This window comes from Martes martes, assembly GCF_963455335.1.
Source record: "Martes martes genome assembly, chromosome: 8".
NCBI lineage: Eukaryota > Metazoa > Chordata > Mammalia > Carnivora > Mustelidae > Martes > Martes martes.
This window is the reverse complement of record NC_137895.1, coordinates 7,326,534-7,448,449: the sequence shown is the minus strand read 5'-3', so window position 1 is coordinate 7,448,449 and position 121,916 is coordinate 7,326,534. Positions and strand designations below refer to the sequence as shown.

Here is a 121,916-nt window from a genome sequence, read left to right as displayed (position 1 = left end):
CATCTCCCTCGCACCCTGAGGAGGAACTGGCAGGGATTCTGCCTTTCCCATTTTACAGATGAGGAAACTGAGATCCAGGGAGACGGAACCACCCACTCTAGTCCTCACAGCCAGCATGTCATGCCCATCTGGGATGGAGTCCAGCAGCCCCAGCCCGAGCTGCTAATGGAGAGGGAGCTAAGGTGGAGCCAGGGTGGGTGTAGGGGCTGGGGGAAGAGGGGCAGCCAGGATACAGGAGAGGGCTGGAAAGGAGACCCTGCCGCCTCTGCTGTTGGATGCCCCGTTCATTGGCCCTCCCTCCCATTGCTCTCCCTCCTCATCCCTCCTCTATGGGCTTCCTGCCCTCCTCCCCCCCGCACTCAGGACAAAGTCAGGCCTTGCCTGGTCCAGGCTTTCCCTGCAAATTCAGCCTCATCTCTCATCACATACTTGACACACTCCAAGCCTCGGCCTCCAACTGCTTCTAGATCCCTACAGCGACTGCTATTTCGGGCCTCTGAGCATTTGAACAAGCTGTTCCCGCTGCCTGGATTGCCCCCTCCTGTGTCTTCCTGGGGAACTCCTATTCATCCTTCACAGTTCAGCTCTGAGCCATCCTGCTCATCAGACCACAGCCCTGATCCTGACCATTGCTACCTTTGCTGCCCACCTCTCCCTTGGACCCACAACTCTTTAAGGGCAGGAACCCGACTGTATTCCCCTTTCCGTGCCAGTGTTTGGCTGGTGCTTGGATGAAGGAATCCAACTGGGGCCTGAGCCTGCTCGTTTCTCACCAGGGACTTTGTCCAAGTCACATCCCTTCTCTGAGTCTTGTAAGGCGGGGACTAAGACCACTTTGTAAGCTTGTTGGAGAATGGTGGGATCTCCTGTGTCCCTTAGTAGGCATTAAAGTGCTTTACCGGTGTGGGGCGTGTTGTTCCACCGCCACAATTCAGTTCTGGCCACAAACCGAAGTCTAACCCCTCTCCCCCCGCCCAAGGTAGGCCCCTCACTTGCTTTGCCCTTTCTCCAGCTGCCCATCAAATCCAGGCAGGGGCAGTCCCAACCTGCCACCCTCCTGCTGCATGCTTGCTCCCCCACGCCCAGGCAACGCCAAGACAGCCCCCCCGAACTTCAGAAAGCCCAAGATTCCTCTAGGAAGCCTGTTTCAAATGCTGAGTTCCAGGCCTCATGACCAGAAGGACCACTCGGAGGGGCCTGATTATAGAATCCCAGAATCATCATTGTTAAGCAGCCGCCCGGTGGCCCCGACCCGGCTTTTGGAGCCTCCTGAGGGTGGCATGGAAGCCCAACACGATGCTCTGACCTGGGGCAGGCAGGGAGAGTCAAGGCCATCATGGAGGGGCTGGGGGGGTGGGGGCGCTCTCAGGTGGTAGCTGCCTGCAGCCTTTTCTCCCTTTCCCGGGGCCGGGGGTGGGGTGGGGACGCGAGTAGGCCCTAAGCTAGGGGCTTCGGCAAGGGGCTTCCTCGGCCTACAGGCCAAAGGCGGATCCCCAGGCGGCCGGCGCTGGCCGCACTCGGTGCGCGTGCGGGCCCCCGGGCCCGGCCGCCGCCTCCCATCAGAGCTGTCGGCTGCGGAGCCAGACACGGGTATAAATAACAGCGAGTCCAGGCCGGATGAAGTAAGTGCGAGCGGAGGGAGGCAGGAACCGCCGCCGGGGAGCGGGGGAGGCAGACGCGCGCGGCGGGGAAGGGGCGGCGCGGGCCCGGGTGACCTTGGAGGAGGAGGGCGGGGTCTCCGGGCCCGGAGGTGTGACGTCGCCCGTCCCGCGGGAGCGCAGGGGCGCTGCGGGGGCGTCGGGCCTGGCCGGGAGGCTTGCGGCGCCGAATGCCGTCGCTGGGGAGCCAGCCAGGGGCTCAGGGCCCAGAGGGCTCGCCGGCCGGAGAACAGCCTCGACCCCCGCGTACGCCCCGCGCGGTCTCAGCCTCGCTCCGCGGGTATCCGCTCGCGCCCCTGCCCCCCGCCCCTCTACGTCCCCGCCCCGCACCCGAGGCTCGGCGCGCGCGGAGGGGGCAGTTCTAGTGTCGGAGGACGGAACAGCCGGGCTATTCCTAGGAGGGGCCGCCCCCATTGGCTGCCCTCGCCCGCCCCGCCCCCCGCGCCGCCCGTTACGTAACCCTTCCCCCTCTCCCCCCTCCCGCCCCCGCTGGGGTTGGGGGCCAGGAAAGGAGAGGCCTCGGCCCCTCCCTGGGCGCGGTCCTGCGCGGCTCAGCGACCTCCCCTGCCGCTTCACACCCAAGGGGAAACTGAGGCCGTTGTCTGGCGGGGCCCAGCGAGGTGGGTCCCTGCGGGGCTGGGGTGACCATGCAGGCTGGGATCCTTGGGCTTACAGGGCAGCCCAGACTGTGATGGGAGCCTCAGCGCCGCCTCGGGTCACGACTTCCTCCTCTGTGCCGGGACCTTAGGGCACCCCCCTCCCCAGGTCCCCGGCTCCGGGAACCTTCCACAGCTGCTCCCCACCCGCCTCCGCTGTGCCAGGGCCACAGTGTAACTTGAATTCTAGTCAGACAGTGATACCCAGTGGTGACTGGGTTCCTCCCCATACCCCACGGGTGACCGAGGGTGGACTTTGCCTCTCAGAGCTTCAGTATCCCCACTTTTAAACTCGGACTGCTTATGGGCTCTCCTTCTAGTGTTTGAGTGAAGAATCGAGGCGTGTCACCACCTGCTGAGTACTCAGCATGGGAACCGTGAACTGCCCTAATTTCTCCCCTCATCTCCTCCCAGGATCTGGCCGGTGCAGGACCTGAGCCCAGCCTTGGGCTCCTAGGCAGTGGGCTCGCTGTGGACCTTGGTCTTTGCCTAGGGAGCACATGGTCCAGGCCTGCCACGTGGTCTGGCCTGCTGCTAGAGGCAGGGCTGGTCCTGGAGGGCGTGAAGCAGGGGGGGCCTTGCCTGGTACCTTCTAAGAACAGATTTTGGGATGAGAGAAGCGTCTGCCCGGCCCTTCTGTGTGCTGCTCAGATGCAGTGGGAGCCTCGGTCCCTTCATCTGCAAAATGGGGACGGTCACACGTTCCTCCTTCCCTTCCCGCTCACCCTCTGCCAGGATAAGAGGAAAAGCCTCTATCCCCGTTCCCAGTTACTGGGCCGGGACTGTGGGCTTCATGCTCATTTTACCTTCCAACAGGTGAGAATTGGTGTCCTTTTACAGTTGGGGAAACCAAGAGTAACTCTTCCGGGTAGGATGACCGTCCTGGCTTGCCTTAGACGCAGGGGTTTCCTGGGACACAGCTCTTTTACTGGGAAAACTGGGAGTCACCCTGCCTCCAGGACACACACCCCACAAGGTACAGTGTCCGAGTCCAAAGTCTGGCAGTCCAGCTCCCGACCGTATTTCCCTCTATTAGTATTTGCTAAATGAATGAGCGCGTACCTCCCACAGCGGTCCCTCAGCCTTTGCTGGGCACCTCGGCTCATGTATCAGGACAGAGTTTGGACTCTGCCAGAAGTGTCCTGTGGGAAGTGAGTATGGTCTCTGGGTTCAGCTGCTGGATTCCTAAGATCCCCCTCAGGGCCTCCGTGGTTCACCTTGACCTGAGGGAACCCCCAGGGTCTGCCCATCAGGCTCTTACCCTTGTTCCTACAGGGGTGAGGAGCCACTTGCTAATACCAGCTGTGTTTTGCTTGCCAGAGCTCAGTTTCCTCACCTATAAAATCGGGGAGAGAAAACCTGCCTGCGGGTTGCTGCAGGGATTCAGGGAAATGGGGGTAAAGCTCCTGGCACACAAGAAGCCCTCCGTACATCGGCGTTACGGCTGCTGCTTCATGTGGTTAATTACAGCCCCGGTCTCCCCCCCTCTCCCCAACAAGCCCTTCCTGGGTCAGGGGAACTGTCTTAAATGCCCTCTGTGCATCCGAGCCCGAAGAACTGGGTGCCGTCTTTCAGCTGAAGGTCTGAGTTTCAGACCTGCCGAAGGTCACAGCCACAGGGGGCAGGGCCAGCAATTGCCGGGCACCGTACCCTTGCAGAACTTAGCTCAAGTGACCGCAGCCGGGAGTGGCCTGGGGAGACTCAGGCAGACGTTACGGAGGGATTGCGGAGGCCTTCGCAGGGAGCCAGGCCCCCTCGTCTCCCTCCCAGACAAGCTGGTCCCCTCCTCGCCCAAAGGGGCAGGTCAGGGTGTACGGGACAAGGCCTTTGCTCAGGCCAGGCCGCTCCCCGCCCCCAGTCGGCCGGCTGCCCGCGCCCTCTGCCAGCTACTGTTCCCTGTCGGCCAGCCAAGCCGTGAAGCAGTCCAGGACATTGTGTCCAGAGAGAGGGCCAAGCAGGCCCCCCTACCGGTGGCCGATGACCTCCCGCCCTGCCCCTCTGGGCCTCAGGCCAGCCTGGCCTGTCCCGCTCTGTGCCCATGTGAGCTGGGCCCGACCCTGTAGCCACCCGGTACGGCTAAGGAAGCTGAGCAGCAGAGGGAGGCCCGATTCTGGCAAAGCCACGGGAGCCGGCCGAGGCTGCCCCGCTTGGAGCAGGAAGGCGCTGACGGGCAGCAGCAACTGGGGGGGAGACAGTCCCCGAGGGGCAGGACACACAGGGCACCCCTCTGGTCTTAGCCCCCGCCCCCTCCCCTGGCTCAGAGCCCCTTTCCCTCACTTTCCCCCACCTAGTGTTCCTACCTTGTCCCGCATTTTGTTTCCCTGAGGAAATTTCTCTCCATGCCTCTCGTTTGTGTATCGGGTGTTGTTGATCTTTTTTTTTTCCTTAAGATTTTTTTAAAAAATGTATTTGACAGAGGGAGAGAGATCACAAGTAGGCAGAGAGGCAGAGAGAGAGAGGGGGAAGCAGGCTCCCTCCGGAGCAGAGAGCCCGGTGCGGGGCTCGATCCCAGGACCCTGAGGTCATGACCTGAGCCAAAGGCAGAGGCTTAACCCACTGAGCCCCCCAGGCGCCCCATGGGTATTGTTGATCTTGCCCTCCAGACTCGGAGCCTGGTGAGGGCAGGGACTTTATTGTCCCCGCTGCCTCTCCAGGGCCAAGAACACAGGGTTTTGCACATAGTAGGTCAACCTATATTTGTGGAACGGACAATCAAGTATTGGCTGTGCCCTTTAGTCACCAGGATAAAAAAGAATATATCCATTACCCCCCAAAGTTTCCTTGTTCCCACTTTTAATTCCTTTCTCCGGTCTCTTGCCTTCCTCCTCTCCTGTCCCAGGCAACTACTAATCTGCTCTCTGTCACTACGTGATTAGTTTGCATCTTCTAGAATTTTCTATAAATGGATTCAAATAATATGTTGGTTTCGTTTGTTTGTTTTGGTCTGACTTCACTCATTTTAATATTTTGAGATTCATTCATATTGTGTGTATCGGAAGCTCATTTCTTTTTGTTATCGTGGAGTGTTCCACAGCGCGATGTCCTACGTTTGTTCGATCCTAACCCCTTGAAGGACATGTGGGTTGTTTCCCATCTGGGACTAATGCGTAAAGCTGCTGTGAGCGTTCGTGTGCAAGTCTTTGTATGGACATTCATGTTTCTTACAGGCAAATAATTAGGAACAGAATGGCTAGATCCCATTGTGTGTTTAACTTCTAAAGAATCTTCCGAATTATTCTACAAAGTCATTGTAACATTTTGCCTTCCCACCAGCAGTGCATGCAAGTAACAAATTCCTCTGCATATTCGTTAACACTTGGTATTGTCAGTCTTTTAAATTTTAGCTGCTTTAATAGGTGTGTTTATTGTGGTGTTAGTTTGCATTTTTCTAATGACTGATGAACAATTTTTCATGTGCCTATTTACCATTCACATAACCGTTTAAAAGATTTTACTTATTTATTTAGAAAAAGAGAGACCGCGGGAGGGGCAGGGGGGAGAGGGAGAGATCTTTTCTATTTTTTTTTTTTTTTTAAGATTTTTTACTTTTAGGAATACCGGGGTGGCTCAGTTGGTTAAACGTCTGCCTTAGGTTTGTGTCATGATCCCAGGGTCCTGGGATCAAGTCCCGCATCAGGCTCCCTGCTCAGCGGGGAACCTGCTTCTCCCTCTGCCTGCTGCTTCCCCCGCTTGTGCTCTGTCTCTCCCTCCCGCATTCTTTCTCGGGCAAATTAAAAAAAAAAAAAAAAAAAGATTTCTTTTTTTTCTTTAATTTTATCTGAGAGAGAGAAAGAGCCGGGGGAGAGGCAGAGGAACAGGGAGAGAATCTCAAGCAGACTCCACAGTGAGCGTGGAGCCCAACAAGGGGCTTGATCCTATGACCCTGAGAACATGACCTGACCTGAAACCAAGAGTTCCTTGCTCAACCAGCTGAGCCACCCACACCCCCCTAGGGGGAGAGAGAGATCTTAAGGAGACTCCAAGCCAAGCATGGAGCCTGACATGGGGCTCGATGCCACTACCCGAGATCATGGCCTGAGCTGAGATCAAGACTTGGACGCCCAACTGACTGAGCCCCCCATTCATGTATCTTTTCTTTTTTTAATTTTAAAGATTTTATTTATTTGACAGACAGAGATCACAAGCAGGCAGAGAGAGAGGAGGAAGCAGGTTCACCGCCAACCAGAGAGCCCAACGTGGGGCTCAATCCCAGGACCCTGGGATCATGACCTGAGCTGAAGGCAGAGGCTATAACCCACTGAGCCACCCAGGCACCCCTCATGTATCTTTTCTGTGAAGTATCTGTTCAGATCTTTTGCCCAGTTTTGTATTGTGGTGTTATAATTGAGAGGTGTTTAGTTTAGTTTTTTTTTTTAATTTTCTTTTTCTTTTTTATTTTTTAAAAGATTTTATTTAGGGGCGCCTGGGTAGCTCAGTGGGTTAAAACCTCTGCCTTCGGCTCAGGTCATGATCTCAGGGTCCTGGGATGGAGCCCCGCATCGGGCTCTCTGCTCAGCAGGGAGCCCGCTTCCCTTCCTCTCTCTCTCTGCCTGCCTCTCTGCCTGCTTGTGATCTCTGTCAAATAAATAAAATCTTAAAAAAAAAAAAAGATTTTATTTATTTATTTGAGAGAAAGAGAGACACAGTGAGAGAGGGAACACAAGCAGGGGGAGTGGGAGAGGGAGAAGCAGGCTTCTCGCTGGGCAGGAAGACAGATGTGGAGCTTGATCCCAGGATCCTGGGACCATGACCTGAGCCCAAGGACTGAGCCGCTCAGGCGCCCCTTGTTTTTTATTATGTATTTATTTATTTAAAAGTGATCTTTTAAAAAAGATTTTATTTATTTGTTTGTTAGAAAGAGAGTGTGTACAAGCGGGGCAGTGGCAGGCAGAGGGAAAAGCAGGCTCCCTGGTGAGCAAGAAGCCCAGTGCAGGATTTGATCCTAGCACTCTGGGATCCTGACCTGAGCCTGAGAGACACACTTAACCAACTGAGCCACTCAGGCATCCCTGTTTTGTTTTTGTTTTGTTTTGACCTATAAAATTATATTAGTTTCAGGTGTATAACATAATGATTTGATATTTGTATATATTGCAAAATGATATAATTGAGTTTTGAAAGTTCTCTATAGATTCTGTATAAAACACCTTTATCAGGGGCGCCTGGGTGGCTCAGTGGGTTAAGCCTCCGCCTTCGGCTCAGGTCATGATCTCAGGGTCCTGGGATTGAGCTCCACGGGGAGCCTGCTTCCTCCTCTCTCTCTGCCTACTTGTGATCTCTCTCTCTCTCTCTCTGTCAAATAAATAAATAAAACCTTTATAAAAAATAAATAAAACACTTTTATCAGATACATATAACTTGCAAATATTTCCTTCCAGTCTGTGGCTTATCTTTTTATTCTCTTAACCAGTGTCAAAGGGAGATTGCTTTTTTGTTTTGATAAAGTTCAGTCTGCCAGTTTTTTCTTTTATAGATCATTTTTCAGGAGTCAGAGCTAAGACCTCTCTGCCTAACTCAAGATCACAAAGATTTTCTCTTCTGTTTTCTTTGAGGCGGTTTTAGTTTTAGTTGCGTATTTCTGCCTTTGGGATATCTCCGTGGGTTCGCGAAGGGGATCCTCTGCACTTGCTGTGTCCTTGGCTCTCACTTCTCCTCTTCTGAGCCTTGTTCCTCTCCTCACCTCCCCAGCCTGGAGCCCCCCAGTGCTCACTCTGGGTGTCATCTTACCAGTCCACACCGGAGCACTTGGCCCGTGTCCTGTGCCATAACTTCTCACTCACCAGCTTCTGCCAGCCCTCTGAAGGGCCATGCCGGCCTGGGTGGGAGCCTCCTCTGGGCACTTGGGTCTCCCTGGGCTTCCTTCTGGTGTGAACCTGATCAAGGGGTTGAAGTCATAATGACCCAGGTCTGTCTGCCATCACCAGACGTATCCCCCCACCTCCTCTGGCAAGCCCATGCCGGGCCTCTCATCCGTGTCCAGCTTGGAGCCTGGCACGAAGGATGGGTTCCGGGAAGGTTTGTTGATTGTAGGAGAGAACAGTGTCTCACTCTCTCTGCTAGACACAGATGGGGCAACCTGGGGGCGAGAGACTTAAATCTCATATATATTTTTTAAGATTTTATTTATTTATTTGACAGAGAGAGAGATCACAAAGAGGTAGAGAGGCAGGCAGGGGGGGGGGAAGCAGGCCCCCTGCTGAGCATAGAGCCCCATGTGGGGCTTGATCCCAGGACCCTGAGATCACAACCTGAGCTGAAGGCAGAGGCTTAATCCACTGAGCCACCCAGGCGCCCCAAATCTCATATTTAAGATAACATCCCGACTCCCCATCTGGGCTCCAGGACCCATGGGGTGGCCCTGAGGACCTCTTGACCTGATCTTGAGCTACTTGGTCTTGTTTACTGCTGGTCTTTTCGTTCCCTAAACGAAAGGCCTGTTTCTGCCTTGCGCTGGGAAGGGGCTGACCCCTCTGCCGCTCACTCTGCTAAGTCTCTGGTAATTCAGATCTTAGGTTGAGAGCTCCCTGATGGGGAAGGCCCCTTCTTCCCCTGAGCAATCAATCTAAAGGTCACTAGCTGCCATCGCTTGCTGGGATTGTCTTCATGGCCTGTCCTCAAGGTCTGACATTTCCTCATTTATTTGTGGTTAATAGAACATGGTCTTCGGGGGAGCAGGGATTTTCCCCCTGCTGTTCACCCTTATTTCCCTCATGCCGGGAACAGTGTCCAGCATGTCTGTGGACTCCATGTTGTATGGTGAATAGTGAATGTTGACTAGAGCCCGTCAGGGCAGAGGTAGCCAGAGGCCCCGGCTGTCTGAGCGGCGGGCCTGGGCCTCTTCTCCACGGCCCTTCTCCTAGCTCAGCCTGCCACAGCCCAGCGGTCTTCTGATCGGGTCTTCATGCCTTGCACAGGGGGCGGGGGGGGTCTCAGCCCTTAGCCGTGTGGTCCTGCCCAGGACCTAGCCCGTTACTCTTCCCTCCCCTCCCTGGGAAAGGTGCTACAGCACAGGGTCCTCGTCACATCTTGGGAGCCACTGCGACAGAAAGAGGTGTTGGCCCAGGGGATGGTTTAGCTGGTCAGGGGCCCAGCCCTGCTATCCCTTGTTTTTTTTTACAAGTGGGACAGATGTCAAGAGGGAAGAGAGGTGCTCAAGGTTACACAGGACCAGGAGCCCACTTCTTTTGCTGGCAGGGACATCCCCCAAATTAAAAACCGGGGGATCAGTAAGTTCCTATAGCCCAGGGGCTTGGAGACTTCCTGGCTGGTTCCAGCCTGTCCTTTGGCCCTGCCCAGGAAGGACTTGGCCAAACTGGCCGGGCCCAAGGGGAGGAGGAGGGAGGGCGAGAGTGTGCCCCTCCGCCCCTGACTCACTCAGAGGACCAGCCAGGGGCATCCCCTTGGCTTGCGGGCAAGCCCTGAGTCAGGCAAGGCAGGCCGTGGTACCCCCCCCCCCCCGCCCGAGCAGGGTTCTCCTGCCGCCATGACTCACACCAACCCTCCCGTCTGCTCTCCAGAGGGAAACTCCCAGGAGGTTTCGGGACAGGGGTTGAGGACCGGTCCCATCCCAAGGCCCAAGACTGGGCCCCTGCAGGGGACAAGAGGCAATGAGCATACTTTGTGGCACTGGGTGGGGGGCAGTGCTGGGGGACCAGCCGGTTCCCACCTGGGCGGAGGGCGGAGCGGCGGCCAGCCTAGTCCCTGCTCCGAGGATGCTGTTTCCTTTTGTGGCCCAGCCTGGGCCTGCTGCGGCGGGGTTGGGTTTCGTTGTGTTTGCTGATGCGAGGAGGCCTCTGGGAGCCGGCCTGCGGGTGGTGTCTGAGGACAGACGGGAACCGCCCCGGTAAAGGTGACACTTGTTCACTCTGGGCCGGCCGCTGTGCGCAGCATTTTCCACTCATTATTTCATTCGATTTTCACGACTAGTACAATTATTATCCCCGTTTTAGAAGGGAGGGAACAGAGGATCCAGAGTAGGTGAAGTGGTTTGCTTGAGGTGGGATTGGAACCCGCGTCTTCTCAGGGGGTAGAGGAGTCTCTCCCCTGATGGCTCCCCCGGGGGGGGGAGACTGGCTAATCTGGGCTCTCCCTGCCTCCTGACCCCCAGGTCCTCAGGCCCCCCGTGCACGCCTGTCCTGTAAGGGCCGTCTCACCTGTGCTCCCAGGGCAGACCGGGGGTGTTCATGGAGGGTTTGTCGAGTGAGTAAATGAGAGTTTTTTCTGAGGAGCTGAGTCTACTAGAATGCTCTTTCTTCCTCTGGTAGGGCAGGGGCCTCTCAGGGCAGAGCTCTCCGGAACGTGTACAGGGAGTGGGAATGGGTCACCATGGGCACCTGTGGTGACAGGACCTGTGCTGGGTACTTCGTTTCTGTTAGTATAAGTAGGAGCCAGTGTGAGCGGGGCCTTGGGTCCCACAGGTAGGCTGGCAGCCTGTTCACAGGGTCACAGGAACGGACTATGCTTCTCCCTCGCAGGACAGGGGAAGGGGAGACCCCTGGGAGTGGCCTTATGTGCGTCAGACAAAGGCCTGGGCATCCTGGACAGGGGACTCCCTCTGCTTGATGTGCTCCGTGGGGGAAGTGGCTTACGCGGGGGTAGGGGGGCCAAGCTTCAAGAGCTCCTGGGACCCTGTGCAGAGGTTAGAGGCGTGGCCTAAGAGCTTCTAGGCCTCGTTCACACTCCTGGATGGGGAGGGATCAGTGTTGGCCTGTTTGGGAAGTGAGGGCCACTGATGGCCCAGAAGAGCCACCAGCGCCCTGTGCCAGGCTGGGGGTGGCAAGGCAGCCCTCCCCCCCCCCCCCGCCGGGGCAGTGGCACTCTTCTCCAGCAGCTGCCACCGCTCTGTATGGGACAATGTCCCGTCCAAAAAGCTCAGCTTCCCCAGTTAGAGTCTTGCGCATCCAGACTTGGAGCCCCGTTCTCAGTTGTAGGCCGGAGGTAACACCTCTGTCACCAGGTTGCCATGGGGGGAAAGGAGATTCCTTGAATCCCTGGCCGCCCTCTTCAACCTGGGGGCCCACAGGGCTGACATGAACCACTGCCAGGAAGAAGGTACCCCTGAGTAGTTTCCCCAGTGATGGGCCCTGCGAGAGGGAGGCGGCTGAGCTCTTCCGTAGCCCCACGCAGGCCCTCCTGCCCCATGGCAGCTCTGCAATTGCCCGGCCTAGAGAAGGGCCGAGAATCCAAGCCTGGGGTTTGGGGACAGAACCTGATTTGGGTGGGCTCTTCTCGTCCTTACCCACTTCCGAGGGGGCAGCAGTCTGGGGGAGGTAAAACCCTAGATGTAGAGCAGGTGGGAGGCTGGTCCCTCCCTCGGCCTCCCAAGAACAGGCCATTCCTAAAAAAGCCGGGAAGAGATCGCAAGGCTCAGCTCAGGTACTGGCTCCCCAGCCTATCAGCAGAGGGAGCTTGGGCAGTTCCCAACCTTGGGGAACCGGTTTCCAGGGTGGAAAAGAATCCCTCCAAGTGGGGACCCTGTGTCCTGGGATGACGCGATAGGGGGTAAAAGGGGCCCAGGGCACCGAGGCGGGAGGTGTGGAAGACCGACGGTCTCTTGAAGCTGACAGGGGCCCTAAGTAAAACCAGCCGGGAGCAGGCAGCAGGCTATTATATATCATGCTTTTAATACAAACTTAAAAAAATCTGGAACAATATAAACTGTACAGATTTGATCAATCTTTTTGTTTTTAAACTAAATCTCTAAACACACCAATGTCCCATTCCAAAATATTGCACAACATTCTGAATACAAAACGCCTGATTGTATTCCTCCTTCACTAAAGAAAACAAGTTCATTACCCTGCTCCCCCAAGCTCCTCTCCACATTGCCTCAATGCCCTCCTTCCCATCCCTAGGGGTCAAACTAGAGAATCTATACCTCACTGCATTGAGAAAAATACATCATTCCGGACTAAAAGTTTACATTCTTTACAAGACAGTCCACCTTTTGATTTGTTCCTGGGAAAGAGGGGCAGACAGAGAGAGGATAGGGAAAGGGGAGAAATAGGTTTAATTCTCCTCTTTTTTTATTTTAAAGTTTGTTTTTCCTGAAAAAATATCTGTTTCTCTCCTCTTTTTAAGAAAAAATCTTGAAAAGAAAAAAATTACGTTTTTTACGTTAGAAATATACATATATTATATATACCTCTTACATTTTACAAATGTAGCAAATTATTCAATACAAACGGACACCAAAAAATGTAAAAAATAAAAAAAAAGTTTTCCTACGAAACCAGGTAAATTAGTGCAGGTTTTTGTTTTTGTTTCCTTAAAAAAAATAAAATTGAAGCAAAAATGCCTAGATTTGAGACGAGACAGACTGAACTGGGCCCAAGAGTCCAGCACGGGAGTCATGCTCCTGAACATACATTTTTCTTCGTATTTCAAAAGACACTAAGGGGTTGGTCTCCCCTCTCCCTAGATGTGGTGAGAAACAAGCCGACCGGGGGTGGTGGGTACCTGTGTACGTGAGTGTAGGGGAAAGGGGGCCAGAAGAGGGCGTAAATAAGGCAGCATCCAACCTTTCCCAGAGAGCAGCCATCTGCCCGGGCCTGTCACCTGTGTGGGAGCTGAGGGCTAGGGAGAGGGAAGCCCAGACTGGGCTGGCCCCTGAGAAATCTAGGGGACAGAGGATACTGGGCTGAGGAGCCAGGGCGTTGCCCCGCTGGGGGAGGTAGAGCTGGTGCCCATTGCAGGGGGAGGAGACTGGCAGTGTCTGTCTGGGCCGGACCCACTGCCACGGCGGTTGCCCCACTTGGGGACACTGAGGAGGGTGGGGTGGGGTGCCGAGGGCTTTGGTACTTTTGGTGATGGAGGGCCCTGATGCCACGTGGCCCACCAGCCAAAGCATCACGGCACACGCGGAAGCTGGCTCACGGGGGTCAGGTGGGAGGAACTTCTCTCCTGGCAGACACGGGAGCCACTGCGCTCCCATAGTCCACACATACCACCTGCGATGGCCAAACCACCTGCCCAAGCCGGCCTGCCCGAGAGAGACCACTCCTCATAGCATCGAGGCCCAGCGGGGTCGGGTCGGGCAGTGGGGGGATGGCAAGAGGTACCAAGAAGTTCTCACGCAGGCTGGGGCAGAAACATACTAAAATAACATCTACAACCAAAGGACTAAGAAGTCTCAGTTCAAGGCTCAGGACTGCCCACTCTAGGCACTGACCCCAAACTCCCACCCCCAGGGTGCTCAGGTGAGCAGCTCCCACCCTGGGTGAGGGTCACGGAACAGGAGGATCTGAGTCCGGGGACTTGTCTTAGGCATCAGGGGCTGGTAGGCTGGTATTCCCTCAGCCCATCACAGCTATCTCCCCCCTTTTTTGGTCAAAAATAAAAGTGCAGATCCCTCCGCAGTCTGGAAACCAGTTCCTTCTGCAGTATTTTTCCCCTGGGAGTGTCTCAGGCTCAGCCAACACGTGACCCACCCTACAAAAGGACTGACAACCCACCCGGCCCCGTTCCCCAACCTCCTACATAAATAAGCACTTCCCACAACCTGGAATCGTGTTGGGGGCGGGGGGTTCACATGGCTTGGAATCCTTTAAAACAGGACAGCAAACCACGCACGCGCACGCACACACCCCGCCCCACCTCCTTCCCCTCAATCTCAGGCCCAGGGAAGAAGGGGCTGCACGAGAGGCCGCAAGTGTCAACGGCTGGGTCTCCAGGGCCAGAGTGGGGGTCTGGGCGGGGAGGTGGTGGTGGTGGTGGTGGTGGTGGTGGTGGTGGTGGTGGTGGTGGTGGTGGTGTGGGGCCACAGGACAGAGATGAAAGCAATTCCACTAGACAGAGCGCTAACCTCCCCTGAGCCACAGACATGAGCTCTAGCGGGAGGGTGTCCAGTAGACAGCCAGCAGCTCCCCGTGGCTCAGGCCTGAGAGGGAGCGGGGGCTGGGGTCAGACCTATTTGGGTGGCAGGGCCCAGAAGGCCTGCTGAGGTTGGATGGCTTTGAGTGAAAGCAGAGCTGGGGGACAGAGGCAGTGACACAGGGCAACCTCTCCCTGCTGTGGGCGGGGTCAGGCCCCAGCTGCGGCTCTTCCTTCCCTGTGAGCTTGGACACACCAATCTGAAACCAGGCGTGTGAAGGAAAGGGAGGGAGGGAGCAGGGAGCAGCAATTCACATCTGGACCATTCTGAGCGCAGGAAGCCGCTAATTAAAGATGTTATATAGAAAACTACATGTAAAAAAAAAAAAGAGAAAAAGAAAAAGAAAAAAAAAAAAGAAAAAATATAAAACCCAAACCAACCAAATAAATCAGAGGCAGGCAGGGAAACGGCAGGGAGTTGCTTCAGGAGCCCCCTCCCACTCCATGCCCGGGCTGGATCTTTTTTTTTCTAGAAGCCAGAGTGAGAAGACTGGAAATCTTTTTGTGTATTTTTCTTTTCCTCTTTTTTTGGCCTTTCTTTTCCTTTCTCTCTTCCGTGGTCGCGGCCGGTCAGTTGGCCAGCACGACGGGCTGGAAGGGCTGGCCGGGATACTGCATGGCGCTCAGGTTGTAGCTGAGGCCTTCCACGAAGGGCGTCTTCTCCAGGAAGAGGCTGTTGGCACCGCCCCCAAACACCTGGGCCACGTCGAAGCTGCTGCTGTTGCACGAGCCGGCCCCGCTGGCGCCGCCGGCCCCGCTGTCGGCGCCATCGAAGAAGAGGCTAGGGGAGCCCCCGCCGTTGTACACGAACTCCTTGGCGTTGGGGGAGAGCTGGGACTGAGGGGCCGGGGTGGCCGCCATGAAGTTCAGCGAGTGCAGGGACAGAGACAGGCTCTTGTGCTTCAGCAGGCTGTTGGTGGGGGAGCGGGCCAGGCGGGGCTGCGGCTGGGGAGGCTGGGGGCCGCTGGCCCCGCCGGCCGTCACCCCCCCGCCACTGGCGGCACCTCCCCCCTTCTTCATCTTGGTGGAGCCAAACTTGGTGGCCGCGAAGGAGGCGGTGGTGAAGGTGATGGGCTGGGCAGAGCGGGGGATGAAGGTGGGGCTGGGCGACTGGCCGAACGACGGCGACGGGGAGTTGGACAAGGAGCTGTCCTGGCTGCCGATGGGCACGAAGACCTGCGCGTCCGGGTTGAAACTGCTCTTGAACTCCTTGTCCAGCTCTGGGGCGACACAGCCCTCGCTGTCATCTAGGTACAGCACTTTCACTGCCCCCTTCTCGCCGATCTGGTAGGACACTTCGAACGGGTCAATCCAGACGCTCAGCTCCTCGGGCACGTTGGCCCGCACATCCTCCACGGCCAGGCCACTGCGCCGGGCCGCCAGCTCCACCACGGGGTCCACGAGCTCCCCGATGTGAACACAGCGGAAGCCAGAGCCCTTCAGGGGCTTGTCAGGATACCAGTGGCCTTCGTATTTCTTTTTCAGGAGCCGCTCCAGCTCCTCCCCGAATAGGTCTGCCCGGCGCCGGGGCAGCTTGTTGTACAAGTAGGAGATGATAAAGTTCAGGGCCACTTTGATCTCCAGCTGCATGGTCCCCTCCGAGGCGGCAGATCAGCTCCGGGCACGTGTATGCGAGCCGAGGGCAGTGGCAGGTGATGGAAGGTAGGCAGCCTTGGGCTCCAGACAGCTCTGTGAACCGAGAACAAAGGGCATTATGAGTAGATGTGCAGAAAGCCCGGCAGGGCCGGGAGTGGGGCCGGGGGATCATGGCAAAGGATAGAAAAGCACCAACTTTAGATCACGCAGACTCAGGGTCCCTTTTCTGCTCCACTAGTGACTGGCTTGCTTGTGTGGCTGAGGGCGCGCCACTGTCTGCTGAGCCTTAATTTCATCAGTGACGTAAGGCTACCATGAAGAGTAAGTTAGCTCAAGGATGTAAACTGGCTCCCACCAAACCTGCTGCGTAGAAGACACTTGATAAGATGAGCTATGGTTTTGCAAGGAATTCTAAAGAAACGAGTGCTGTGGTTTCCACTGTTTTGAGAATCCAAGTCACTATACAACTGCTATCAAAAAAAACCAAAACAAAACAAAGCAAAAACAAAACAAACACCAAAAAAACAAGACCCTAATTCAGCTGGAGAAGGGGAAGCTCTTGCTAACTCATCTCCATAATGTCTTGGTGAAGTCGTGATCCCTGATGGTCGCAGGCCAAGATATAAGTTCAAAGTCCTTAGTTTTTCTCCTTAAATGGAAAGGGCTATGGACCACTGAACAGGAAGCAGCACTGCCAACCTTTCACTGGGGGCTCAGGCTCCAGTCACGTCCAGTCTGTCCTCCTGGGCCCCGTCGCTGTCCGTGCTCTCTGGCTCACTCTGGGTTTGCAGAACTGATGTAAGAACCCAGTGTGACCGGAGGGTGCATTTCCCCCCAGGCAGCCTTCAAGAACAGAGAACACAATCCCCAAGAAGTCAAGACCTGTTACAACCAGAGGTGTGGGCCAAACGGGACCGCTGACCAGGGGCTGTCCCAGGGAAACAGAGGAGATGGAACGGAGGCAAGGCCCCGGAGGTCGAAAAGTCCTTAAGCGCAGCACTGGTGTGGCCTGAGGGACTCTCTGGCTTTTGGCTAGGGGGTAGGTGATGAGGGTGGCAAAGAGAAGAAATTTTCCATCACCCTGCAGCCTCCAGCTGGGGACTCATCATCACTCAGTCTCCTGGGGACCGTCTGACCACCTGTCCTTGGCACCAGATCAGACTTCTCAAGTGTTTGGAGATCCCCGGAGAGGAGACAGCCCAAGATAAACACTCAGATTGTTATTTTGGGCTCTCTCACAGCCGGCTCCCACAGAGGTCAAAAAGGTTTACTCCTGAGGTCTGGGCCAGCCTCATGTCTCAGGAAGATGATCTGTAAAGTCCTGAGAGCCAGTGATCACTTTCTTCAAAAGGGCAGCTCCAGGGTCATGCAGTGGGAAGACTGAGAAGGACCCCCTTCAAGGGTCAGCGGGGCCGGAATTTGCTCCCAGCCAGGCCTCTGGGTGGGAATGTGCTACTGAGCTCAGCGAAGAGACAAGACTAATCCATGATCCCTCAAGGGCCTCTTCTGTCCTGTGACAGATTTGGAGCTGGATTTTGATTAAAATCCCTTCTGGGTCCTGCACGGAGTATTCAGGGGCTAATTCGAGACTTGGGGGTCTTGAGGTTTTTGAGTACCTGGCTCAGCTCACTTCCTTATAATTCTCTGGACTGGGGCCGTGGCTCCTAGGGGTACTGTTAGGACTGGATCCCTGGGCAAAGTTCTCTTGGGTGAATATCAGAGAAGAATGGCACATCATAGGACCCTGGCTAAGTCTAATCCCACCCTCCTTTTAGGTCTGAGCAGAGGGTCACATGGGGATTCAACCGAGAGGTCATGAGCTCAGATCAATTCCAGAAGGTTTAAAGAGAGAAAAAAAAAAATGGTAAAGATAGGGGGCTTTCTGTTTATAAGGATTGGGTTCATTGCCAGATGCAAGGCTGGCCACCAGGGCTACAGGCCTCCCCCAAGAGGAAGTCTACAAGGGCCACAGCAGCCCTCCAGAGGTGTCCAACATGGAGGAGATTAAAAAGTTGTGAAGAAAGTTGGCACTGGTTCCCCAAGGATGGGCCTGGAGTTAAAGACAATGTTTTCAAAGTGTTTTTGAAAAGTAAAACGGACTTAAATATGACATGACACTTCCCCAAAGCACCACATGGCCTCTTGGTATACCACTCACACTGAGGGGCTCCTACACCTTTCTAGGCCTCCTCAAACTTTGCTGCGTACATGCCTTACTGGTCAACCTCCCCTGAAGTGTTCAGGCTCAAATGGAAGCATTTTTATTGATCTATTTTTTAAACTAGATTTTACTTAGTTAACATACGGTGCAGTATTGGTTTCTGGAGTAGAATTCGGTGGTTCATCACTTACGTACAATGCCCAGTGCTCACCACCACAAGTGCACTCCTTCATCCCCATTGCCCATCTAGTCCATCCCCCCCACCTCCCTCCGTCAACAAACCCTCAGTTTGTTTTCTTATCATGAAGTCTCTCATGGCTTGTTTCCCTCTCTCCTTTTTTTTTTTCTTTTCAAAATGGGAGCATTTTAAAATGCAGGCCAAAGTCATTGGGAAATAAGCCTCCCACCCCAAAATACAATAGAACCACTGTCGTCAGCCCTGCCGAGCTAACCATTTTCTGCAGCATAAGCAACCAAGGCTGCACACCAATTTCTACCTCAGTGATGCTGCCACACAAATAAGGAAGCATATAATGCCATCTCTGCCTCTTTAATTGGAGAACAGGCCCGGCCAGATGGCTGTGGGGTGGAACCTTTCAAAAATGCTGGACAACCAGAATGAGATTTTCTGCTCTATCAGCTCAGGCTCTAATTTTGACTTCAAGAAGCTTATGGAACAGAGGATTAAAGGACTGGTGCTGTCTTGTCTTTAACTAAAGATAGGAGTGACCACTCGTATGAGTTTGTTCATCCTTTTTTTTTAAGGCTGTGGACAAATTCTACACTCATATATAAAATATTCATAGAATGTGGTAAGATTAGAAAGCTTAGTAATAACTACTCTTGAAAACAAGTAAGAAGTGGATTCAAGTTAAGAGGGAAGAGAGGACTCTAAGATCTTCTCCAACCCTGGCTCAGGTGCAAAAGGCCAGAAAGGTGGCAAAAAGTAAAAACAAGAACAGCAGCAACCAAACAACCCCCGCACCCCCCAAACACATCAAAGACAGGAAAGTGTTTAACAACAGCAACATCTACCTTTTGTTAATGTATCAAAAAGTTGCAAATGTGAGAGTCAGTTCTGTCCAATTTCATTAGAATCTAATCCTCCTTCACTTTTCACTCCCAACAGCAAAATCAATGTGGGATTCAGATCCCTTGTGTTGACTTGTGTTTTAAAGAGTGCTTAAGAGAAGGACAAAAATGGGGTAAGAAAGGTGGTTGCTGCAGTCAATGACACGGTAATGGAGTTTCCAGAAAGAGCTTATGACAAAAATTCGAAGGAAGGTTTTTAAGAAGAAAATAACTGTTTTAAAGGGGGAAAAGGAGGGATAATGGTGAGGGAACTCCTTGGGTCCCAAACCATGTATACCTATAAAAATATCCAGGCACCTCAAGTCTTAACATCCAATGCTCCTACAACCAAGCACTATCAGAATCAAATGAGTCTGGAAAGGGGAGTCGGGGTGAAAGGGTCCTTAATTTTGACAGGGCCACCAGGTGTCGCAAACCGGATCCCAGGGAGTGAGAACCAGGTGGGAGCACCTGGCCCCACCCCGCCAGTGTCAGAGGCAGAGACCCAGACCAGCGGGTACGCTTGACGGCCTTCCAAGGGCTTGTGCGGACGGACCGCAACACCCCGCAAGTCTCGACCACGTCCCTCAAACATGGACCAGGCAAGCTCAACTCTTCTGACTAAGAAGGCCCTTTCTGGGGCACTCGATTCCTGTGAAGCCAGTTAGACTTCACTGAACTCCAACGTAGGCCGGTAGTGAAGGCACGCTCTGCACTCTGGGAACTGTAGTCTTCCGACACCTCACGCTCAAGTCGGAGCAAGTGACCTACTTTCTCTGCACACTACACTTCCCTGCGTGCTTTGCGAAGGTTCGGCCAGCGAATTACGCATGCCTGGTAAGGGGAGCTGGCCAAGGGCCGAAGGACCGAGGAAAAGTTTCCGATGCACATGCGCGCTGTGGTGGACGACCCCCCCCCGCCCACCGCCTAATACATTTTATATAAATTTACCCATAAGGCCTACTCCCCGTATTGTACCACCCCACCGTATTCACGTCTTGGTCTCAAGAAAGGCAGAACTGCCCCCCCCCCCACTTCACAGCCTCCCTTGACTGTTCAATTAAGGATCTCCATCTAATGAGTTTTTTCTGGGTGAACACGGTGGGCTGGGACAGATAAAGGTCACACATCCCTCCACCGCCCCCCCCACCCCGCCCCTGCCGCCTAATCTGTATTCCTTGGGCTGGGTGGTCTCCGGCTGGAGTTGCTGTAGGGACGGTGAATTCAAAGAGGAAAAAAGCCTTTTCACTTAATGCCTGGCGGGCTCAGCTCCAGCACCCCGACAGCCAGAAAAGGCAGGAACTAAACCCAGTTCTTTCCTCCTCTCAGCCAAAGAAATTCCCAGTTAAGCTGCGGGGAGGGGCCGGGCCGAAAATCAGAAGGCCCAAAGCCAGCAGGGCCCAAGCCTCACCCCTCTTCTAATCCAAGTCCCAGTAACTAGACCCAGCTAGGGAAATGGGAAAAGGTTCCGGCGAGGGAAGGAAAAACTGTGCATCTGACACCCGAACAACAAATTCTAATACTTGAAATTGTTTGTGAGTCTCCTCCCATTGCAAGGCCTGCTCTATGACCAGACTTACCAGATCCTCGGCAAAGCTCCCCTACACGGTGTTAAACCTCCCTAATCCTTCCTCCCACACAAGCTTCTTTCCCCCACTGCTTAAGAGGGGGATGGGGACAGGCGCCCAAGAAAGCAATAGGAGTGTTTTTCTGCTGGAAAGTCAAGGATGAGGGGGTCACTCCCAAGGCAGGGTGGATAGGAAGGAGAAAAAGAAAGGTTAGACACTGAGCAAGGCACCGGAGACCCCCTCCGCTGGCCCAAGCTGAAGCCTGCTGTGTAGGGATCTGGTTCCTCTGCGGGGTGGGAAAAGGCCAGCCAGCTGCCCCTCCTCCTTCTGCTCCCTTCCTCCCCTCCCTCTCTGGTCAAGGGCACAGTCCATCCTCTGGGCAGGACGAGAACGAGCTTGGAAGTAGGGCTTTTCCTCCCGGGCATCTCACCGGGGTCAACCAGAATCCACTCACTGGTATTGCTGCAAAGGCACTTTCCCCCGCCCCCCGCACAGTTTTCCCTTAAAACACTAAAGCCAAAACGGTAAATTCTGGTTCAGCGGCCGGAGGACAGTCACCACTGACCTGTCCAAAAGGGGATGTCTACCTTCTATCCCTCAGCTCCACAGGGCCAGAAATAAACCCTATCAATGATCACCACCCCCTTCCCAGCACACGGGAAAAGCAGCAAAAAAAACAAGGCCTGGATCCCCTTCCTTCCTCTGATTTATTTAATGGTGATGGAAGTTATCTTTTACGGGTGGTACAACGAAAAATCTAGCGAGTCTCTACGATACGAGGGGGGCGGAGAGGGGAGGAAATGCACCCCACCCAGGAGGGGGCCACACTCAGAACACCGAGCGGAGAGGAGCACCGGGGAAAGGGGGGGGTCTATAAGGGAGATGGAAGGGGAAAGGAAAATGTTAGACAGTCCTCGGGGTGGGGGCACGACAGCAACGTGCAGCAAAGCAGAGAGCGGGAGTGGGACGGGGATGGGAGAAGGCGTCTCAGGGGTCCCCGCCGCCCGTACGCCCCCCGCTCACTCACTCGGGTCTCCGCGGTGGCTGGGCGGCTTCTCCCTCCAGGGTGGTCCTGGGCGCGGGGCGGATGTCGCTCTTCCTTTCTGGGCGCCGCTGGGCGGGAGGCTGATGGGTCCTTTTCTTCGTTGAGGGTTGGGGGGCAAGTGAGGGAGTTTTGGGCTATGACTCTCAATAATAATTCTTTCAGCTTTTGGGAGGTCAGGCTCGGCGGAGAGGGGACGGAAGGCGGGCGGGCGGGCCGGCCGGCGGCGACGGCGCGGGGATGTCGGACCGGAGGGCGACTCGTGTCGCGGGGCGGAGGACGGTCCGGGCTCTGGCCAGCGGGCGGTCCTGCCCTTCTGGCCCCGCGTCGCCCAAACCACTCGCTTCTCTCCGGGGAGGACCCACACCTTCCCGCGCCCCGGCCCGAAGTGAGCAAAGTCAATGAAAAGTTTCACCCTTAGCAACCCTGCGCACGGATCCTGCTTCCCCACCCCTGCGTGATGCGTCCCTCCACCCTGCAGGGGCGGGGCCGGGCGCCGGGCCGGGACTACTTCGCAGCCCGCCAGGCGGCTTAACCCCTCGCGCTGCGCGGTCCCTTGCGCCCCCTGCCCACCCGGGGTTCCCGGGGACCCCCCCCTTCCGCCAGCCCTCCTGTGGCCGGCCTCTTCTCACTCAGATCCCAGCCCAAATGCCAGCAAGGCCGCCTTTAGCCGGTCTGATGATGCCCGCCTCCCCGCCCCATCACGGCGCCGTGCCATTTATTTTCTTCATGCCCCAAACCACTCTGAAAGCGTGCTCATCGGTACAATGTTTCCCCAGGTAGCGAGCTCAGGGAGGGCAGGTCCTGGACTGGAACCGGGTGGTTCACTTTAGATGTGTGGGATGAATGGATGTCGCGGGCAGGGGAACTCCCTCCCCCAGCTCCCTTGGGCCCTGCACCTGCCCCAGCGCGGGTAGTCCGGCGCGTCCCCCGGGGCCACCTCGGCGAATCCCTACGGGTCTGGGCGTATGACTGGCCGACCACCCCCATAGCTCTCGCACAGCCCCAGCTATCATCCCTTGGCGGGAGCGGGAGCTAAATGGATGGCGCGAGCTTGGAAGAGGTTTCGCTCCTTTATTAACTCAGGTTGGCTCGAGTCTTCCGAGCGCCCCCTGCCTCGGCTGGGGATGCTAATGTCGAAGGGAGGGCGAAGGGGAAACGGGGGTCTGGGCACGCTGAGCGGGAGGAAGGGGAGGCGAGGAGAGGCCGGTAGGCCGGGGAAAGGAGCCTAGTGCCACATAAACCTTCTACTTGTCACCTCTGGCTCCCCAATCACCTCGCGGCCGGAGAAGGCCAGCGCCGGTTCCGCGCAGGCGCGCTCGCGCGCCCCCGGCCCAACCCGGGCGGGGCTCAGCAGTGCTGCGCGTCCTCTCGTTTGCAACCACCGTACAGAGGACTAGAAAGAGTAGCATTTCTTCTATATAGGAGCACCCGCCGGCAGGTTGTGGCGCCTGCCTGTGCCAGGGGCCCCGGGCTCACGCACCCGACGATCCATGGGGTTGCAGACCAAGGCCCCATGGCCCTGGACGGGTGCGCCAGGTCCGCGCGCTCGGCCACTTTGTGACTATGGGGCGCGGAGCTGAGGGTAGGGAGGCCTGTGCCCAGGTGAGGTCACAGGCGGACCCGACTGCCAGGTGGCGAGGAGCGGAGCCTCTAGGAGCTTGCGCGTTAAGGCCTCTGCCCAGACGCCCATTCCCCAATTCTCTCCCCAACCCCCGACCTTTATTCTCATTCCAGACGGTTCCAGCCCATCGGCAGTCGCCGAACCCACGTGGGGTGGCGAAATCCGAAAGTTTCCAGCTACGAACAGTTTGCATGTTTGTTCCTCGGTCACTTTTTCTGGCAAGGCCAGAGAGCAACGGTAGTGTGGGGGTTTAAAAGCGCTTTCCTTGACTGCAGAAAAAAAACGCCGGACTGGAGGGCAAACTCCAAGGGGACAGGGAGGCGCGAGGGAGCCTGAGCCCGAAACCCCCCCATCCCCCACACTGTGAGCGCTTCAACCCCTGGGGCACCTCCAGGGACTACTTGCCTCGTGCGTCAGCGGGTGGCAGAACGTCACATATACGCCCCCCCCGCTTTGCCCCACTCCACTCCTCCCCTTCCTTTTCCTCCCTCTCCACCTCCCTCCCCTCCCCATCTCTCCCCGCTCCTCCCTCGCTCTCCCCTAGCGTGTTCCACGCGAGCAGTGAAACCCGGCCGACCCACAGGGTGCCAGAGCACTGAAGAGCTAAAAATATAACCGGGGTGCTAGCAACAGCCTTCCGGTTGGTCGGCGAGCAGGGAGAGGCGGCCTCTGATTGGGTTTCCCATCCCACCGTAGGATTAAGAACCCGGGCCGAAAGCACTGGCGCCGGGCCCCTGGGAAAAGTGTGCGTTTGCGCAATGGGGCGTTGCAAAGGATGCTGGTATTTGAAGTCAGTAGCGGGAGCAATGGTTTTGAATCCCAATTGCGTCCACCAACCGTGTTATCTTGATTTAGTGGTAACAAATCTCTTTACATCATCAAACGTGCTTTCTTGTTCTTAAAATGGAGACCGTGTGAGGATTAAATGTGATACAGGGTGTAAAGCGTGGTTCAAGTAGTTGGTATCCTTGATTGAAAGGTAACCGTTCAGGCCAGATTGCCTCCTGCATACCCTGTGGACGGTTCGGTCTGTACTCCCAAGCAAGAAATCGTAGTATACAGAATGATGAGAAAGAAAGGCTAGGGTGAGCGGAAACGAATTCTCCTAGGGCATCTCAGGAAGGAGGAATGGAGTCCATATAAGTAGATAAAGGGTAGACATCTCTTACCTAAATTTAGTGCAGGCTGAAGGAGGGCGCACAGAATCCCTGGACAGGAGGCATAGGATTTCTGCGTGTTCGTGCTTTTGTTCTAATTTCCCCTGCAGTGCTGGAGACACACCAGGCCTGAGCAACTTAACTAAAACAAAACTGAGAAATCCAGCCTCCTTGACAGTTGGGAGCTCTGGGTAAAGGGTTGGCATATATAGGAAGGGATAAAATAGAGGGGCAGGGGCACCTGGGTGGCTCAGTGGGTTAAAGCCTCTGCCATCGGCTCAGGTCATGATCTCAGGGTCCTGGAATCGAGCCCGGCATGGGGTTCTCTGCTCAGCGGGGAGCCTGCTACCCCCCCCCTCCCCTGCCTGCTTGTGATCTCTCTCCTTCTGTCAAATAAATAAATAAAATCTTTAATAAATAAATAAATAAATAAATAAATAAAGTAGAGGGGCAAAAGGTAATCACCATTCTTAACTGCTGATGTCTCCACTTGTCATGTGGCGAGGAGGAGACAGGACGTTTTCTCTCCTCGATGTGTGACTTCATCTTGCCAGGGCCTAATTAATTGTGAGCTTAATTCCACTGGAGCATTCCACAGTCCCCTCCCATTTTAGATAATCATAGGTTGAAAGGTACACACCGTGTTTTCAACGTGGTGAGCTTCAGAAGCAACTCCCCTGTCTGAGAGTAAGTTACACCAGATGTTTTGTTGCCTTGACAAGTCAGGCTGGTAATAATTAACCCCAATTAACTCTCAGGGGTGAGTCACTCTCGTACACGCAGGCCAGGGTGAACAATTTTGTACTTCCTTTTGTATTATCTAAGAAAAGAGCTCCTCATGTTTGACTTTTTCAGATGCCCTGATCCAGCTGGGCAGAAGCAAAGACAACCCCAACAAAACTGGCTTCGGAGAAGTATCTGGATGCAGGGCAAATGGTTCGCCCTTTATTCACCAACGAGGTGAGAGAACAAAGCTCCCTAAAAGTTTGCTAGGACACTGAAACTGCAGTGTTCAAAGAAAGTAACATTTTAACCTTGGTGGTAGCCCGCCACTTGGGATGGAGTTGATGAGCCCCGCATGGGGCTCCCTGCCTGCTTTGCAGGGAGGCCTGCTTCTCCCTCTCCCACTCTCCCTGCTTGTGTTCCCTCTCTCGCTGTAATAAATAAAATCTTTAAAAACAAAACAAAAAACTTAAACTGGTTAATCTTAAAGATTTTATTTATTTATTTATTTGAGGGGGTGTGGGGGAGGGGCTGAGGGAGAGTGGGTGAGAGAATCCCGAGCAGACTCTGAGCTTAGTGCAGAAGCTCAAGATCATGACCTCGGCTGAAATCAAGACTGTGCCGCTCAACGACGGGCGCACCCAGGCACCCCTAATCCTAATTTAGAAGCTGCTAATTGGCAGGCCAGGGTCCACACCTGGTGGACGTATTGTCTTGGTGTATACTAACGCATTAACATTTTTTAAAAAAGATTTTATTTATTTGACAGAGATCACAAGTAGGTGGAGAGGCAGGCAGAGAGAGCGGGGGAAGCAGGCTCCCCGCCGAGCAGAGAGCCCGATGTGGGTCTCTATCCCAGGACCCTGCTTTCATGACCTGAGCTGAAGGCAGAGGCTTAACCCTGAGCTACCCAGGCGCCCCACACATTAACATTTTCTTTTTCACACATTAACATTTTTAAAATGAGTTGACGTTTGGGGCGTCTGGGTGGCTCAGTCTGTAAAGCGACTGCCTTCGGCTCAGGTCATGATCCCGGAGTCTTGGGATCAAGTCCCACATTGGGCTCTCTGCTCAGAGGGGAGGCTCCTTCTCCCTCTGACCCTCTCCCCTCTCCTGCTCTCTCTCTCACAGACAAAATCTTTAAAAATAAATCAACAAAATGAGTTGACATTTAAAAATTGGGAGAGTGAACAAAGATATTTCCATTTGCTACTTCTGAATTCATAGGAACTGAGCATCCAAGCTGGCAGTTGCCTGGAGTTGAATGGCAGCTGCCTGCTTTAGACCGAGCCTATATTCTTGGGTTCCCCAAGTCCTCACCACTCTCTCTCGTATCCCAGACACTGAGGCCAAGGGTCATATGCCACCTATCATCTCATCCTGTGGTATTGGGGTATCTTTTACACCCCTCTGTTTTTAATCAATTATACTGCTCACTCAGACTCTTGAATTTGTGACCCATTTTTCAGTTTAATGTAATAAATAATTGAGTGATTGCCCTACAGTGATGGGAGAGGCAGAAGGAGTTAAAGGATCTTACCTAGTTCACTGTTGTTAAACTCTGGATTGTGATTCACAATTGTCAGTAGGGTCATGGAATCATTTGGCTTAGTGGATTTCAGACAAATTTTAGAATAGGATGGAATAAAATGAAAATATTGGAGTGTGTTTACATGGTAAAGATTGTTTCATGAGGGACGCCTGGGTGGCTCAGTTGGTTAAGCAGCTGCCTTCGGCTCAGGTCATGATCCCAGCGTCCTGGGATCGAGTCCCACATCGGGCTCCTTGCTCGGCAGGGAGCCTGCTTCTCCCTCTGCCTCTGCCTGCCACTCTGTCTACTTGTGCTCACTCTCGCTCCTCTCTCTCTCTGACAAATAAATAAATAAAAAAAAAAAAAAAAAAAAAGATTGTTTCATGAAATTTATTTCTGTTAAATGCGTGTACTAGGCCTGAATAGTCCAAGTGGGAGAGATTGTTCTGGGGTATGGTGCATCTGGAAACATTCATGAGCTGTCAGGAGCTTAGAAGGAAGAGGTACCCAGTTGGCTGGCTCATGTGATTGTGGGAGGCTATTTTGAACAAAGGAAATAGAGAGCCAAGAGGACAGGATACGGGTGAGGAATGTCTCTTTAACTGCCTGATGGAAGAGCACAGAGAGAAGTGAGATAAGGAAAATCTTGGGGATAGGGAAGAGGGAGCCATTTTGAGGACCTCCTGTGCCAGGACTTAAATGCTTACCTATGAAAAAGTAGGAACCCACCGTAAAAAAAATTACCATTTATGTGAAGACTTCCCCACTAAGGGCAAGGAACTTACAAGGTGAAATTTAATCCTTACAACCTGAAGAGCTAAGCCTTGTTAACCTTATTATTTATTTTTTAAAGACTTTATTTATTTATTTGACAGATCACAAGCAGGCAGAGAGGTAGGCAGAGAAAGGCGGGGGGTGGGGAGCAGGCTCACAGCCAAGCAGAGAGCCCGATGCGGGGTTCGATCCCAGGACCCTGGGAACATGACCTGAGTCGAAGGCAGAGGCTTTAACCCACTGAGCCACCCAGGCGCTCCAACCTTATTATTTTTTAAAAGGTTTTAGTTATTTGAGAGAAAGAGAAAGCAAGCACAGAGGGAGAGGGAGAAGCAGACCCCCTGCCAAGCAGTGAGCCTGACACAGGGCTGAATCCCAGGACCTTGAGATCATGACCGGAGTTTTAAGGCGGACGGGTGCCCAACTGACTGAACCACCCAGGTGTCCCTATCCTTATTTAATAGATTAAAAAAGAAAAGAAGCAAAGAGAAGCTAAATGACTCACTGAAGATCTACAGCAGAGCAGAATTCAAGTACAGGTCTGATTATAAAGCCCACACATTTAAAAAAATATTTATTTGACAGAGAGAGAGTGAGGACAAGGAGAAGGAGTGGGAAAGGGGGAAGAAAGCAGAGAGCCCGATGCGGGGCTTGATCCCAGGACCCTGCTTTCATGACCTGAGCCGAAGGCACATGCTTAACGACTGAGCCACCCAGGTGACCTGGCCCACACACTTCTAATTACTTTTTTTAAAAATAATTTTTTATAAGATTTTATTAATATATTTGACAGACAGAGATCACAAGTAGGCAGAGAGACAGGCAGAGAGAGGAGGAGGAGGTAGGCTCCTGGCCAAGCAGAGAGCTCAATGCAGGGCTTGATCCCAGGATCCCAGGATCATGACCTGAGCCGAAGGCACAGGCTTTAACCCACTGAGCCACCAAGGCGCCCCTAAAAAATTAATTTTCAAAAAGATCGTATTTATTTATTTATTTTAAAGAGAGAGAGAGAGCATGAGGGGGGCAGGGTCAGAGGGAGAAACAGACTCCCCGCTGAGCAGGGAGCCCAACATGGGACTGGATTCTGGAACTCCAGGATCATGACCTGACCTGAAGGCTGTCAACTGAGTTAACCAACTGAGCCACCCAGGTGCCCCACTTTTTTTTTTAAAGCAAGAGCACATGGAATAAGTGTAATGTTTAAAGGAAATTAAGTACAGTATACTTGAGAAACCAGAGGACACCCATGCTTTTTAAAACCTAGAAATGAGTATCAAATACTGAATACTTAATAAATAATAGTAATACCGTAAATCTGGGAAAGGGCACTGCTTTCTCAGGCTGACCATGATGAGTTCAATTATTTCAACTAGACCTATATAGATATGCTTGTTTATTTTTTAGGTAGTGCTTTTTTTTTTAAGAGGTGGGGAGGAGTAGAGGGAGAGAATTTTTTTTTTTCCAAGATTTTATTTATTCATTTGACAGACAGAGATCACAAGTAGGCAGAGAGGCAGGCAGAGAGAGAGGAGGAAGCAGGCTCCCCGCCAAGCAGAGAGCCCGATGTGGGACTCAATCCCAGGACTCTGGGATCATGACCTGAGCCGAAAGCAGAGGCTTTAACCCACTGAGCCACCCAGGCGCCCCAAACACTTAATAATTTTTAAGACCATTCTGATTTTTTGTAGACATACACAGTTGGCTAAGATCATTTTCTAATTTTCTCCACAGAATTGTATAGTGTTAGAGGTTAAAATTCGTTTGTAAGTTATGTTTTCCCAACAGCAGATAATTTGGTACTGTTATTATCCTAATTTTTAAAATTGAAGAGGACTGAACCTGAAATTCCAAAATGGACAGTTAAGGATTTGAACTTCAAGGCCATTCACTTGATCACAGGTGTTCTGAACTCATTCATTGTATTGTTCTCTTGGCCTTGGAAAGGAAACAAACCAAGAATGGGATTATGAAAGTAGGTGACAGAGGAGCAGAGTTCATTAGAATTCACTGGGTTGAGGTTGAACTTGCCCTATTAAGCAACGGTGCATGGAGGGGGTATGCCCTTGAAATTGGGCATTCATCTTAAACTTGCAGTACCTTTCAGAGGTTTGCTCACGGAGGCTGATGGAGCACAGTTGAAGTGGTGTTTTGCTGAAACTAAGGAGTAGCTTTTGATAAATTTGCAAATGCAAGATGTTATATGGACCAGGGGGGTTAAGAAGCAATTTTTAAAAGTTGATTTGTCTTTATCCAGACAAAACATCTTGACTTACAGTACACACTAAAACTAAAATTACTTTAGGATCAATGACACATTCTTTTTTTTTTAATTGCTTTTTTTTTTTTAAAGGTTTTTTATTTATTTGACAGAGAGAGATCACAAGTAGGCAGAGAGGCAGGCAGAGAGAGGGGGGAAGCAGGCTCCCTGCTGAGCAGATAGCCTGATGTGGGTCTGGATCCCAGGAAGGGAGATCATGACCTGAGCTGAAGGCAGAAGCTTTAACCCACTGACCCATCCAGGCGCCCCATCAGTGACAAATTCTAACCTGAAAATTAATTACCTGGTCTCTACCATTTTGACACACCATAATCCTCCTGACCCACACTTTAGGATTGCTCAGAGAGCTCCCCAAACCCATTGCCCATTCAGGTTGCTTCCCCCACACAAATGCCCACCCCACCCCCTTTACCTGTAGATTCCAATATATCCTTCAAAGCCCAGTTTATTATCCAGTTTGACTTCAATTACTCATTGAATACTGGGGAGCTGCTGCCTGCTGGGCCGCAAGGTTGGTTACTGCCACCGCGGAGCCAGCCTAACGGGAGACTGTCAGTAATCACCAAACGCCGGGGCGCTTGGGCGGCTCAGTCGTTAGGCGTCTGCCTTCAGCTCAGGTCATGATCCCAGGGTCCCGGGACTGAGCCCTGCATCAGGCTCCCTGATTTGCAGGAAGCTTGCTTCTCTCTCTCTCCCACTCTCCCTGCTTGTGTTCCCTCTCGCTGTATCTCTGTCAAATAAATAAATAAAATCTTAAAAAAAAAAAAAATCACCAAACACTATCAACAAAATGCTACGGTGCTGTGTGGTATTACAAGAGGAATGAACTTAGATTGGGGTCAGAAGAGGCATATTTTGAGGAAATATTTAAGGTCCAAAGGACATGTAACAGCTGGACAAAAGGGGCACGAGCATTAGAGAGCACTGAATAGGTAAAAAGTACTGAGCGGGAGGCAAACCAGCGGTTGAGGAACTGAAATGAGCCCCAGTGGCTACAGTGTGAAGAGTGGTAGGAGAGGAGATGGGAAAGCTTTATCGTTGCCCCCCGTGGCTATGACCTTCCACTGGTTTTCCAGAGGTGCCCCCAACCAAGGCTAAGAACCTTCCTTTGTGCATCCTCCCTGGGTTATTCTGTTTCTGGCTGCCTTCATCATGAAATTTCTTGAAGGCAGAGATTATTTTATATTTTAATTTTTGACCCTCAATAAATCCCAACGAATCAGGTGTTCTGTTGATCCTAAACAAAGCTCTGACAAATAGTCAGAAGACTGTAATTTTTCCCCCCTTGCCTTTGCTGCTAAATTTCAGTGTAACTTGGACCAAGCCCCAATATTCCTAAGGACTCAAAACCTGTTTCAAGTCCATGGTGTCAAAGACCGCTTGACTCAACCTCAAATTATGTTTGTGCCTCTTTCGGATAACCTGCTGATGACCTCTAGTAGGCAAAACGTATAGATGTGTTAGGGTAAAGAGTATGTCTGGATTTGTGTAACTTATCAACCAATTTCTGTTCTCCGAACTCATCAATTTGAACACATTTTGTCTCATTCCTGTGACCATTATCAGAAGTCATTTCTTCAGTTCAAATTAAAGCTGAACAGGAAGAAAAAATAGCTTCTAAAAACCTTGATTTCTCTATAATGAAGGGCACCGATGGTTCAGAATCCCTTCCAGCAATACTAAGAGAACACGGTGGTTGATGAATCCCAAGACGTCTATCCTGAATCACAAATTCCTGGGTGACTAAAATAAATTCCTAGAGCCAAACTTAAATCGGGACTGTGACCGAGTACCAGAAAAGAAACACCTGCTTTATTCACACAACAGCAACAGAAAGGGTTTCCAAGTTCTTAGAAGGAAAATCACATGAACAGGCAGCACCTGCTAAGTGTTACAAGACTCAGTGCCCACGCTGATTGTTCCGAGAGCTCCCCCCACCCGGCAGATGTCTCCTCCATCAGGGCTGCTGCCAAGAACAGGCCTCTCACTGCGGTAGCGTCACAGTTAATTCCTCAAACAGAAGACTGAGATGGTATCATTCCTGTTTCAGAAGCTCTTGGTGTTAAAGCAGCAGCAGCAGCTCTTGGTATAGAGAGAACATAGCCATTTGGGAAAACACGCTTGTTTCTTGAATTCAAGGAAAACCATGAGCCAATCTATCCATTTTTCTCCGCTCTGGTCTGCCAGAGTGGGGTCTGAAGATTCCTTTTCCGTCGCTATCGCGTGTCCCGGTAAGAGGAGGAAAGGTGGAGGGGGGCCCCCGGACGAGCGCTCTCCTCCCTCTGCGCTGGTGGTGGTCGCCATCTTTTCTGGCAGCTGCAACAGCTGGGGGGTGGGGGGGAGAGGCCATCCACCAATCACCTCTTCTTGAAGCCGTACTTTTTGCGTTCATAGAAGAGATCGGTCTTAGAGCTCCCCAAGTTGACAATCTTTGGGCAACCATCTCTCTGGAAAACAGGATAGAGAAGTTGTTAAAAGCCTCTGAGTCTGAACTGAGAGGGACTGAAGATAAAAATAACTTTTGGGGGGCACCTGGCTGGCTCAGTGGGTTAAAGCTTCTGCCTTCGGCTCAGGTCATGATCTTGGGGTCCTGGGATTGAGCCCCGCATCGGGCTCTCTGCTCAGCAGGGAGCCTGCTTCCCTCCGCCCCCGCCCGTATCTCTGCCTACTTGTGATCTCTGACTGTTAAATAAATAAATAAAATCTTTAAAAAAAAAATAACTTTTGGATCAGTGGGTTTGGCCATTTACCTTATCTGTTCAGTTATCCTAGTCAATCATCAAGAATTTATTCCACTCTCCAGCCAGGGAGGCCTACACTTAAAATGCTGGATTCTCAGCCCACTTCTGTCGCAAATGTGATGTAGCTGAGGTAGAATTTAACTCTTAAGATTCCAAAGGGTTTTCTTCAAGTGAGAGGTAAAAAACCTATAATGATCCTCTATAGATCAAGCTCTCTAGCTCTCCTCCAGTATCTCAAGAAAGAGAAGACCACAAGGCAAAAAACCTACAGGCTTTAGGAGATAGTACTTTACATGTTAAATACCATAGGAGGAAATTGGGCTTGATGTGTCCTTATTAATTCATTTAATTTGACACATGGTCTTGGGGGAAGACTGCCCCTGTGCTAAAGATGGCTACTGAAGGTCTGTACTCTGATTTGTTATGACATGTTCCCCTGGCCATTCTGTGAGCTTGAGTGGTTTTAGTGAAGCCCCTGGGAAGCTGGGTTCTGCAGAAATGATGATGACTACATAAGTTGCTCGGGCATGATGGGAGGAAAACTGGGGAAGATGCTACTAGAATAAAACCTTCACAGGCCTGATTTTATTAAAAACTGCTATCAAAGGAGGTTGCTCCCTGGGACACTGGACTTTAGAATGAATTAATTGATCAAGTTCTTAGACATCGCATTTCTAACTTAGGCGATACCTCTTTTGGGGGACCAATGTCAACACCATACAAAAATCTCTAGGAACACACAAAGCCAACAATAACATCTCATTATTTTCTAAAAACATGTAGTATGTATTACTTTGAGGACTACGGTCTGACGAGTTCAGTGTGCTGAGGGAGCCAGGGAATGTGCCCAGCCCCACCAACAGCTCCCGATGTGAACTCAGGCTGTGTAATCTGTACTGAAAGTTCTGGTTCAAATGAGGGTGAACCTGCCTCTTATGGTGGAAGTGGCCTGATACCAAACACCCGGGTGCTCTAAGCTCTTTATCTTTAGACATGCTATGAAATTTTGTGCTAGGATAGCCTGTTTAGGCTTATTATTGCCTTACTGACTTATCCCCAGATTCTACCAATACTGTGTGAGGTGAGGATGTGCTCTCTGGAACTGGCTGGCTTTTGTTGAATATGCCTGTAAATGGACAGCAGCAAGAGGAAGAAGGAAGGACTGTTAAGAAATCTTGGAGGCTGGGGCGCCTGGGTGGCTCAGTCCATTAAGCATTTAATGGCTCACGTCATGATCCCAGAGTCCTGGGATTGAGCCCTGCATCGGGCTTCCTGCTCAGTCGGGAGTCTGCTTCTCCCTCTGCCCCTCCCCTCTCTTGTGCTCTCTTTCTCAAATAAATAAATAAACTCTTTTTTTAAAAAAAAGAGTTTATTTATTTATTTGACAGACAGAGCTCACAAGCAGGCAGAGAGGCAGGCAGAGAGAGAGAGAGGAAGGGAAGCAGGCCCCCCGCCGAGCAGAGAGCCCCATGTGGGGCTTGATCCCAGGACCCTGCGAACATGACCTGAGCCGAAAGCAGAGGCTTTAACCCACTGAGCCACCCAGGCGCCCCAAATAAATAAACTCTTAAAAAAAAAAAAACAATCTTGGAGGATGGGGGCGCCTGGCTGGCTCAGTCCAGGTCATGATCTCAGGGCTGTGAGTTAGAGCCCCATGCTGGGCATAAAGACTACTTAAAAAAAAAAAAATCTTAAGAAGAAACAAGAAACAAAAGAAACCTTAGAGTATGATACAAGGGAGTATTTGTGAGCTGAGCTAAGGGATATTTTAAAAAATACTTGGGGTGGGGCGCCTGGGTGGCTCAGTGGGTTAAAGCCTCTGCCTTAGGTCAAGATCCCAGAGTCCTGGGATTGAGCCCCGCATCGGGCTCTCTGCTTGGCAGGAAGCCTGCTTCCCTTCCTCACTCTCTGCCTACTTGTGATCTCTGTCAAATAAATAAATAAAAAATCTTTGGAAAAAAAAAATACTTGGGGCACCTGGGTGGCTCAGTGGGTTAAAGCCTCTGTCTTCGGCTCAGGTCATGATCTCAGGGTCCTGGGATGGAGCCCCACATCGGGCTCTCTGCTCAGCAGGGAGCCTGCTTCCCCACCTTCTCTCTCTGCCTGTCTCTCTGCCTACTTGTGATCTCTGTCTGTCAAATAAATAAATAAAATCTTTAAAAAAAAAAAAATCTAGAGTTGAAGCTTAACTGGCTGAGCCACCCAGGCGACCCAAGTAATATTTTATTTTATTTTATTTTTTTTTTTTTTTTAAAGATTTTATTTATTTATTTGTCAGAGAGAGAAAGAGCGAGAGAGCACAGGGAGACAGAGTGGCAGGCAGAGTCAGAGGGAGAAGCAGGCTCCCTGCCGAGCAAGGAGCCCGATGCGGGACTCGATCCCAGGACGCTGGGATCATGACCTGAGCCGAAGGCAGCTGCTCAACCAACTGAGCCACCCAGGCGTCCCCCAAGTAATATTTTAAATCCAACACTTATCATTACCAAAATACAACACACCAAATGGAAATCTATACAAAACTGAAATGTAGGAAAAGGCAATTAAGAAAAATCTGAGATCAGAAAAACAAAATAACTGGGGTACCTGCGGGGGTGCTCAGTCAGGTGTCTGCCTTTGACTCAGGTCATGATCTTGGGGTCCTGGGATCAAGCCCCATGTCAGGCTCCCTGCTCAGTGGGGAGCCTGCTTATCGCTCTGCCCCTCCTCCCTGCTTGTGCTCTCTCTCTCTCACTCAAAGCAGCAAATCTTAAAAATAAAAATACAGGGGCGCCTGGGTGGCTCAGTGGGTTAAAGCCTCTGCCTTCGGCTCAGGTCATGATTCCAGGGTCCTGGGATCGAGCCCCGCATCGGGCTCTCTGCTCAGCAGGGAGCCCGCTTCTCCCTCTCCCTCTGCCTGCCTCTCTGCCTACTTGTGATCTCTGTCAAATAAATAAATAAAATCTTTGAAAAAAAAAAAAAAAAAAGACTCTGAGATCAAGAGTCACACGCTTTACTGAGCCAGCCAGGCCCCTAAATGTTTGTTGTTCATTCTTTTGACAACTGTTTAGTGAATAACGATACTGTGAAAACCACACTGCACATTGGCGGGGACCTTAACAATACTATCATGTTTTCCATCTGAAAGGCCTTTAAGCTCTCTATAACTGCATCCATGAAATAACAGGGATATTACTTCCTTTTTGGAGAGAATATTCCCCAATGCTACCCACATGTTTGCAGCAAAGCAAAGACTTGAACATGGACTTTTCCCCTCCTAGTCTGGTGTTTTTACTACTCGGGCTTCCCAGAGGCAAAACCCAAAACCTTCCCATGGTTTTAAGAAGTTTTAAGTAGGGGGGTGCCTGGGTGGCTCAGTGGGTTAAAGCCTCTGCCTTTGGCTCAGGTCATGATCCCAGGGTCCTGAGATCAAGCCCCGAATGGGGCTCTCTGCTCAGCGGGGAGCCTGCTTCCCTCTCTCTCTGCCTGCCTCTCTGCTTACCTGTGATCTCTGTCTGTCAAATAAATAAATAAAATCTTAAAGAAGAAAAAGAAGTTGTAAGGAGGGGGGCGCCTTGGTGGCTCAGTGGGTTAAGCCTCTGCCTTCGGCTCAGGTCATGATCCCAGGGTTCTGGGATCAAGTCTTGTGTTGGGCTCTCTGCTCAGCAGGGAGCCTGCTTTCCCCTCTGTCTCTGCCTACTTGTGATCTGTCAAATAAATAAATAAATAAATAAAATCTTAACAAAAAAAAAAAAAAAGAAGAAGTTGTAAAGGAGGTAAATTTCTGAATTAATTTTGAAAAGTACCAAGTATCTTTTTTTCCCAGTCTAATGGCTCTGCTGTTCACTAAACAGGGGGAAGAGAATGATGTAAATAGCGAGAGGGAGAGGCACATCCTTGACCACCCTGAGAAGAGCAACACAGTGCCCTGGTTTGAGGAAATGCTTTGACTCTGACCACCCATTCTTTTTTTTTAAGATTTTATTTTATTTGACAGAGATTACAAGTAGGCAGAGAGGCAGGCAGAGAGTGGAGGAAGCAGGCTCCCTGCTGAGCAGAGAGCCGGATGCAGGACTCAATCCCAGGACCGGGGGATCATGACCCGAGCCGAAGGCAGAGGCCCAATCCACTGAGCCACCCAAGCGCCCCCTGACCACCCATTCTTAAAGGTGATGAAACCATCTTCAATATTAACGGTTTGTGTTTATCCTCACCCAATGAAATCTTATTCCTTAGGACTTAATTTCTCTCATTAGAGAGAAAATATAATTTGAATTTTAACTTTTCTCTTGGGGGGTGCAATAGTGAAATGAAAAACCCGAGAAACGGGGAGCCAGACAACTTGGGTTCTAGGCCTGGATCTGCCACTGATTAGCCATGTGATCTTTGGGCCAAGTAGCTTAACATCTGGAAGCTTTAGTTTCTCGTTTGTATCACAAAGACCTGTCGAAAAAGAATGTTCAGCACAGCTTGGGGCACACAGCAAGAGCTCTACGAATGTTTCTGGCTACTCTCCTTGTCTCCTGGTCGGGAGAGCTGAAGAAAATGTAAGTAAAAGAGATAAATCGAAGGTTAAAGAGACATCAGATCAGTATGATGCTGCACTGTAAGAAACTACAAATGAGTCCTCCGGCAGCAGTGGCCCCAGACAGGACCCCTGAGTATTCTTGATGCTGAAAAACTAAGTGAGAACACCCTTTTAGTCCACGGGTCTAATTGCCTTATAAATTACGAAAATGGCAGGAAGAGGAGTATGAGAACTCGCTTGCTTTGGTGGCAGGATTTCCGCCTAGGAAAAAAGTCTGAAGGACTTAATCTCCATGAAGATCTGTAGGCTGAGAGGCTGGATCATGTCACCAAACTGCTCTGTGTCCTTTGGAAACTACTGCTGAGTAAACGTAAGCAAGACACCGTCTCAAGTATCCTCGGAACACTCCTATACATCATGAAGTAGACGGAGTGATGTCTAGAATAATTCTCAGGAATGGAACGAAGCACAAAGATCCCAAGGTATCAGTTGACGTACCACATGCAGACAAGTCAGACGGTAATTAACATTTATTAAGCACTCTGGTTACAAGCTTATTCCAGACAAGAACTCCAGCTACAACCATGCAGACGTTCAAAAAAATGTCCTTATGGACTCTGTAGCTAGTTTAAGACCTATTCATGTTTTCTCATCGTTGCCGTTGCCTTCCCGTGGTTTCCCTGCTTACAGATTATAAATATCAAATACTGGGGCGCCTGGGTGGCTCAGTGGGTTAAAGCCTCTGCCTTCAGCTCAGGTCATGATCCCAGGGTCCTGGGATCAAGCCCCGCATCGGGCTCTCTGCTCAGCAGGGAGCCTGCTTCCCCACTCTGTCTGCCTGCCTCTCTGCCTACTTGTGATCTCTGTCAAATAAACAAATAACATCTTTTAAAAATAAATAAATAAATAAATAAATAAATATCAAATACTTATTGTATACCAGACACTTTACATGGGGCACTACGTGGATGGCTTACAGAGGAAGCACCAAAATGTGGACCATGCTTGTAATACATACCAGACACTATACCAAGGACGTGGGAAAAGAGAGATAAATAGCGAAACCAAGGTCCTTTCTCTAAAGCGGTACAACCCAGTTGGTGGGTCAGATGGATAAAGATATGCTTTGACACACAAAGACAAATGCAAATCAGAGTTCAGGACAGGGTAATGTTCAAATCACCAATTGAAATTATGTTTTTGGTCTTTTATCTATGTCCTTTCTCACCTCCCTAAAAAATTAGAAGACATAATGGTGTTAGAAACAGTCTCATCTGGCCAGATACGTCTCCCTTCCTGGGGCTAGACAGGCTCCAAATATACAGACTCAGGAGGCTGCGTGTTTCTACTCAACATGGGCACATCCTCCCAGAAGGACTGACGAAAGGATGATAAGGTGTAATGGGGACACCACAAGGTTTAGTCAGACAATCTGTGCCTGCCATTTAATAGCTGGTGACAGACTGTAAAATGGGGATAACATGGGACGCCTGGGTGGCTTAGTCAGTTAAGCGTCTGCCTTTGGCTTAGGTCATGATCCTGGCTTCCTCGGATGGAGTCCTACATGGGGCTACTTGCTCAGCAGGGAACCTGCTTCTCCCTCAGCCTGCTGCTCCCCCTGCTTGTGCTCGCGCGCGCTCTCTCTCTCTCTGATAAATAAATAAATAAAATCTAAAAAAAAAAAAGGGGGTAACAATAATCCCTATTTAACAAAGTTATTGTGAAGAATAAAGGATGACATCTGTAAACTACCTACTGTGTACGTGGGAACGTTAAGAATCATGTGTCTTTTTTTTCTTTTAAGATTTATTTGAGGGGCGCCTGGGTGGCTCAGTCAGTTGAGCGTCTGCCTTCAGCTCCGGTCACGATCCCGCCATCCAGTCCCGCATCAGGCTTCCTCTCATCCTGGAGCCTGCTTCTCCCTCTCCCTCTGCAGCTCCCCCTGCTGGGGCTGTTGTGCAGGCACGTACCTGTGTGTGCACAGGAGCACCCTCTCTGTCAAATAAAATCTTAAAAAAAGAGAAAGAATTAAAAACAAGATTTATTTATTTGACAGAGGATGTGCTCCCATGAGAGGGGGAAGGAGCAGGGGGGGCAGAGAAGCCTCACGCGGACTCCCTGCTGCGCGCAAGCCTGACCCCAGCTAGATTCCAGGACCCTGAGATCAAGACATGAGCTGAAACCACGAGCTGGCTCCTCACTCTGAGCCACCATGGTATCCCTCATGGATCTTTTGCCTTACCCTAGATTTAGGTAATCAGGGACCTTCTATTAGTCATACTATTATGACACTTAAAAAAATTTTTTTTAAAAGATTTTGTTTATTTGTCAGAGAGAGAGCACAAGCAGGAGAAGTGGCACAGCAGGCGGAGAGAGAAGCGGGCCCCCCGCTGATCAAGGAGCCCAATGTGGGACTCCATCCCAAGACCCTGGGATCATGACCTGAGGCAAAGGCAGACGCTTAACTGACTGAGCCACCCAGGCGTCCCACGTTATCCCCATTTTACAGTCTGTCAGTCAGCTCATAAATGGTCCTGGGATCATGACCTGAGCCGAAGGCAGACGCCTAACCAACCGAGCCACCCGGGCGTCCCCACACTTTTTACTGTGTCATACATAAGAAGAAGAAAACAAGCAGATTCACAGTCCCCACCCTCTAAGAAGGCTCCTGCTTCCAACCTAAACAAAAACAGTAAAACTTGCTTTTATTATAGATCTACAAGCCCCCTATCCTGGCATTTGACTAAAGAAACTGAATAACTAGCCACTGCCACTACACAATGTCAAGGAACAAAAATGTCACGAGACAGAATCACAATCCTGCACTATGAGCCCAAAGGCATTCTTTAGCCAGTTAAAGTGGAAATCAACTTGAGGTGTCCCAAATTCAACTGTCACCACATCCACTCAAACAATCTTTCACGATAGGAAAGAAAATGACTGAGCAGCTATTACATACTGTGCACTGTGCCTGGACTCACAAAGGCAGGATATTGTTTCTTTCTTTTTTTTTTTTTAAAGATTTTATTTATTCATTTTACAGAGAGAGAGATCACAAGTAGGCAGAGAGACAGGCAGAGAGAGGAGGAAGCAGGGTCCCTGCTGAGCAGAGAGCCCAATGCGGGGCTCGATCCCAGGACTCTGGGATCATGACCTGAGCCGAAGGCAGAGGCTTTAACCCATTGAGCCACCCAGGAGCCCAGGATATTGTTTCTGAAGGATAATCAGAGGTGTGCCTGGGTGGCTCAGTGGGTTAAGCCTCTGCCTTCGGCTCAGGTCATGGTCTCAGGGTCCTGGGATCGAGCCCCAAGTCGGGCTCTCTGCTCAGCAGGGAGCCTGCTTCCCCTTCTCTCTCTCTGCACCTGTCTCTGCCTACTTGTGATCTGTCTGTCAAATAAATAAATAAGCTTAAAAAAAAAAAAAAGAATAGGGGCACCTGGGTGGCTCAGTGGGTTAAAGCCTCTGCCTTCAGCTCAGGTCATGATCTCAGGGTCCTGGGATCGAGCCCCGCGTCGGGCTCTCTGCTCAGCAGAGAGCCTGCTTCCCTTCCTCTCTCTCTCTCTCTCTGCCCACCTCTCTGCCTACTTGTGATCTCTGCCTGTCAAATAAATAAATAAAATCTTTAAAAAAAAAAGAATAATTAGAGACATCAAAGGAGTAGAGAGAGGGCTCTCCAAATTGCTGACGTTGACAAAGTTTTGCTTGTGCTGCATTTCAGCCCTTGATGCAAAATAACTGCATTTTATTGGACGACACCCAGCTGACCTCACAGAACTTGAGGAAATTATAACCTGCGTGCCTAGCTGAACATAGTAATCTCTACGGGCCATAGGAGTTTGCCCTGGTTGGCAAGTTACTAAATAAAAGCAGCAAAGATCAGATGGAAAGCTTAGTTTACACTCACATCCTTCTCCTGGATGGTGCACTCCTTACAATAATAGGCATCCGAGACTCCAGGGCCTCCACAGATCACACAGCGCCCCTGGTAAGAGCCGTAATTACACTCATCACATATGCGCACCAGAGTGCAAGGACGCACGTAGGAGTCACAGATCACACACTTGCCATCACCTGGGAAGAAGAGAGAATGGAATTACGCCCACATACGAGTACCTCCTTAAGTCTACTGCCCTGCTCCTGCTATGGGGGGGAAATACAGTGATCTCCACCTGCTAGTGACTTTAGGACCCTCTATTTTGGTATTACAAAACTCAGCTAACCCAGTGTCCATCTCAACCCCTTCAACACATAAGTTAACCAACTAATATATAAAGAGATTAGAACATCACCTCATAGACAAGAAGTCTCCATCATTACTGGCAAAGAACTGTGTATAGGTCTTTTGGGGACGGGGTCAGGCGATCTCCTGGCCAAAGCTACAGATTTTCTCAAAAACCCAAACATAATGTTTAAAATGTGCAAGTTGCAACGGAGAGATGGAGAGGCTTTGGTTGCAGCCTGGTACTCAATGTTCACAAACTTCCAGGCACATCTACCCAAAACCTTCTTTGTGGCACTGCTGGAAATGCCCGCTTGCTGGCTTTAAACAAACTGTGAGGGGAAGGAGTAGGGTGTTTGGGAGGGCGTGTTCCACTCACATTTTTCACACAGTCTTCCGATGGCTGCAGGATCAAAGATGGTAAAGAGTACAATTAGAATTGGTTTTGACGAAGAGGGGAAAGATCCTCGAGTCTGGGGTGGCGACACAGCAGGGACTGCAGTGAGCTCGAAGGGCTCCTATCCATCTAACCCTCACCGTAAGCTTCCATCCGAAGCAAACCCACACCCTTCTCAGACCGTTCCCAGGTCCTGGGCAATCTGAGCTTCCTCGGATCTCACTCCCGCCGCCCTCTTTGCATCAGAGACCACAAACGCGCGCGCTCCCATGCTACCAACCGTGAGGCGGGAAACGTGGCGCCTCCGAGGCAAAACCCTAAGGATGAGATCGGAACCTCTGACCACCCCCCACCCCCCAGTTCCTGACACCGTCCCCACCCTGACAGCCGGGGGGCAGGAAGCTGCCTCACCAACACCAGCCTGCTTGCGGCAGAAAATCAAATCCGGATGATGTTTAGCCATAGTTGCAGCGCAAGCCGGCCACCGGAAGCTTCGAGAACTTCCGTCCGACCTTTAACCTCCATTTTCCAGCCCCCCGGTCGCCGTGATTGGTTCTCCAGGTTCCATCAAGACCCGCTCGCGCTCGCTCGCCCGCGCTCGCTCTCGCGTGATCTAAGCCTTAAGTTAAAAAATAAAGGAGTTTCCGTCGGGGTTTGGGAGCCAGGTCCTGGCAGATGCATGGAAATCACTAAAAAAATTGCCTTTCCCAGATTTGGATGGAAGAGACAACTGAAATTCGCCCTTCGATAGCACATCTGTATGTCTGGTATTTACTTCCGCCAAGTGTTTTTATGCAGCTCTTTTCCCTTCAGGCCTCCGTTTCTAACACGGGAGCTCCGCCCAATGCGCTCCCCGCGCTCTCGTCCCTCTACCGAGGCCCCGCCTTTACCGTTACGCGTTTTTCTTCCAGGCCACGCCTCTGCCCCAATGCTTTAAATACGCCGTGGTTCACGTCATCTTTACGCGACCTCATCTTTGTCAGTGCACAAAATGGCGCCTTACAGCCTACTGGTGACCCGGCTGCAGGTGAGCGAGCTCAGGGCCCTCTGGGTTCACGAGGGCGGGGAGCCTCCTACTGAGCCTGCGGCTTTGGGCGAGGCAAGGCGAGGCGGGCCCGACCTCCCGCCGACTTTTCGTGGACCTGTCCGGGCCGCGGGCCTAGCGCGGGTGTCCGCTCCTCCCGCGCCCGAGGTCAAGGCGTCCCCGGCTCCGCTCTCCCAGTCCTGTCCCCGCCCCGTGGGAAGCGTAGGTCCAAGCAGCGGCTGTCAGGTGAAGAGTGGAGGCACCCCTTTCTGAGGACTCCACTCCGCTTTCTTGTAGGGTGTCTTTCCGTTCCTCAAGGTGAGGACAAGGTGACTGGGGGGCGCGGTCGTTGTGGAGCCCGCTAGGCCCAGAGTCTGAAGGCCTCACTTCCCGTCTCTAGGCAGCAGAGCCCTGCTAGCCAGGGGCTTCTACGATTGCCAGGCCCGGAGACTGTAGACGAGACTGGTACCCTGTTCCATTTTAAAAGGCTCCTGCGGAACATACAGCCAAGAATGCGAGGGGACTTTCTTGGCCCAGACATAGTAAATAGTAATGGTAGCAGTAGTCTCTCATCTTTGCAAGATTGCAAGGCTGTTTTAATTCCTCATCTTATCATTTGATTCATATAATCATCTGGTGATATAATTCCCATTGGATAGGCTACAAAACTGCTAGAAAGTAGGTGAAAGTTTGTGCTCTCTTGAGTGTCACCGAGGTGCTGTTTGGAGCATCTGCCCTATTTACCCTTTTGTTCTTGTTCATGTCAGCCTGTTTTCTCTAAACCAGAGTGTGATCCTTGAGCTGACATTGTATTTGTGAGAGTACCAGTATAGAGTATTTTGAGCTCAGTTAGTTGCTTTTCATTTAGGAGGTAGGAGGATGAAGAGACTCAACAGTTTGACCTTGACTCTTCTGTTATGAACCATCTAGAAAATTGACTGCGACTGCCAGATGGTTTTCTTCACTCCTAATTTGACAACACTAGGAAGGTGTTATATGGAAAGTTTCAATGTCAAGCATATATTTTATTAATAAAAATAAAGCAAGCAATAAAGTAGACATTCTCTGACAACCTTTTACGTTTAACTTTGTGACCCTGCTTTGAATCAAGTGGCATAGCTTTGATTATAAAATTAAAGAAGTTATGTGCTATACTTTCAGGAAGCATTGTGTTACTAAGGTTTGCTTTTTTTTTTTTTTTTGAAATCACATTGCTTAAATTTAGACCATATGGTTTAAAATGAAATCATCGTTTGTCTTAAATACTTCTCATCTCTCAATTTTGGACAAAGACAAGGGGTTTGCCCTAATTTTCTCTTTAGAACTTTTGATTTTCTAGGTTCATGATGTAGAAAGAAAGGTCGTTGTTTTTTCCTGATCCTGCTGCCCCATGATGCAGTGAAGTCAGGCAGTATTATTTGATGGTTAAATGATTACAGATTTAGTGATCTTGGAAGAGAGGACTAATATCACAGTATTTTTTAAAAAAAGGATTTTGGAAAGCTTTTAGTGTTAGACCAGTATAGAAAGAGATCTGGGCCATAGTTCATATTCTTTCCTGACCCTGTGACCTTGAGCAAATTACTTTTGGATTCTAGTTTCCTCACCTGACAGATCATTGGGGATGATCTTCATTGACAAATGCTTGCTGAGTACTTGGTTCCATTCAGATTGTTATGAAGTGATAAGAAAATGGAATATATTTGTTTTTGATCATCATGTAGTCCATCCTCCTCTTTTACAGATGGATAATCTAAGACCTTGGGAGCCTGGGTGACTTCCAGTAGCAGAGTCAGGATTAAAATCCAGGTGTCCTCGTTTATTCATTCAGCTAAGATGAATGAAAAGCCGTATACCACACTGCCTCTCAGTAGCCAAGCTATCTTAATTAATGGCCTGCTAACACTGTCCTCTGAGAACCTTGTAAATTTACCTCTTTTGTATTTAGCTACATTTAAGAAGTGATGGTCCTGCTTTAGTTGTCATGTCTGCAGAACCCTGCCCATGCATTCAATTTAGTCCGACCTCATTCCGTGCACATTCATTGAGTACCCACCACTTGCTTCCAATACAATGATAAGCAAAGCAGACAGTTCCCATTCTCGTGGAACTTCTACTCTATTCTTCTACCATACTATATTCTATTATATAGTCAATGTGTATTCCTGCAGAGGGCCTTGAAAATCTTTCTCAGCCAAAATATTTTTCTTCTGCCCTTAGCTGGACCAAAGGTGGAGGTAAATACTAGAATGCTGGCAGTTTCTACTGCCATTAAGAGTACCTAACATTTACTTTACTGTGTGCCAGTAATCCCACATGATGCCGTGAGATAAGGCAGACCTATTGGCTCTAATAGACGAAGAAACAGGATTGGAGAAGAAACACAGTATGATGCTTAAGAACTGGGTTCTGACATCATACCACCGGGACCTGAAAGCTGACTCTAATATTCCCCAGCCATGACTGGGCTGATTACTTGACCTCTCTGTACCTGTTCCCTCACCAGTAAGATACAGATAATGATAGTACATCTGGTTTATTTGATTATTGTATTATAGTTGCAAACTAGAACCCTCCCTGTACCTAGTAAGGGCTATATAATTAAGTGCAATTAAGCTAAGTAACATGAAATAAACTTGCCTAGGGCCTTATCACTAGTCATTAGCATGTGTGATTTGAATCTGTACCCTTTTTTTTTTTGGTACCTTTTTGATTCCAGAGCCTGAGTTCCTAGCACCTGTGCTATACTGCTTCCCTTTGGCATCAAGACTCAGCCTATCCACCAGGGTACTGTTAATGCTTCCTTACCTGAGAACAGATCTCCTTAAGTTGAAAGTGTTCTACTGGTTTTTTTTTGTTTTTGTTTTTTTTTTTTAAATTTTTAAAAGATTTTATTTATTTATTTGACAGACAGCGATCACAAGTAGGCAGAGAGGCAGGCAGAGAGGGGGGAAAGCAGGCTCCCCGGCCCCGAGCAGAGAGCCCGACGCGGGGCTTGATCCCGGGCTCGATCCCTGAGATCATGACCTGAGCCAAAGGCAGAGGCTTTACCCACTGCTACCCAGGCGCTCCGAAAGTGTTCCACTGTTTAACAGTGCCTGTCACCAGCTTGTAAGGTTAGAAACAGAGAAAAAAAATGGAGGTCAGCATTTTGAAAAGCCCCATTTACTCTCTGGTGTTTATTTTTTATTTGTGTGCACACAACTGTGGATGGTAGATAAAAGGGGTTGGGTGCTTGCAAATATGTTTCTTAGGTCTTTGGTTTTGCCTTGAGAGGTGCTGAGTTGCTGAGTTCCTCATCATGTAACCTGACATGCAGATCTGAGACAGCCGTTAACAACAATGGAGTCTGACAGATTTGGCAGAAGTTAAGTTCTCTATCAAGTGCCAGGTTAAAACAACCACCACCACCACCACCACGGGAGTTAGGAAATGGGTCATTCTGGTTGAATGTCACTGTAGTCTGGTCTTGGGTATCCTGTAGTCAGCTGGTGACTGGAGTTGAGTAGATGAATGAATGATTGAACGGATGAGTAAGCAAACTTCAACAAACTTCGAGTCTAAACTTTGGGCAGAGGGAGTAGAGTCACCATCTTGAGAACTAGGGGAGCACATTGTTGCCTTTTGAACTAGCTGTTTCCAAAACGTTCATTGAAAGCTTTAGTATATACCTAACACTATTCTAGACTCTGCGAGTGCAATAGGGAACAAGAATAGTGGATCTTATATTGTAGTTCTGGGCAAACAGAAGATAAACAAGTAGACAACATTGTAGCTACTAAGTGCTACCAGAAAGGTAGAATAGAAGCCTGAGGTAGAGAGGGTCAGGGTGGGCATGTGACATGGCTTTAACTGGGGTGGGTGGCAAAGGCCCTACAGAAAAGGTGACATTTGAGCTGTTACTTAAATGACAAGAAGGCAGCCTTCAGTATTTTTTTTTTTTAAGATTTTATTTATAGGGGTGCCTGGGTGGTTCAGTTGTTAAGCATCTGCCTTCCACTCTGGTCGTGATCCCAGGGTGATGGGATGCAGCCCCGCATTGGGCTCCCTGCTCAGCGGGAAGCCTACTTCTCCTTCTCCCACTCCGTCTGTTTGTGTTCCCTCTCTCACTGTCTCTCTCTCTCTCTCTCTCAAGTAAATAAAACCTTAAAAAAAAAAAGATTTATTTGAGAGAGAGAGCATGAGTGGGTGAGGGGAAGGGCAGAGGGAGAGGGAGAAGCAGACTCCCCGCAGAGCAGGGAGCCCAACGTGGAGCTCAGTCCCAGGACCCCGAGATCATGACCTGAGCCGAAGGCAGATGCTTAACCAATTGAGCCACCCAGGTGCTCCCAGCCCTTCATTGTTTTGGGAGGAGAGATTTCTTTCTTTCTTTTTTTTTTTTTTTTTTAAAGATTTTATTTATTTATTTGACAGACAGAGATCACAAGTAGGGAGAGAGGCAGGCAGAGAGAGAGAGAGGGAAGCAGGCTCCCCCCTGAGCAGAAAGCCCGATGCGGGGCTCGATCCCAGGACCCTGGGATCATGACCCGAGCTGAAGGCAGAGGCTTTAACCCACTGAGCCACCCAGGCGCCCCGGGAGGAGAGATTTCAAGTAGGAGCAGCATGTGCAAAGCACCTGATATAGGTATGAGCTTAGTGTGTTGAAGATAAGAGATAAGGACCATATTGGGGCACCTGGCTGGCTCAGTTGATGGAATGTGTGACCCTTGATCTTGGAGTTGTGGGTTCAAACTTCATGTTGGGTGGAGAGATTACTTTAAAATCTTTTTTTGTCTTGTCTTGTTTTGTTTTAAGATTTTATTTACTTGTCAGAGAATGCATAAGCAGGGGAGTGACAGGTAGAGGGAGCGGGAGAAGCAGGCTCCCCATTGAGCAGGGAGCCCAATGTGGAGCTTGATCCCAGGACCCTGGGATCATGACCTAAGCCAAAGTAGGCACCCCTTAAAAATAAAATCTTTTAAAAAAGAAGTAAGGCCAGTGTGGCTGAGGAGTTGAGAGAAAGGTCTAAGCAAGAGGTGGGGGCCAAGGTCATGTAGGCTTGGGTTCTACCCTAAGTGGAAGAAAATCCCCTGGAAGGTTTTGCCCCGCCCCCCCCCGCCCCCCGGAAAGTTTTAAGCCAGGGAGTGACAGGATCTGATTTTTTTTTTATTTTTTAATTTTTATTTAATTTAATTTAATTTTATTTTTTTTAAAGATTTTATTTATTTATTCGACAGACAGAGATCACAAGTAGGCAGAGAGGCAGGCAGAGAGAGGAGGAAGCAGGCTCCCTGCGGAGCAGAGAGCCCGATGCGGGGCTCGATCCCAGAACCCCGGGATCATGACCTGAGCCGAAAGCAGAGGCTTTAACCCACTGAGCCACCCAGGCGCCCCCAGGATCTGATTTATGGTTGAAGAAAATCATCCTTGTTGCTGCGTGGATGGTGAACCACAGTGGGAGGACACAAGAGGAGGTAGGGAGACCAGTGGGGGCTGTTGGAATCATCCAGGGAGTGGTGATCTGGGACTAGGGTTCTGGTAGTGGAGATATTTTGGATCCGTTGGACGTGGAGTGTGAGGGATAGGGAGTAATTAAGGATGACTCCTAGATTCGTGGCCTGAACAGCTGAGGGATAGGTGAGCCTGAATTTGGTAGTTATATGTTTGGATAGTACTTGTAACGTGGCCGAAGTTCATTCATAAATTCTTGATCCTTCCATCAGCTGTCAACAAGTACCTGTATTTCACAGGTGAAGAAGCTGGATGGGGCAGGTGTTTTGCCCAGGGGTCGTCCCTCACTTGAGTACAAGCATCATTTCCGAAATGAACCCTGTTCTCTCTGTTGTGGCCTTTTTCTGTAACCTGGTGCCTCCCAAAGGGCATCTGGTCAGTACTTCAAGTGAGTGTTGATGCTTGAGTGGTCTTTGTTGGCTCTGGCTTTCTTTGACACAGTTGTTTTTCCCTGTACCTGGTTTGGAAGGCAGTGGTAGGCCCTGGGACTCTCAGTATGCCGGACAGGAGGGACTACAGGAAGGCTGCTTGCATTCTTTAAAAAGCACAAAGAGGGCGCCTGGGTGGCTCAGTTGGTTAAGCGACTGCCTTTGGCTCAGGTCGTGATCCCTGAGTCCCGGGATCGAGTCCCACCTCGGGCTCCCAGCTCCATGGGGAGTCTGCTTCTCCCTCTGACCTTCTCTCCTCTCATGCTCTCTCACTCTCATACACACACTCTCTCTCTCTCAAATGAATAAGTAAAATATTTAAAAAGCACAAAGAATATCAGAACCCTGAGAGAGACTTCCTCTGCCATGGACTTGCTGTCCTTATCCTAACCTGTGGTTTCAGGGGTTTAGCCCTCTGTAGCCCTCAGGTTACACATTTACAAAACAGGACTATTAATTGCTACCCTCCATTAAGGGTTCTGAAGGCTTAATAATATTTGAAAAGTTCTTTAAGCTCTAATACACTGTAAACATTTGTGAATAGTTTTTGATGTTATTGTAGGAATAGGCCCTTTGAAAAATATACTTATTTTTTTTAAAGGGAATAGGTCCTTTCTAACATTGAGAACAGGGGCAAATTTTTCCCTGAGATTCTTTCTTTTCTTTTTTTTTTTTTTAAAGATTTTTTTTTTTTTTAATTTGACAAAGAGAGATCACAAGTAGGCAGAGAGAAAGGGGGAAGCAGGCTCCCCACTGAGAGCCCCATGCGGGGCTCGATCCCAGGACCCTGAGATCCTGACCCGAGCTGAAGGCAGAGGCTCAACCCACTGAGCCACCCAGGCGCCCCCACCTCAGATTATTTCTGAATGAACCTACAGACACTGTTCTTTATTTCGGGGGTCCCAGAAGGCATGGATAATGGTTTTCTTGGGTTCATTCTGCAAAACTTGGATCAAAGGAAAGGGCACCAGTTTTGGAGCGAGGTCTGGAATTCCATCTTTGCTGTGAGGTCATGGACAGTGTAGTTAACATTCTAGAGCCTCAGTGTTCTCATCTGTAAAATGGGCTTAGTACCGTCTCCCTCCTAGAATAGTTGCGAGTATTAAGTAGGACTGTATGTGTAAAGTTCCCAGGGCAAATCTGGTGCAGGGTATAGGCCCTTGGTAAGTGTTAGTCTCTGTCTCCAGCCCTGGAGATGGCTTCCAGCCTCCATTGCCTTGGCATTTATCCTGAGCTCTTATGTTTAAAAAAGACTGGCTCATTAAGCATCTGCCTTTGGCTCAGGTTATGATCCCAGGTACCGGGATGGAGTCCTGCATCAGTCTTCTTGCTCAACGGGGAGCCTGCTTCTCCCTCTGCCTGCTGCTCCCCCTCTTTGTGCTCGTTCTCTCTCTCGCTCTCTCTGACAAATAAAATCTTTATTAAAAAAAAAAAAAGAAAAGAAGACTGGCTCTGGGGAAACTGCTTGTTCCTCCCCTAATCTCCGTGGACTTCAGGTATGTGGTAGTTCAGGGAAACCCTTCAGGTGCTGCTGTAAGAGTTGGGAGAAGAGGTAGAAATGAATCTGTTGGCTTCCTGATTTTATTCTCTAAGTTGAAATGCAACTTTGGGAAAGTGAGCTTTACAGTTATTTTTGTAATATATATTTTTTAAGATTTTACTTATTTATTTGAGAGTGAGAGCAAGCGTGGGCGCAGGAGTGGGGCGTGGGCAGGGAAGGGGGAGAGGGAGAAGCACACTTCCTGGAGAGCAGGGAACCCAACGCAGGGCTCGATCCCAGGACCCCGAGATATGACCTGAACCGAAGTCAGGTGCTTAACCGACTGAACCACCCAGGCTCCCCTCGTTTGTAGTATTTTCATCTTCAAAGTCTGGGTCCTGGGAGAAGTTGGGCCCAGCGGGAGTATTTCTGGTTCTATCCTGCAGACAGAGACTGGGACAGCTTCTGATGGGGAGCTTGAATTCTGGGGCCAGCTGCAGGAGGACCCAAAGAGGTCTCAGAAGCCCCTCTAATCCCCCGCACTTCATGCTGTGTCGCTGGGTTCCTTCACCTTCTGCTGGACATTCGTGTTGTTCTTAATTGTTCATTGAGGGAGCTGTAGAGCTGGTTTAAGACAAGGGCCCTGCCTGTGGAAGAGCTTATAGGCTGGTGAGGAGGAAGTCACTTCCTAACCGCAGGACACGCTGGCCTGAAGCAAGGAGGGAAGGGGTGAGCTGGGCCATCATGGAACTTAGGTGTCTTGGGGACGCGTTTAGTCTGTGCCACCCACATCGCTGGTGTTAGAGATACCAGTCGTTGAACTAGGTCTGATTTTACAAAGACTGCCTCGTTTGCCCTTCACAACAGCCCTAAGAAGCGGGTGTCATTAGCCTGAGAACCAGAGGGGCTGAGCGGCTTGTCTGAGGGCACAGCTAGCGGGCGGCCTGGCCAGATTTTTGAATGCAGATTTGTTTGCTTGCAGAACCCAGGCTGTTGACCACTCTGCTGAACTGTTTCCTCAGAGTACTACCCCCGGGGCTGGAGAGTTGAAAGTAGACCTCTGTGGAGGAGGCCGAATGCAGGGGACACAGTTCAGTTGGCTCCCTGCCCTGCTTGACTCTATGTTTATTTGGGGCCTTGATTGCCTCCTGCCCCAAATACCAGCCAGGCCTGGGAGGGCGAGGCCAGAGAGCTGAGCCCCACAGAGGCAGCTTTATTCCTTGCTGGAGCCGCGGGGCAGCGGCACAGGCCGCCTATTGAGCTCGCAGAAGCCGCCCTTCCTGAGTGTGTTAGCGCGCAGCGTTGCCCCGGGGGCTGGAATTGGGCTCAGATTTGTATGCAGTTCACAGTGTGCCTGGCGTGTCTGCCCCTGCCACCAGCAGCAAAGGACAAGTGGGCCGATGAGTGAATCTATCAAACAGTTCCTTAAAGAACCCCTCCCTGGCCTTACACGCACACAGGCGCCCGCTTGTGCGCATGAGTGCCAGCTGACTTGGAGAAACACAGCTCCCTGCCCCCTTCCCAATCCTCTGAAAAGGACTGCATCACCTTTTGTGCCTGCCAGTTGCATAGCAACCAAGCTAGCTGATTGCCTCCCAGGGGGAGAGAATTGTTTAGCTCTGGAGAGGAGCCCAGCGTTACCTCCCGGGGTGGGAGAGAATTGTTCCAGGCAGCAGAGGTGTGGGAAGATGCTGCTGCTTTGGAGGGTGCTGACTGACAGGCATTCCTTGTGGCCCACCTAGCCAGAGCCTGCCTGAGGCTTCCCTGCCGGGCTGTTCCAAACTCACAGCTGTGAGCCTGAAGGCTGCTGAAGGTCATGGTCAGAGGAACCAGGGGTCTTACCCTGCTGAGACTGTGAAGTCATCCTGCTGTTGAACTGGGCTGCCTTGTAAGGTAGATCGTTCCCCCACCCCTGGGCACAGGTTGGACGGCCTCGTGTTAGGAATGCCCGGGCAGCATGAGAGGATAGAGGAGACCTTTTCAGTCCCATTGCTATGATGTGCGGCCCTGGTGCTTGGGACCTGCTCTGAGGCCCCTGGTCTTTGTGAGCTAGGAAGGGGGTAGAGTACATGGTGGGAAACAGCACCGCTTTGTCTTTTCTGTCATACACAGGCAGGCAGTGGGTTAGTAGCAACATACCCTCCCAGGAGAAGTGAGTGATAGCCTACATGTATTGAATGCCTGTCAGGAATCCAGACTGAGCTCTGGGCTTTGCTTATATTTTTTTTCCTTAACGAATGTAGTGTATTCATAAAAACCCTCTTTCCACTCCAGTCCCCAAAGGCAAACACTGATAGGAATTTTGTGTTTTATCAATCTAGATGTTTTTTTCTCTACATTTACAAACAGTACATTCTTTGTAAATCTCACAAAAACCTCTGCTCTTTTACCCCATTTTATAGAAAATAAAGGAAACTGAGGCTCAGAGAGGTGGAAAACTTGTTTGAGGTCCTGTGGCTAGGGGAGCCGAGATTGTAAGCCAGATCCATCCGGCTCTAGAGTGGATGCCCTTTCTTTGACTTGGCACGGGTTGGAGTGTTTCCACAGTGTTTCCACAGTGGCCCTCGACAGGACTGCACGGAGTTGGTGGCTGCTTTGTCTCTTGCTGAAGCAGCGGCCTCAAGAGACCAGGCATCTTCTAGGAGCCCAGCCTGTTGGGACAGCTCAGCCACTTCTGCTTCTTGGCTTGCTCCAAGTTCTGGTGCTCAGCGACATGTGGCTCCCTAAGGCCGTGCTGGCATGTGCCCTGCCTCACCAGGTGGATGAGAGGTCAGGCTGGCCGAGAATATGTCAGTCTCTTTGGTTTGGACTGTTCTCTTGATACAAATGGTTCCAGGGGAAGACTTGTGTCCTTTGGGAAGGGAGAGTAGCATGTCTGACTTTGGCCAGTTGGGAAGGCCAGAGTTTCAAGTAGGTAGGCACATAACGTGCCACAGCGTGGATCCCCTTTCCGTATGCTTTGCTTCTGTACATGGGCGCGGCCAGCTCAGCACCTCGGCTAGCGGCACTCACAATGTGAATTTGAAAGCATGATGAAGAGGCTTGTGTTCAAATTGTGGCTCTGCCTTCTTCTCTCTCATCACCAAATATTTTTTCAACTTCTGTGTATCAGACATTGTTCTAGGCTCTGAGTATGCATGGTAACATGACTAGACAGGTTTTCTGCCTTCAGGGCGCTTACAGTTTAGTGGAATTTACTTTCTCATCTGCCTTAGACTCCATTTTCTCTCTATACGAGGGACTGGCTGACCTGTAACAATCCCACTTGACACACTTGTTGGGAAGGTGACAGAAGATAACCTTTGTGATCTTGCCTGGCAGTTTTGTTTCTTTTCATTTCTTGCCAGGCTCCCCATCGGGGTCCATTTTGGGTATGTTTCCTCCTTCAGAATTTGTTGTGTCAGTAAATGCAGGATCAGCGGTGCCTCCCTTACTCCCTTGGAGCCCTGGAGATTTGGATCTTACCCAGTAAGGGAGGGGGCTCTACCGAGACCCAGGAGCCAGACTCCACCAAAGACACTTTGGTTTAGCAGTTGGGACCAATAGCCGCCCCCCCCCCCCAACGCCCCGAGGGCTGGGCCTGCCTGGCTCTTGGGCTAGAGCAGAGGCTGGGAAACACTTTCTGTAGCACAGTACCACTTCTGTACCACAGAAGACCATGGACTCTGTAGGTTCCCAGCTGGGTGACCTTGGGCCGGCCACTTCCTGTCTCTGGGCCTGTGCATCTTCAGGGCAGTTAGGGAGGCTGAGCTTTGTACAGCAAGGTTTAGCAGAGTAGCTGGCACAGAGCAGGTGACCGCTGACAGCTATTTACTCCAAAACAGATCTGTGAGCATCTGGCCACTATGGGAGACTCCCACCCAAGTGTAAAATTAGGGAGTGTTTGGTAGCAGAGGAAATGCTGTGTGGATGCTTAGACTGTTGAAGACACGATTAAGGTTTTCAAGGATTTGAAAGGCTGAAATGTGGAAGAGCGACTAGGCTCATTTGATCTGGTTCCAAAGGGCAGGGCTAGGAAGTGCGGCCTGTCATGTGTCAGGCACTGGACTGGGTACTTCCTGTAGATGTTCTCTTTGAGCCCTGACTGCGGCCTGGGAAGGTTAGCCCCACTTAGAGGAGAGAAGGTGACGTTTAGATGCTAAGTACGGCCTCTTGAGGTTACAAGGCCTCTTGGGGACAGAGTCTCCAGTGCCGGAATCTGTGTTCTGATGTGACCGAGGCACGTTTCAGTTCAGTATAAGAAGCAGTTGTAGCAGTTGGAAAGTATTAGAACTGTCCAGGAGTGAAATAGGCTTTCTGGAAGAAACTGAGCTTCCTGGTCCCATCCTGTTCAATCAGGGGCGCAGGGAGGTTGCCCAAGAGAGGTTTCTGCTCAGCCCTACTCTAGGCTCCTTTGTTCCAGAGGAAGTGGAGGGTGAGGGCTTAGTGAAAGTACCCCTTCTAGATAAGGGCCTGGGATGTACCCATGAGAATTTCACAAGACCTGAGACTTGGGCTCCAGGTATGGGAAACAATTTTCCTGTTTTCTGGTTGTTGCAACATCTGGGTTGGTAGGCCTTACGAGTGATCTCAGGAATGTTTCTGGGTCCCAAGGCCAGGTGGAACTGAGCATTTGAGTATGTTTTACTTTTGGATTTAGGAAAGAAAAACAAAATCTTAGTATGTTATTATTATTTTTTTAATATACCCACAAATCATCCTCCTTCTTTAAATAACACTGATCCAGGGGTGCCTGGGTGGCTCAGTTGTTGGGCGTCTGCCTTCGGCTCGGGTCGTGATCCCAGGGTCCCGGGATGGAGCCCTGAGTCGGACTTCCTGCTGAGCAGGAAGCCAGCTTCTCCCTCTCCCACTATCCCTGCTTGTGTTCCCTCTCTAGATGTATCTCTCTCTCTCTCCCCGTCAAATAAATAAATAAATAACACTGATCCAGACTACTTGACCCCCAACCACAGTGGTTGGCATATTGTAGGACTCAGTAATACCTGTTTGTTTGTTTTTTTTTTAAGATTTTATTTATTTATTTGACAGACAGATCACAAGTAGGCAGAGAGGCAGGCAGAGAGAGAAGGGAGGAAGCAGGCTCCCTGCTGAGCAGAGAGCCTGATGCAGGGATCAAGACCTGAGCCGAGGGGCGCCTGGGTGGCTCAGTGGGTTGAAGCCTCTGCCTTCAGCTCAGGTCATGATCCCAGGGTCCTGGGATCGAGCCCCGCATCGGGCTCTCTGCTCAGCAGGGAGCCTGCTTCCTCCTCTGTCTCTGCCTGCCTCTCTGCCTACTTGTGATCTCTGTCCAGTAAATAAATAAAATCTTAAAAAAAAAAAAAAAAAAAAAAAAAAAAAGACCTGAGCCGAAGGCAGCGGCTTTAACCCACTGAGCCACCCAGGTGCCCCAACCTGTTTTTAAGGTAAAATTGATTTCTTAACTTTTTTCTTGTTTGTGAAGGTAATTACCCATTGTAGGAAACTTGGAAAATACAGAAGTATAGAGAATATCATAAAAGTTACCTATAAATATTTGTAATACCCCACCCTTACCCAGAGATAACTACTGTTAACGTTTGGTATATTTCTTTCTAACGTTTTTAAATTTTTACAATCCGGATTAAAAACATGTACAATAATATGTGTAATATAATCATAAAAGCAGCAATGAGGACATTCTTTTTTTTTCTGAAGATTTTATTTATTTGAGAGAGAGAGGGAGAGCATGTGCAAGTGCAGGAGCTGGGATGGGGGAGAAGAGAGGGAGGGGGACAAGCAGACTCCCCGCTGAGCAGGGAGCCCAGTACAGGGGCTCGATCCCAAGACCCTGAGATCATGACCTGAGTCGAAGGCAGATGCTTAACTGACTGAGACACCCAGGTACTCCTACAATGGGGACATTCTTATAAACATTTGAACTCCCCCCCCTTTTTAAAGTAATCTCTACACCCAACATGGGGCTCAAACTCAGAACCCAGAGATCAAGAGTTGCATGCTTCACTGACTGAACCAGCCAGGTGCCCCTGAATACTCTTGATGAAGCTAAAATCTTTCTTTCTGCCAGCCTTTCCCTAAACTTATCTCCTTCCCCAGGAGTAACAGCAGATTAGTGTATGTCCTCTTAAGTGCACGTCTGTGAACATACAGTACATACAGAAACAGTGTTAAAGCAATTTGCTGTGTGTTTTATCTGTAACTTAACGGTGAATCTTAGAGATTTTTCCTAAAGTGTTACAGTATTCCACAAAATGGATAAAATGTAACTTAAAAAAGAACATTTAAGTTGTTTCTAATTTTTTAAAGATTTTTAAGTAAACTCTCCACCCAGTGTGGGGCTCTGACTCACAACCCCGAGATCAAGAGTCACATGCTCCCCCAGCTGAGCCAGGCACCCCTAGGTTATTTCTATTTTTTTTTCAAGATTTTATTTATTTGACAGAAAGAGAGAGAGAGACAGGCGAGATAGGGAGCGCAAGCAGGGGGGGTGGGAGAGGGAGAAGCGGGTTTCTGCTGAGCAGGGAGCCCAACGATGCAGGGCTTGATCCCAGGACCCTGGGATCACAACCTGAGCCAAAGGCGGATGCCCAACGACTGAGCCACCCAGGCACCCGTATTTCTAATTTTTAAATATTTTGCTTCATGGGGCAGTGAACGTTCTTGTAGCTGCTTTCTTGTGCCTGTGCGTGGTGCAGGAGTGCCTGGGGAAGCAGACGTGCTCAGTCACAAGTGTACTGAATTTTAGTAGCTATTGCCAGTTTCCACTGGTGAGACTTTACTAGTGTTCTCAGATAGCAAAATTCAAGGTTATTCTTTCCTCTAGACCCTTGCCAACACTTTCTGTTGTAAATCTTTGAGATTTTTGCCAATTACTTTTATATAATGGTGGTGGAGGGAAACAGTCAATGTTCTTTAAAAAACATCTGCCTTCGTGCTTCTGCTTTTTAACAATCCAGAGTAGACCACCAGTCATAGGAAGCAGTGTGGTGCTTAGAAACAAACGATTTCTGTTTCTTTAAAAATATTTTTCTGATCCTAAAACTAATGTACGTACAGTATTAAAGTTTCACACATGAATTTAAGAAGTTCAGATATCTCCGTAATTTCACCCTCCAGGGAGAGCTGCTGGTAACAGTTTGGCATTACTTCATTTTGATTTTATTTGGTTTCTTTAATTCATTTCTGTCCAGATCTGTACTTAGAATTGCCAGGGGACACTTGAAGGGTTCGGGGCTTGGGCTTTAGAGCTAGGCTGTGTTTGAGTGCTGGTGTTACTGTTCAGTATCTGTGAGAACTTGGGCGAGTTATCACCCTTCTCCGGCTCTCAATTTGCTCATCTGTTAAATGGGGCCCATATTATTACAAGAGGGCTCTTCCTCCACGCAAAAGCTCTTATAACTTGGCACTTGGTGGGAAGAGTTAAATATTACTACTGATGGCCTTTGCTTAGAATCTTGTTCAGTGTGGGTATAGTGGGTTCGGTGGTGCCAGGGACTGTGAGGAGAGGTAGATTTGGCATGGAATGGGTGTTTGCTGCCTCTCTTGGAGTCACTGTGTATTTAACACCGCTGGGTACCTGGTGTCAGGCCATGGAGCCCTCTGGGAGCCGTGGTGGTGGCGGATAGCTCTGGATGAGCTTCAGGGAGTCTGTGAAATTGCATTTTTATGTGTTTTGTAAATTTGTTCTATGAAATGTGTCTTGCTCTTTAAGATGGCTGGAAAACAGCGCCTGGGTGGCTCAGTGGGTTAAGCCTCTGCCTTCGGCTCAGGTCATGATCTCAGGGTCCTGGGATCGAGTCCTGCATTGAGCTCTCTGCTTGGCAGGGAGCCTGCTTCCTCCTCCTCTCTCTCTCTACCTGTCTCTCTGCCTACTTGTGATCTCTGTCAAATAAATAAATAAAATCTTAAAAAAAAAAAAAGGCTGGAAAAACCCTAGTAAATGCTATTTTTTTAATCTGCTTGTAGCGTTTCACATACTAATTGCTGTTTGAGAGGAACCCATTCATACCCTTTAGCTCGCATAATACACAGCTGTTCCCTTTTTCTAAATGAGGGAACCAGGTTCAAAGGTGAAGTGCTAGTAAATGGTAGAGCTGGCTTTGAAGCGGGATCTAAGTTCTTTTCACTGTGCTGCTAGTAAACCACGGGTTACACTCCAAGTTTTGGGATAGTCAGCCACACCCAGACTGACCTTCCGCTATTTCCTGCTTTGTCGATTACATCCTACCCTTCTCTGTGCTTAGTAGCTTTTGCACACTTGACTTAATGATTCTGTATCTTTCCGTACTGTGTGTCTCTTCCGGTGTCTTCCAAACTCCCGTGCGTCCTCCACAGCCCTGCTCGAAGCCCTGCCCTGGCTCCCCAAGCCGAGGTTATTGTTCCCTCTGCAGCACTCCCGCTTCTGGCCTGTGCTTCCTTTTTGCACAACTGGTTACATTTACCTGCTCATCTTGGTCAGAGTGAGGTATCTTAGCTTAGGGACTGTCTTCCTCTTCTTGGTGTCTGTTCCTGTTGCCTGGCACATAGTAGGTGTTCAGGTGTCACAGTGGGTGTGGACGCCTCTTTCCTTTTGCCTCTCTTGGATGCATCACCTACATAGCAGCCACAGTGATTTTTTTTTTTTTTTAATGCAAATCTGATCCAGTCATGATCCTGCTTAAACCTTCTGTGGCTTCCCACTGCTTTTAGGAGCCAGTTAAACATTGAACATGTCCTACTGTAAAGCTCACACACACTTACAAGACAAGGTCGTGGCCTGAATGATTGGATTGGTACAGGTACAGTGAGGCGCTTTCATGTACAGACAGTTCATGACTGACACGGACAACAGAAGAACAAGCCAAAGGTGCCAGCTCCCTGGGTCCCAGTCCCACACACAAGTGGAGCACACCAAAGCTGAAGGAGCCGATGACTGCACACGCGTTGTGGGTACCCTGTTGCAGCTCAGTGTGTTTACATTCTGCAGCTCTAGTCTCAAGGATCTGGGGCAGAGAGCTTCATACAGGAGAAACTGTCTCATGATAGTCTCCCAGGGGAGATTAGGAGGCAGGTGGGAGATGGCCTCACAGCAGCTCCTTTAGAGGCCTCCCATCTCGTGTTCTGGGGTGTCAGAAGGTGTTCCAGCAAGACTCAGAGAACCTGTGGTTCAGGGTTGCTAGGGTACTTTTCTCCTACCCCTACAAGGTCCCGCATGACACGTGGGTCCCTTTTTACCTCTGAGCCTTATTTTCTGTCATTTTTACTTACTTTGCTCCGGCCAGGCTGGCTTTCTGTCTTCATTCAGTTACAGGTGGTTTCCTGGCCTTTACACATGCCGCTCTGTGGCTGTAAGTTTCCTTGGACTCCCTCTCCTAAACCCCTTTTATTTGTCTGGCTAACTCCTATAATGTTTCAGTTCTCAGATTAAATACTGGTTTCTTGGGAAAGCCCTTCTCCCAAAGTTGTCCCACTTTCTACTGTTATAACTGATTAACTTTTATTTCATAGCCTCTCTGATGTAGCTGCTTATATGGTCCCTTGAGTGATTACATATCTGTCTTTCTCCACAAGCTGTAAATTTGGCATGGGCAGGAAAGTGCCTGTCTTGCTTATCTCATTAATTCAGCACAAATTCCAGAGCATGATAAATACTTGTTGAATGAATCAGTATCACCTTAGCTTAAATTAGGGAGGGAAGTAGTGTGGTGGAAAAAGCACTGACTTGAGAATTGAACTGTGCTCCTGACTGCTGTTAACTAGGTCTGTGACCTCCAGCCTTCATTTCTTCATTTGTCAAATGAAGTAAAATGCTTGGGGATCTGGGCTCACTTGTGCTCCTGAAAATCTGTGATTCTAGATGAACTGTTTAATTACAAGGGTTCTAGAGGGGTGGGGCCTAGGATAAGAATCCCACTGCGTAGTGGACATCTCCACCCAAGTGTCCTCTCCATATGCAAACTCCTGATCTCACTCTCAGGCCCGCTCTTCTCTTGCCTTCCCCATTTCATTGCTGAGCAGCTCCGTTCTGCCAGTTACCCAGGCCCCAAACCCCATGATGTTCTTCACTCCGCTCCCATACCCCATGGCCATTCTGTCAGCATATCTTTTTTTTTTTTTTTTAAGATTTTTTTTATTCATTTGACAGACAGAGATCACAAGTAGGCAGAGAAGCAGGCAGAGAGAGGGGGAAGCAGGCTCCCCGCTGTGCAAAGAGCTCGATGTGAGGCTGGATCCCAGGACCCTGGGATCCCGACCTGAGCGGAAGGCAGAGGCTTTAACCCACTGAGCCACCCAGGCGCCCTCTGTCAGCAAATCTTAACAGTTACTACCTTCAGAATATATGCAGACTCCAGCCCCTTCTGACCGCCTCCACCACTCTGACTCTGGTCCACATCACCACCATCTTTCACGGGCTGTGGCACTAGCCTTTGACCTGGTCTCCCTGCTGCCTTCTGTTCTACACAGAGCAGCCAGAGGGATCCTTGTGAAGATGTCGGAGCATTGATTCCTGTTTAGAATTTTTCATTAGCTCCTCGCTCAGAGTAAAGTCAGAGTCTTTACTAAATTCTGCTAGATCCTGTGCAGTTTGAATCCTTGCTGCCTCTTGAGCTTCTTTCTTACCACACTTGCCTTTGTTTCCTCTGCTCTGGCCACACTGGCTTCCTTGCTCATTGTTTTTTTTTTTTTTGTTTTTTTTTAATTTTAAAATTACTATTTTTAGTATACAGTTCAGTGGCATCAGGTAATTCACATGGTTGAGCAACCATCACCGCCATCCATCTCCAGAGCTTTTTTATTTATTTTTTAAAAATATTTTATTTATTTATTTGACACAGAGAGATCGCAAGTAGGCAGAGAGGCAGGCAGACGGAGAGCGGGAACCAGGCTCCCTGCTGAGCAGAGAGCCCAACGCGGGGCTCGATCCCAGGACCCTTGAGATCATGACCTGAGCCGAAGGCAGAGGCTTAACCCACTGAGCCACCCAGGTGCCCCATTTTTTAATTTTTAAAAAAGATTTTATTTTATGTATTTATTTGACAGAGAGAGTGAGAGCACAAGCCGGGAGACAGGGAGAGGGAGAAGCAGGGTCTCCGCTGAGCAGGGAGCTGGACTCCATCCCAGGACCCTGGAACCATGACCTGAGCCAAAGGCAGCTGCTCAACCAACTGAGTCAGCCAGGCGCCCCATCTTTTTTATTATCCCATACTGAAACTGTCCCAATTTATTTTATTTTATTTTGTTTATTTATTTTTAAAGACTTTATTTATTTATTTGACAGATAAAGATCACAAGTAGGCAGAGAGGCAGGCAGGGGTGGGGAAGCAGGCTCCCCGCTGAGCAGAGAGCCCGATGCAGGGCTCGATCCCAGGACCCTGGGACCATGGAAACTGTCCCCATTTAGACACTAACTCCCTATTTCTCCCTCCCCCCAGCCCCGGCAACTACCACTTACTTTCTACTCTATCAATTTGATTTCTCCCAGTACCAAATATCACTGGAATTCATACAGTATTTGTACTTTTGTGACTGGCTTAGTCCACTTAGCATCCTGCCTTCGAGGTTCATCCATGTTGTAGCACATGTCAGAATTTTTCAGGCTTTTAAAATTCCTTTTCTTGGGGCGCCTGGGTGGCTCAGTGGGTTAAAGCCTCTGCCTTCGGCTCAGGTCATGATCCCAGGGTCCTGGGATCAAGCCCCGTATCGGGCTCTCTGCTTGGCAGGGAGCCTGCTTCCCTTCCTCTCTCTCTGCCTGCCTCTTTGCCTACTTGTGATCTCTGTCTGTCAAATAAATAAAATCTTTAAAAATAAATAAATAAAATTCCTTTTCACGGATGCCCGGCTGGCTTAGTCGGTGGAGTGTGCGACTCTTGATCTCAGGGTTGTAAGTTTGAGCCCTACATTCAGTGGAGAGGTTACTTAAAAATACAATGTTTTATTTATTCCACCGACTGAGCCAGCCAGGCACCCTAAAATTCCTTTGCAAGGAATATTCCGTCATACGTATGCATCACACTTGGGTTGCTGCCACTCTGGCTGTTGTGAACAAGGCTGTTGTCAGTGGGGGTGTACGAATCTCGCTCTGTTTTGTTCTTTGAACACAGCAGTTACCCCCTCACTTCAGAGGTCCCTTAGATTTTCTGTAGGGGGTGTTTTTCTTTCATTCTGTAGGTTGGCTTGTACCTTTTTTCAGGTCGTTGTTCAATGTCACTATTCTCTTCTAAATGGCACCTCCCCCCACTGCTCTGGCTCATTTTCCCGTTCCTCCTGCTTCCTTACCTCTCAGGACACTTGCCAATATCTGACTGAGGTTTTACTCTTTTCCGTGTTTCTCTCTGTCTCTCTGTCCGACTTCCTCTAAGGCCTGGGAATGTCAGTCCCAAGAGGGTCGTTTTGCTCATTGCTGTATCTCCAGTGCCTAAAACAATGCCTGGCCCCCATAACCACTCAGTAACTATTTGATGGGCAGACAGATGAGTGGGTGAATGAGTGAGTGAGGTTCGGTGGGAGAAGGGAGGAGGGACAGAGAGAACGGCAGTGAAGACAGATGTTTTTCCCCAGTCAGCTGTGCTCACCACTTCTCATATTTCTGGCTGCTACTGCAATTCTAAGGGTAAAATTAAAATCTTAGCTTTTTCTTCCACGTGTCTTCTCCAGTGGCTGTACCTGCCCCCCACCCACAGGCAGGTGTGCTCTGGAGAAGTTGCATGATACAGAACACCAGAATGTGCACACAGAATTGACGGGATCAACGTGGGGTTGCAGCTGTTAAACCTCTGCAAGTAAGGGTCCCGAAACACCACCGAAATTCCCCTGCCAAGTGCCCAGCAAACCATTATCCACTATCAGCATCCCTGCTTCAAAGAAAGGGCTTTTTAACGTAAAGGTATAGGAAGGCAAGATTCAGAACAAAAGTCATGTTTTAAATTTAATAAATTGGACTTTCTTTTTTTCAAAGATTTTATTTATTTGGAGAGAGAGAGAGAGCACAACAGCGGGGTGAGAGGCAGAGGGAAAAGCAGGCTCCTTGCTGAGCAGGGAGCCCAGTGTGGGGCTCAGTCCCAGGACTCTGGGATCGTGACCTGAGCCTAAGGCAGACGCTTAACCGACTGAGCCACTCAGACTCCCCGTTAAATTAGACTTAAAACAAAACACACTTGCTATGTTGTCTTTATTTTTCTGATTTTCTTGGTGGAGAGCTGTGTGCAGAGAGGCACTAAGTGGGTGGCGGAGGCTTGGGTGCCTCTGATGCCTCGCACTGAACTGAACGCTGCAGAGAGCCTGACAGTGCTCAGCACAGGCCCAGGGCGACCGTGAGCGTCATTCTTCGGCTGTTTGGCCTCGGACGTTTGTGACTCTTTGTTTAAATTGTAAGTTCTATAAGGTGTTCAGATTGCCTATCCTGACCTGTCATCAGGTAATGAAATTAATGGGGTGCAACTTGCCTTCAAAGAAAGATAATCTAGAATGCTAAAGGAAAAAGGCCAGACACAAAGAGCCATGAACTGTATGATGTATATGAACTAGCTAGAATAGTTAGTGGTTAGAATAGTTAGAATAGGTTAGTGGTTAGTGGTTGCCAGAGGCTGGGCAAGGAGAGTGAAGGGAATAAGGAGCAGCTGCTGGATGGATATGGGCTTTGCTTTGGGGTGACGAGTGATTCTGGGACTAGATAGTGCTAGTTCCACTGTGCATGTGCCCACCTGGCTCCTTTCACCTAGTTACGGTGGAAACTTTTATGTTATGTGTGTTTTACCACAGTATAAACAATAATAGAATAAAAAGTATTAGTCAGGGGGCGCCTGGGTGGCTAAGTTGTTGGGCGTCTGCCTTCAGCTCAGGTTGTGATCCCAGGGTCCTGGGATTGAGCCCCACATCAGGCTCCCTGCTTGGCAGGAGGCCTGCTTCTCCCTCTCTCATTCCCCCTGCTTGTGTTCCCTCTCTCGCTGTTTCTCTGTCATAGAAAGAAATAAAATCTTAAAAAAAAAAAAAAGTACTGGGGCACCTGGGTGGTTCAGTGGGGTAAGCCTCTGCGTTCGGCTGAGGTCATGGTCTCAGAGTCCTGGGATCGAGCCTCACATCAGGTTCTCTGCTCACCGGGGAGCTTGTTCCCTGCCCCCACCTACTTGTGATCTCTGTCAAATAAATAAATAAAAATCTTTTTAAAAAATTAAATAAAAAAATTAGTAGAGCATGTGACTCTTGATCACAGGATCATGGGTTCGAACCCCACACTGAATGTGGAGGCTACTTAAAAAAAAGTATCAGCGTGCATTGCGCTAGGTGAGTCGTTTAGTGAAACTTGTTTTGTTTTTATTTATTTTTATTTTTAAAAATACTTATTTGACAGCACAAGCAGGGGAAGCAGCAGGCAGAGGTAGGGGGAGAAGCAGGGTCCCCACCAAGTAAGGAGCCTGATGTGGCTCAGTCCTGGGATCATGAGCTGAAGGCAGACACTTAACCGACTGAGCCACCCAGGCGCCCCATGAACCTTGTTTTAGTTACACCACCCTGGCAGTACCTTTGGCCTGGATCACAACATAAAATATATTTTGTGTGCATGTGTGTTCTCAGTCAAAATGTGAAAGCCCCTTCTCTAAGGCTTCTGTTAGCTCAGAACATCCCATGGCCAATATTTGAAAGTTGCTAGGACAGTCCCTCTGAGGTGACTACACGAGGATACAGTGGACTTTGAATGACTTCCTCCTTCCATCATGACTCCACAAATGCCACGCAATTTTAAGTGAGTCATTCTGTTTGGCTTTTGCATCTGTAGCCAATTTTTTTGAACTTGAACTCAAACATGACCTTGGAGAAGGTCTTGGCCTCTTTCTCACTTGACCATTCATATTTCCCTGCCTTTGCTGAACCTCAGACCTAATGTCACAAGAGCAACTTTAATAGGACCACATTTAGTTTCCGTGTCTGTCTTACCCCACCAGGTTGTGATCCTGCCTGTAGGGACAGCATGGGGGTATTCTGGAGTTTAGTGGGTACAGCTAAGCTTTCCTCAGGTGCGCTCTAGCAAATAGGACACAGGTGTGCAGAGATCCTGACACCGCCCCCCCGCCCCCACCAGGTGCCTTCCAGCAGCAGCCTCGTCTGTCAGCCTAACTGTGATGTCCAAAATGAGTTACTTTGTTCATGGGCCTTAACTTAAAAAGGTTGGGAACTGTCCGCTAACAGTATCCGGCACCTAGGAAGGTGTTCATTGTTAAATGAGGTGGTCTGGATAGGGGTTATTCTCCCTTATTTTATTAATATTTTACAACAGAAGGAGTAAGCCGTTTGGCCAGTCATCAGGGGGCCAGTGATGAGCAGGTAGGGTTCTGAGCATGTAATGCTCTCTGGGCCTCCACGCCGGGCTGGGTTTCACGTACGCGCGCACACAGCTCCCCGTGGGGAGGCAAAGGCCAATGCGGAAAAGCCTGAGCCCGGGGGGGTGGGGGGTGGTTCCTCCCTGGTATAGGTGCATCTACTCTGACATTGCTACATTTTGCTCTGGGCCTTTGGGGAACACACGGGCTTCTCTGAGAGCCCGCGTGCTGGGGAGGAGTATTTATAGAATCTGCGCTGGACAGAACTTTGGAGAACATCTAGTCCCGTGGTTCCCAGACATGGCAGCAGCATGAGAGTGACCTGGTTGTCTCCACCGACGCTTAGGCTCCACCTCAGGTGACTCTGACAGACAGGTCCAGGAGTGGCACGGCCTAGAAGCTGCAACCTCTCAGGTGGCCTTGAGCCACTGGAATGATCCACTTGTCCCGTTTCATAGGAGTGGAAAGGGAGGCACAGAGAGACGAGATTATTATAAGGGTACCCAGTGACTGAGCTAGGAGGCCAGATCCCTGGACTCCCATGCCTGGAATGTTCCCTCTCGTCACGTGGGGGCTTCCACTGTTCTGTCTGCACACGGGGAAGTGCCCCATGGGGCAGGCTCACCCCGGCTCTTCGGCCATCTGAGCGTGGTGCCCTCGCTGGAATGTTGGATTGCAAAATTGGAGTTCGGGGACAAAAATACAGTGACACTAGGGGACTTCAGCTCTCTCTATGCCAGCTGAAAACAGCTTGCTACCAGTCTCTTTTCCACACATCACCTCAATACAGATTTGGGGAATTATAGCAGAAAATAATTTTCCCTCTTAACCCAAACATTTTTTTTTTTATGATGTTAGTGCATTTCCTTTTGTTTTTTTTTTTTTCCCCTGTGAACATGAGTTTTATAGCATTTGTAGCCCGTGTGTATGTAAACCTGCTTTTCCATATATTATTGTATCATAGACAATTTCCTGCGTTGCTACATAGTACTTAAAACTATCATTCCTTGGAGTGCCTGGGTGGCTCAGTTGTTAAGCATCTGCCTTCAGCTCGGGTCATGATCCCAGGGTCCTGGGATCGAGCCTTGCATTGGGCTCCCTGCTCAGCAGGAAGCCTGCTTCTCCCTCTCCCACTCCGCCTGCTTGTGTTCCCTCTCTCGCTGTCTCTGTCTCTATCAAATAAATAAGTAAAATCTTAAAACAAAAAAAGCAATCATTCATGTTTAGAATTATTTCTCCAGGATAAGAGTTTCAGGTACGGAATTGCTTGCTCAGAGGGTGTAGGTGTTCCTGTGGGTTTCATATTGACAAGCTGCTTTATGAAAAGATCAATTTGCTTTTACTCCGCAGCAAGCAGTCTGTAGGAATATTTATCTTTTGGTTTTGAGTGTTTAATTTTTTTTTAAGATTTTATTGATTTATTTATTTGACAGGCAGAGATCACAAGTAGGCAGAGAGGCAGGCAGAGAGAGAGGGAAGCAGGCTCCCCGCTGAGCAGAGGACCCGATGCGGGACTCAATCCCAGGACCCCGAGACCATGACCTGAGCCGAAGGCAGCGGCCCAACCCACTGAGTCACCCAGGCGCCCTTGAGCGTTTAATTTTTAATTAAAAATTAATGTTGGTTGTATTTTTTTCTAATTATAAGAAGTGTTGGCGTGCCTGGCTCAGTAGGTAGAGCATGCAGCTCTTGATCTCAGGGTCGTGAGTTTGAGCCCCATGTTGGGGGGTAGAGATTACTTTAAAAAAAAAAAACAAGAAAAGAAAAAAGAAATTTAAACCATAATTGGTATCTTTCTCAAAATATTTTTTTGTTATAAATATTTACACATAAGGAAAAGTTGGGGGCACCTGTAGCTCAGTCGGTTAAGCATCTGCGTTCGGCTCAGGCCATGATCCCAGGGTCCTGGAATGGAGCCATGTGTCAGGCTTACTGCCCAGTGGAGGGTCTGCTTCTCCCTCTCCCTCTGCCTCTCCCCCCTGCTCGTGTGCTTTCTGGCTCGCTCTCGCTCTTTTCTCAAATAAATAAATCTTAAAAAAAAAAAAAAAAGGAAAAGTCAAGAATAGTAGGAAGAACATCCGTATACATACCTACCCTCTTCCTTACTAACAACAGATTCCTGTAAATTAACTTGCTGAAACAAAGGGTTTGCACATTAAAAAAAAAAAAAAATGACACAGAACATTGTTGATTGTCAAATTGCCGGTAAATGATTGTGCTGTACCACTCCACAGTCTGCATGCTTTCTGCTCCTATCTGCCTTGCTCCTTTTTTCCTGGTTGCAAAAGGAACTCCTATCATGTCACATTTAAAAGTTACAGAAAGGGCACCTGGGTGGCTCAGTCGTTAAGCGTCTGCCTTCAGCTTGGGTCATGATCCCAGGGTCCTGGGATCGAGCCTTGCATTGGGCTCCCTGCTCAGCAGGAAGCCTGCTTCTCCCTCTCCCACTCCCTCTGCTTGTATTCCGTCTCTTCTCTGTCTCTTTTCTCTGTCAAATAAATAAAATTTAAAAGTCTTTAAAAAAAAAAAAAGTTACAGAAATACTTGTCCTAGAAAGTAAAAGTGCCCATAATTCTAATCCATAGAGATAATTGCCATGCACAGTTCAGACATTTCATTTGTTAACATATCTACACGTGTGAATTATGATTTATTGTTCTATAGAAATGAGCTCTCATAATACTATCTTGCTACTTATTTTTTTCCCCTGAATGTGTCATGGAAGTTTTTCTCTGCCAGTAAAGGTAGATCTCCTTTTTTTTTTTTTTTTAATTATGGTAAAATGTATGTAACATAAATGTTTGCATTTTAACCATGTGTAAGTATTTAGTTCGGTGGCAGTAATTACTTTCACAGTGTTATGGACCACCACCTTTAATTCTTTTTTTTTTTTTTAAGTTTTTAATTATTTAAGTAAACTCTGCACCCAATGTGGAGCTTGGACTCAACGACTCAGAGATCAAGAGTCACAAACCAGCTAGGCACCCCTCAAGTTAATTCTTTTTATTTTTATTTTTTTCTCTTATTTGTTTATTTTTGTTCAAAGAATTTATCTATTTATTTGACAGACAGAGATCACAACTAGGCAGAGAGGTAGGCACAGAGAGAGGAGGAAGCAGGCTCCCCACTGAGCAGAGAGCCCGATTCGGGGATCGATCCCAGGACCCTGGGATCATGACCTGAGCTGAAGGCAGAGGCTTAACCCACTGAGCCACCCAGGCGCCCCAAGTTAATTCTTTTTAAATAGCTGTAAGATGGCATTCTTTGGTAGATGAACCAGAATTTATTCAATCATTGCCCTCTTTTTGGACAGTTGGGTTGTTCTCTTAAGAATGGTGCTGCAGAGAATGGCCTTGCCTGTCTCAGTGCTCAATTATGTGAGCATTTTTGTGAACTAGCTTTCTGGAGTTGAGGAAAGCTGGTTAAAAGACACAAACATTTTACATTTCAATAGGTATTACCTAATTGTCTTTCAGAAATGCTGAACCTGGGGGCCCCTGGGTGGCTCTGTTGGTTAAGCCGCTAAGCACCTGACTCTTGATCTTGACCCAGGTCTTGATCTCAGGGTCCCGAGTTTAAGCCGTGTTGGGCTCCACGCTGGGCGTAGAGCCTACTTAAGAAAAAAAAAAATGTTGAACCTGTTTATACTCTAACCAAGAGCGTCTGAATCTGGTAAATTATTGATTTGTTAACTATTTGCTCTCACAAGATTAACCAGACCTGCTCTGTATTTAACCCTGTTCAGTATGGTTCAGTGGTCAAGCAGAAGCAAGTCTTGGTTTAATTGATATTTATGTAGCACCTCCTGTGTATCGGACCTAGTGTTCAGTCATGGGATATTTATTATGAATAAACAGACACTTCCCTCGCTGGTGGAACTTACAGACTAGCGGAGACAGATACCGTCTCACAAATGAATGTCAAGAAGTAATAAGGGGGTGCCTGGCTCAGTGGGTTAAGCCTCTGCCTTCAGCTCAGGTCATGGTCTCAGGGTCCTGGGATCGAGCCCCGCATCGGGTCCTCTGCTCAGCGGGGACCCTGCTTCCCCCTCTCTCTCTGCCTGCCTCTTTATCTACTTGTGATGACTCTCTCTGTCAAGTAAATAAAAATCTTTAAAAGAAAAAAAGAGAAGTAATAAGTAGGCATAGATGATAGGCATTGGTTGGGCTGGGAGTTCAGGAAGAATTCCCTGTTAATTTGGAACTTGAAAGTTCAGTAGGAGTGACCTAGACAAAGTGCAGATTGGGAATGAGGGTAGGCAGAGAACATTCTAAGCCATGCAAGCAGCATGTACAAAGGTCCTGTGGCAGATCACTTTAGAATTTTTACTGGCCAGCGAAGTTCAGCATGTTTGGTGCCTTTAGAAAGGCACATTCTGAATGACTGAGACCAAATAGGTGAGACCCCACCGCCAGGACCCCATAAGTAGGAAGGATTTCAGAGGGATGAGGGGCTTTTCCTAGGCAAATTCTGACAAAGTGCAAGTCATTTGCAGGAGAGAAGAAAGAGATGCACCGAAAGACATCAGCTTAGATTTTTGGAATAAGTTGGTGAAAGCTAGAGGGCAAGTAACCAAGAAGAAATTATACAGCCACTGGAATACATCAGAAGAGGGTCAAGAATGCCAAAGGCCCAGACGAGCTAAGTCTTCTGAAAAATGCCGATCTGCCAAAAGAGCCTTTAAAAGCTGTGTTGTTGGGGTGCCTGGGTGGCTCAGTCAGTTAAGTGTCTGACTTTGGCTCAGGTCCTGATCCTGGGGTCGTGGGATCCGTCTCTGCATCGGTCTCCCTACTCATCAGGGAGTATGTTTCTTCCTCTCCCTCTGCCCCTCCCCACTGCTGGTGCTCCCTCTCTCTCTCAAACAAATAAATAAAATCTAGGGGAAAAAAAAAATCTGTGTTTGTAGTAAGCAAACGAAGAGACCCTTCTGCCAGCATCCGGAGAAGGAACACAGCTTCACATTTCATTCTGCATCTGTCTCCTTTATGGAGGAAGATAACACAAGAACATGTAATGAACAGGATCTGTGCCAAAACCCAGCGTATTAAATAGTGTTATTAAATAATAACACTATGAAGTTTATCTCCATTTTCTCTCTGGAGGAACGAAGTAGGGGAGGCAAAATAACTTGTCCAGGGCCATAGCAGCTTAATGGTGCTGCAGGGCTGAGCAGTCTTGGGTACAGATCCTCAATCCGGACCAACCATCACACGGTGCCACCTTTAGTGAGAAAAGGTGGGCTGTGAGGGCTGAGAGAATGGCAGAAGCCAGGGGAACGGACCCGTCTCTGGAGACAGACCTGAATTTGCATCCCAGATTCCCTGCTCTCCACTGACCAGTGTGTGACTTCTGGCTTAACCTCCCTGCTCTGCAGTTCCCACATCTGTGAGATAGAAGAGCAGTGACCTGGCCCTGTTGTCATGGGAATTCAAAATTAGGCACAGAAAGTGCTTGGCACAGAGCAGGTGCTTAATAAGTAACAGCTGTTTTATTCTTTTTTTTTTTTAATAATTTTATTTATTTATTTGACAGAGGAAAGATCACAAGTAGGCAGAGAGGCAGGCAGAGAGAGAGAGAGAGGAGGAAGCAGGCTCCCTGCTGCGCAGAGAACCCGATGTGGGGCTCGATCCCAGGACCCTGAGATCATGACCTGAGCCGAAGGCAGAGGCTTTAACCCACTGAGCCACCCAGGCGCCCCCAGCTGTTTTATTCTTATTCCAGGGGATGGGGGGGATGGACATGTGGCAACCACCCAGAATGTAATCTTCATTTTTAAAAAAAAGATTATTTATTTATTTATTTGACAGACAGAGATCACAAGTAGGCAGAGAGGCAGGCAGAGAGAGGAGGAAGCAGGCTCCCCGCCAAGCAGAGAGCCCAACGTGGGGCTCGATCCCAGGACCCTGAGATCATGACCCGAGCCGAAGGCAGAGGCTTTAACCCACTGAGCCACCCAGGCGTCCCTGTAATCTTCATTTTACATGTGATATTTGTGGGGTTTGTGAATCTGATACATGATGTCCTTGCCTTTGAGGCCCGTCTCTGGGGTAAGCATCTTGTAATGTGGGGCTCTCCAGAATTTGCACCGGACATTTCATGCATGTCGGCCTCTCACAGCACTGAAGGGGGAGCAAGGCTGAGGTTTCACCTGTTCTGGGTGTGAAAAACTAAGGCCTTAAGGGATGAAGTGAATTGTGTGAAGGTCTCATGGCCAAAGTAGCATCTTTTACTTTTTGGGGGGTATTAGTAGTTAGTTTTATGAGCGTGAGTACTGATTTCTGTAGGGAATTCGACCTGTCAGGCAGGCAGTCCCTAACAGCAAAATAAACAAGGCCTTAGTGACAAGGCACTGAGGTGGCTGTTGGGGCGCGTGGCTGGCTCAGTTCACAGAACATGTGACCCTGGATGTCAGGTCGTGAGTTCAAGCCCTACACTGGGCATGGAGCCTACTGGAAAGAAAATACAGTTGGGCAGCTCTTGCAGTGGACGAAAGACCTGGAGAATTGCTAAAAAGACCTGCAGAGTTGCTAAATAGACCACTATTGGCCTGACCAGACGTGTGCCCTGGGGAGCCCAGCCTGGAATGGGTCCCACTGAGGCTTGGATGAAGAGCCTGGGAATTGTGCTGTGTTTGTGACTGACACACACTGGGAAGGACGGCCTGTCAGGACGTGGGGTGACTGACCAGGGCTCCTGTAGACTCCAGGGGCAGGAGGCAGATAGAAACAGATGATGAGATTAAATCAAGATAAAGGTAGAGCTTTGCAAAGAAAACCAAGCCTCCAAGTACAGCGCGGCTCTGCCATCTAGGAGGAAGATGGCTGGTCGGGTGTTAGAGCGTCTGGAAGCGAGTGTGTGTCCACGGTGCGGTGGGCTCTCATAGGCTGGTAGCAGCCTTGAACAAAGGCTTTACCCTCGGCCCAGGGCAGGGTAAGGCTGTTGCGGGATTAGGAAACCTGCCATGTAAAGGGATGGTTGAAATAACTCTGGGGCCCCTTGGCCAAGACGAGATATTAGAGAAGATGACAGGGTGCGGTGACTTCAAGTAGGTGAGGGACCCCACCCTGGAGACAGAGTCACTGACGTGGGTACAGTGTAGGAGTCTGTATTTATTTTTAAGGTTTTTTTCTTTTTTAATTTGACAGAGATCACAAGTAGACAGAGAGGCAGGCAGAGAGAGAGGAGGAAGCAGGCTCCCTGCGGAGCAGAGAGCCCAATGTGGGGCTCGATCCCAGGACCCTGAGATCATGACCTGAGCCGAAGGCAGAGGCTTTAACCCACTGAGCCACCCAGGCGCCCCCGGATTCTGTATTTTTAACAGACTCAGGAGATGGTGATGCCTCTGAGGTCTGGGAGCTGTCGTCCTGAGGAAGCAAGTGGGGTCCCCGAGGGTGGACGCCAGCTGGAAAGCAGACCGTGCGAGGACGCAGAGCTGGGCTGAGCGTGCCGGCGAGGACTCTGAAATCGTGCAGGAGTGGGTTGGGTGGTTGTGGTTGTGCAGGCTGATAAGCTCCTGGCGTGGGGAGGTGTGTGTGGGTGGCGCTCCCAACTTAAAAGCATAAAGGGACCTTTGTAGAAAAAGGGCTTTAAGGAACATGCGAGTTGTTCAGGCTTCCGAAAAAACGCTTTCGCTCCTTATTAGTATATAAACCTGAGCCATCCCATGTGGCAGCTTCACTTTAAGTTCATTAAAATTGAATAACATTGAAAGCTCCTGAGCATCACTCACCGGCCCCAGGGTGCTCTGCAGCTCCGTGTGGCTAGCGGCCAGGGTATTGGTTGTGCGGATCTAGAACACGCCCGTCGTGGCCAGAAGTCCTCCTGGCCAGTGCTGGCTGTTGTGCCCAGATGTTTGGAAAGCAGAGCCCATGGCGGTCAAGGGCTGAGCAGGCGGTGATTTCCTTTGTTACTAACAACAGAATTCACCTCCGTTTTGGAGGGAAGGCTTAGGGAGTTACGTAGCATGCCCAGGGCAAGGGCAGGTAAGTGGGTCAGTCAGGCTGGAATCCAGTCCTGCTTGCTACTCTGTGGCCTTAGTCACTTGTTGCAAGCCTCAGTTTCCTCACTTGGAAGATGGGCTAATCATAGGCGACGCTTCACTGGATGGCCATGAGGATGAGAAGATGTAACGCTTGCAAAACACTTAGCAGAGCGCTGGCACCACTGGGCGTTAATAATTTTCTCTTATCCATTACTTGTAGTCTAGGTGAGATCATCTGATTTTGTCCCTTTTTTCTCCAGTTGGCATTGTTTCTTTCTTTTTCTTTTTTCTTCTTTTTTTGAGAGAGAGAGAGAGCGTGGGGCGAGAGAGGGTCAGAGGGAGAAGCAGCCTCCCCACTGAGCAAGGAGCCTGACGCGGGACTCGATCCTAGGACTTCAGGATCATGACCTGAACAGAAGGCAGTCATTTAACCAACTGAGCCACCCAGGCGCCCTGGCATTGTTTCCTAACCCTAATATTTTTGGGGGCACCTGGGTGGCTCAGTCATTAAGCAGCTGCCTTTGGCTCAGGTCATGATCTCAGGGTCCTGGGATTGAGCCTGCTTCTCTCTCTCCCACTCCCCCTGCTTGTGTTCCCTCTCTTGCTGTCTCTCTGTCAAATAAATAAATAAAATCTTAAAAAAAAAAAATAGTGCAGGCAGCAGGGCGGGGGTGGTTGGGGAAGGGGCAGAGGGAGAGGGACAGGCAGACTCCGGGCTGAGCCTGGAGCCTGACACAGGGCTCCCAGACCCCGCGATCGTGACCTGAGCTGAAATTGAGTCGGATGTTTAACCGACTGAGCCACCCAGGTGCCCCTTTATTCTTATTTCTAAGGAACCTAAAGCTTAGGACAGTTAATTTATAGAAAGAAAGATAGATCTGTATGTGGACATTGGAAAGGTGTCTGAGGTGTGTTGACAAATGAGAAGAGCGAGTTGCAGAACAGAACAGCTTGTGTGGTTTCTCTTACGGGGGTAATAATAGAAACTGTGCCAGTACTTTATGTAACTGCTAATCCCCACAGTAGCTCTGTGAGGAAACGAGTGCTTAGGGTAAATTGACCGAGATGACTCCATAGTTACTGGCCGCCAGCTTCAGCCCCGCTTTCCCCGTTCCCCTGCTGTGCAGGGGCCCCGGCTGCTGTCGCCCGTGTTCTGCCCGGCAGGCTGAGTGTGCAGGCTGTTGAAGTCTTTTGATGCGCCGTTGGTGGATTCTTCATACCTATCCCCTGAGGCACATAGTGAGGATCCCCTGGGAGGGGGCAAGAGGTTTGCAGTCTGCACTGGGGAGGACCCTCCTGCTGGCGCAGTCCGGTGGATGGTGGTTGGGGTGCCGTTTCCTAATGGGGTGGGCTCTCACTGATGAGTGCACCTGTCTTGGCTCAGATGGCAGGGTTGGCATAGTTTGGATCTAAATGTTCCGGTGACGTAAAGAAGGGGGCCTGGGGGTAGTGGCTGGAGCTTTGCCTCTTCCCTTACCCATCAGTATGACCCGCTAGACCAGGAGCATCACCTAGAAGGGAAGCAGCCATCCCTTTCCCTCTCATTTTTGGGGTTCCTTTATTTTTCCCTGATCACAGTGTACCCTATAAAGGTTGTTACAGTTTAAAATTAACTAATAGGGGCGCCTGGATGGTTCAGTGGGTTAAAGCCTCTGCCTTCAGCTCAGGTCATGATCCCAGGGTCCTGGGATCGAGACCCGCATTAGTCTCTCTGCCTCTCGGGGAGCCTGCTTCCTCCTCTCTCTCTCTGCCTGCCTCTCTGCCTACTTGCGGCCTCTGTCAAATAAATAAATAAAATCTTAAAAAATAAATAAATAAAATGAACTAATATAGACCTCATCATAACAGCCCCTTACCTATGACTGCAAAACAAATTGCCCCCTTAAAGACTTAAAAGACTTAAAACAATCAAGATTTCTCACTCACAGTTTCTGTGGACCAGAATTTGGGAGCAGCTCGGCTGGGTGGTTCTAGCTTGGGATCAGTCAGGAAATTGCAGTCAGGTGTTGATCAGGGTTGCAGTTACCTGAAGGCTGGGTCTTGGGCTAGAGCACTCCCATGCAAGGTGGTGCTGGTTATTGGCAAGAATCCTCCGATACTCTGTGAGTGGACCTCTCCGGTCCTCCCCAGTACTGCGCAGATGTCTTAACGCAGTGACTGTCTTCCCCCAGAGCAGTCAGAGAGGGCTGGGCAGAAGCTATCCTTTATTTAATTTTTTAAAAAGGATTTTATTTATTCATTTGACAGAGAGCAAGAGAGCACAAGCAGGGGGAGCAGCAGAAGGAGAGGGAGAAGCAAGCTCTCCGCCGGGCAGGGAGCCAGGTGCAGGGCTCGATCCCAGGACCCTGAGGCAGACGCTTAACCGATTGAGCCACCCAGGCGCCCCCAAGAAGCTATTTTTTATGATGGTTTTAGCCTTTACTGTTTAGGACCAGTCTTGGTGGTCACGTGGCCTCCCGCCCCATTCTGGTCATTAGAAATAAGTCTGTCTGCTACACATTTAAGGGGGCCTCCTTTGAAGGGATGAGGAAACATCAAAGCTCATGCACAGGGTTTCCCTCATTTTTTCAGCCATTCAGTAATTATTTCTCAAGTCTACTATGTCCCAGGAGTCCAGATACAGAAATGTAAGACAAATAAGGCTTGATCTCAACCCTCAAGGAGCGTGTCGTGCAGGTAGAAGGACAGCTGTGGTTCGGGCAGTGCTTTATAGCCTTATTGAGGACTTTCATGTATGTTTGTATTTAACCATCCGGTAACCCGGTGTGATCTCTGTGGCCAGTGGTAACCCCACTACCCGTCTCCTCTGGGGCTCAGATGATGGGAGGTTTTCTTAAGCTGATAGAACTTGACTTTGATCCCAGCAATTCTGACTACGAATCTCTTGCACTCTCTGCTGCCACGGGCTGTGTTCCGTGGCTGCTGGGTCAACCCGTGCCTCAGAGGAGGGCACTGAGGCTGCAGTGCCTGGGGAGCTCTTGCTACTTCCTCCTCGCTTTTTTCGCCCCACTGATCCGTCCCCCAGGGCAGACAGGGTCCTCAGTACTCCATTGACAGTCACTGTTGTCTGTCTTCTTGCAGAAAGCCCTGGGTGTGCGGCAGTACCATGTGGCCTCAGTCCTGTGCCAACGGGCCAAGGTGGCCATGAGCCACTTTGAGCCCCATGAGTACATCCGCTATGACCTGCTAGAGAAGAACATTGACATTGTTCGCAAACGGTAAGGCTGTGGGGGGCGGGGGGCTGTGGAGACTGCCCCAGGTGCTGCGTCTGCTTCCTGCCCCTTTCAGGCAGCATGGGAGGTGCTTGGCAAAGGATGGCTGGTGATGGCGATAGGATCGAGGCCTTTGGGGTACGAAGTTCCCTGCCGAGGAAAGGCATTGCAGATTGGTGATGGGCCTTGGCCTTCTCTGCCAGGGAAGAATCCGTCAAGGAGCCTGGTGATTTGGGCTCTGCATAGGGAAGGTCTCAGACACTCTTTGGCACTATAGCCTGAACCCTCCAACAGCCTTTTCCAGCCCTGAGCCAGCCCCCGGGATCCGCCAGGCCCAAAGGCTGCAATCTGTATTTCCCCCTTGGTGTATAGGTCTCGAGGAGTGCTCAGGCTTGAGACCCAGAAGGAAGCTCAGGTGGGGTCTCGAGCATATCTTTTTTTCTGGGCCTCTCTTTCCTCATTTGGTGGAATGGTGGCCATTTTGCACTGCTGTCCTGTGTGCCAGGTCCTGCCCCCGACGCTGGCACCGGAAGGATGCACGTGACACCACAGGAGGTTGAAGGGAAGTGCTGGTAGTACATAGCAGCCAGCACTGCCCCCGGAGCTCGAAAGACTATAGACAGGACTGGGCGCCTGCCCACCCGGTGACCATGACCCTGGGATTAAGAGAGAAAAATATGAGTATATCCATTTATAGCCAAGGAACAGGCTTGGGTGGAGAAGCAACTTGACAGGGGCACACAGTGAGCGAGCAGTGGGACCTTGTCTCCCTGCCCTCGTCCAGTGCTCTAGCCACCATCCCACACTCCCTCTCTGCCGACACTTGGTCTCCTCTTTCCTGGTGTCCTCATTTTGGTTTTGAGGGGGGAGAGACTATCACAGTCTTCATCTCCAGCAGCCTTCGGCCAGGCATCACCTGATCAGAGTAAGAACTGAGGAGTGTTCACCAGGGATGGCTGTGGGAATAGTAGCTGCCTGTGTGTCTGGTTCGTTCTAGGCCCTTCACATACCTTTCTTTTTTCTCAGCAACCCCTATAGATTGTTGTTATATCTGCCTCCCCATTTTGCTGATAAGGAAATCGAGTGTCAGACTGGGGAAGTACCCAGTCTGAGGTCATGCACCTGTTGAGTGGTTGGACCCAAACTCAACCCAGGTCTGTCTGGCCCCATTGCCTCTCACTGTTTGTTCTGGCATTGTTGTGGGTTTCGTCGAGGGTGCCCAGTAGAATCATCCTGGAAGCTTTTTCTTTTCTAAGATTGATTTATTTGAGAGAGTGAGAGAGAGAGCATGAGCTGGGGGAGAGGCAGTAGGAGAGGGAGAAGCAGGCTCCCCCCTGAGCAGGGAGCCCAATGTGGAGCTCGATCCCAGGACCCTGAGCCGAAGGCAGATGCTTAACCGACTGAACCATGCAGGCACCCCACCTTGGAAGCTTTTATTCATCTATTTTTAAAAGATTTTATTTTTGGGGCGCCTGGGTGGCTCAGTGGGTTAAAGCCTCTGCCTTCGGCTTCGATCATGATCCCAGGGTCCTGGGATCGAGCCCCACATCAGGCTCTCTGCTCAGCAGGGAGCCTGCTTCCTCCTCCCTCTGCCTGCCTCTCTGCCTACTTGTGAACTCTGTCCAATAAGTAAATAAAATCTTTAAAAAAAATATTTAAAAAATTTTGTTTTTGTAGAAGATTTTATTTATTTATTTTATTTTGAGAGAGAGAGCAAGAGAGTGCATGCACGGGCAGGGGGAGGAGCAGAGGGGGAAGGAGGGAGGGGGAAAGAACTCAGCAGATTCTGCCCTGGTCTGAGAACCCCACGTGTAGCTGGATCTCAAGACCCTGAGATCATGACCTGAGCTGAAACCAAGAGTTGGATGCTTAATTGACTGAGCCACCCGGGCGCCTCTAAAAGATTTTATTTTTAAGTAATCTTTCCACCCAGTATGGGGCTTGAACTCAAAACCCCAAGGTTAGGAGTCCACCAGTGGAGCCAGCCAGGCACCCCACCTCGGAAACTTCTAGAACTACCAACACCTGGGTCCCGATTCCGATTCACTTGGTTTAGGACCGACTCCTCCAAATGTGGTCCATGAGCGAGCAGCACCAGCAGCACCCTGGGAGCTGGTTCGGAGTGAGGCTGTTCAGAACAGAGGTCAGTGGATGAAAATGTGAAGAAGGCCGTCGAAGGCCGGGGGACGTGCAGAGGGACTCTGCCTCCACCTTGTGTTCGAGACAGAGGGGGCCCAGTTCTATTCTTGGGAAACTAGGTCTCTGTCAACCAGTAAAGCCGAGGGACAGATGGACGCACAGGCCCCGTTTGGCCATCCCTAGTTAATTCTTAAGGAAATGCGGTCCTGAACTCGTCCTTCGGCTTTTGTCATCGTCAGGCTTTTTTGTACAGCTTCAGGCATTCGCTGTCAAGGTCTTTGGTTCTCAAGCCCATGTGCTATTTTTCGTCTCCCCTGGGGCCGGAAAGGGGCTGTGCTCCGAGCCGTGAGTCACTGCCCGTACCCCAGCCTTGCAGCCGCTGCCACAAAAGGGGGCAGGCTGTACCTCAGGCCCGTGCTATTTTTACTCGAGGTTCTCATGACGGCAGAACCATAGAGCTTTCCAGAGTTGCCGGTTGCTCTGCTGTTGTCCACAGAGCCAGCTCCGTAGGCAGCTCTTGCTCTCGGGACTGGATCAGTGTGGGAGTGAGGGGCTGGAACCCAGGCCGTCGGACAGGAGTGTCTCTGCTTTCCCAGCAGAGTCCTAGCGGTGTGGGCTCTGAGAATGCGAGTGATCGAGCACTTTCCGGAGCCTGGGCCTGGTTCTGGCTTCCAGGTGTTCTGGAGGGAGGGATGGCTGGGTCGCAGTGCTCGGCTCCTGGCCTCCTGGCTCTGCCTGTCGCTGGGTCGTCCCCCAGGCAGTCCTTCTGCCCACGGCGGGACGGGCTCCCCGTCCATGTCTTGAGGAGCCAGAGGCTCACGTACACTAAGGTGCTTAGAGCCATGCTGAGCTAAAAGGATGTGCTGTGAGCAAATGAACCCGAATGAAGACAGGTCCCTGGTTGCTCGAGATATGGGGACAGGAGATGACAAAGGGCCATAGAAAAACTTTTGGGGGTCATGGATGTGTTCTTACCTTCATTGCAGTGGAGCGTTCACAGGTGTGTACGCGTGTCAAGACTAACAAATTGTTGGGGCGGGGGCACCTGGGTGGCTGAGTTGGTTGAGTGGCTGCCTTGGGCTCAGGTCACCATCCCAGGGTCCTGGGATCAAGCCCCGTGTTAGGCTCCTTACTGGGCAGGAGGCCTGCTTCTCCCTCTCTCACTCCCACTGCTTGTTTCCCTCTCTCGCTGTGTCTCTCCCTCTGTCAGATAAACAAAATCTTAAAAAAAAAAAAAAATGCTGGAAAATCAGCATGCTGGAAAAGCGGGTATCCTTAGAAAAAAACAACCTTGCCCACTTCTTGGGATATTGTCACTTACTCATCAAGTGATTTTTGGAGCACCTGGTGAGTGCCGTGTGCCAGAAGGACCGCAGCGAGCAAGACAGATTCGTGCCTACTGGCATGGAGCGCGGGCGCCCTGGCCGTGCCCACCGTCAGGGTCGCCTCGGGGCAGAGAGGGCGTGGCTGTGGGTGGGCCCCCGGGCTCTCGCAGCCAGCGCCCCTCCCTCTTCCCCCAGATTGAACCGGCCTCTGACCCTCTCAGAGAAGATCGTCTATGGACACCTGGATGAGCCGGCCAAACAGGAGATCGAGCGGGGCAAGACGTACCTGCGGCTGCGGCCCGACCGCGTGGCCATGCAGGACGCCACGGCGCAGATGGCCATGCTGCAGTTCATCAGCAGCGGCCTGCCCAAGGTGGCCGTGCCGTCCACCATCCACTGCGACCATCTGATCGAGGCCCAGCTCGGGGGTGAGAAGGACCTGCGCCGGGCCAAGGTGAGTGGAAGGGACGCTGAGGGACAGTGCGTGTGGCCTGGGACAGGAGGCAGAGCCCTCGAGCTAGGCTCTTCGGTGTAGTCTTATTTGAAACATTTTTGCTCTTTTCTAACTCTGAATTAAATACCATTTGCTTATTGTAAGGATGTTAGAAAATACAGAGCCTTAAAAAAAAAAGCTCAGAAACCCCCAAATCACTCTTAATCTTCCTACATTAAAGGCATATTTTTGTAGTCATTTTTCTATTCTGTTGGGAAAATCATGCAGCCACCAGCTTCTGGTACATCTTGCTGGCTGCTCTGGAGAAGGTGACTTAAGAGTCCCCTCCCACCAGCCTCAGCTGTATGCTCACGTGTTGGCTGATTTTTTGAGGACCCCGGCCGGGAGGCAGGCAGATGGTGTTGCTGTTTGTAAATCTGAGGGGGCCGAGGCCCTGTGCAGGGAACCCCCCGCCTTGAGTGCTGTCTCTCACCGATTGGCCTCTTTGGGGGCTCTCCTCTGGGAGTTTGCTTCACGAGGTAGAAACAGTGTGTGCCACGGGGAACAGTTTTTTTTGTTGAATTCTTCCCAGCCTTCCGTGTGGAATGAGATTGCCGCTCCTTCCCCCAGCCCCTGCCTGTGGTACCTTTGTGTGTGGCTGCCCTTGACCACAGCAGATCTCTGCCAGCTCTGGGCGCCACCCTTTCCGCCCCCTGCACTGGAAGGGGACACCCTTCTTGGGGGGCCGCTGGCAGGAGCTGAATGCTGGCAGGGCTGCCGTTGAAAGTGCTCCGGCTCCCGGGGTCAGCACAGCTCACAGAGCCTCTCAGACCCATGGGAAACATTCTTGTTTTCCCACTCGAGCCGTCCCTTCCCACACTGGCCTGTCAGTCTGGGTCCTGGCTGCCAGGAGCTCTTTTCCTGCTCCGCGGAAAAAGCCCAGCCTGCTGGCCAGAGGTTTCCCAGTTAGCAGCGGCTGGGGGTGTTGAGGGGGCAATGTTATAGGGGCCCCTGCGGTGCCGGCAGCTGGCTGTGGCCAGGAACAGGGTCCTCTGCAGCCCTGGGAGTGACTGATCGCTGCAGGCCACCGCCTTCAGGGTCTGGCCCTCCCTTTACTTTATGGATTCTGAATCTACCTTCTGGAAATGCGGTTCACAGGATCACAGGATTTCAGTGTTTATTGACCACTAGTAATGTGCTGGGCGCTGTGCTGGACGCTGGGGATGCAGTGTGAACAAGACAGGGGCCCTGCCTTCGTGCATCTCAGAGGCTGGTAGGGAGACAGACGCTAGACCATCACACAAGCAGGTCATTGCCAATTCGGATGTATCTTACGAAGGGGAGACAGGATTCTGAGAGAGTATAAGAAAGAAGTGTAATTTAGACTCTGAGGGGAAAGGGACAGCCTCTTGGGAATGTGACATGTCAGCTGAAACACAGATAAGCTGATATTAACTGGAGGAAGAACATTCTAGGCAGAACAGTGTATATATAAACCCCGAGGCAGGAAGCAACTTGACTCATTTGTGGAGTTGAAAGGGGGTCCGTGGAGGAGAGGGTGGTGTGAGGTGGTTGGGGGCAGGCGGCCCTGAGGACCATGGGCACCATCCTGGGAGTCCCCAAAGGGCTTAAGCAGAGGAGGGTTATGGTCAGATTTGCATATATTTGTGGAGTCCCTGTGTTTGGGAATCAGAGTGGCAGAGTGACCTATCCAGGGTCACACAGCCAGAGAAGGCTCTAGGCTGAGTTCAGGCCGAGACTCTGCTCCACTGTTCTGTTCCCCTCCACCACCGCCACCACTTGCCTAGACATGAGAACATGCACTCCACAACCACTGCCTCCTGCCCGTGGTGCCAAAGTTATATAAGTGACTGATTTGAATGAAAGAGCTGTTTAGTAATTATTAATCAAGAGAGATGGCTCCAGGAGCCCAGGTTTTTTGTATGCTCTTTGTTTGCCTGGGGCTACTGATGGAACTCAGAAGGATGCATGGTTGATCTGGAGTTTAAATGAAGGAGACTCTGTGGCCTTGAGGGTCTCTGTTGAGGGCCAGGGAGCTGACAGTGAGTCCCTCTGCCTTGGAGCGTGGGTCTCCCATGCCCAGAGGCCAGCCCATGTCACTGCCTGGTTCCTCCTTTGGGACTCTGTGCAGTCTGCCCCGGTCCCTTCCCTTTTGTGACTGAAGTCTCCCCTGTCCAGGAAGACTCTTCCTTTAGTCTTCCAGATAAACCCTGAGCTCACATCAGCTGTGCTGGGAAGCCTTCCCTGCCCACTGAGGAAGCCACCTTCCAGTTCCAGGCAGAGTAGGCACAGCCTATGCTGTCGTGTTGAAATCTGCATTTTAGCGCATGGTCCATCAGAGTCTTTCATTTGGGGACCATCAAATGTATTACCAAATTCTGAGCACCTAGAACATGCCAGGCCCTGGTGTTCCTACATGTCCTCTTCCTTGTAAGGGAAGTAGCTCTATCTTATGTTGCAATGTAACTCTTGGGTTATGTGGCTGCACAGACCTGGTTTCAAACCCTGGGGTGCTGGTTTTTTTTTTTTTTTAAGAGTTTATTTATCAGATAGAGATCACAAGTAGGCAGAGAGGCAGGCAGAGAGAGAGGAAGGGAAGCAGGCTCCCTGCTGAGCAGAGAGCCCGATGCGGGGCTCGATCCTAGGACCCTGAGATCATGACCTGAGCCGAAGGCAGAGGCTTTAACCCACTGAGCCACCCAGGCGCCCCTCAAACCCTGGGGTTTAATTCTGGGATCTCTAGCAAGTTAGATCTTTTTTTTTTTTTTTCCCCAAGATTTTATTTATTTGACAGAGAGAGATCACAAGTAGGCAGAGAGGCAGGCAGAAAGAGAGGAGGAAGCAGGCTCCCCGCTGAGCAGAGAGCCCGATGCGGGGCTCGATCCAAGGACCCTGAGATCATGACCTGAGCTGAAGGCAGAGGCCTAACCCACTGAGCCACCCAGGTGCCCCAAGTTAGATCATCTTTGAGCCTCTGTTTTTTGCATCTGTAAAATGGCCTCGAAGACAGTGCCTTCCCTCTTTGGTGGGAGGGACTGTGAGCATGTGTAGTGCAGTGGGCATTCAGTAAACGTCAGCCAGGGTTGCCGACGTTGCCTTAAATGAGGCATCTGAGGCTTAGGTGGAGAAACAGCCCCTCGCGTGAGCTATAGTGGGTGTGGACCCCACACTTAATCCCAGGCTTCCCTTAGACAGCCCCCTTCCCCCAACACCATATCCCAGTTAGACGGTCCGTGGTGGTGTGCCCCTCACTGCTGGCCTTGACGGAGGACTTGAGTGCCAGAGGAACTGTTGGAGATGATGTAGCCAAGTTCCTTCTACAAATAAGGAAACTGAGATCAGGGTAGAGAAGGGACTCGTGCCAGACCCACTCCCTGGCCAGGTGTCACAGAACTGTCTCTGCTCCCTTGCCTTTCTCCCTAGGCCAGCCAGCTGAGACTGGGCCAACATCCAGGCCCTTTTGGAATTACTTGTAGGAGGCCTCCAGGAGGGGGCCTGTCTTCATAGCACCAGCATTTCAGAGTCGGGTGGCGGTGGGTGGGGAGGGGTGGGTCAGCAAGGGTCATCCCAGACACACACTGTGTTACTAATGTTCTGGTTATTGATTTGTCTCAATAGGACATAAACCAGGAAGTGTATAATTTCCTGGCAACGGCGGGTGCCAAGTATGGTGTGGGCTTCTGGAGGCCTGGCTCTGGGATCATTCACCAGGTAAAGCTGGGCTTGGCCTGCCTTTCTGGGGAAAGGGCCCTTAGGGAATCAGAGAGCATCTCCTGGCCTACAGGAGCAGAAGGCCAGAGACTCAGGAGCGGGGAGGGGGATTGTATTGTTTTTTTTGTCTTTGTTTTTTTCAACGAATGTTACTCCTTGTTGCGTGGACAGCTGACATTTGATGGGTGTTCTGTGTGTTGGCACTAGACTTAGCACTGGACAGATAATAACTTACATCATTGTTCACCACAACTCTATGAGGTGCCTCCAGGGGTCTGGCCTCAGAGCCAGAGCTCTGCCCCGTTTGCCGCAGGCGAGCCTCCTGTCACACCAGGCGTTCCTCCCCCCCTCGGTGCACGGAGCGCTCCTTAGGGTCTTTCTAACCCTTCTGGCCCCTGATTCTGCAGGATGGAGGTACCCGAGGTCACATGGCTATGTTAGCCAGGGATTCTTCCGGGGTTTCCTGAGGAATGGATGATCTTTTGATGGGCGATTTTGTCTCTGCGAGTGCAGGTGTGTGCCTGTGTTTCTGGGGAGATCAGGGCTTCACTTTCACCCAAGGTGACTGATGTCTGGGGTGGGCCCTGGTGTGCGTGTCCATTTGCCGTCCATCCTGGATGTGTGAGGCCTGCCTCTTTGCACCTTTCCAAGGTGACCCTTCTCCCCACCTCTGTCCCAGGCCTCCTTCAAGACGAGCTGAGTCAGGCTGTAATCTGACCCTGCTCCAGCACTACCCTACTCCGAAACCAGAGCCCACGGATCACTGCTCTGCCCTTTCGAGCCATTGCCCTTGCCAGGAAGGGACTGCCTGGGAATGGCAGGTCACAGCTGCCTGCAGGGCATAGAAGGCCTCTCTTGGCGGCAGGGCTGGGGAGTCAGGGAGATCCAACTTTGGACTTTCATCGTGAAGGGCACCCTAGTCCAAGGGTCTCCCTTTCTACCCCGTTAGAAACACACTGGCCGCCAGCTAAGGGTACAGCATGATGTATTTTTCCTTTATTTTAAATTGCTATTTTATTATTTTTATTATTTTAAATTTTTTTTTAATAGTTTATTTAGACAGGTGGGGGGAGGGGCAGAGGGAGAAGAGAATCTCGAGCAGATGCCACACTGAGTGTGGAGCCCGACCTGGGCCTTGATCTCAGGACCCAGAGATCATACCCGAGCTGAAACCAAGAGTTGGTCGCTTAACTGACTGTGCCACCCCGGCACCCCGATTTTTTTTTTTTTTTAAGATTTTATTCATTTGAGAGAGAGCAGGAGAGAGCGCTCATGTACACATGCAGGGAGAGGGGTGGAGGGGAGGGAGATGCAGACTCCCCACTGAGCAAGGAGCCTCCATTCAAGGACCCTGGGATCATGACCCGAGACAAAGTCAGACACTTAACTGATTGAGCCACCCAGGCGCCCCTAATTTTTTCCTTTAAAAAGAAGATTCCCTTGAAGCGTGTGATCTCTGTGCAGCTCTGTTTTTTCTCTCCCCCTTGATGTCAGGCCATCAGCAGCTTTCACCCACCATGTCCAAACCAAACCTTAACCCCTTCCCTCCACCTTGAATGTCCTGTGCCCAGGCCCGGCACGTCCATCCTCCCCAGCTCTGCCTTTTGGTTACCTCTCAAGGCCCATTGCCCTCGTTCCCGGCAGTAGAGCCCCCTTGTGTGACCCTCTGTGGGTCCCCTCATGTTATGACCCCCGTACGTGCAGGTGCTTGTGTCCTAGACCATGTGCTCTGGGGACAGAGACCACACTTTACCGAGTCCCCTGTAGCTCTGGGCCTGGGGCCAGGTGGGTACAGCTAGGTCCGCAGTGTACACGTGTGTGGCTGGATGGCTCATGGACACTTCTGTTCCTCTCCATCCACGTCCAGCTGCCTGTGGAGGTCACAGTCACAGCCAGCTTCATGGTGACACTTTGTACAGTCCTAGGGTCTGCACTAACCCCTTCCTTTTGGACAGGGCCCATATGGGTGGTCTGTACTGTGTAGACCACACCGAATTCTGTGTGTCTGCTCTACATGGATCAGACCTGCAGAACCTTGAGGGGCCTTATCTTAACGAGTTTTAAACTTTGGTTTATGGCTGGGGCCAGGAGTCCGGATAAATGGACCAGTTGAGCGGTGTCCTGTCCAACAGCTGTTTGTCCAGGATTTCCTCTCTGTTGGCCCTCTCTCCTGGCCAGTTGCCACCCTCCTGGGGAAGGAGCCAGCCCTTCTAACTGCTGGCAGTCCCGAGAGGCAAGACCCCCTCTCCTTGCTGAGTCTGCTGGGAGACGTGTAGCCCAGTGCAGGGGCCCTGGGGTTTCTGTAATGTTCCATGGAGCCTGTCCACCATGAGGCAGGCCCAACCAATCATGGAGCCTTGCACGTCTCTGACCTCCTTTCCCCTTCCCTGCATCCGAGTGTGTGCTGCAAAACAATAAATAGAAATACTGCCTCTCCCAGTAATACACACGATCTCATGGAGTTATCACTGTGAGCACTACTGGCAGTTTCTGTCGATGCGCAAACAGGTCTGGAAGGTGAAATGACTTGCCCAAGTTCCCACACCTACCAGCAGGCGGTGGGGCTGGGGCTCAGGCTGAGGGCCCCTTGGCCGGGGCTTTTCCAGCAACATCCTTTTGGCTCTGACGCCTGGATTGGGGGCAGGGCTGCTCTGGGATAGCTGCACCTCTGGAATCAGGTGTCTGGGGAAATGCTCACTGCCAGCACCTTCCCAAGTTGGGAGGAGGCCCGGATGAGGGAGCCCCCTTGCGGACACTGGAGCCAGGTGCTGAGGGAATCGTCCCTCCTGAGAAGCCCAGTGGGCACGTGCCATGCGAGGTGGGGAGTGGTGTCGGGAGCTCCTGTGGACAGCCACACCTGTCGCAGAACACATTCCTGTATCCCTGCTTGTCTGGTTCGCACCGTGAGTCCACGGTCAAGGTGGTACAGGCGTTCTTGGTACTGTGTCACAGACATGGATACTGGGGTACGAGGAAGCCCTTGCAAGCCCCAGTCAGACAGTCCAGGATTGTGGGAGCTGGTCAGGAGCCCGGCTCCCTATCTCTCTTCCGGCCACACTTGAGAGGCCCTGTCCTGGAGGGGTGCCTGGGAATGGCCCAGGGAACAGCTTTGCTGACCCCTTTGGTCCCTACCTCTGTTTTCTGATGAGGGCTTTTAGGCTGAAGATCTTCGGGTCTTTTTCAGATCATTCTGGAAAACTATGCATACCCTGGGGTTCTTCTGATTGGCACTGATTCCCACACCCCCAATGGCGGTGGCCTGGGGGGCATCTGCATTGGAGTCGGGGGTGCTGATGCAGTGGACGTCATGGCAGGGATCCCCTGGGAGCTGAAGTGCCCCAAGGTGAGGAGTAGGGAAGGCTCTTTTGGGGGTGGCTGCAGAGCGGTGGTTGGTGGGGAGGCGTGGGGCCGCTGAGACCCAAGTGGGGTGAGGGAATAGTTCAAACTTAGATCTCTTTGCGAGAGGCAGGGTAAATAAGCAGGAGCGGGAACCCAGCAGGCAGACCCTTCAGCTTCCCGGTTGGCGCGTGACACGTGGCGCGTGTAACTGCTGTCTCGCTCTGCCTGTTCAGGTGATTGGTGTGAAGCTGACGGGCTCGCTCTCCGGTTGGACCTCCCCCAAAGACGTGATCCTAAAGGTGGCGGGTATCCTCACGGTGAAAGGTGGCACAGGCGCCATTGTGGAGTACCATGGGCCTGGTGTGGACTCCATCTCCTGCACCGGTGAGGGGGGCGGCCATGGGACGCGGTCGTCAGCCCGTGTTGGGCCTGATGGGGCCTAGAGTTGAGCCATGGAAGCAGTGAATGGCCTTCCCCTGAGAATCCATCTAGTCAGGGCGACTGGATGGACACCTAGAGGTGGGGAGGGTATTATCTAGTCAAGGTCCCTCAGTAAACTTCAGCTGCCGTGGCCCTGGGCTGCCTTGGGTGATCCAGAAAGGGAATCCCAGAGGTGGTGGTGGGAATGGGGAATCAGAGCCAGGGCTTCATTCATGAAGCAGCCCCCTTCCCACATCTTCCCGGGACCCTCACTCATTTCCCTGGAATTAGACTTACCACCTACTAGGCTCCAAGACTTAGTAAGTAGGAGCCAGCATCTTCTACCCATCACTGCAGGTGACCTGGCTTGAATGCCTGGGTGCTCCGGGATGTAGGAAGACTTGGAAAAAGCCTTCCATGTGGTCCAGTCCAGACTTCTCAGCTCCACGGCAGCCCCACGGGGCTTGTACCCCTCCAGAGATGGAGAGCTCGGTCTTACAGGGAGCCCTTATTACATTGGACAGCGCAGTTTGGAACCAGATAACAATCCTATCCCCATGCCTCAGCAGCCCCAGGAGACTAGTATCCTGATACAGTCAGGACATCTGTAAGCCTCCCCGGTTCTGTGTGAGGCTCTGTGGTCCAGACAGTGGACATCCTTCCAGTCTTGTTGCTGGAAAACCTGAGACCCAGGAACATTTCCACATAGCACCGCAAGTGTGGCTGAAAGGAGGGCAGGCCTGGACACCAGGCAGGTAGACTAGACCTGAATGACAGTGCCAGCACCTGCATTTGCTCTGTGGCCTGACCTCGGACCTCTCTGAGCCAGCTCGCTCACCTGCAAAATGGCCACAGTAACAGTTGGGCCGTCTGGCCAGGTCAGCCTTTGGTACACAGTGACCATCCGATCTGCCGAGCGGGACCGCCAGGCCCAGAAGTGGAACCCGACTGGGAGGGGCTGAATCTTGTGTTGTCTTCGCTGGCCCTGGTGTTAACCCTGGGTGGTGAGGGACGAGTCTGCCGGCTGCCACCAGATGGCTATGTGAACAAGGGAACGAGTGACACCAGCTCCCCGGGGTGAAGATGTGTGTGCCCACCCAGCAGGTGTGTAGGACCCATGTCCAGCTGCTCCGCCCCCCTCACGGGCTCTGTTTCTCTCCAGGCATGGCGACAATTTGCAACATGGGTGCAGAAATCGGGGCCACCACATCAGTGTTCCCGTACAACCACAGGATGAAGAAGTACCTGAGCAAGACAGGCCGGGAGGGTGAGCCAGCCGGGCCAGGGGAGTGGCGGGACAGTCGTGGTGCAGGGAGACCCTTGAGCTAAACCTTTCCCTTCGGGACTGGAGTCTTTAATCTCGTGTTTCCAGACTGGCTTCAGAGGGGTGTGGAAAATTACGTGTGTGTGTTACTGTTGCGGAGTACGGTGTCTGCAGCTCCAGCAGCTTCTCGAAAGGCCTGGCATTTAAGTTTGTGACACCTTTGCCCTGGGATTGGAATTGAGTTCCACCTGAAAGGATGGCCAGGCCCAGGGTCTTTTTGGTCTGGTCCCTGGTGCCCCCTACAGGAAGCTCTGGAAATGACATGGTTCTGTTTCTGTTTCTGATTTCCTGCCCAGTAGGAGGAAAAACATTTAGAACCAGAATCACTTTGCCAGTCTCCCCCACAATTTCCTTGAAGTTCTAGCCTGGCTTCTTTAAGTAATATTTTTTTTTAAAGATTTTATTTATTTATTTGACAGAGAGAGAGAGACAGCACAAGCAGGCAGAGAGGCAGGCAGAGAGAGGGAGGAAGCAGGCTCCCCACTGAGCAAGGAGCCCGATGCGGGACTCGATCCCAGGACCCTGAGATCATGACCTGAGCCACCCAGGTGCCCCTAGCCTGGCTTCTTTGAAGCTCAGAGGAAGAAATCGGGCCCATGGGAGGGGTGGTTGGAGCCATGAAGGGAGATGAAGGAGGGTGGCTGGCGGAATGAGAGGCCAGGGATCTCGGGGAGAGCTTGTCCAGTTGCTTCCAGGCGCTGAACACATGGGAGTGCTGCCTGGCAGTCCCATCCCTCTCTTTCCTATCAAGTACCTTCTCCTTCAAAATTCAGTGCTTCTCATTTCCAGGAAGCATTCCCGGACTCGGAACCTCAGTTGTTACTTCTGTGTTCCCTGTTCCTGTGTGTCTCTTGTATCATAATGTAACTTCCAGCTCACTGATCGCTCCTCCATTAGATTGTGTGCTCCTTGAGGGCAGGGACTGTGTCCCGTGCTGTTTTCATCATTTCTTTGCTCAGTCAGTGCCATGACCCGGATTAACAGGTGCCAGGGAACTGACTTGAGTGGATGGGTGTGTGCGTGGAGGGATGGACGGACGGTTGGATGTTTGGTTGGATGGTCTCATGACCAGGTTCTGTCCCGCATGCTTTAATCTCCCTCCCTTATTGGTTTCAGACATTGCCAAACTAGCTGATGAGTACAAGGATCACTTGGTACCTGACCCTGGCTGCCATTACGACCAACTGATTGAAATTAACCTCAGCGAGGTGAGGAAGGCAGTTGGCTCCAAGGAATTTCTGTGGGTGGCGAGTTCAGGCCCCATTTGGGGACTCCTAGGGGTCCCTGCCTATATACCCAGCAGGGTAGTTGGGCCTGTGGTTCCCCAGTGCCCCTGCAAACTGCTGTCCCCTCAGGCTGCGGTCGGGTGGGAGAGGTGGCTGTTGTGGCTGGTGATTCAGAAACTGGCTCAGCTGGCCTCCACCTCAGTGTTAGCAGAATCCAAGATTTTGCCTTGGAGTTTGCTTTTTTGTCTCAGTTCAGAGGTCACAGCCCAAGACTCCCAGGCTTGGGCAGTGTTTGGCACGTCTGAGACCTGCGGACCAGAGTGAGCATCTGGGAGGCCGGAGGAAAGGAAGTAGCCACATAGACTGGTTGAGGGTTTAGGCCGGTCTTTATGAGTTCCGGTCAGAGTTCCTGACCCTGCCAACTTAAGCCTGTGCCCTTGAGCGAGTTCCTCAGCCTCTTTTGGCCTCACTTTATCCTGTGTAAAGTCTCAGTTGGCCATGGGACTTAAATTCACTGATTAAATTCACTTAATAACTCAGTTGGCCATGGGACTTAAATTCACTAATTCATGTAGTAGTAATTGGGCACGTTGTACCGAGAGCCGCATGCACTTTGCCAAGTTTTTTGCATTTATTGGTAAGTATTATCATAGACAAAGCACCTGGCTTTAAGTCTGCTTTCGTGCTGAGGTTGATTACAGAGCACAGTGTCGGAGACGGACTCATGATGCTGATGTCCTTCATTCGTTCCATGCTCTTGCCATCTCCTACTCTTGTGACCTTGAGCGACCTTGAGCAAGGCACGCCACCTCCTTCATCCGCATGGAGCTAATATGCACCTGGCAGGCTTGGAGGGATCCCGGAGCTGACCCATGTACAGAGCCCACCGCTCGGGTGTTCCTGGGTTTGAGCTAGAAGTCAGCCTCCCAGGTCCTCCATGAGGACCTGGGGGAGAGGGAGCCACGCAGCCTCTGGAGAACAGTCTTTAAGATTTCCACACTCCATGAGTTGTTCTCTCCCCTTTCTGTTTCTTCAGCTGAAGCCTCACATCAATGGGCCCTTCACCCCTGACCTGGCTCACCCTGTGGCAGAAGTTGGCGCCGTGGCGGAGAAGGAAGGGTGGCCGCTGGACATCCGAGTGGGTGAGTAGCTCCCACCCTGCCGGCTTCGGAAGGCTGGGACCAGGGCCTGCCCGGGGCGGCAGACACCTGCCTGCACCAGGGGCCACTTCCTAAAGGTCCCAGGCGCTTTCTGAAAGAATCTGTTCCTCCTTTAAGGCTTTTAAAAAAAAAATTACTTTTTATGTAATAACAAAAAGAAATACATGCTCATTGTAGTGGATATTCACAAACAAATGAATTTTAAAAACGCCTCGTCTTAAACCCCCAGCCAGAAACCAGCTCGAGGAGCTCCGAGAGGGATTCTTTCCACATATGTGCACATACCGACATGTGTCTGCTTTTGTTTTACGAACATTTCCTCAGCCCAACCCCGTTGCCTGATTTCCGTTCACGCACTTCACATGTACAGACACGCTGGCGTGTCATTGTGGCTAGCCCCTGCTCTTGTCACTGGACAGTGTGACTACAGCGTGGACCACAAAGCCAGGTGGCCTTGGGTACCACAGAGCTGGGTGACCCCGAGCAAGTTACGTTACCCTCCTGTGTCCCCGTTCCCTTTCTGGAAAATAAGGGTGATACTGTGTTTACTTGTCAGTGTGGGCGGGGTGGGGGGGGCCGGTTAATGCGGGCAAAGCGCTTTCCACAGTCTGTCGTAAAACAATGCCATGTGGTGTGTTCACACTCAGCAGTTGAAGCAAATGTGAAAAAAAAACAGTGGTGGTTTCATTAGAAGCAAAATTGCTAAACTGATGAGTAAGACTATCTTGAGGTCTCTCAGTAATACGTCATCCAGTCTTTGACTTTTTGAAGAACAATCATAGACTTTGAAAAAAATTTTTTCTCCCTGATTATAGAGCAATTAAAAAAGGAGAGAATACTCAAAAGTATAAGAAACTTTTTTTTTAAAGATTTTATTTATTTAGTTGAGAGAGGGGAGAGAGCATGAGGGGAGAGACTCAAAGGGAGAAGCTACTAAGTGGGAAGCCCGATATGGGACTCGATCCCAGGACTCGGGGATCATGATCTGAGCTGAAGGCAGTCACTTGACTGAGCCACGCAGGCGCCCCTAAAAGAAAAAACTTTCAGCTATCTCCTAAAAGCCCTGATCCAGCTGTGGTCACAGATGGTATTCTGGAGTGAGCCCTCTGACTCGCATCACTGGCCACATCGTCTTCCCCTTAACGGCTGGGCCATGGAGCAGCCTGTCCTGTGTTGTTAAGAGCCGGACTGCTTCCAACTCGTCTCCGTTAAGAACAGCCCCAGGCCTGGCATGGTTGGCCAACTCTTGACCAGGTCTGGATAGTTGAGGTCAGGTGGAGACCTCTGGTCCTGACCCCTGGCCCCACCACCCACAATGCACCAGGTCTGATCGGCAGCTGCACCAACTCCAGCTATGAGGACATGGGGCGCTCGGCAGCCGTGGCCAAGCAGGCGCTGGCCCATGGACTCAAGTGCAAGTCCCAGTTCACCATCACACCAGGCTCTGAGCAGATCCGTGCCACCATTGAGCGGGACGGCTATGTGAGTGCCCACACAGCCTGCCCCTGGCTCCCCCTCCCCACCGCTGCGCAACGTGGCTTGTCAGCTGGGACCGGCTGGGACGGGTACAAGTCCCCCCGCAGCTGCCCCGGGGTTCCAGAACGGCTCTTCATCACTTAAACTCCTGACCCACCCTTGTCCACCAGCCATCAGCCTGCCTCTGACCGTGCCCGTCCTCCTCTCTCTGCAGGCACAAATCCTCAGGGAAGTGGGTGGCATCGTCCTGGCCAACGCCTGTGGCCCCTGCATCGGCCAGTGGGACAGGTGAGAGGCTCACCACCGATAGGACACCGGTAGGGCCCGGAGCCCCAGATACTGAGGGGGGAATGTTACTGGGTGGAGAGAAGAGACTCAGAGCCAGGCCTCTAGCTTCAGGAGCTACTGCACATTCGAAGACTTTTCTAGGAAGGACTGGAAAGTTGGGCTGGAAGTAAAGAGAAGGAGCAGCCACCTGGCTGAAGCCAGATGCAGGCCAGGGACTCTGACCTCTGACGGAGCCATTTGAACGGAGGCAGTGGCCCCCAGTCAGGAAACTCGGGCCTCAGTCTGGGCTCTACCTGCCTTATGTGTGGTCCCAGCAAACCTCTGTGACCTCCCAGGCTCCCTCCTGCGTTTGTGTGAGTCCCAGGGAGGAGGCGGCTGTTTCGGGGTCTTTCCGTTGCCCTGTTCTCTGTTAGAAACCAGGCACGATGGGCTTGGTGACAAGGGCAGACACGCTTAATTTAACCGTCTCCTCTGGCCTGGCAGGAAGGACATCAAGAAGGGGGAGAAGAACACAATCGTCACCTCCTACAATAGGAACTTCACAGGCCGCAACGATGCGAACCCCGAGACCCACGCCTTTGTCACGTCCCCGGAGGTGAGCCTGCCCGTCGGGGCCGTGACCCGGGATTGCCCCTGGCTGGTCGGTGGGGGAGCCTGGGGCCGGGCATCTGACCCCGTGGGGCTGCGGCGGGAGGGTTGGCATTGCAGAGCGAGGGGCTGTCTGGGTGGAAACGAAGAGCCCCAGGCCTCAAGCGTCACAGTCACGGTCACGAGCCGGTGCTTGGAATCACTGCCCGGGAGAAAGGGCAGCTCTGCCTCTACCCCGTCATGTGGGTTTGGCCATGTCACTCTACTCTGTGCTGAGGATCCTGTCAGGGTCACAGGACGCGGATGGAAAGTGCTTGACCGTCTCCGCCAGGAAGGCGGCCTCTGTGAAGAGCGCTGCGCCAAGTGCTCGGGGGCTCAGCAGGCTTTCGGCCTCGGCTGTTGTTAGTGCACGGCCAGGCTTTCTGGCCTCTTTATCTTTTCTGTGGATGATTTTGAGTAATCTCTACACGCGTTGCAGGTCTCGAACTCCCAGCCCCGAGACAGAGTGACACGCTCTGCCACTGAGCCGGCCGGGCAGTTTCTTGACTTGAAACGAGTATTCCAGAAATACTTGTGTTTGCTAAAAATGACTGGCGAGGCGGCGCCTTCCTTCTGTCTTCAGCTGCCCATTTAGGAAGATTTTGTCGCAGCAGCATGTCTGTGAAGGGGGGAGACTGCCTCCAGGAGGGCACAGAGGCCCAGGCCCGTGGCCCAAGCCAGAGACAATCTTGCAGCTTTGGCCTCTGGGGAGGACTTACATGGGGAGGACTCAGGTGTACCTGCCCCGTGCTCCGTTTCCGTCTGGGCTCCTGCTGGTCGGGGGTGACAGGAGTGGTGTTCGCTACCAATCAGCAATGGGCCACCTCCATTTCAGATTGTCACAGCGCTGGCCATCGCGGGCACCCTCAAGTTCAACCCAGAGACTGACTTCCTGACGGGCAAGGACGGCAAGAAATTCAAGCTGGAGGCCCCAGATGCGGACGAGCTTCCCCGGGCGGTGAGCAGGCGCGGCCGCCCTATGCTCTCGGCCGCTGTGGGCCGGGCGCCTTGGGCCCCCGCCACTCGCTCTGGGGCTAAGACCCTCCTTCCAGGCATGCCAGCGTCTGGGCCCTGCCCCTCCTGGGCACGTAGGACCACCCTGGGAGTGAGGATGAGGCAGCTCTGTGCACCGGAGGGGAAGGCAGGGGACACGGGAGGCTGCCTTCTACAAGCACCTCTACGTGGGGACTGAGGACTCGGCCCCCAGCACGTCCCAATCTTCTGCAGGAGTTTGACCCTGGGCAGGACACCTACCAGCACCCTCCCAAGGACAGTAGCGGGCAGCGGGTAGACGTGAGCCCCACCAGCCAACGCCTACAGCTCCTGGAGCCTTTTGACAAGTGGGATGGCAAAGACCTGGAGGACCTGCAGATCCTCATCAAGGTCAGCGATCAGCGACGGGGGTGGGGGGGGGGTGGGGGGGGCAGGGAGAACAGCCCTGACTGGCCCAGGCCCTGCCCTCAGCCGGAAGGGCTGAGAAACCACAAGTTCTCCCCTGGGCCCCAGCGGGGAAGGTCGGGCCTGGGGCGGGGGCCTCCACAGCCCGGTGTCCCTTTCTCTTCCACCCCCTGCCGGGCTGAGCTGGGTCTGGCTGGCGGTGTCTGGGGTGCTCAGTGGGTGTGGTGCGCGGAGCACCAGAAGGGCACCGGGTCTCCACACCTCTGGCTTGACCCCCTGGGCTCCAGAAGCCATTGGAGTCCTCTGCTCCCGTGGTTGGGCGTCGGTCGGCCTGGCCTGTGTCTGGGAGCCAGGCAGACGCAAGCCTTTGTGGTGCGCCCAGAGGCCTGGGACCCACGTCAGCCATGATGTCCTGCTGTTGACGGAGGGCCTTTAAGCCGCAGCAGCCAGTGTTAAGCCCACATGATAGATAAAAGTGGTCACCGGCCAGGACACCTCCTCGGGCTCCATTGGGTCCAGCCTGAGGTCCGTAGCCGGTCTTCCTGCCGGGGCAGCACTTGCCGGGGGGCCTGGGTCGGAAGACTGAGCGAGCAGACCTGCCCGTCCAGCCCCTGCCCCTGAGAGTGTCCTGTCCCAGACCACTCACTGAGGAGCCCAGGGCCTTCGAGGGGTTGGGGACGGTCTTGCCTGAGCCCTCGTGGTCAAAGTGTGGCAAGGCCAGGGTGGCAGACTGTGTGTCTGAAGCCAGACCTGCTGCCCGCGTCACCCGTCCTGGGTCGCAGTTGCTGGGCCTGCCGCCAGCCCCTAGAGGGCTTCTCCCTTTCTCCGCCTCTCGCGCCATGCCCTGATCTCTGTCCTCTCTTCTCACAAATCCAAGGTCAAAGGGAAGTGTACCACTGACCACATCTCGGCCGCTGGCCCCTGGCTCAAGTTCCGCGGGCACCTGGACAACATCTCCAATAACCTGCTCATCGGCGCCATCAACATCGAAAATGGCAAGGCCAACTCTGTGCGCAATGCTGTCACCCAGGAGTTCGGACCTGTCCCTGACACTGCCCGCTACTACAAGGTGGGTCCAAGTCAGTGGTGGAAGGGGTGCTCTCCCCCCAGGAGCCCACACCAGTAGCCCTGCAGTTGAAGAGCGCCCTGGTCTCCTGGGGCCCATCCTGTGTCCCCCCTACCATATACCCCTGGGCTCTGCTCTCACCCTGTGGCCTTCCCCCCACTCCCGCCTCTGTCCTGAGCACCTCCCCAGGCCCTTTGCAGAGTCAGGGCCCACATCTGATCCCCCCCGTCCCCTCAGGGCCTCATTGGGGCCCAATTCACCTGATTTCCCAGGCAAGGAGGGGCCTCTCTAGCCCCTTGATCTGTGAACCTCAGGAAGCCCAGGGACAGCAGGCGGGGGGCCAGTGTCCCTCACAGTGGCCTCACTTGCCTGACAGAAACATGGCATCCGGTGGGTGGTGATCGGAGACGAGAACTACGGGGAGGGCTCGAGCCGGGAGCACGCGGCGCTGGAACCTCGCCACCTCGGGGGCCGGGCCATCATCACCAAGAGCTTTGCCAGGATCCACGGTAAGGTGGAACCCGGGTCCAGCCACATCCGCTTGCCCTCACCGGCAGCCCGTGGTCGCCCGCCGTGCCGGCGGCGGAGGCAGGCCTGGAGCCACGAGCCTGGTTTCCACACCGTGTCCGCGGCTGCCGTCTTCCACCACAGTCTCCGTCCCTTCCGAGTTCCGTTGAGTCCGGGGCCCACAACTTCCTGAAGTGGGAACTTGCTTCCAAACTTGCAGACCCAAGCCCCGGAAATTCAGGCCACGTGCTCAGAGGATTTTCTGACTGTGAGCGTCCGTGGGGAAGCCAGCGGAGACCCCAGCCAGCGTGCTGGGATAGGCTCGGGTGGAAGGTACCCCGTCTCCGGGGCTGTAGCCACCCCGGTCCTTTCAGTTCCGCTCAGTTGTCTCCAGATGGCAGGACCAGGTGCCTCTCTGTCCCAGAGCCCTCGCTGGGGTTAGAAAAGGAAGCTCTTAGGCTACTGAGGCTCCCCGAGCAGAGAAGTGGGGACTGGCGCTCTATGGACTCCGTGTGCCCTCTGCCTTCTAGAAACCAACCTGAAGAAGCAGGGCTTGCTGCCCCTCACCTTCGCCGACCCAGCCGACTACAATAAGATTCACCCCGTCGACAAGCTGACCATCCAGGGCCTGAAAGACTTTGCTCCTGGCAAGGTCAGGGGGCGGGGGAAGGAGGGTGGGTCGGGGACCGCCACCTTGCTTCTCCTCCCCCATCCGTTTCTGGCCCTCCTCCCATGAGCCTTTGTTTCAGCTGGAAGGGCCCTTAAATTCTCCAGGGATCCCCCTTGGAGGGAAGAAAGTACCTTCCCAGAGATGGGTGGGGCCAGCTTAGGCCCCCCTCGTTCGCTCAGGCCTGGCACTCGGGCCAAGAGCCTATGCAGAGCAGGACCTTCTTGGCCCTGGGAGTTCCGCCATCCACGTCTCACTGTGGCCACTCGAGCCTGGGCCTGGCCTCTGGCCCCCGAGTTGGACCTCGAGTGTGCCCCACCTTGCAGACCCTGCAGCAGAGCCCAGGGCCATGTTCCTAAGAGCCTCCACCTTCCCCCACCCCCTGCAGCCCCTGAAATGCATCATCAAGCACCCCAACGGGACCCAGGAGACCATCCTCCTGAACCACACCTTCAACGAGACCCAGATCGAGTGGTTCCGCGCCGGCAGCGCCCTGAACAGGATGAAGGAGCTGCAGCAGCATTAAGGCCCGGCCCTGCGCCCCGCCCGCTGCGCCTCGGACCGGCTCCCGGGTGCCCCGTGCCGTCTGCGCCTCATCAGAGCCGGGTCCGCCCCGATCCAGCCATGGCTTCCTGCCCCGAGATGGTGTGGTCAGGCCTCCTGGCCTCCCCGCCCTCAGCCCGCCGAGTGACCCATGGTTGGGGGGGGTGTCTTAAAAGAATGTTCCAGCCCCCCTGCCTTCCCATTTGTAGTCTGATTCAGACCTTGAGCAGCTCCATTCAACTGTATTTATTTTTATGACGAGACTCCCATCTAAAGTGTTCTCCTGCCTCATTTCACTGGTGGCTCAAGGATTTTAAAGAAACTTTTGCTCTTGCAAGGAAAATAAGAATCCAAACTCAGTGACTGTCCGAGTGTGTGAGTGGTGGTGTCCCTACTGTCGCCAACTCCGCGGCTCAGGGAAGGGTCTTTGTAGCCGGTCGGCAGAGGCCCCCCCGCTAGCCACGCCACAGTGGACTCGCCACTGCCATGAGGGACACGTGAGACGGTAGCTTCCCGGTGTCTTCTCGGCCTCCCCTACCTGCACCCCAGCATCCACACAGCCCCCCTGTGTGCCAGGAGGCTGGGCCCGAGATGGCACCTCCCCTGCCCCTGGGCACGGAGTTACCCCTCCAGACACCCTGAGGGGGGCCCAGACCCCTTCTTACAGGCCACCTCACTCAAGGCCACGGCTGGGCAGGGATGGGCACCGTCTCCTGCCCTGTGGCACCAGGCGGCGGCGGGCATCGTTCTGCAGCTGCTCCCCACACCCACCCCGTGGAGACGCTCCACGGGCAGGACCTACGCCTCCGCGCCCTGGTGCCTGTGCGAGCAGAAAAGGCCAGAGCAGGAGGCGGGCTCCGAGGAGGGCCCCCCTCAGCGCGAGACTTGCCTGACACAAACCCCGTGTCCGGTGGGCGCCATAAAGCCAGGCTGCGGGTTCTGCGGAAGCTAGAGAAGAGCCGGGAGGTAGCTGGCAAAGCCCCTCTGCTGAGTAAACAAGGTGGAGTTTGGCGTCGCCAGCAGGCCCGCAGACGGTTCCTGGTGTGGCGGGGGTCACAAGTGACCGCTGGCCTGCTGGGGGGAGGGATAACACAGCTGGTCACCAGCCCGGACCTCAGGCCACCTAAGCCCACGGCGTCCACTTCCCTGACGGGGCTGGCTTGGCTGAGTGCAGGCCCCCAGCCTCGCCCACCGGTGGGGGAAAAGGCGGATGTCCCTAAAAGGTCAAGACTTGACAACAACTAGCAGCTACCCCAGGCCAGCCTCTCGTTCAGTCGCTTTAGAGAGCCACCAAGCTTAGCCCAGAGCCCAGCCTGAGGCAGACACTCTGTCAACCCCCAAGCCCTGCCAGGGTGGTGTGGGGGCAGGAGGAGTGTCCCCTACAGAAGCGAGCCGGGAGAGGAAGGACATGTGGCCCTGCTACGGCAGCTCGGTGACCTTCAATCACGGAGACAAGGGTAGCTCTTCCCTGACGATACCGTCTGTTTATTAAAAGTCTGTGCTGCTGCCAAGAGGCAGAGGTCCAGAGAGACAGTGGGAGTTTGGGGGTAGCTCCAGCAGGGACGGGGCCAGGCTGGCGGGGCGCACACTCTGCTGCTTGGCATCTGTGGGAGCAGCTGCTGTCCTCACCGCTAGCTGCTGGTCCACCAGGAGAGAAGGCCCAGGCCCGGCTCGCTGATGGATCCCTGCGGGAGAGAGAACGGGCACATTTCATCTGCCTTCAGGGCTTAAGCCAACTCGGGAGATGAAGGGACCAGTGGAGCCAGCACACACCAGCCAAGAGGATGGGGGGACATCAGGGGCCACCCCAGCATGCCTGGCTGGCACCCGGGAACACAGCCCATCTCCCCTCTCCCGCCCCAACCTCTCCTGAGGCCCCTAAGGAAAGCGCTGGTTCTCGAAGGGCATGGCCTCTGACCTCAGGGCCTCAGCTAGATCCGGTTCCCTTCCTCGCCCCCAGGCCCTGCCCAGACATGGGCACCGGCAGGCCGGGCCTGGACATGCTCTCAGTCTGGCCAAGAAGGCCCAGTGACCCTGCGCCCCAGCCTCCAGACACACGTGGGGGAGGGGGTGCCCTTGGCCACCCAGATTTTGACAAAGCAAACCACCCGCAGCACACACTACCCAAAGAAACCCCCCAGCAGGGCCCAGAAACGTGTCCCGCTTCGTCCTGCATCGCTGTCGCTTCGTGAAGGTAGATAACCCAGGGAACCCCAGTTGGATCTCGTCGCGGCTCCCCTGCTACCCCGTGCACACGCCTGCTCGTTGGGGAGCCCGACAGAGGGTCACCCCTCCCTCCAGCCCCAGCATCGTGCCTGACGCACTCCCAGCAGCCTTGTCACCCGTGTGGGCTCCGTCCTCTGGCCGTCAGGAGCCTGTGGCTCCCAGTGTTGGGCCGTGCCCGGCCTCTGACACAGGATCCCTGGGGCGAGGTGACTAAGAACACCCCAGGGACCTGCGCCCTGACCTGCGGGGAGAGGCCCCAGGCCGGGAGCCCCAAGTCAACACCCCCGGAAGCCGCTCCCGGCCTGGCTTCTCCAGCCCCCCTGCTGCCCTGTCTTGGCCGCGGTGTCAGCGTCTCACCACAAGCGTGTATGGAGCCTCCTTCTTTGGCAGCTCCTCGCTGGACGACGCGGCCTCAGCCGAGCTGGGCCCCGTGGGGGACGTGTCCACGAAGCTCTCGTCCACCACCCGGAAGCGGATCTCCTCGCCGGTGTCCATGTACAAGTCGTGCGCTCCCTCCTCGGTCTCGTACTCCCACACCCACACCTGCTCGGCCTCGTCGCTGGCGGGGGCGCGGGGTCAAGGCAACAACCAGGCGGGAGGGGGCCCACGGGTCGGGAGGATTCCTGCCCCCGGGGAAACCCGATCGGGGAGATCACCTTGGCTGGGGGGTCGAGGAGAGGCCGGCCCACGCCACGCGCGAGCAGCCAGGCTGGGCAAGATCCGGGCCGCGGAGGAGGGAGCGGGGAGGCTGGGGGGCACAGGCTCCCCCACCGGGCCCCACAGCCAGGTGGGCACAATCCTCGGCCCCAGGGCAAGAAGGAGGCTCAACAGCAGAGCGAGCCCCACCTCTCGAGGCCTCTTGCAGCCCGGGGTGTGCTCCCTGCTGGGTCTGACTCGGCCTGTGTGTCCTCTCGAGGCGGCTGCACGCTTGGAGCGGCCGTGCCTCGGGTCCGCCGCCCCCCAACCCCGTCCGCGGGACTGTGGCAAGGCCTGCCCTGGTGGGGCTGCGGTGAAGTGGGCAGAAAGCAGCGCATCCAGAAGGTGCTTCCCGCGGGACCCTCCCGGGGGGCCTGGGGAGCCGGCCGGAGCAGGGCTGTGTCCCCCGCACGTCCCACCCCGCACCCCTTCCCGCTGCGCCCCGAACACACAGCACAAGGAGCTTCCCGGTGTTTGGGAGGACGCCCGGCAGACGGAGGGTCACCCGCCTGAGGGCCCACAGGCAGCGCGAGGCCCAGCCGGCCAGGACGGGGTTCCCTGACCCTGACAAGCCCTGGCGGCCCACGCAGGCCCGGCCTGAGCGCAGCACCTGGACCTCCCGGCGGAGCCCACGCCCTCCCTCAGCCCACACCGCAGCGCCACGGCGCCCTCTAGTGGCCGTCCCAATGCAGGGTCCCGCCTCAACCCCTGGGAGCCAGAGCCCCTACCGGGCCACAGGGGACACGGTCCTGACCAGATGGGGTCCCTTCCAGGGAGCAGTCTCAGCGAGGACGCCCCAGAAACACACAACCCCAATGCAGTTGGGCCAGTGCTGGGGCAGGGCAATGGGGGAAGCCAGCAGAGGGAAAAAACCCAGCCCAGGACCAGGCAGTCAGGCCTTCAACCATGTTGTTCACACAGCAGGGAGGGGGGAGGCGAGCCAGTCAGGACAAACCTCCCCAGGGCAGGGATCTCCGAGACGATCCCTGAGAGGACAACCTAAGCCAAGCGAACAGCACACCCCCTACAGAGCCCGCGCGCTCGGATGGGCCCGGGTGTGGGACGCCACGGGAGCTCCCACGGGAGCACGTGCAGGCCCGGGGGTCGGGGTGGACACACAGGTCAGCAGTGTCAGATCACAGGCCCCAGGGTCACCCCAAGGAGTGGGGACTGTCCTTTGGAAAGACCTGAGCTCCCCTGTGACCCACTTTAACCTTGGGAGGATACAACTTGGCCGGCTGCTGCAGCGACTCAGGGGGAATGAGGATGTCATCGAAGAACCCTAGAGAGACTGGAACATGTGAAGAAAGTGACAGCATGGGACCGGGGCGGTTGTCACCATGGAAATCTGAGCCCCCCACCCCCCTCGGAGTCCCGCGACTCTGCCTATGCCTCTCAGCCCCCGAAACCTGCAGCGGACACCACACAAAACAGGGGCCAGAGGGTGCCGGGGACCCCGAACCCCCTCCGGCGGCTGCTGTGCTCACCCCGAGGTCCTGAGTTACGGCCTCACGGTGAAGCCCAGACCTGGCCGAGGCCTTCACTGAGCACGAGGGGGCTGTGTATCGCCCTCCCTCCCCGGCTTCCCTGACAGTGTGGAAGCTTCTGCATCCGACCCCTCCCCTGACCTGTGGCCCAGCACAGAAGCCGAAGGGAGGCCTGCTGGTCTGGCCACTCGCCCCAACGTGCTCCCAGCTTCGTCTGAGGAGTTGGGGCCGCCGTTACCGTGCACTCCCTCCGGGCTGCAGCCTTTGATCTTGCCAATCAGAATCTCATCCAGGAAGGGATGAAACACCACGTAGCGGAAATGGACTGGAAGGGAAGGAAGAGCGTCAGCGACGAGCCGGCAGGTGAGGGATGGCGGCTCGGGGGCGGCCCCGGCTTCCCGTGTTGACCGGACTCGCCAGAACCGGAGGCCCTGCGGCTAGCTGGGAGTCTGCGACCCAATACCCTTGGGGGTCCAGACCCACCAGTGGACCTGGAGGGACCCACACGCTGTCTCCGCAAAGCCACAGCGCGGCCTCCACAACAGGCCAACAGCAGTGGCCCTGAACAGAGAGTTGGCCCCCAAGCCCACCTGACAAGTCACTCCTGAACCCAGATTCTGGGCCGTGGATGACTCCAAAGTCAACTCGACCCTCCCTCTACACTCACTCCCTTAAATTCTAAAAAGGAGAGAAGTAGCTGGCAAATCGAGCCGGGTTCAGGATCAAGTTTGCCGTCTCCCTCTGACGTGAAAAGTTTGCCCCAGGCCAGCTCTGACCTGGAACAGGAAGTTTATTATTATTATTTTTTAAGATTTTATTTATTTATTTGACAGAGATCACAAGTAGGCAGAGAGGCAGGCAGAGAGAGAGAGGGGGAAACAGGCTCCCCGCTGAGCAGAGAGCCTGATGCGGGGCTCGATCCCAGGACCCTGAGATCATGACCCGAGCTGAAGGCAGATGCTTAACCCACTGAGCCACCCAGGCACCCCTGGAACAGGAAGTTTAAAATGCCCTGAAATGGAGGGGGCCGTGGGGAGGCAGAGGCGCGGGGCCAACAAAGATGCCTCTGGGGGTTCTCATGCCCTGCCTTTGGTGGTCCCCACCCAGCAGACCCCCAGAAAGATGTCAGGTTAGGTCCGTGCCCACATCACAGACGGACCCCCAGGACATGGCAGAAGCCATTGCCTCATCACTCCTGCCCCTGATACCCGCAAAGGGGTGACCAGCACTGCCTGAGGAGAACCGTGAGGCCACGTCCTGCCGGTCACATGGGGCCCATCACGGCCCACCAGTGTCGGTTGTCACACGTCCCCGCCGTGAGGACGGGGAAGCAGCTCCGAGGGCTGCGTCACCTGCTCCCAGCCACACAGCTCCTCCGCCCTGCTGTCCCCGGGGAAGGCTCCGAGTCTTTCCGGACCACCGGACAGGGCACAAGGGGACTCTACCTTCCTCGGTCAGCTTTCATCCCCACGCAGGCTCCCGCCACTGGCATCCTCGGCCGCCAGCTCTGCCCATCCTGCCCTCAGGCCAGTCGGGCCGACGGGGCCCCCAGGTCCCTCCCAGGCTGCCTCTCCCGAGCCCTGCTGGGCAGGAGGCACGAAGGAAGAAGAGGGGGCAGCTGCTGTCCCCACCCTCCCGGCGACGAGAGCCTCATGCTGACCCTGCAGAGAGCAGCTGGGAGCAGCCAAGGGTCACTTATCCACAGGGTGGAAAAGCCCTGTCCCCCATGTGACCCGACATTCAGTTCAGCTTACCAAATGCCCACAGAGCCTCTACCGAGTCTGTGCCAGGGCCGGTGTGGGCACCGGGCTTATGGGGACAGAGCAGCCCAGGGAGCTCTGGTCTGGAACCACCACACAGGGTGGCCAACCCAGGCGTCCGTCGACAGACGAACGCAGAAACGAACAGTGTCCCCACGTAACGGAACACTACTCAGCCTTGGGAAGGGAGCCACGACGGGGATGAAGCTCACGGACCTCACATCACACGGAATAAGCCCGTTGCAGAGAACCACGTACCGCGTGATTCCATTTACACAAAATGTCCAGAAGAAGCGAATCCAGAGACCAAAAGCAGATCAGTGCTTGCCAGGAGCCGGGGGGGGGGGGGGGGGGGGAGGGGACGAGGAGCCACTGCTGACAGGTACGGGGTTGTTTTTTTGAGGCAGGGAAAATGTTCTGGAATTAGATCATGGGGACAGTTGCATAGCTCTGTGAATATCCTAAAAAGCTACTGAGTGGTAAGCTTTAAAAGGGTGAATTCCATGGCATGTAAATTAGATGTCCATTAAAAACAAACAGGAGGGGTGCCTGGGTGGCTCAGTGGGTTGGGCCTCTGCCTTCGGCTCAGGTCATGATCCCAGAGTCCTGGGATCGAGCCCTGCATCGGGCTCTCTGCTCGACGGGAAGCCTGCTTCCCCCCACCCCGCCTGCCTCTCTGCCTGCTTGTGATCTGCCAAATAAATAAATAAAATATTAAAAAATAAAATAAAATACAAATAAAAACAAACAGGAGGCCACAGACCAGCGGGAGAGCTGGCCGGCCAAGGCCGTACTGGGAGCCGTGGGGTGTGCAGCGGCAGACGGGAGCCGGCAGAGGCAGCCTGGGCGGGTCCGCAGGACCAGCGAGAGGAGGACCTGCTGTCAGGTGCGGGCTCAGGCCGAGTCCCGGGAGAAGCGGGGCTGCCTCGGGACGCACTGAGTGTCTGCAAAGGGCAGACACGAGATGACGGCACCTGTAGGAAGTACCCCGAGTGGTCAAATTCACAGAGACGGGAAGTGCAACGGTGGTTTCCAGGGCCTGGAGCGGCGGGGGACCGGGAGCGACTGCGGGGGGACAGGGGCAGAGCTTCGGGCTGGGAAGGTGACAAGGCTGGGGGTGGCCACACGGCCATGACTGCACTCGGTGCCACTGAACGGGCACGAGAAATGGTTAACACGGTGAATCTTGTATTTTACCACAACTTACAAAAAGAGAGAACAGAACAAAGCAAAGGCGGGGCACGAAGACAGTCCGCTCTGGAGCTCCGAGCAGGCGGGGGTGGCGGGGCAGGGCAGGGGGGGCTCCCCCGGGGGGGCCGGGGCCGGCCGGCTTGTGGGGCAAGGGGAACACGGCACTGGTGCCACGTGCAAACCTAAGTGACAAGAGCTGGGGCTGCACACCTGGGCGCAGTGTCACAGTCACGGATGCTGACATCCTGCAAGTACCTTCTGAGAGAGGAGAAGCGATCCAGCCCGGGGAGAAGGCGTACAAGGCGACAAGCACACGAAGAGTCCTCAACGCAGAGGGGGAGGCGTGGTGCCGGGGCCTCCTTCCGCGCGCCCTGGCCACAGCCCTGGGTGAGGCAGCGGGGTGGGGGGGCAGCAAGGACGGGGCCCGGGATGGAGGATCCCCACGGCAGAACGTCACCCTGCACGGCGCTCCGTGACCACACGGGCTTCACGGCTCCAAGTGCTGACCCCATTTTACAGATGATGAACCCGAGGCCAAGACAGGCAGAGTTACCTGCCTAAGGTCTGCATCCAGCAGTGGGGGGTGGGGGGCGGAGCCAGAATCCAAATCCAGGTCCATGCGACATGCCTGACCCAGGACCGTAATCCTCACACCTCATTCCGGAGGAACGAGGAACTACGGGGCCCAGGGTGAACTGGGGGTGGGGGTGGGGGGCAATGAAAACCCACAGTGAAAATCTTACACCAAGTGGCAGAAACAACCAAACGAAAGAACAGAATTTCCTCAATTTTAACTTTTTTCTCCCAGGTTTCCTTGAAATTCTGGTGCCTCTTACCACTCGTCCCCTGGACAACCGTCTTTTTTTTTTTTTTTTTTTAAAGATTTTATTTATTTACTTGACAGAGAGAGAGAGATCACAAGTAGGCAGAGAGGCAGGCAGAGAGAGGGAGGGAAGCAGGCTCCCTGCTGAGCAGAGAGCCCGATGTGGGGCTCGATCCCAGGACCCTGAGATCATGACCTGAGCCAAAGGCAGAGGCTTTAACCCACTGAGCCACCCAGGTGCCCCCCCCGGACAACCGTCTTAAGGCAGAGGCTGGGCTCAGCTCCAGGGCACCTTTCTCTGTAAACAGAGGCCCCGTGGTCTTGTTTTCACGTCACCCGTTTTATTTTTCCGCTAAGTGCTCCTAGTGCGCACAAATTCAGCCTGTTTCCTGGGGCTGTCCACAGAGCACCGTAACATCTCCGTGAACTAATTACGTCTCTGGATTCCTGGACACAGACACCAGGCAGCCTCACGGCACGTTCCGGAATGCTCGACATCTCTGTGCCCAGAGGCTGACCAGGACGGGCTAGGGCTGGGCTCCTGACACTTGGCCTCGTGGCTCCTTGCTAAAGCGCCCTCCACCGGCTGCCTCCGGAGACCGTGAATCAGCAGCTCTGAGCGATGCCGAGCTGCAGGCCTACCCCCTGAGCAGCGCGACCCACCTCAGAGCCCCCCCTTGCCCCCTGCTTCTGATCTGGCTGGGTGCAGGGAGGAGAGAGAACGCCCCACTCCCTCCGTGAGAACCCTCGCCAAGGGGATCGTCCCTCTACACCATCCAGGCCTGGTAACCAACCTGCCCTGCCCTTCCCAGGGTGCGCCCCGCTTTGCTACTGGATGGCAGTTCCTCCCATCGGGAGGCGGGGTCTATCTTCCCCTCCCTTGCCCCGGCCTCAACCACCTGACCTGCTCTGGCCAATGGGCTATAAGCAGAGGCTTGACAAGTTGCCTGTAGGCTGGACCCGCGGCACTGGTATGGGAAGATAGGACCACATGCTGCAGAGATGAGCCCTCCCCCAGGACCCCCCCAACCAGCTAGTCTGCCAACCACCAGACACAGGAGGCCATCTGCCCCCATCCAGCCCGGGACGGGACAGGCTAGCCCAAAAGAACCCATTTAGAGGATTGACAGAATCAGGAGAAACAGTTCAAATCAAGGAGCCACTGAGCCCTCACTGAGTGCCAAGGACACAAGGACCAATCCTAGGACCTTTGCACATATTAATTTAGTATTCTTAAAACAGTCTTGTAATATAAACTCTATTGTTAACTACATTTTATAGGCAAGGAAACAGAAGCACAAAAAGATCACATATTCTGAGAAAGACACAGAGGCAGTAAGTGGCCAAGCTGGGATTTGAATTCAGAGGCTTCACTTAACCATTATGTCCTAGTGCCCCGCAAAGGCCCCTACCCTCAGCTAGCCTCCTCCCCAAGCGACAGATGCACTCACCTCTGCTCTCCATTTTCAATTCCTTTTTTAATATTTTATTTTTAAGTAATCCCTACACCCAACGTGGGTCTTGAACTCACAGCCCCCAGATCAAGAGTCACGTGCTCTACCAACTGAGCCAGCCAGGTGCCCGTGCTCTCCACTTTTAACCCAGCAATGACCACTCCAAGTGCCCCTACCTGTCTGGCCACCCCCAAACCAGACTGAGCAGCCCGAAGGCCAGGCAGAGCAGAACTCCGTAATAAACAAGACCAAAGGGAGCACAGACACGGAGCCACAATCGCAGAGCAAGAGAGGCCGCCAGATGTCAGGCATCTGGCTCAGTCGTGTAGCGACAGACTCTTAGCTCAGGTCTGGATCTCAGGGTCGTGAGGTCGAGCGGGGCATTGGGTTCCACATTCAGTAAGGAGTCACCTTGGGGTTCTCGCCCCTCCCTCTCCCACGGCCCCTCCCACCACTGGCACATGCACACTCTCTAGCGCTCGCTCTCTCTCAAATAAATGAATGAGTAAAATCCTTAAAAAAATAAAAATAAAAAGCAATCTCCCCATCCACCATTTCTTACAGATGAGGAAACCAAGGCCCAGACGGGAAGATTCTGCCCACTGTCACCTGGTCCGTTCCTGGCAGAGTCACGACTAGGCCTCAGGTCTCCCAATCCCTAGACCAGGATTCCCACAACCAAAAACCAAACCCCAAGAAACCCAATGCCAAAGAGGAAAGGGCAGGCTGCCTGGGTGGCTCAGTTGGTTGAGCATCTGCCTTCAGCTCAGGTCATGATCCCAGGGTCCTGGGATGGAGGCCCGCATCGGGCTCTCTGCTCAGCGGGGAGCCTGCTTCCCTTCCTCTCTCTCTCTGCCTGCCGCTCTGCCTACTTGTGATCTCTGTCAAATAAATAAATAAAAATCTTTAAAAAAATAATGTTTAAGGAAAAAAAAAGAGGAAAGGGCACCCACCTTTGGTGTGCGACGCACCATCCCCGGGGAACACGTAGGCGTCCTCCAGCTTGGTGATGTCGAACAGACAGATGCAGAGCCCCACGTTGTACACGACCTGTGTGCATCCGTGTACACACACACTGTGACACTGAGGTCTAGCTCCCCGGCACGCTCTCCTGAGACCCTCACCACCCAGGGCCAATATGATTACTCCCATTTTATAGCCAGAAATGAGCTGGGGCACCATCTGAGGTAACCATGGGTCGGGGCCTCCCAAGGGTGCGGAGCTCTGGAAAGAGCGGGGCGTTTGTCACAAGGCAGATCCTGGTTACAGTGCCAGTTCCAACACCCACTGCATGACCACCAAGGTCACTTCTCTGAGCCTCAGTTTCCCCCATCTGAAAAAATGGACCTCCCATGCTGCAAGTTTGTTAAATAAAGAGAGAGAATGGATGTGAAGCCCCATGCCAGTGTCTGGCTCACACGCTAGAAGTAATCATTGTCAACCATGGGTCACTATTATTATTAGTCAGGATCACTGATGACTAGGGAACCTTGGTTTAGACCTCCACTTCCCAAAGTCCCCAGATCCACGCTGGAACTCAAAGCTCCGTGTCAGAGTCCTGGCTAATCCCCATTCTGCACACAAAGTAGGAGACACAGCCGTGGCCACAGGGACTGCAGCTGGCAGAGTGACACATGGCCAAGGGCCCGAGACTAGGCAGACAGCATCCCATGCCCCCAACCCCACCCCCACAGTACTCCAAACCACTGACCCACTTGGTATCATCTTATCTGCCACCAGTGTCATCACCTCCCAATTACAGATCCTGCAGGCTGTTCAACGATTAGCAAGAAGCTCAGAGAACTCAAGGTCTGGGCCAGACCTCACCATGATGAGGTCCTGGGATCAAGCCCTGTGTCGAGCTCTCTGCCGAGCGGGGAGCCTGCTTCCCATCTCTCTCTGCCTACCTCTCTGCCTACTTGTGATCTCTTTCTCTGTGTGTCAAATAAATAAATAAATCTTTTTAAAAAGCAGGGGGAGCTCCTGGGTGGCTCAGTAGGTTAAAGCCTCTGCCTTCGGCTCAGGTCATGATCCTGGGGTCCTGGTATATAGCCCCGCATTGGGCTCTCTGCTCGGCGGGGAGCCTGCTTCCTCCTCTCTCTCTGCCTGCCTCTCTGCCTACTTGTGATCTCCGTCTGTCAAATGAATAAATAAAATCTTTTAAAAAATAAAATAAAATAAAATAAAAATAAAAAATCTTAAAAAAAAAAAAAAAGAAGACTCATCTCAACAGGTCATTGAAGGACCCAAAGGGACTTCATTTCCTTCTTGGACTTTTCATAGCTTCTCTTGCCACAATGCTCACGCTTCATCCTGCCACAGACCCCCTGGACTTCTAACTCACAAAGCAGCCAGAAGCCATCCACTAAGGACTTCATGAGTTCTCTCCACCAACAGCTCCCCAGATCCATACACCTCCCTTCTATGACCTCACTCTAAGGAAGGGACCGTCTAAAGCCAACCAACCTTCCTCTTGCTCGCGCCTTCCAAGCCTATCACCTCCTGCTGGTCTACGGATGAAGACCAGTACTGCCATGATATCCTGCAAGCCCCGTGCAGCTTGGTTCCTGCCACCTTTCCAGTCTGCCCTCCCCTCTCTTCCTCTGCCCAGGCCACACCAGCCTCCTCCATGTTATGATGGGTGAAGTATTCCCTCCTGCCACAGGGCCTTGGCACATGCTGTTTCCATTGCCTGCCCAAATCTTCTCTCTGCACAGCCCTATCACACCCTCAAAAATGAATCCCCTCTTCAGCATCATCTCTCAGCTCAAGCTCAAATGCCACGTCCCTAACAAGGCTGCTCTCTCCCTCATTGTAGGCAGAGTTCTCCTTGTCAGAGACTTGTGAAGGCCTGTCCTTCACAGCACTGACCTCAACTTGTCATCACATACTCAACTGTGGGTCCCTCTCATTCGTATCTGCTCTCCCCACCATACTACAGGGCAGAACCTTGCCTGATTCTTTCATTCAGTCAACAATTACGGAACATCTGCTGTGTGCCAGGCTCTGGCCAAATATGAAGGTACCATGTGGGGAAGAAGACAAAGGTCCCTGCCATCATGGAGCTGGAAAGAAAAACCATAACCATCTAAGAAGGAAAGTGATACGACACAAAGTAACTGAGGGAGGGTTACTTCAGAAAAGGCAGTGAGAAGGCCCCAGACCAGCTGTCACTAAGGCATGCAGGGCCTGGCACATAAAAGGTGCACAAACACTTTTCTGCAGGAATGCATAAATAAACCTCCTGACCGTTAACTCTAAACCACTCTGTCCATCTTCACAAAAACAGTGCGCAATTAGGCAACCATTATTATGTCCATTTTACAAAGGGAAACGGAGGCCCAGCGGGGGTAAGTGACCTGCCCAAGATTGCAAAGTAATCTGGCAGTGTGGAATCTAGTATTTCCCAGTCAGAATGGCCTTTTTCAACCCCAGTTTCTGTTTTGATTCCCTCTAACATCCCATATGCAGGGGGATTACCCCTAACCCACCTACAGGTGAAGAAACCCGGTTCTGCGACGTTAAGCTACTTGCCCAAGGCCAAGGTTTGGCACGACCAAGGCCAGGCTGCAGCGGGCAGGTGGGCAGTGCTGGGCCCTCCGGTGCCAAGGCCTGTCAGCGACCCCGTCGGCCCAGTACCTTGTTGGCCAACTTTTTGTTCAGCTCCTCCGCAATGGAGTCGTTGAGCTTCCTTTCAAACTGCCACGGGGGGATCCGCACAGTGTCCACCATCTCCACCAGGACGAACATGCCGGCCCGCGCTGGGGCCCTGGGGGCGGGAAGGTCAGTCACGCACCGTCTGGGGCCGAACCCCCTCCGCCCCGTCCCAAACGCTGAGACACCCCCGACCACCACCACCAAGGCCGGCAATAGGGCTGCGCGGTAGGGCACCCGGTGCCCCGTGCGGGGCGTGCTCAGCTTCTGCAAAGGGAGAAACTGAGGCTCAGCGGGAGAAGCCCGCACTCGGGTGGGAGGGGTGCGAGCACCCGCCGCACGACCCCGCGCTGCCCCGCCACGAGCCACGCACCGCGGCCACGCACCACGCTCCCACACGCAGCAGACTTAGGGCGAGATTCCGAATCCCGTCGCTTCCGGAGAACAGACCAATAAGAAGCCTTTGCCCGCCCCCCCGACGCGGCGCGGGGCGGGGCCTCCCCTTCTGCCGGGGCGGAGCTGACCGTCCTCCGACCGCGCTTTCTGGTTGCTAGGCGACCTCGGTCGGTTCCAGATTTCACCTGCTGGGCGGGTGCTCTACTCTCATTCCTGGTCTCAGGTTGTGCTCTGCCACAGCCAGAGGGATCCTTCCAAAAGCCGGCACAGGATGCTTAGACCCCTCAGTACCCCGGAGGCAGGAGAATTAACTGGAAAGGGGCAGGCGGGACCTTTCTGGGGGTGATAGAAATGTTTTGTATCTTCTTCTAAGGGATGGGTTTCACAGGTGTATGCAATTGTCAGGGGTGCCTGGCTGGCTCAGTTGGCAGGGGATGCAACCCTTGATAGCAGGGTCGTGAGTTCAAGCCCCAAGCTGGGTATAGAGATTACTTAAAAATAAAATATTTTTAAAAACCTCATCAAACTCAGCAGTTAGGATCTTTGCATTTAATTGTAGGCAGATTACATCTCAATTGAAAAGTGGCAATAAATTGGGACCAAAAAACAACCTCAGTAGTTCCCCATTAAACTAATAATAAAGTCCGAAACTTGGCTAGCTCAGTTGCGGAGCTGGTGACTCTTGATCTCCAGATTGTGAGTTCAAGCCTACACCTTGGGTGTAGAGATTACTTAAAATAAATAAATAAACTGGGGCGCCTGGGTGGCTCAGTCAGTTAAGCATCTGACTTCGGCTCAGGTCATGATCTCAGGGTCCTGGGATCCAGCGTGTGTGTTGCTTTTCGGGGAGCCTGCTTGTCCCTCTCCTTCTTCCCCTCCCCGAGGCCCTGCTGGTGTGCTCTCTCTCTCTCTCGAATAATAAATATCTTTTTTTTTAAAGATTTTTATTTATTTATTTGACAGACAGAGATCACAAGTAGGCAGAGAGGCAGGCAGAGAGAGAGGAGGAAGCAGGCTCCCTGCGGAGCAGAGAGCCCGATGCGGGGCTCTATCCCAGGACGCTGAGATCATGACCTGAGCCGAAGGCAGGGGCTTTAACCCACTGAGTCACCCAGGCGCCCTCGAATAATAAATATCTTAAAAATAAATAATTAAGTCCAAAACCTTTATGGTCGCTCACAAGGCCCTGCAGGATCTCACCTCTACCCACACCTCCAGCCCCATTTTGTTCTCTCCCCTGCCGGCCCTGCCAACCCCACTCATCTTCCTATGATGGGTAGCACGGGCTTGGGCCAAGACAATTCAGCAGCTTGTCCGAGATCGCGGGCTGTGTTGCACGCAGGCCCATCTAAACCTCTGCACTGCCTCTGAAAGTTGGCGGGCTGTGGAAATCTACTGCCGTGTGCTTAAACCAAATAAAAATGTGAGAACTTAAAAAAAGTCTTGGGGTAGAGGAGAGACGCACTCAGGAATGCACGCTGCTTCGCTTTGCAGATTTGACACGTGTAGCGATATCTGCGTGAGGCTGGCTGCAGTGAGACTTAATTTGGCCTTCTCTGCATCCATATTTTTATTTTTAGGTCTGTCCGCCTCTCCTAGGGTTTGAGCTACTTGAAGACAGGGGGAAATGCTACTTCAGCTCTTTAGTCCCATGATCCCCTAATATGGTTTCTAGGAGGCATTCAGGAGACGTCTTGAGGAGATGATATTAAGTCTTTCCCTCAATCTCTCAAACCTCCTTCTTCATTGCATTTCCGCTGCTACTGCCCGGGTTCAGGCCTTTCCGTAGCTCTGCTGGAGCTTAGCCACACCCCTGGCTCCTGGCCTCCGTCTCACAGTGTCATGAAAACCCTCCCTTCATGGATATCCTCCACCCACATGGAAAGGTCTGGACCGAATGCAGCCTTTCCCTCCAGTCTGACCTCCCTCCTGCCCTCCAAGCATGGGGGTGGGGCAAGTTCTTTTAGTCCCACCTCAAACACTTCTTTACCTGGAAAACTCCTACTCCCCCATCAGAACCCAAACACGATGCCTACCTCCTTCATTCATTTCATTCATTCACTCAACATACTATGTGCCCAGCTTTGGAGAATGCCGGGTCCCGCTTCAGCCCAGAGGGGTTGCAGGGAAGAAGGAGAGAGGGATGGAATTTGAAGCTCTCAGAATTAAAAGTATTTCAGCTGATTTATAGGGAGATAAGAATCGGTGAGATCAGAGACCTCAGCACGGTCCGGATCACAGGCGCCTTTTCGCTATAATATTCATTAAATTTAATCCTCACAACAGCTACATAGTAGGGTCTATAATTATCATTATCTGATTTATCTCATTCTCATTTATCTCATCTCATTTTGCCTCATCTAAGGCAGAAAGAGGTTAAGTAGGTCGTTCAAGGTCACACAGCTAATGAGTGGCAGAGCTGGGATTCAGGCTCCAGAGCCCATGATCCTAACCACTGGGCTGTGCCAGGACTTTATTAGCCCAAGGATGGCAAAGGGAAGCCTTAGATGGTAATAACAGGGGAACGACCCAGACGCATCAGCAGGGTGCACCGCGGGTGGGAAGGGGCTGGGGTGGAAACGTGAAGACCAGGGAGGAAGTTACTGGAAGGCTCCTGTGAGAGAAGGCCCGGGTAAGGCTGGTAGCCATGGAGTGAAGCTGGGCAGAGTCCAGAGGTTTCCAGGGGGTGGTCTCCACCATAGGGCGGGTGACCTAGGGACGGAAGGGGGAGGAGCCAAGGCAGGAGGGCTTGGGGCCTGGCGGGCTGGTGGGCCTTTCACTGAGATGGGAAACTGGAGCAGGGCCAGGCCCAGGGGATGGGGCCGGCCTCGCGGCGTTAGTGTTCTGGGTTCCCAGGCTTCTTTTATGGCATTCCGCTCACAGGACGGCAACAGGGATTTGTTGGCACGTTTGGTTTCCTCATTAGGGAAAACAGGGACCGGGCTTCTTTATTCATTCTCCGCGTTGTTCCATGGAAGCTATGAGCCGGCTCGCAGACGCACACAAAGGCAGTTTGTGAGCTCAGCGGCGGTGGACCCCGGCGCCGCGTCCCTCTGCGTCCTCCGGGGCCTAGTCCTGTGTGCGGCTTGTAAATATGGGAACGAACAAAAGGCTAGTGACATCATTGCTAAGTGGAGGAGCGAGGGAGAGACCGGGCTGGAAGCTAATCCAGGAGGAGGAAGAGGAGAGAGCAGGGAGTGGTGAAGGGCATGGAGTTCCCACGCCACCGCCCGGGGGGGGGGGGGGGCTGAGCGAAAGCCCCAGAACCTCTCAGGGCCTCAGCGGTCTCTCTGTAAAACAGATAATAATAGAACCGATCTCAGACGATTGTCCGTCACGGAGGACAGGATAGAAATGAGATATGGTGCCTCACAGAACGGAATAATACGAAGCCGTTAAAAAAAAAAAAGGACGAGAAGGTTCTTTGTGTGTTGCTGTGGAATGAGATTCGGGATACATTAAGTATAAAGACGCGAGGCGCAGTGCCGTGTGTATGGGGCGTTCCCGTTTGTGGGAAAATAATACTCTGTGGGCACGTGGCTGATTCCCGTGGGGGGCCGCACGGCGAGGACCAGAACGGCTGAGGTTGTGGGGGAGGGGAAGGAAGGGGGTGAGATTACCAAGCGCCCTCGGCCTCTGGAATCTTCGATAATTAGGATCATGGGAATATATTACCTATTCAGAATTTAAATTTAAATTGAAAAAGCAATTAAGATTTTTCACGTCTTAGGGGCACCTGGGTGGCTCCGTGGGTTAAAGCTTCTGCCTTCAGCTCAGGTCATGATCCCAGGGTCCTGGGATCGAGCCCCGCATCGGGCTCTCTGCTCTGCAGGGAGCCTGCTTCCTCCTCTCTCTCTGCCTGCTTCTCTACCTACTTGTGATCTCTGTCTGTCGAATAAATAAATAAAATCTTTAAAAAAAAAAAAAGATTTTTCACGTCTTAAAAACACCCCTCTCTCGGCCCTCCAGCTAGTGGCCCATTTTCTGCTCCCTTTAGTGGCAAAACCGCTTGAAGGTGCGGTTGGCGGTCTCCAAATCCGCTCTTCTCGTCCGTCCTCTCTTCAACCTGTCGAGTCTGGTTCTGGCCCCGCCACGCAGCCCACAGCGCTTTCTCTGGGTCACAAACGGCCTCTACGTGGCCCAATCCAGGGTTACTTGTGAGCGCTCGGCAGCCTCGGGCCCCCCTCCTCCTTCCTCCTTCACACACTCCTTGGCTCCCAAGGGCCCCGCGCTCACCCGGGTCTTCCTTCCATCTCTGACTGTTGGCATCCCGGCCCACTCTGCGGCCTCATGTGGCCTCAGGGCGGTGATGAGCCCTTCCCCCGACCCAGGCTCCCCCGTGGCTCCCTCGTGGCCTTCTCCCCGTGCTCCAGATCCCCGCCCCTGCCTGCTGCACATCCCTGTTCAGCATCTCAAGTTTAGTCTGGGCCTGAGTGGCCGCCCCAGTCTTCTGATCTTAGAAACGGACTCCTCCATTCTTGGGTCCCTCAGGCCCAAACCTGGGGATTAGGCTTCCTTGTCTCTCACCACCTCCTCTAAGCACCTGTGAACAAATCTTGGTGTTTCTACCTCTGATGCATCCTGAGTCCAGCAGTCCCGCTCACCCCCACTGCAACCCTTGGGACCCAGCCCCCCTCTCCCTGCACCCTTCCCCCCACGCCCCTCACCTGGGCCTTTAGCCTCCACGCTGGTTTCCTTGTCTTGGCCTCATTCCCCCACCGGCTCTGCTAAACACAGAAGCCGGAGAGACACTGTTAAAACGCTGGTCAGAAATTCTCGGTCCACCTCTCCAGACCCTGCAATGTTCCATCTCATAAAAGCCAGGCCTGGGGCGCCTGGGTGGCTCAGTTGGTTAAGCTTCTGCCTTCAGCTCAGGTCATGATCCCAGGGTCCTGGGATCGAGCCCCACATCGGGCTCTCTGCTCGGTGGGAAGCCTGCTTCCCCCTCCCCATCTGCCTGCCTCTCTGCCCACTTGTGATCTCTCTCTCTCTGTCAAATAAATAAATAAAAAATCTTTAAAAAAGTTTTTTTCCTATAAATAAATAAATAAATAAATAAAAGCCAGGCTCTAGGGTGTCCTTCACAGCCCATGGGGTCCTCTGCCCCTCGCCTCTGTGACTGCATGTCCCATCACTGTGCCCAGTGGCTGTTTCTGACATCCCAGGCCCACTCCCCACTCGGGCCTCTGCCTCTCCCCAGAATGGTCTCCCCTCCCCGCCTCGTGTCTTCATTGCTCAGCTCCTCCAGACCCTTGCTTTATGACACCTCTGTGAAGCTTTTCCTGACCCCCCCACCTCGAGTTCCCCCTTTTTAAATCTCAAGCCCCCACTCCCTACCCCACTTACCAGTTTCCCGCAGCATGTGACCTGCTTCACCCCCTCCCCTTCTTGACTGCGACCTCCATGAAGACATGCATTTCGTCTGTTTTGTTCACTGTCGACCCCCGCCAACCTAGAAAGGTGCACAGTCAGTCCAGGACAAACATTTGTTGGATGATTGAATGAAAGAAGGGAGGAAAGAAAAGATTAGCCCTGGAACACCCACCCCCATGGTCTGGAAGCTTGCTGATGGTGGAGGGATTTGGCTCAGAGCTTTCCAGCAACCGCAGCCAAGAGGAAAACATTTTCCGTTACAATCTGGAAACTCACCAGGTGTCGGTAAGTCCAGATTGTCTCAATTCTGAGCCCCAGAGATCTCCCTCCCGGTTCTTAGGAATCGAAGCCCTGATGAGCAGAACCAGGAACGAGTCTCGTTCGGACGCTCTTTAAAATGTCCTTCCATGGTGGGGGGCAGGCACCCCGTTGGCTCAGTGGGAAAAGCATGCAACGCTTGATCTCAGGGTCGCGAGTTCGAGCCCTATGTTGGGTATAGGGAAAATAAACTTCTTTTTTAAAAGACTTTATTTATTTAACAGAGAGAGAGCACAATTAGGCAGCGAGGCAGGCAGAGGGAAAGGGAGAAGCAGACTCCCCACTGAGCAGGGAGCCGGATGCGGCCGATACCAGGACCCCTGGATCATGACCTGAGCCAAAGGCAGTCGCTCAACTGCTCAACCAGCTGAGCCACCCAGGCACCCCAAAAATAAACTATTAAAAAAAAAAAGAAGTCCTTCCATGGAGGCCAAAAACACAGCTGAAGTACTACTGGGAATAGTGATTCTAGAAGGGACCTGGAAAAAGAGGTTCCTGGTATGTTGCTCTCTGTTCTGGCTTGAGCCAAAAGCGAAGTGCAAAAAATCAAGAGGTATTTATTGGGGGCCCCCCGATGGGAAGCAGGAAACAGATGTGGGAGCTCATTCCAGGCATTGCTATGGAGAAAGGTCACATGCATACTGTGAGTGACTAGAATTCTAGCCAGGACAGTCAGGGACGGCCTCACTCAGATTGTACAGGGGGAGGAGAGCCTGAATGTTGAGAAGACACGGGGTGTTGGGGAATGGGTGTACGAGGGAGGCCTGGCTCACACCTCCTCCCAGCCCTGGGTTTGCGGGGGGGTCAGCCTGGCTGCTCTAGCCCTGGGGCCTTAGGGCGGGGTGCAGAGGGGGCCAGCTGTGGGCAGGGACCCCTTTCCCCATGATGGAGAGCGCTTCCCAATGACTCGAGGGGATTTAAGCCTCAGGAAACTCTCACCCGCAGACCACAGGGTCATCTCCAGCCCTGGGGCCGGGGCCAGGGGACCCCTCCATCTACCTCAGTCTCCTGCCTGTGTCGGTCATTACCCTGGACGAGGCTTTGAGGCTGCTGGGGGTACTGTTTGGAGGCAGGAGCACGTCAAGCCTTCCTATCTCATTTCAGATGAGAAGCAGACCTCTTGCCAGCTCCCCCCTCCACACACACACAGTGTGACCCCTGCCCTCGTCTGTCTTTCCTCATCCAGCCACATCAGTGACCTTTGGAACATGCAGCAGCCTTTCCTGCCTCTGGGAGTTCAGCCATGCTGTTCCCTCTTTGGGAAACACCCTTCCCCTGCTTTTTACAAGGCTGGCTCCTTCTCTTGGGGATCAGCTTGCAAGGGCCCCTTCTCCTTCTCCAAGTGGCCTCTCTCAGCCCGCAGCGGGTAGATTCAGTCCTGCCTGTCTCCTTCTTCCCACCCCGCTTCTGTGCTCTCTTCATAGTTCATGGTTATACGTTTATTCATTTGCATACTTGGTACTATGTCTCTTCCTCGATAAGACATGAGCTTTATAAACTCAGGGTGTGTATCTCTCTGGTTCACTGCTGTGTTCCAGCCTAGACCGCCTGAGGAGTCAATAAATATTTGTCAGATGTTTGAATGAATGAACGAAGGACGTGGTCAAAGGTGCAGAAATAGACCTTCTCTGGTAGAAGGGCAGTGGTCGGACTGGACAAGACGGCCAGGGGACAGGACGAGAGGATGGAAAAGCCACTGTTATCTACGGGGCAAAATCACTAGAACCCGCTGGAGAAGAGTCCCATGGCCAAGGAGATGGGCCTCCAGGGAACCGAAAAGACAACTCGAAGGCAGTGTGGTGGAGCAGAAAGAATGAGAAGGTAATGAAGCCAGAACTCCTGAGATTTAATCCCAGCTCTGTCACCAGCTGTGTGATCCCCGGCAAGTTTCTCTACCTCTCTGTGCCTGAGTTTCCACGTCCGTCCAACGGATGGCACCGTTGGATGTATGTATCTTAAGGCATTCTGTGGATTCAAGGCCAGGGCGGCCCAGGCCTGGCCCCCGTGGGCGGGCTGGCAGCGGGTCACAGGGCGGGAATTCGAGAGTCAGAGGGAATCAGTAGGACTCGGGCTACTCTGCCCCTTACCCACCCTTCAGATTCTCTGAGGCGAGGAAGGCTTTCGAGGAGATGAGCTTTTGAATCCTCAGCGTTTCACAAAAATAGCCTCGGCGGCAGAACCCCTGGTTTCAAGCAGACAATTTCTTTGTTACTCAGCGGCTGGTGGGTGGGTGGGTGGTGCCACGGGCTGCTCATTTCCTGAATGAACAGCTGTGCCCTCTCCTCATTGTCGAGAATAATCATAACACTACTTCAAACCTCGGCCCAGCCTCCTTCATTCACAGCTCTCAGGGTGCCTGGAAGTCCCCACTCGTGTCTGCCGGCAGCGGGCGGGGCCTCCAAGAAAGGCCGGCCACAAAGTGAGGGTTGGGCCCGTGGCCCCCGCGTTGTCCTTGTCCACAGCAGACCAGGCCTCGGGCTCTCATAGGTGGCCTTCCAGGCCCTGCCTCCTGGCCTCCAGTCTCATCCTCCCCCTCACCTCCCTCACCACCTCCTTCCCATTCCTCAGGCACTGCAAAGCTCACGCTCACCCGGGACCTTCCGACCAACCGTTCCCTTTTCCCGCAGTGTCTCCTCTCTGGATTCTGGCAAGTTTGGCTCCTTGTCACTTGGGGCTCAGCTCAAGCATCATCACCTCAGAAAAAGTCCCCCCTGGCTACTCCCCATTCTTGGCCCATCATTGGCTTGTAATCCACCAACAGCCAAGGTCCGATCTCCGCCAACTCAGGAACTGGGCGAAGAGCCGGCCTCGGCATTGACGTTCCAACCCAATTCCCGACTCTGGCTCTGATGGGCCGCTGGGGTTCCTGTGGCTCGAGAGAGAGAGGGCATTCCCCAGATGAAAGCACGGGGCCATTCCCCCCAGAAGGGACAGGGGGTGGTGGGCGGGGAGATCGCGGGCATCGACCCCAGCCCTGGCCCTTCTCCTGGAGCGTGAGAACATGATGGGACCACAGCCTGTTCTGTCCCTCTGTCGCTTCTGCGCTGGGTGACTCAGCGAGGTCCCCCATCTCTCCCAGCCCATTTCCTCATCTGGAGCTGTTACAAGCAGCATGTGAGCTGGTGCTCGTGCAGGCCCTTTGAAAACCGCGATTCTCTTTGGAAGAGAGGAAGACCAAGAGGGAGGAGAAGGGTTTCAGCGGGGCGAGGTTCCCCCGGGGAGGGTCCTCAGTCTAGTGAGTGGAACAGAATCCGGACTCCAGGCCTCGGGTATGGATGGGCCACAAGGATCCCCACCTCTTGTGTAGGATCAGAAACCTAGACTGTCCGAGCCTGATTGTTCTGGGAGGTTCTGGAAGAGCAGGGATATGTGGTGGCATTGGACAGCCCTGGGTTCAATATCCTCCCAGCCAGATAATGAACACGGGCAATTCCCTCCTCCTACCTGAGCCTTACGTCCTCGCCAGCAGGGCAGGAGCGATGGTCATACATGGCCGGACCGCTTGTGGGCCTCGGGTGAGGCAGAGCCCGCTGGGAAGCCCTCAGCGCGTCTTACCGGCTGTTGTTATTTGCATTTCTCTCCATCATTTCCTTTTGGACTCCCTCCTCCTTTTGATTTCAATAAGACTTCTGTAGAAAATGCCAGCCTGCCCCAGGAGGATGAAGGATGTGTGCGGGAAAGCCTTCCTTCTTTCCAAGCCAAGGCCTAGGAGAAAGGGTGGGGAGGAAGGAACAGAAACCCCTTGGTGGAGGCCTCTCTAGCCGGGCCTGAGGCTTAACCGCAGGCTGCTCTGCAAACACCGAGCACCGAGCACCGCGGAGAAAGGGCCTTCTTCCCTTCTTTGCAGAGAGGCTGTGGAGAATCAGAGTCAAAAAAGATTTTTCCCAAGTGATCAGCTGTCCGACCTGGAGACAGAGAGAGAGAGAGAGAGAGAGAGAGAGAGAGCGCGAAGCAAGCTTATCACCCTCTAAGGGACTTCTCAATTCAATTCAATTCAATTCAATTCAATTCAGTTCAGTTCAACAGAAACATCATCTACGGTGGGCCAGAGAAGGAGAGGAGCTCCTATAATTGCTGACAAGGATATCCACCAAGCAAGGGGTAGACCTGAGCACAGTGTCAGTGCTAATGGAGGCCGGGGACACTGAGGATCCAGAGGGCAGAGGAAGGTCTGAGAGTCCCCCACACGGGGCTCGCCCCACCCTTGTCTGGGGCTCCCTCAGAGAGGGCTCCTCCCCCTCCTCTGTTCTCCCAGACTTACCACTCCCCCTCCCCCCGCCCGGACCCCGTGGCCCCCAGCACAGTCGCATGTACACCCCCCACACCCACCCACCCACCCACCCACACGCCTACACGCACGCACACACGCACGCACACATGCACGCACACACGCCCACCCACCAGCTCTCTAAT

General features: G+C 52.5%; 4 protein-coding genes across 9 annotated transcripts; 1 reads left to right on the top strand and 3 right to left on the bottom strand.

The window, feature by feature from the left end:
• Positions 1-14,424: 14,424 nt before the first annotated feature.
• On the bottom strand, positions 14,425-22,067 carry TOB2 (transducer of ERBB2, 2). Its single transcript, XM_080811969.1, has 2 exons — positions 21,609-22,067; positions 14,425-15,874 (listed from the first exon to the last, which is right to left on the bottom strand). The coding sequence occupies exon 2, from the start codon at positions 15,773-15,775 to the stop codon at positions 14,756-14,758; it is 1,020 nt and encodes a 339-aa protein (XP_080668095.1). The 5' UTR covers positions 15,776-15,874; positions 21,609-22,067; the 3' UTR covers positions 14,425-14,755.
• A 9,433-nt stretch (positions 22,068-31,500) lies between these two features.
• PHF5A (PHD finger protein 5A) lies at positions 31,501-42,337 on the bottom strand. Its single transcript, XM_080811161.1, has 4 exons — positions 41,983-42,337; positions 41,554-41,577; positions 40,860-41,026; positions 31,501-32,157 (listed from the first exon to the last, which is right to left on the bottom strand). Exons 1-4 carry the CDS (start codon positions 42,032-42,034, stop codon positions 32,068-32,070), a joined length of 333 nt encoding a protein of 110 aa, XP_080667287.1. The 5' UTR covers positions 42,035-42,337; the 3' UTR covers positions 31,501-32,067.
• On the top strand, positions 42,189-98,493 carry ACO2 (aconitase 2). Its single transcript, XM_080811160.1, has 19 exons — positions 42,189-42,329; positions 42,483-42,598; positions 76,325-76,461; positions 80,115-80,373; positions 83,992-84,084; positions 87,269-87,427; positions 87,657-87,807; positions 89,006-89,110; positions 90,284-90,375; positions 91,430-91,535; positions 92,878-93,035; positions 93,244-93,317; positions 93,801-93,912; positions 94,780-94,902; positions 95,172-95,327; positions 96,220-96,411; positions 96,785-96,917; positions 97,446-97,567; positions 97,971-98,493. The coding sequence occupies exons 2-19, from the start codon at positions 42,563-42,565 to the stop codon at positions 98,106-98,108; spliced, it is 2,346 nt and encodes a 781-aa protein (XP_080667286.1). The 5' UTR covers positions 42,189-42,329; positions 42,483-42,562; the 3' UTR covers positions 98,109-98,493.
• A 579-nt stretch (positions 98,494-99,072) lies between these two features.
• On the bottom strand, positions 99,073-111,856 carry POLR3H (RNA polymerase III subunit H). Of its 6 annotated transcripts, XM_080811157.1 has the most exons (8): positions 111,790-111,847; positions 111,402-111,531; positions 108,716-108,812; positions 102,773-102,859; positions 102,275-102,338; positions 100,709-100,910; positions 99,755-99,810; positions 99,073-99,196 (listed from the first exon to the last, which is right to left on the bottom strand). In XM_080811157.1, exons 2-7 carry the CDS (start codon positions 111,510-111,512, stop codon positions 99,757-99,759), a joined length of 615 nt encoding a protein of 204 aa, XP_080667283.1. In that variant the 5' UTR covers positions 111,513-111,531; positions 111,790-111,847; the 3' UTR covers positions 99,073-99,196; positions 99,755-99,756. The 6 variants fall into 6 exon arrangements, with proteins under 6 accessions (XP_080667283.1, XP_080667281.1, XP_080667285.1 ...); XM_080811155.1 differs by lacking the exon at positions 99,073-99,196 and having other exon boundaries at positions 99,585-99,810; positions 111,803-111,856; XM_080811159.1 differs by lacking the exon at positions 99,073-99,196 and having other exon boundaries at positions 99,585-99,810; positions 102,275-102,329; positions 111,803-111,856.
• Positions 111,857-121,916: the final 10,060 nt, after the last annotated feature.

Bases quoted from the DNA above. Each gene is read 5' to 3' on its own strand.
- PHF5A (XM_080811161.1), bottom strand. From the start codon at position 42,034: ATGGCTAAACATCATCCGGATTTGATTTTCTGCCGCAAGCAGGCTGGT. The intron at 41,578-41,982 runs GTGAGGCAGCTT...TTGATCCTGCAG, and splicing joins CCGCAAGCAGGCTGGTGTTG to CCATCGGAAGACTGTGTGAA. The intron at 32,158-40,859 runs GTGAGTGTAAAC...CCTGTTTTCCAG, and splicing joins GCACCATCCAGGAGAAGGAT to AGAGATGGTTGCCCAAAGAT.
- ACO2 (XM_080811160.1), top strand. From the start codon at position 42,563: ATGGCGCCTTACAGCCTACTGGTGACCCGGCTGCAG. The intron at 93,318-93,800 runs GTGAGAGGCTCA...CTGGCCTGGCAG, and splicing joins TGCATCGGCCAGTGGGACAG to GAAGGACATCAAGAAGGGGG. The intron at 93,913-94,779 runs GTGAGCCTGCCC...CCTCCATTTCAG, and splicing joins CCTTTGTCACGTCCCCGGAG to ATTGTCACAGCGCTGGCCAT.
- TOB2 (XM_080811969.1), bottom strand. From the start codon at position 15,775: ATGCAGCTGGAGATCAAAGTGGCCCTGAACTTTATCATCTCCTACTTG.
- POLR3H (XM_080811155.1), bottom strand. From the start codon at position 111,512: ATGTTCGTCCTGGTGGAGATGGTGGACACTGTGCGGATCCCCCCGTGG. The intron at 108,813-111,401 runs GTACTGGGCCGA...GGATGCACACAG, and splicing joins ACAAAAAGTTGGCCAACAAG to GTCGTGTACAACGTGGGGCT. The intron at 99,811-100,708 runs GTGAGACGCTGA...TCTCTCCCGCAG, and splicing joins AGGCTCCATACACGCTTGTG to GGATCCATCAGCGAGCCGGG.